We start from the raw sequence: 144,179 nt of genomic DNA on the forward strand, positions 1-144,179 counted from the left end.
CACATTAAAGGCATTCATTTGTTCAACATGGCATCAAGAGCCCTAGACTAACATCCTCGTACATATTCATGGAATCTCCAGAAAAGACTCCCACCCCCTCCATCATCACCTCCTCCACAAAGTTCATCAACATCAAACTCACCATTGACAATTTTTTACTTTGGAAAGCACAAATAGTACCTTTCTTGAAAGGCCACCAACTATATGGATATGTTGATGGCTCCATTCCTACTCCCACAACTTTTATTGATGGCAATCCGAATCTTGCCCACACAAAATGGGTATTACAGGATCAATTGCCCATCTCCACGATTAATTATTCTCTTTCTGATTCAGTTCTTGCTCAAGTTCTAGATTGTACCACCTCTCATGAAGTATGGAACACCATTCAAAACCTCTTCTCAGCCAAATCCAGTGCCCATGTCATCCAGACCCAATATCAACTCGCCACCCTTAGGAAGGGGTTTGAATCCATCTCTGATTACTATAATAAAGCCAAAACTCTTTCCTCATCCTTGAGTGTTGCAGGTCATACTCTTACAGATCAAGAGTTCTCTATTTATTTACTTGCAGGTCTAGGGATAGAGTATGAGTCTCTTGTGACTTCTCTAACCACTCGTCCCGACCCTCTCTCACTCCACCAAATCTACAGTTTTATCCTTAATCACGAATCGCGTTTGGCTCATCAAACTCAAGCATTGCTTTCGACTTCCCCCTTTTCTGCTAACACAACTACTTCCAAATTCTTTCCAGGTAACAATGCCTCCAATAGAGTTCGGCACTCACAGTTTCGAGGTGGTCGTCAAGATCGTGCCAATGGGCGTAATAACTTCTTGAGTGGTTGTAGTACCAGTTCTTCTTCCAACTATTTTCAAAATCGATCTGAGACACGTCCCCTCAGTCAAGTGTGTCATAAGGCAGGTCACAAAGCACTTACATGTTATCATAGGTTCAACCAAGCCAAGACTCATGCCTTGCCTCATCCCCCTTCACCCACTTTGTCCAATGTGGCATTTAATTTACTTTTTGTTAATGTATAGGGCCCAGCTCTAATTTTATCTAGTAATTCAAGTCATTTTTATTTTTCCATCCTTGATGACTATTCCAAATATATATGGTTTTTTCCCATGCAATCTAAGTCTAATGTATCTACTATCATGATTTCAAAATTTGGCTATGTTTGTAATGTTTTTTCCAAAAATATTATTTTGGTACAATCAGATTGGGGAGGGGAATTTTGACCTCTTAGGCTCATTTTTCAATCTCATGGCATAACTCATAGGGTCACATGCCCATATTCTCATCAACAAAACGGGAGCATTGAAAGATGTCACCTCCATATTGTAGAAACTGGTCTTTCTTTACTCTCTCATTCATCTATGCCCCAACAGTATTGGGTTGAAGCATTCCGAACGACCACTTTCCTTATTAATCGAATGCACACCCCATTATTCAACTATAAATCTCCCTATGAATGTTTAATGGGCCATCCTCCTGATTATCTTTTTCTTCGGGTGTTTGGATCCTCATGTTGGCCTAACTTAAGGCCATATAATCATCATAAACTAGATCAGAAGTCCAAAATGTGTGTTTTCATGGGCTATAGCCCAAACCACAAGGGCTATCTCTGTTTTCATCTCCCTTCGGTCATACATATATTTCCAGGGATGTTTTTAATGAATCTGTGTTTCTTTTTGCACAATAGCCAAACTAAGTCACTTCGGATCAAAGGCCCACGGTCCACTCCTTTCTCCCCCACATTGAATCTGTATACCCACACTTAGACCCTTTCATACCTTCACCTCAGTTCACAGGCCCATCTTCTCCTCGTGACTTATTAGGAGCCCACATTTCCCCTCCGTCTTCAAGCACTCATTCTCCAACTCAGAACCCTAGTTCTCATTCTTCTTCCGCCGACTCATCTTCCTCCCCAAACTCTGATTTCACTTCCTCTCCCATCACACAACAGCCTCCTCCTCTAATTCCACAATCTACACAATTTCCTCCTTCCCACCCCATGATCACCCGTTCCCGTGCTCATATCTACTGCTCCAAACAATGCACAGACGATACGATCCTTTGGCCTCCACCACGGCCTTCCATGTCCTTGATTGCCACTACATCATCATCACTACCATCTGCTTCTATCACTCCTGAAGAACCATCCTCCTTCTCTGAAACTTTGAAATACCCAGAATGGCGATCTGCTATGCAGATCGAATTTCAGGCCTTGCTTCAAAACCAAACTTGGGATCTAGTTCCTCCTACTTCTGATTTAAATGTGTTGGGTTCCAAATGGGTCTTAAAGATCATGAGCAAGCTTATGGGACTCTGTAACGCCATAAAGCACAGCTTGTGGCCAAGGGTTACCATCAGCAGCCCAGGATAGATTTCTCTGAAACCTTGAGCCCTATGGTTAAACCTGTAACAATCTGTCTTTTTCTTTCTCTTGTAGTCACATCTAACTGGCCTCTTCATCAACTCAATGTGCAGAACGCGTTCTTACAGGGGGACCTTGAGGAAGTTGTTTTCATACGCCAACCCCTGGGTTCGTACATCCTGATCATCCAAGTCATGTTTGTAAATTAAAAAAATCCATCTATGGATTGAAACAGGCCCATCGGGCCTGATTTGCAAAACTTACTGAGAAATTACATGACCTAGGTTTTCATGCATCTCGTTCTGATAGTTCTCTGTTTATACTGCATACTCAGTATGATTGCATTTACATATTAATATATGTTGATGACATAATTGTCACTGGTTCTAGCTCTGTTCTTATCTCTGATTTTATACTCCATTAAGCGTTCATTTTCCTGTTAAAGACCTAGGTTTGTTACATTATTTTCTAGGGGTCTAAGTTAGTCGGGTGTCTTCTAGTCTATTCCTTTCTCAGTCGAAATATATTGCTAACCTTCTATTTCACACTCATATGCATAATTGTAAACGTGTTTCAACCTCTATGTCCACCTCAGTGAAACTCTCAGCCCTTGATGGACTGACCTTTAAGGACCCTCAATTATATCAAAGTGTCATAGGTAGCCTTCAATATTTAGTTTTCACTCGACCCGACATATCTTTTGTTGTTAATAAGGTTTGTCAGTATATGCATTGTCCTAGAAATTCTCATTGGCAAGCTATTAAGTGCATTATGCGATACCTTCAAAATACTCAACATTTGGGTTTATTTTTCTTCCCTGCTTCCTCCTTCAAAATTTATGTCTTCTCTGATGCTGACTGTGCTGGATGCCTGATGATCGCAAGTCCACTGGGGGCTTTTGTTTGTATTTTGGATCTCATCTTATTTCTTGGGATCTAAGAAACAAGCTACCATTGCTCGCTTATCTACCGAAGCTAAGTACAAGTCAGTGGCCAATACGGCCTGTGAGGTTCTTTAGCTTCAATCCCTATTAAAAGAGAGTTCTGCTTCTAAGCGGTTGGGCTGATATTAGAAGGAAAGCAACCCTCCTTTCATATGTTGCTACATCAGAAACTACACAATAATTTCAATAGTCTCACTCCACGAAGAAAAGCTTGCTTCCCCTCCTCTTTGCTCTGCTTCCATAACATTGATTTCTGCCGCCATTGGTCCATTGCCTACCATCCCACTCCCCGCCAACAATCCAACGCCAACCAACTGGCATAGGCACCCACTTCGACGTAGTCATCACCGTCTTACCATCGTCCTCAAGTCACTGTAGAAATTGTTTGATTTTTTTCTATCAAACCGGCATATTCTTTGATTTTTTTTCTACGCAAATCTGCATGTGATTTATTTTTTCCAACCCAAATAAAATGCAAGGCATTATCTAGAACAAACAAGGATGGGCTACGTGATTTTATTATTCCCAGCCAAATAAAATGCCAAATCTGACAACGTGCATTACAAAAGATGCAATGAATTATCTGGAACCTAGACAATCAAGAACAACCCTAGCATTTCCTGTGATAATTGGGGTGGGCGACGTTGATGGGAGTGGTGGAAGAGAGGAGAGGGGGTGACATCGATGCATCTGGGGGCATTGATAGATCTGATCTAGCTGCAGAATGATGAGAGAGAGCAAAGTCATCAAGCAGATGAGGGATTTGATTTCCATCATGGGTTTTTTTACTGTGTGCCGCACATCCATCATTAATCCATAGATGGGCTACGTGGCAGAAAATTATTGAAGGTTGTTTTCAACCTAATAACAGCATGGCCGTTGAAAATATATTCTCATTAAAAGAACTTGGCATTTTTCTTACTGACTCCCCTACATTGCGGTGTGATAACTTAGGAGCAACATATTTGTTTCTCAATCCTATACTTCATGCTCGTACCAAACATGTGGAGCTAGACTATCATTTTGTTCATGATTGTGTTACGGCCAAGACTCTTCAAGTTTCATTTATATCTAGCAAAGATCAACTCGCTGATGTCCTGACCAAACCACTGTCCACTGCTCGGTTCCTTCAGTTACTATCAAGCCTCACACTTGTTTATGTGCCACTTGAATCGCGGGAGGGTATTAAGGCACCACACTCTGTTGCAACAGCACATAGTACTACCGCTCCCACTCACTCGGTTGCAGTAGCACACAGTAACCAAATCAACACTGAAGGATAATTTTGACATATGCACCATAACAAATTGTACTATCTAGAAGGACAGTTGTCATTGTATAAGTGGTGAAAGAATCAAAGGTTGTTATATGTAATAGCTATAAATAGTAAAGCAGCAATAAAAATCAATAGGATGAAAAAATGAGTGTATTGAAAGGATAGTTGATTCTGGAAAATTAGAATGTGTTCAAACATTTCTCAAACACCTTGAAGGCATTCATTTGTTCAACAATCACCAACCTTAATTCTTTGATCAAGCGGTCAGAATAGTTGGGATATGATAGTAACTTATCTATGGCATCAGGCATCGCATCCGAACTGAGGAACTACTCACTTTTACTTACCCAGTATTCATCCGAATTTTTTGAAACGATATACTGATCCCTTTCTTGTAGCTTAAACTTGAAAACCCCAGTTCCTGGGTTATTCCTTCCTAACCATGAAGCCAACTCTAGGTCTTCCACCATTTTCATACTTGGAATAAACGTATCAGTTGGATATTTTAAGCTCTCCCATAGATAAACCACGCTACTATTAACAAAATGATCGGTTAAGACCAGGTTTCAGAATCCATGAGTTTCACATCCTAATTTTTTGAGGGGGTTCTATGGATAATAGTAGACTTGTAAACATTCCTAGTGCCAGTGGTGTCCGATACCCTGAGGTTTCCATCTTCGTCAGTTCCAAAAACCCTAGTGGAACCCTTTGGTATCGAGTCATCATGGTTGGCAACCCACACAACAGTTTGATTTGGCCAGCTGTGATACCATATCTCGACGAACCTCATGATGCTAGAGCTTCCCATAGGGGTAAAGAATCCCAGTTCAAACTTCCCTCCAGCGGAGATAAGAGTTGTTCCATTGTCTGTAATCTTCTCGCCGAGCTTCAAAATGTCTCTAGCCTCGGAATATGCAACAGGGTAACACAAGAAGTACACATACAAAAAGAAGATGTAAGACAACAATCATTTAACGTTTTAATGAAGAAAGTAGCTGGGAGTTGAAACAGGAATTCTCGTTGTGATTTTGAACATAATGAAGTTGCTTCTCATCTAGTCGAGAGCTTTCTCATCTGCTTCCTCTCACATGAGGTGCTTAGTTAAGTAATAGAGAAAAAATATGAAAAGGAATGAAAAAGATCATTTTAATAGAATAGAGAAAGGATGAGAAGTGGGATGTAAGAGATTTTTTGAAAGATAAAATAAAATTTAGGAAAAAAAATTAAAAAAATAGTTTTTTTAGTAGAGAAATTTATAAAAAAGCGAAAGGGAATGCTCTTAAAAGCTTCTGTCTAACCACGTTCTTTCTTTCCAACCAAGCAGCAAGCAATAATTGGACAATTTTTGGATGTCCGGTACTATATAATATATGATTTACGTTAGTTTTATTTTATAATAAAAATAAATTTACAATTTAATTTACCATATTAAATCATATCAATTTGTTGATTTATTTTTATTAAATTTATTTATGAATAAAGTATTTCTTTTTTTTTTAAGTTTTTTAAACTAAAATTTTAAAATTTTATCTATCATTCCTATTAATCTTGTACAAGAAACAACCCTATACTTATTTTAATAACAAAATACAAAAGTTGTATATCTATCTATCCATCTTCTATATATATATATATATATATATTCAATATTAATGCAAGAAACAAACTTCATGCATGGTCTCTCGATAGATCGAGGATGGAAAAAAGTTTCAAATTTATTAAATTCCAATCGTGTCTTATTTTCCAAATGTTGGTTGTAGCAATTTGGTTTGGTTTCTGTACGTTTTCTTTCTCTTAAAATTCATTTGAAGTTAATTAGAATTATTGTCGTGTACTGTACATGAGGAGGAGGAGGAGCTTGACGACTAGTTCTAACTTCTCTAATAGTAGTCTTTTTTTGTATACATAAGATTACAATATACAGACTAGTTTCAATCTTATTGGTTGTGGACCATGGTTCCTTAGCAGTAGTCATTTTCTATCTGATTACCACTACGTACACATGATGATAGCCCGTTATTCATATTCGCCACAAAGACCCTTGTAAAATCACAGAGAATCAATTAAGTTCTTTGACAAGTCTAATTTGGTCCAACTTCATTCGTAGAAAGTCCGAGAAGAAGGTGTTTTGACTTTTCATAATGCAATAGGATAGTGATAGGATTAATGTAACGCCCCGACCCCGAGGGTCCAGAGAGTTAACTTATAAAACATGATAATCAGCTCTAACAAGGCTAGAGTACTTCCAAATTCAAGAATATATCTATTTTTCAAACCTCAAATCGAACGTAAATACTTCAATTAAATAAATCAAATAAACTCATTTATCCAATATTCAATCCAATAACCTAAATAAAATCAACTCTTCTTCATGTCTCAAATAACAACTAGAAATAATAAAACATTAACATAGTTTCCATAAACCGTCTAAATCCATTGAAGCAAACTTAAGAAAGATAATTAACCTCCAACACCAACACTAATATTATGAGATACCCAACAACAAATCAATGCTAATCTTCTCCATAGATTCTAATACTGATCTTCAGCTGAGCCATCGATGTCATCTGAAATATTATGAAGATTCACGGGGTGAGTTATCGACAACTCAGCAAGCAGAGAGCATATACTAGCATGTAAACATGAGCATTTATAACATTCGATAAGCCGAACAAAACATTTACTTTCTGAATGCGGAAACAAAACTTGTACAAAAACATTAGAGCGAAATTTTTCAGAAAAATATACTTATTCCAAAAAGAGAATCCGTTGGCATTTCTAAACTGAAACATTATAATCTTATCATCGTTTAATATCACATCGGGACAATACCATGTTTAACCCCCGTGGTAGGGTTATAAACCACCATTATACCCGTGGCTGGGCCATTTTCCATGTTTCACCCCCGTGGTAGGGTTATAAACCACCATTATACCCGTGGCTGGGCCGTATACCATGTTTCATCCCCGTGGTAGGGTTATAAACCACCATTATACCCGTGGCTGGGCCTTAACAGAAACAGAACGGATCTCATCGAAAATCCGATTACAATCATATACAGAATCAGAACTTCATACCAATGTTTTCAGATGACACATCACATCAAAACAAAACACTGAAAAGCTTCAGATCATTTCACATGTTCGGGATAAACATAAACAAAACATTCTCATTTGTTCATAACAAAACTTTTAGAATTCCTTATTCGCTCTTTTACATAGTTCAGAAATAAAGTGCACAAAACTAGCTCATGTCTACACCAGTCATGACAGAAAAATACTTTCTCTTATGTAGAATTTATGCATATGCAGAATAAACATCTGAGGTTGTTTTCAGATCATCTCTTTTCAAAAAAGTAAACACATTTATTCTCAAAGTCAACCTCATTTTATTTGTTTTATGCAAAACTAGTATATGAACCCCGCTTACCTGGACAACTTAGCTTTTCAGAAATTTCCTCAAAAATGTCGAGTCGACTATAAATCGTCACCTATAAAAATAATCACACAATTTCCGTAAGTTTTCAATCAATCACGGATTTCCATATTTAAGCCTAAGCTTCTAAAATAATCTATCTTAATTTCTCAAAACTTAAAACCCTCATAATCCCAAAATATATCACCACTTCCTAAAAAAATCACCAATATCCACCATGACCAACGTCAAATTCAAAACACCAATATTTAAATCCGAAACAGCGAACAAATTTCATAGCATAAACCAATCACACAAACAACTCTATCATCCAATCCAACCGACCCCTTTACTCCTCGGACTCAGTCCGGCACAAACAGCAAATTCACAGTAAATATAAATTAGCGCAAAAATACATTTAAATCTCAAAAGTTATTCGAGAAAAATACTTACAATGCTATAATATAATTTTTGAAAGATCACGGAGGTGCTAGAAGCGGCAACGCAGCAACAAAACATTGCCAAATGCACTGTGGCCGTGGGTCTCAAAAATCCACTTTTGAACGGGTGCAAACGAAGACCCGAGATTGATAGGGTAGGGCTTAGGGATGTCGGTGAAGCTAATGGTGGTGGTGGTTGGCCGTGGGTGGCGGCGCAAAAGGCGGTAGAAGGCCAAAATACCCAAATCGAAAATGTTGATGAATGTGCTTCACCGGTGACGGATCGGATGTGGGGTTGGGTCCAATGGGTTGGCAAGAGGTCGAGGATGATGTGGTGAGAAGATGGTGGCCGGAGGTGGCGCGACGGCGGCGCAGCGGCGCAAGGAGTGCCACGGCTTGGTGTGGTGCGTGGGGGCTAACAGCGGCGCAAGGAGGGCTGAAATTGAAGGGGTGAGGTCGCCGGCCGGTGGGGAGCACGATGGGGTGGGCGGTGTCGCGCACGGCGGCGCGACGGCGGCGGGCTGGGTGAGGGACGGTTGCACGGCGAGAAAGAGAGAGAGAGAGAGAGAGAGAGAGAGAGAGAGAGAGAGAGAGAGAGAGAGAGACGTCTGCGCGGGAAAGGAACCCAGGGGAGAAAGAAAAAAAAAAGAAAAAAAAGAAGAAAAGAAAAAGAAAAGGAAAAGAAAAAAAAAATAGAGGAAAAAGAAATGAAGTCCAAAATTCACAACTTGGGTCACAAAAAATGATTTAACGGAAACGGTTTTAAAACAGCAAGTGAAATAAAATAATTCAAACGCAGTAATTAAAATAAAAATAAATAATTAAACCCAACAACAAGTTAATTTAATTCGAGAAGAAATTTAAACACATAACAATAATTAATTTAAAGAAAACACTTCAAAAATAAATTTCACAAAATTAAAATCATAAAAATAAACCCACTAAAAATCCAACAATTTTAAAACAAGAGAATAAATTTTTAAATTAATAACAAATAATCATTCAATTAAAAAAAAATATACTAAAAAAATACGGGGTGTTACAATTAATATCCTTTTACTACTTATTTCTTACTTACAATATTTTTTTTTTTATCATTTTCTTTTAAATATATTTTTAACATCCTTAATCATTAAAAAAAATTTTAAAAATATATATTATTTTACTAATAGTCACTTCCTTAACCATTAAGTAATATAAAAAATTAAATAAAATTAAATAAAAAAAAATAGTAAATAAGTAGTAGGAGAATAGTAACCTTATTATTTTTCAATGCAATATCCCTGAATAGAACCGCAAAGATCATGAGTACCAAATTACTCTGCATTAATTTCGCAATCTTCAATCTTTCATTCAAATTTAAGAGGATCATGCAGTAACCCTATCCATTTTTCTTAATATCTATATTTGTAAAAATTTTACAGCTCATCTCATCTCATCTCATCTCATTATTATAACTTTTTCAAATTTTTACATAAAATAAAATAAATAATTCAATTTTTTCAAATCTCAAAATAAAAATAATATTAAAAGAATATATTCTAACAATATTTTATTCAACTTTCATCTCATCTTATCTTAAAAAACAAATTAGGCATGAATGGTATATATTTAATGAACAGATTTCGACATCATCAATATTATCAATCTGTTAGCATATCATATCAGCAAACAAATTACAAACTTGCAAATATAAAAGGAAGTTTAATTTAGAGCATGCTGGTAGGTCAACGTCATCACATGTGGCCTGCCTTTGACAACCAACCTTCATTTCATCTTTTATGATATTGGTCCACACAACAATGGCTTTACTTAAGTGTCCCAAACTAAAGAGACAAATGGGTGAGATAGACATACCAACCCCTAAAAATGTGACCAATCAAATCAACGACAATATATATATATATATAGTAATATTATATACAGTCGTAGAATGTACAAACATCGTGCAGTCGTTTTGAAAAAGAGTGAGATTTACTATTAAAAAATTAATTTCTTTTTATGTGGCTTCCAGATTTATTCACTTTTTTTTAAAATGACTGCACGCCATTTGCACACTCACAATTGCAAGTATCATTTCTCATATATATATATATATATATATATATATATATATATATATAATTCTGCTAAGGGTAATCCACACTTGCAAACGGCGCACAATCGGCGCTTAGAATAATAACTTTTAATAGCCATGTCAATTTAAAAAAAAAAAAAGGACGAAGATGAAGAAATGCGGGAAAAATGAAGGAAGATACCCAAACCCAAACTAATGGCCGGAGAAAAAATAAAAGACTGACCGGGCAAAAAGAGGAGCAAGGGAGAATTAGCCAACGGAGAGCCGCACTCAAACTGAAACCAAAATACAGAGAAATTTTTTTGAAGAAAACTGTTCAAATCTGGGCAGGCAACGTTGATAAATTTACAGAGGAAGAGATAGTGCGAATCTATACATTTTTCAAATCTTCTGCTAAGTAAGAACTAGAAACAGATTTTAGCTATTTTTCTTCCTCAAAATCTCACATTTTTGTTATTTGATGATATGTTGATTCTCTTTCAAAGGAGCCGAAAATCACTTCAAGCTCAAGATCGGTTTCGTGTCTTAGATCTGTTGCTTGGTCAGGTCAGATATAAAGCTAAATCTTTGAGCAAATCGTGATCTAAAGCAAAACCAGTTTCTTGAAACCAGAATTTGCAGATCCGAAGCGCACCAGTTGAAGAGAGGAGGCAGTGCTCGACCATAAACGAAAAGGGGCAGTGTCTAAGATGGAGCTAAGGTAAGCAAGTCTTGACTCAAATAACCTATCGAATAGGAACTATTGCCGTAGCTTGCCGTGTAGATACAAGTAATAAACAGCATCGTTTCCTTTTTCCACGACAGCGGCATTTGCGTCCCGCTTGTATCCCACGTTTGCATCCAGCGTTTTTCATATATATTTACAGCTACTTTTGCATGGCAAAAACAAAACTTCCCTCAACTTCTTGTCCGGATTTGGGAGTGGACTTTTACACCTTTTATTGCTCATTTAATGCTGTTTAAAATATTTCTACGTATAATAATAGAAATAATAATATACACACAATATATTATATAACACATTACAAAACAATGTTATAAAATAAGGATAGTTTTGTAAAATTAAGTTACTTGTATAAGATGTTTTTAAATATCCCTCGTGTAAAACATAGTTGTGTAAAGTTAGTGTTCAAAGTTGAGGTACCTTTCCCAACATTTGCAAATAACACCCATAATAGATATAAATGAATGACTACTTAATGGCCACGAGTCACCTACATTAATCTGATAATTAAGGAAACTACAGTACTACAAAAACAAAAATTAAAATGCTTGGAGTTTCAAAAGAAGGGGTAATAGATCAAAATTACAGTCAACATTAATTGTTACAGGGGAAAAACAATACGCTGGGAGAGACGAAAATAAGCCCCTCCTTTTCTCCATGAGTACCACGACATGAAGTGCTAGAAACTTGGAAAGAGAAATTAAACAAAGAGTCTTGAGTATCAACGTCCTTCTTCTAGGGTAACCGTTAACTCATTAAATATCTCTGGTTTACTAGAAGAAGAAGCTGTGCCAGAAAGGGATCTCCTTACAACAAAGGCTGGTTGTTTAGGAGTTGGAAGAGTTGCATTTTCACTACCAAGCATGAAAACTGCATTTGACATGGATGGACGGTCAGCTGGGTCTTCTTGCACGCATAAGAGTCCAACAACAACACACCTCAAAAACTCATTTGGGTTGCATGTTTCACGTAATGCTTGGTCCATTAAATCTAATGCCCTGTTTTCTTTCCACGACTTCCATGCCTGGGAAAGTTTCAAAGCTTTGAAATGGTTACGAAGCAGAGTGATGGAAAAATATAACAGTCTATAACCAATTTATATAGCTCACTTACATATCCAAGAAGACTTAAAGTTTGTTCTGACTGGTAAAATCCTGTGTTTCTTTTCCCGCTGATGATCTCTAGTACAACCACACCAAAGCTAAAGACATCAGACTTGACTGAGAAATATCCGTCCAACGCATATTCTGGAGACATGTAGCCGCTGCACGACAGCAAATGTTGATCAAATGGTCAGTGAATTGGGGAACATATATGGGAGCAACCAAAAAATGTGATACAAAGTCTAAACATTCTGGAATTGATCATCTCTATTATTTGTACATGTACATACTAAGTTCCAACTACTCTGGTTGTGCTTCCCTCAGTTTGTTTGCCTCCAAATATTCTTGCCAAGCCGAAGTCAGAAATCTTGGGGTTCATCTCCTCATCTAGGAGAACGTTGCTTGTTTTCAAATCTCTATGAATAATCCTCAACCTAGAATCTTGGTGAAGATAAAGCAGTCCTCGAGCAATTCCCAGAATGATGTTGAAGCGTATCTCCCAGCTCAATAACACACATAGCGTTCGATCTTGCACAAGATTTTTCATTCCAAAACAAATTCAATCACCATCTTAATTAAGATGCTTTCTGTGGGCAATATTTCATATATTTATGTAGTGAGTCAGTCTAAAAAATCTGAGGTTCAGAGGCTAACCAAATAAAAAGGAGTCTAAGCTTTTGTTGGGCATGTATTCATAGAGTAACATCTTTTCGTCTCCAACAATGCAATATCCAAGAAGTCTAACTAGATTTCTATGTTGAAGTTTTGCAATCAACACAACCTCATTTTTAAATTCTTCTAAGCCTTGCCCCGAACCACGTGACAGCCTCTTTATAGCAATCAGTTGTCCACCTGTAAACTTACCCTGAGCACATTCCATATGGCATATACATCATCCTTTGTAAACCACAATATTGTTCAAAAATTAATTGTTGAGGAGATAGTTATTACCTTGTAAACAGGCCCAAAACCACCTTGTCCAAGCTTGTTTGCCTCTGAGAAGTTATCTGTAGCTGCTAGTATACTACCCAAATCAAAAAATGGTACATCAATCCCTTTCTTATCCTCTTCTTTGAACTCAGCTGAAGATATCAAATCTTGGACACGTCTCTCAGTGTCATACAAGTTTAATGTCTGATTTCCCTGATTACTTCTGCTATCTGATTTCAAAACAGAATTTAAAACCAGCCAATTGTCAATCTAATGAAAAGGAGGGAGGCGGGGGGGAGTCAAACAGAAATTCTGTGCCTGCCAGTTACCAACTTACCATTTCTATTGGCCACTCGCCTTCTTTTCAGATAGTACACAAAACACAAGATCATGATGATGAGAATTACAATTGCAATAGTCCCCAGGACAATTGGATAACGCCTGTTGTGACCAGCTACTGCAATACAGCAAGACCATATGGAAGGTGGTTAGTCATCTAAAATCTAATACAATATAATATAACTCACATATATGTAAGGAAAAGAAGAACTTTTGGAAGGCACGATACATGCTGGCTGATTGAACACTAGAGGAATGCCATGGAGCAGGGCGTGGGGCTGGATTATCATAAGAAAATAATTCCAGTAGGATAGAGTCCTTCTTGGATATAACATCACAATGCTCTGATTCTTTCTTGGCTAACATTGCAATCTTAAACTGCCAGTAGTACTGGCATGAGAGGTAGAACCCTAACCTTTAACACAATGTAAGTTTAGGGCATCCCATCGGAAGTTTGGATTGCAATGGCACCTCTCCTCTCCATCTGTTGTTGCCATGCAAGTTGAATTTGTCCAAGCCATGCAGTCTGAGGATGATATGCAAGTCGGCTCCGGCGGTGGGTTCCAACGAATCTCTACTTCATCAGAAGAAAGCCACCGGGTCACGTTAAATAGCAATGAAGAAATGAGCCGCAGATTTCCTTCTGAATTTCCCGCAACAGTACGATTTCCTGCATATTTGACTTGGATGACAAAAGTTCGTGTACTTGGATCGATGCTTTCAATTCGATAGCCAGGGGTACTGTATGCCGGCATGAAGCTAACTTGGCCGGTGGAATCGTTGCAGTAGAAACTAAAATACATGGGTTCGCCACAATTTGGTCTGGTGCTCAGTGGGTAGGGGATTATGTTTGTTCCACAAGGCTCGCAATCCCTTGCGGTTGATTCTGCAAAGCGTGGAATAAAAACTAAAGTAACAGTACTGAGAAATGAACTTCTATACCATTATAAAATCAAAGCTCGATCTGGCTGTTTTTACAACATGATGTCAACTACTTTTGTATATACCCCCGACAGCCCACGAGTAACAAGTCATTAGGCAAAGAAGTGGTTAATTTTTCATGTTTTCTAGCATATCTAGCTAGAATTATGGATTTTTTTTAGTGTAACCTTTAACAACACAGGTTTTTTCATTTGTTGGTTTCCATTTTGTTAAGCAATTTAGCAACTGATGAGTCAATTCTAGAGAATTGCAATATTCAATATGGGAGGGAGTACCTATATCAGATTTTTTTGCCACGCGAACAGAAAGGTTACGACCTTCCGCGTACTCCTCTTGAAGACCTGTTAGATCGTCAATCCAAATCAAGCAGTTGTTTCTCGTACCATTTTGACCTCTTCGCATGCTGTTTCCAAGTTCCTGATACGAATAGGCCTGGCACTCATCACAGTTGTCAAGGCACGCCTTACTGCATTCTGTTTCATTTTCTACAGCGAAAGGTCTGCTTTCGTCGCTCACCTTTATCATCTTTAAGCCCAAGAACGCGGTTCTCTCCTTCTCGCCACAATATAGATCCGAAATTCTGGAGCACCCGCCAGAAAACACTCCCGAATCCCATCTCTCGGGATTATGAGGCTTGAACCCTGGCAAGCATTTGCATCGACGTATTTTGTTGTTAATGTTGCAGACGGCGCCAGATTTCCCGCAAGCATTATGAATGCTACACTCATCTCTTGGCTCCGACCATATCGAAAACCACTTATGTTGATCACCAATAAACCACAAGAACTGTAACTTTCCAGTGTAATCCATCACCAACCTTCTTAAACCATTATTACGAGCCAAAGCGGGCAATCCCATGTACAAGTCCCTACTACTAGAAGTTTTGCTGCTCTTGCTGACATTCCGCATGCTGAAATTTGATAGTAAGTCTGCAATGACATGATCAAGCTTTTCTTCCGAGTGCGATCTCCAACTTTTGATCCAGTGACGGACTTGTGGTTTTTTGATAATCATGTAGTCGACTTGATCTTCTTCTTCTTGATCTGGAGTTCGTTTGAACGTGTAAATTCCCATTCCAGGGTCACCAACGCCAGCCCATGAAGTCAATGTAAGGCTTTCATCCATCTTCATACCTGGAAGAAATGTATCGGTTGGATGTTTAAAGCTTTCCCACAGAACTTTTAACTGATCGTCGCTAAAGACCAGGTTTCCAGAATCCATGAGCTTCACAGACCGATTTCTAGACGGGGGTATTTCAAGTTGATCTGTAGACCAATATACATTCTTTGTAGCTGTATCCAATACCTTGAGGTTGCCATCTTCTGCAATTCTAATGACTCCAATGACACCGGTAGGTATTGGAGACTCTCGGTTGGCAACCCATACAACAGCTTTTGGATCCAATCGATACCATATTCCGACGAACCTGTTGGGGCTAGAGCTTCCATTAGGGGTAAAGAACCCAAACTCAAAGTCTCCTCCAACCAACACAAGAGTTGATCCATTATCCTTGTCGGTAATCAATTCGTCTTCCTTCAAAATATGTCTAGCACTGCAATATAATTGAGATAAACACAACAAATGTATGCAAAAGATGAAGAAGATCGAATATGACAAGAAACTTTTAGAAAATGTACTGAAGATTTTGCTTCCTCTGCTTATCATTGTGAAGAAATTAAGCAGGAAACTAGAACTACTGAAACTCTTCCGCAGTATTGTTACTTGTACTCACTCTGCTTGCCAATGGTTCTAGTCATCCATGTAGTCTTTTTTGAAAGGTCTTTTCATATTTAATTTTTATTTGTAATTAAATGACTCGTGGCAATTAGTTATTGGTGTTTATGTTAAATTTTTGACATATTGTCATGGAAAACTAATTGAAAAATTTATAATAATGAAATGAAATGAAATGAAATACTTTCTATATCTAAACGAGAACTTTGATCGAAGTTGAAAACATAGGTAGTAAAAAAATTCGTAATTGTTAATATCTAACAATAAAAGTTATTACGAAACCATAATATTTAGTACTATTAATGTATTGTTCAGCTTTATGTTTTACAGAGGCATGTAAGGTAAATGGGTCACCAGGTCAAAGTCGTCTGCTATATATGTCAATTACATCCTTTAAGCCGTAGTAATGAAGGCAAAGTGACATGTTCATTTCATCGTTATTTCCCCTGGTCCTCCTTGTCTTTCACTTGCAAAGAGACAGAAAATCTGGCTTTGCCTTTGAATATGAAGTTTTCCTATCAAAAAAAAAAAAAAAAAAAAGCAAAGAAGAATGAAATATGAACGACTTCAATGACTAGTTTCGCTCCACAGACTCAAACAGATATTTTAAAATGCTTTCAGAGCAGTGGTATTGGTTTAATTATTTATCTCTAAAATTTAATGCAAAGTATATATTTTTTATAAATCTAAAATCTTTTTAGCTATAAACTCATATTATATTAACTATTGGACTAGTCAAAATAATATTATAATATTATTTTTTTAATAATAATCTTTTTAATTTATTTTTTTCATATTTTATAATTACACTAACTATACGTTAATTAATAATTTAATTTGATACTTAAATTATTATTTTCCAACTTAAATATATTGTGGCTCAAAATTGAGAAATAATAATTTAAATAAATAAAATAATAGTTATAGAGTATGAACAGTTAGAGTGCGTTTGGATGTTGAAGTAAGTTGAGTTGAGTTGATAAAATATTATTAGAATATTATTTATTATTATTATTATTGTTTTAGGATTTGAAAAAGTTGAATTGTTTATTATATTTTGTGTTGGAATTTAAAAAAGTTGTAATAATGAGTTGAGATGAGTTGAGAGGAGTTATAGATCCAAACAAAGTAGTCTTCAAATTTAGAGATAAACTTAAATGTACTATAACTCAAAGTTAAAGATTTTAGTGTATAATGAATCCAATACAATAATTTTAACACAAATTTAATAAATTTTAAAAATGACACTCATTTGATAAGTCCAATATCAATGCTCTTAACATCCAAATGGAGCCTAACCATCTTATCTTCACCACTAATTGAAGAATTAAATGGATACGCTTGGAATGGACAATGCTTTGTAGCAATATGTTTGGATGTTGAGATATTCATTTCATCTTATTTTATCTCAACATCTAAATATTATTTAGATACAAATATTTTTTAATTTTTAATTTTTAACTTTTTTATATAATTATTATCTAATCATTACAATTTTTCTAAACTTTCAAACAAAATATAAAAAATAATCTAACTTTTTAAATACTAAAACAAAAGTTATACTATAATAATATCTTAACTTTATAATATTTTTATTCAATTTTTTTTTCTCATTTTCTAAAATTCTATCAAATATTTTAAATCAAATTATTTCACTATTATTTATAATTATTCTATTATTATTTACAAATTTTTTATCTCATCTCATGCATTTCATTTGAACGTTAAGTCTCTCTGGCAAACATAAATTCAGTGTGAGGTTGTAAAGTCCACTGCATTGACAGATGGTTTATGAGTCATTTGGATTGAGAAATACTCTCAATAAATCTCATTTCATCATTATAATTTTTTTAAATTTTTATATAAAATATAATAAATAATTTAAATTTTTAAATCTTAAAATAATAATAATTTTTTAATAATATTTTATTTAATTTTTAATTTTCATTTAAAATATTCTCATCTTATCTTTGTCATGTTATTACGGAAGCGTCGGGTCTGGCCGCATGGTTTGACTACACAAATTTGACTATAAAAATGTGCCCAAGTTGACCACGTCAGCTGCATGCAGTTTATGAAGATATATATACATTACAAATTGGCAGTAAATTAATGGCACATTTCTATCCACAGACGAGATTTTCAAAGTTGGGCACGATTTTCTGCACTAAATGCCCGATCACATATGAACAAAGTGACAATAATGAAAAGAGGCTAAAAGAAGGCCAAAATACACAAAAATAGTAACAATAATGGAATCACGTGAAAGCAATCGTTACACTTGATTGGGTACACAAAGTTCATTCTGTTTCATTTTTCTTCTAAGAAGGAAAATGTGAAAAATTATTCCTCTGCCTTTTATATTTGTGAAATGGTCCCTGCACTCTCCTCTTTTTCTTTTCCTTTATTTTGTCCACAAATATTTGTACAAATGCCCTGACCTTATAGGTCGTTCTTTTTTTGGTTTTAATTCTGACCCAAACCAATTCATAAACGGAAGTTGTTTATCAGACTCTACTCTTTTTGCAATAAGGCAAGGTTGGAATAAATTGGATAGAGTCAAATTGGAATATAATGGAGTCAGCACACGTGTGGACGACCCGGTGGGAACTCACATTTCACTCGTTTAAAGTAGGGGTGTACATAAACCGGCCAGACCGGCTACAGCTAACATAGACCGACCGCCAGATTCAGGAACAGACTGAAACCGACAGTGAACTGGTTGGTCGACAATAGCAATTTAACAAAACCGACGTCGACCGATTCGATCCATGGTTCAAGCCTGATCTAAACCGAAGAAGCAAGTGACATTAATAAGTATATTGTGGTTTACTGGTTTATGCCGAAATGAGCAATGCTTACTGTCCTAAATATTGTGGTTTGTGACATAGTGTTGTGTGTGATAATTTGTGTTTGTGTGTGTGATAGACTTGTGGTTTTGCATAAATATTCGGGACTGTCTTTGAATTTATTTTCTTATTTTCTTAGCAGTCTTTGAAGTTGTGGGCTGTGATTGAAAATTTATGCAAAAACACCACATAAAGGAAAGATAAGTGAACTAAACTTAGATTAGAGTCTTAGACTTGTGATGTTTGCTATATTGCAAACTAGCTACTGTGTAATATTAATCATTGTTTTGTTTTATAATGTATGTGACAACGTGTAACATCTATATTTTGTTTTATAAATTAGATGGATTCTTTGTCGTCTCCAATTGATGTTGATACATCAAGTCCAACCATTAACTTGAGAGATGATTTGAGGGAGACCCAGTCATCAAAACCCCCTAGTGTCCCTACTAGTACCACTTGTCCATTACCTAAGAAATGAAAAGGGAATGATCCATCAATTGTTTGGGACCATTTTACGAAGGTAGAGGGTTGTCCTATAGATGATCCAAATGCTAAATGTAATTATTATGGCAAGACGTATGCTTGCCACTCAAAGAGGAATAGGACTTCAACAGTGCAAAACTATTTACCTTCATGTCCTAAAAATTCTCATAAATGTGAGTCTTTAGATAGGTACCAAAAAATATTAACAGGTGAGGCAACACCTAAGGATGGAGTTGAAGACAGTGATGGTATGTTAAGGAGTCTTGTAACCCACAAATATAGTAAAGAGGTTGTGAGGTTGGCGATTGCAGAGATGGTAATTATCGATGAGTTGTCATTTAGAGTTGTTGAAGGACATGGATTTAGAAAAGTGTGTTAGTGTCTTGAACCTCAGTTTAAAGTATCAGTCGTGTCACAATTACAAAAGATTGTATGAAATTGTATGAATGTAAAAATGGAAAACTTAAAAAAGTGTTAAAAAATGGTGGCATGAGGATTTCGTTGACGATCGATACATGGACATCAATACAGAATTTGAATTATATGTGTCTAACTACATACTTCATTAATGAAAATTGAAAATTGCAGAAAAAAAATCATTAACTTTTGTTTAATCCCTAATCATCGAGGGAAAACTATTGGGAGATATGTTGAGACATGCTTGCTTGATTGGGGTATTAATAAAATATTTACTGTGACTGTTGATACTGCAAGTTCAAATAATACTGCAATTTCATATTTGAAACAGTTTTTGAAAGGGTAAATATATGTACATGAGATGTTGTACTCATATATTGAATCTTATTGTGAATGAGGGTTTGAAGGAGTGCAATGACACCATCACAATGGTTAGAAACACAGTTAGATATATGCGTTCATCTCCCGCAAGATTAGACAAGTTTAAGAAGTGTATAGAAAAAGAAAAAATTGATTATACGAAAATGTTGTGTCTTGATGTACAGACACGTTGGAACTCAACTTATATGATGTTGGAGACGGCTGAGAAGTTTGAAAAGGTTTTTAGGCGAATGGAGAGTAAGAAGTATAATTATGTCTCTTACTTTGATGATGGCTCTAGGTCTAGGCAGATGGGGCCTCCTACAGTTAGGGAATGGGAGACAGTGCGGATTTTTGTTAAGTTTTTAGAAATGTTTTATGATGCCACTAACAGATTTTATAGGTTTTTATACGTGACAGCCAACACCAATTTTCTGAAGATTTGTGATCTCCAAAATGAGTTGATGGAACTGAGTGAGAGTCCAAATAGTTGATTGAGGAGTATGGCCATAAATATGAAAACAAAATATAATAAGTATAGGGAGTCATTACACAGGCTGAACTTGTTTATGTTAATTGCAACTGTGCTTAATCCACAAAGCAAGTTAGGACTTCTTACTTTCCACTTGAGGAAAGTTCATGATGAGTTTCGTGCTGAGGAGTTGGTGTCGAGTGTAAAAAATGTATTGAGAGATTTATATGTGGAATATAATGCAGAATTCGACCACGAGTACCCAAGAACGTGAACAACCCCCTCCGATATCTAGAACCATGAATGTTGGTGATGACAAGTATGAGACCAAATGGTTCTACGAGTAGTATAAAGCATCTTCCGCCATGGGATCTAATATTGTCAAAACAGAAGTGGATTGATATTTATCAGATGGTTGTGAGACACTCTCCACATCATTTGACTTGTTAATTTGGTGAAAATTAATGAGGCTAACTATCTTGTACTCGTGAGGATTGCACGAGACTTATTAGTCATGTTTGTTTTCACGGTTGCGTCCGAGTCAGCATTTAGTACGGGAGGTCGTGTGTTTGATCATTTTCGGAGTTCAACTCCGAGAACCGTTAAGGCACTTATTTTTACTCAAAATTGGTTAAGGCATCCGGCAACAACCATTGATATCCGGGAGGCTATGGATAATGTGGAGAGATTCGTAGTAGAATCAGGTAATATTTTTTTTTTTCATTGTAATTTAATTTTAGTATTTTTTATAATCCAAACTCACTAACATTTGATATTTTATTCTTATTATTGATATTTTTTAATGTTTGTATATAGAGTTGGGCACATCTTCAAACATGACAACTATTGAAGATTGAAGGTGGAAGGCTTGAAGTTGAAGTAGCAAATATGAAGATCATTCCCAATTTTCCAATTTGTTGTCATTTAATTATGTTATATTTATTAGTTGCATTTTGCTATGCTTAAAGAATTTGTTTTTTCTTTTTCTTTTTCTTTTTCTTTTTTTTTTGTAATATGTATTATGTAATACTAAACATCTAGTAAAGTTATTTTTATTTTTTCTAATTATGTAATACGTAGTAAGTAATAATAAATATAGTTAGTTACTTAGTAATAGTAGAAAATTATAACTTATAAAAAAAATAGTAGAAAATTATAAATGACATTACTATTAAAATGAAATCAACTCAAAAAGAACTTGGATAATGAATTGAAGAAAAAAAAGCTTAAAATAAATGTTGAATTAGTTCAATTGGGCAAGAACAAAGGCCCAAAAAAGGACCCAAGAAAGGAGCCCAAACCGATCAAACCGACCGGACCAATTCCGGCCGGTTTCACCCCTTGTTATCGGCCAGTTTCAATCAATTTTTAAGTCTAAATTTAGGTTATCAGTCGGTTTTGATTTTCCCACAAAACCAAATCAGCCTAGTAATTTTTCAGCCCTAGTTTAAAGTGCACTGCACATCCACACTGTGAGGGGAACTTTTTAACTTTGAAATATAAACACGAGTACATGGTAAGTTTAGAGAAAATAATTGTACAAGTTTTAAATAAATAAATTTTATGTAAATCTTTGTAAAAAAATAGCTCCCATATTTAAAAAGTGTAAAAAATATTATTCTTTATTAATAGAACTCATTTTTTTACAAAGAACTTATATAAAATTTGTACCTAATATTACTTAAGTTTAAATAAGTACTTATACATGCCCAACCTAAAAGACAGTTGAGCTAATACCACTTTATATAACGACAAGAATTTTCTTTTTTTCAGGCCTTTACACTACACAATATTTACATTATATAATTTAATTTAAAATCTTAAAATTTATCTTTTAAACTATACCATATTGATGGTGTATAATGTAAAAGTATTAGAAGAAGCCTATTAATTTCGTAATAATGCCGCAAGATAAATAATGTTTGTAATCGTAAAGTATACAAGCGCTGCACAATTTTTTTTTTTTAAAAAAAAGTAAATATAAAATCCAATAACCTATATAAAAAAAAATTAATTTTTTAATAATAAATTTTAATATTTTTCAAACAAAATTATAAGACAGTTATACACATTACATCACCGTTAGTCGCAACAATGCTCATGACACGTCTCTTTAGATAAGATAAAAAAAGGAATCTGAATTGCAATGAAAGGACCGGTGGGGGGTAACACCACTTATTTTTTAAATTTTTTTGTATTGATGAAATTGTGGTGTAAAAGTTTTTTGTGGTTTCTATAAATAACTTTTATCTTTTTGGATTCATGGATGAAATTTCTCTCGAGAAAGATGTAATTTACTTCTCAAATTTGTCATTTCTAACTATTGTTAGAAGAGTAATATTATATATAATCGTAATATACACAATTATTTAAAAAAAAAATAGAGTCTATTATTATATAATTAGTTTTTTTTTATGTGAGTCTCGTATTTACTCATTTTTTTTTAAATAATTATGCAGCGCTTGCACACTCTACGCATGTAAATATCATTTCTCTTGTTGGAAGTAGTGGCAAAGGCACAATTATGATTGGTTTGTGTAAACTTAATAAAAAATATATAATTAGTCAATTAACATGAGATTATTGAATTTAGAAATTCACTAAGCATCTCATTTTTTACTTCAACAATAAAATAGTTTCAGTCCAATTAATTATTTAGAGTTAAGATAATAACAAGTCAAGTTCATTAATAATAATAATAATAATAATAATAATAAAAGTAGAAGATGGTAATGACAAACTCGACAATCACATATAATACAAACCAAAACAACTGAATGGTAAATAACAATGCCAAGAGCTATGTAGGGAACTCATTTTTGTTTTAAAATTTGAGTGGGTGCATCGAATGTTAGTTGGAAGCCATGCGTCACCTACTCCAACGACCCACCTTTTCACATTGCAATGATAGCCTTCAATCGGTTCAATACTACTTTACTACTTAAACTATATTTGAAATTTTTTATTTTTTTATTTTTTTTAATTATTTTTTAACATCTTTAATCATTAAGAAAAAATTAAAAAATATATATAATTTTATTAATAGTCACTTATTTGACCATTAAGTAAAATAAAAAATTAATAAAAAAATAAAATAAAAAAAATAATAAATAGGTAATAAAAAGATAGTAATCTTATTATTTTTCTTTCACGTTATGGGTTCTAAATTATATACCCATTTAACCATTGGGCTACCATACATGGTGTTGGTGGGCCTTAAAGAACCTTCTAGGTTCGAATGCCACAACAAAAGCAGTAGACAACAAAAGAGCAAGTTCAGCCCACCAAATTAGATGCAGCCCACCTATCTTTAGCCAAGACATGGCAGAAAACTGGACCTCAAATCCTTAATTTCCTTTTTCTTTTTTCTTTTCTTTCGAAATCTAATGCAAAAGCTCAGCTAATACAATAAACCCTCCTTGCTTCTTTAACATTTCTCACAACAGGTTTAAACTCTAAATGTTGCAAAACCCCATGCAGCTTCTTAGAGAATGATCTATTTCCTCAGCAATATTGAAAAAAATTAAATAAATGAAAGGGAAAAAAAGAAGATCGAGTATCTATTTAGAATAAATATTATGTGGTATTTTTATCATTTGACTAACTAATCTGTATTTTTAACACTAGATATTGGAAAAGAAATCAGAGAGAAGAGCGATGAAGATAGACTTACGTTAAAGAGAACGAAGACGATGGCAACTAGTCGTGTAACCGGTCCGGTCCGGTCCGGTTTTGGACAAAATCTAGGACCAACCCGGTATGTACCGGTTTTGTATTTTTCAAAACCGATTACGCGCCGTTACCCTTCTAAACTGGTACTTTCGGTTTTATCAGTTTCCAGTCCGGTCCGATTTTCTGGTTTTTTTAAAATGTAAGTTTCACAATTTATCATTAAAAATTTTTATAAAAAAAAAAAACTGATTTAAAAAAATATGTTTTATACTTTTATTAATATATTAGACTATATAATAGTATTAATATTAGACTATTGGTATAGTTATAAGTTATATATTAGTATTAGTTATAAACTATATATTTAATATTAGTGTTAGTTATAAACTTTTAGTAATTTAGTATTAATATTTTATGTAATAATTTATAATTTATAATAAGAAATTATTTCATATATGAATATATATATAACTATATATATTATATATAAAAATTTCACATAAAATTTATAATTACACATAATATATAAAACTTATATATACAATAGTACAAATATTATTTTTTATATATTTTTTTTATTAACCGGTCCGGTCCGGTCTGAAAAATCTTAAAATCTGAACCGGACCGGAACTGGCCAATTTTCACATTCTAAGAACCGGTTCTGGACCGATTTTTCGGTTTGAATTTACACCCCTAATGGCAACTACAAGAGAAGGTGACTGCTGGAGAGAAGGGGACACTTGCGGGCTAGGGAAGAGCGATGCCTCAGCAAGAACGGGGCTAGAAGATTATGACTTGCGGGTTGAAAAAGAAAAGAGAGATTATGGCTTACGGATTGAAGAAGAGAAGGGAGCTTTGGGAGAAAAAGAGGGAAAACAGAGTTTCGGGAGAAAGAAAATCAAGATAGATGAAATGAGGGTTTTAGGATGAAGAAGAATAAAATCGAGGGAAAGAAAGAGCGGGAGGTAGAGAAATGATAAAAAAATACTTTCGTCTGTGTACAGTCCCTCGCCAAGTATGGAGAGCTGCTAACATTTACTATAGCAGAAATGTTAAACTTATGAAGTTTAGTTAGGCCAATGCTAAAGTTTTTTCACACATTTCCTTCTAATTTGAACTTGCATTGGCTAATGGTTAGGTCATTGCCAATGCTCTAAGACCGTAATGGAAGAATTTTCTATGTAAAATAATAATAATAGTGCTACTGCTCATTATCTTCACACACTACATATCATATTTATTTTTATTTTTTAAAATTATTTTTGATTTTATTATTCTCATATTGATTGAATTTTTTTACTTATTATCTATACTCCATATATTTAATAAGAAAAAAAAATTAAAAATTAAAAAATTTTGTATAGTATATAATATGAAGATGATAAATAAAATTTTCTACTAATAAAAAGAACACAAAAACAATAAAAAGGACTTTCGTCAATCGAGAAGGGGTCCTGTAAGTCGCTGCACAAGGAGCGCGTGGTCGGGAGGAATGCTGACCATAGACGAGAAGAGAGGAGTCTGAGAACTGAGAAGAGATATATTCAGAGCGCCAGAGTGGTGCCCAAGAGGCAGGTCAGACATCCCAAATCAGGTATAGGCTATAGCACACGTGGCCCAAGCCTCTGAAGCGAATCGGAATCTCCAGCACGCTATCTCTATGCCACCTGGATATGGCGCGTCACCGTCAAACCAAAAATATCCCAAGGGGTGGAGCGGTACCATAAAATATATAGACCACAGAGGTTGTTGTTCCCTGTCGAACCAACACCTGGCGCTACCAGACACCACAGCCTTAAGAACGGTGAAATCCTTCTGTTTTCACAGGTAAGGTACCAACCACAGCTCTGGAGCCCTTCCTTTTTCACTACAAAATTACACCCGTACCCTTAACTCAATCACTACTACTTTTATTCAATATTTTTACCTTATTTTTTAATAATTAGTTCAATAATTCAATTGCGTTTCTGTCCTTCGAAGAATCATAGAAAATATTATTTGTAATCAATAATAATTATTGCCGCTCTCTCGCTTTACATAATTATATTCTATAATGAACTAATTTTATGATGGTTTCGAATATATAAATCACATTAAACGTAGATAACAAATCCAACTGGTTGGGTTTGGATATAAAAATAGTTTTAATTTATCTCATCTAATTATTATAATTTTTTTAAATTTTTATATAAAATATAAAATTAGTTTAATTTTTTTAAATATTAAAATAATAATATTAAAAAATAATATTTTAATAATATTTTATTTAATTTTTAATTTTCATTTCAACTCACTGTCTAAACCTCACGTCTTAGAGTTCTGACAAACTCTTTTTGTGCACTGCTTGGTTTACATTGGTGAATAAATAAGAAGTCGCCTAGATGTTTTATGTCAATCACTTTATTAAAAATTATTTTAAATATCTCAAATTAGACACCACGCAAATAAAATAATACATGTAAATTATAAATAAATATATAAACAAAAATAAAACTAAAAATCTATGGCCATAGAATTTAAAAGATAAAAAAAATTAAAAATTAAAAACCAAAAATTTAATATTTATGTAAATAATATAAAAATAAGAATTTAAATACCAAAAAAAATTGAACCGGTGGAGGGGGAACCCGTACCCTATGCTCGGCGCATGAAAATATAATGTCACATTTAATGATTGATTTATCTGAATGTCATAATTTAATTTATAAATTTAAATTTTAAAATTTATCTTTTAAATTAAATTACATCTTATAGATAATGTGGTGTAAAATTTTTTAAATAAAATTATTGAGACCGATAAAAACAAAGTCTTAAATAAATTTATTTATAACTGAAAAAAGCAAATGGAAAAAAATACTGGCCATTCGTCTACGCATTGTGAATGGGGGGGGTGGGATTGGGAAATCTGGAAGAGGCAACCCATAAAGGTAAAAGCCAAAGCCTGTAGAAGGTAGTTTCGTTATTTGAGGTAAAAAGTTGGGGTTGTTTACTATAAAGACTACACCTTCCCCTTTCCTACATTCCCTTCGCTGCTTCCCACACATCCATTGATTACTCGCACTTGCAGGAGGAGATAGAGAGGGAGAAAGAAGACGGAGAAAGTAGAGAGAGAAAATTCCCGAGAAAGAATTTAAAGACCGAATCAAACTTTTTCGGAAAAGTGAAGAGATGAAAAACTGCGAGCTCTGCAAGGCCCCTGCTAGGACTTACTGCGAGTCGGACGAGGCGAGTCTCTGCTGGGACTGCGACGCCAAGGTCCACGGAGCCAACTTCCTCGTGGCTCGCCACTCCAGGACCCTCCTCTGCCACGCGTGCCAGACCCAAACCCCGTGGAGAGCGTCCGGTGCAAAGCTCGGGCACACGGTCTCCGTGTGCGTGGGCTGCGTCGCAGGAAACCGAAACAAAGATGATGAGCGGGAGAGCCAAGGAGGTAATGATGATGATCTCGAAGAAAACGACCGTGATCAGGACGTGGATGACATAGATGATGCTGAGGAGGATGATGACGACGAAGACGGTGATGCTGATAATTATGCTGAGAAGGAGGGAGATAATCAGGTTGTGCCGTGGTCTATGCCGCCTGCGGCGAGCTCTTCGAGTAGCGAAGAAGTGTCGGTGACAACGTTTGCGTTGAAGCGAATGCGTGAGAACGATTTAGATCTTGGAAACGCTCAGGTTTGTGTACCCGCCTTCTCGCTCAAATCTCTCCGTTTTCAGTTTCTGCTTCCATTTTTTTTTATTCACAACATTTCAATGCTTTAGGCGATTGTGTTTTTTATTAGTTTTGCATTTTTTCCCCCGAATCGAGATTCAAACAAGCATTCAGGAGTTATTGTTTCTTGAACAATAGCAGGACGATCTCAGCCGTTCTTCAACTGAACGGGAGAACGGCGCGGCGTTGACGGCTCAGGCTGATGACGGCGAGGCGACTTCTGTTGACTCAGTGAGGCCCCGGAAGAACCGGAGGACAGAATCGGACCGAGCGGTTGAGGTCGATGGCGGTGAGGCATCTTCTTCGACGATTATCGGGTCGCTCAGGAGAATCCGACGGCGAGATTAGTGAAGAATAGGGAGCTGTCGACGTGGATTCCTCGAATACTGTTAGCTGTCCGATTGAAATTAACCCTCTTCCTAACAATAGTGGGTTGTTTGACCAACGAATGCATTAGTTAATATGTAATACTAATTAATTTAGACGGTTTATATACTTATATTGAGATGATATTAAGGAGGAATGGGGGACGGAGACTGTGGTTGTGTTGCAACGTCGTTTCGTTAACAATACAATATACATATTCCTCTTTCGTCGTGTGGTTCGGTGGGTGCAAACTTGGGAAAAGAGTTTTTTTTTTTTTTTTATGTCTAGAGAATAATTACCGGAGAAAAAAAATACTTTAAACTTTAAAGAAACAAAAATATATTACTTCACTCAAAATACAGAGGGCTCAAAAATTAGATTTTTTTTTTCATTATTTACTACCACACCTCACATTTATAAATAAGATATCTACATTTTAGAAGATATCTATATTTTATAAAAAAAAATTATAAGTATAGATTGTGAGAGTGAATAGTAATTGATGTATAGTATTTTTTTATTTGATTTTTTTAACAATAAATAATTATTTAAAGAATACTATATATTAATTACTATTTACTGTCACGCCTAATACATTTGTTTGGTCAAGAAACTGAAAGGCAAAATAAAGAATGGAACCTTGATTGTAAGTAAAAGACTGCAAGATCACTAGTAATACACAATTTTGGCACAATCACATAATAAAATATTCAAGATTTTTTTGAGATATTATTTTAATATGAATTCGTAAAATGGTTGGCCAAGACTTTTGACTTCTTGAAAGGCTTGGCCTAATGATAATATGGTCATTATGCTTTAGCTGGGAAGAGAGAGCACGAGGACGACACATCACATATTATTCCCTCAAATGAGTCACAAAAAAAAAAATAATAATAATAATAATAAATAAATAAATAAATAAAAATAGAAAAGGGAAAATCCGTATGGGTATACCGTGTATACAAGCATATACAGAGAATATAAAATATTATCGTCTCACAGTCGTTGTATCGTGATATATTTATTATTAAATAATTTTTTATTAGATGATTTTTATAATTTAATAATAATAAAATAAAATAATATATAATATATTATTCTAATATAATATATATAATATTATTCTAAAAATTTTGAAGGAGGCGATCGGAATAAGTAGCTAGCCAGAGTCCAGAGTAGAGTACAGGTAGTAGAAATTGGGAAAATGTCAGGAGGTTGGCGTGGAAGAGGCCGTTGAGGCACGCGAATTTGGTTGTGTGGTGGTCATGAGGTGGGGACCCCAACAATTGTATGTATGGCTCTCCAAACACACTTTTCAAATTGAGCCACAGACTGTGTATGTGTGCGCGTGTCATAGCCAATAGCCTCACGAACCTTTAACTTGAGCCAGCCTCCAGCCCCCCCACCCATCCCTTCCACGTATGACCTTTTACCCAAAACAAGCAGCGGCTGCTATGGTGGTTTTCCTGTCCTATCCTCTGTACAATCCTGATAACGTGTGGTTTTAATCTAGCTTTTATAGTTTAGTTTTTGTGTAATGCTACTGAGATGATGAACTCATGAACCCATGAAATTTGACCGATAAGTTGCAAATATAATTTTTTTTCTTTTTCTTTTAATTATTTTCTTATATATATTTATATATTTTAAAAATTAAAAAATATCAATTCATTAAAAGTTACTTCTTTATTTTTTAAGTAAAAAAAAAAAAAAATTTAATCAATTACTTTTATCGATTGAAATAACATTTTCCTTTATTTTTACACTTCGATGGTGCTTGTGGGTCATCTTGTAGCTTGCGCTGGCTTCAACATGACCTCCCTTCTAATCATGCCCATGCCATGCCCATGCCCCTCTTTTGATGATTATCCCTTTGTACTTTTGTTTTGTGTTTTTTTTTTTTTTTTTTCTTTCCTTCCTTGTTGGTCAACATATATTTGATATTTTGGTTACTTACCAAAGATATTTTTATATTTTTTTATTATTAATCTTGGTGCCATGTCGTTCACAGATGAAGGCTAAGGCTTAGTTTGGATAGTGAGAATATTTAAAAAGTGTTAAAAATATTTATAAATAGTAATAAAAATATAATGAAAAAATAATAATAAAATATTAAAAAATAAGTAAAAAATAAAAAATAATAAAAAAATAGATAAAAAATAATAATAAAATAAAATATTCTCACTTACCAAACACACCTTAAAACAATTGAAATGAACACTAGATTCCTCACAGAGCTTCTTAAAAAAATATATAGCTGTCGTCGATTGTACGTTTTGTGGCCGGCCAATCCATCACATCGAGCCCAAAATGCATGGTATATAGAATTCCAAAGAAATAACATTGAGCCCTCACAACCACAGAACTGATTATATGGCTGAGGATGCTGGTCAACCAATAATATTCTAATAAATTACGATATTAAATTGCAGGATATTTGTTATTTAATCTACTTATTATTTATTTTTTATTATTTTTTCGTCATTTCATTTCATAATATAATATTATATAATTAAATATTATTTATTATATTTTATTTATAAATGATAAAAAAATTAATGAATAACATTACTTTTCCAAAAATGAAAAAAGAATGGATAGGAATGGAGAAGGGATGAATTAGGACCAAAGTTCTTGTGGTGCAGAATTGTTAAAGAGTGTTTTGAGGAAATAAAGATTAGGCTTGGTTTAGGTAGTAAGAATATCTTACAAGTATTAAGAATGTTTGTAAATAGTAGTATAAAATAATAATAAATTATTAAAAAAATAAAAAATAGTAAATAGTAAAAAAATAGATAAAAAATATTAATAATATAAAGAATAATAATGAGAGTACATTCCCACTTGCCAAACACATCTTTAACTTGTCGTTTAGTGGTAAAGGGGGGTGGTTGTGTTGTATGATTCGTACTGAATTCAAGCCTTGAAACCAAAACAAAGCCCCGTGTAACAATCACGTATGATCGTGACGAGGACCTTCGAACTGAACTCCCCCCGCATCAAACTTCTCAGTATTCTGCTGACCACGATCGATCCCATTATATATGTCTGACAGCGACAAAAGAATTTTATGCATTTCTACACGTCAACACATGTTATAATATCCTCCACCAGAAATGTTCTTGCAAAATAAACTTTATAAATTCCACATAATTTAACATCTATTTTATTATTAAAAAAAAACATATAATATATGACGTCTGTATCACGGTAAATTAATTTTATAATATGAAATTAGGGGTGAATAATGATATTAAATTTTTTTTTTCTCATTTTACTGCTGAATTCAGGACGTACAATGGACGTGAGTCGCTTTATTTATGCAACCCCAATTACTGGATAGTTCTTGCGGTAGTGGGATGAGGGCTACGTCTCAGTTACTTACTCATAACCTCTGAATGGAGCTAAATAAACAAATTTTAAAACCAGCCATCCAATCATGCATGTCTCTTGATACAATAATATCATTGTTTAGAAATGGAAAGTTATTTTATAAAAATAAATTTAATGTATTATAAAATTCGACAGTTTATAAATTTATTTTTATAAATAACTTTTTATAGGTGCAACACTTTTTATTTTCTATAAAGTTTGGTTGTAATATCAATCATGTTGGAACTTTGTTTTGTTATTCTTGTATAGTATCTAACACGTAATACATAATACCATTCAAGTTATTTATACATAATTTCCGGGTTGTGTATGGTTAACGATGGGCCGTATAATCAAACCATTTTTTATAATTATAATAAATCTATCAACGAATGATATGTTTACAGATTAGTGTTAATTTGTAATAGCAGAATACATTCATAGACTATTATCCTTAAAAAATTGAGGCAACTGCCGGATGGATGGATAATTTATTGGAGAGAGTTAAAAGGTGAGAAAACCAATGGCTTCTTATAATTGGGCAATTGAATGTAGGGATAGTTTTCGGCCTTGTGGCTGGAAAAAACGATGCCAATGATGATGTGTAGCTGAGAAATTACGTATCATTAATGTTATTATATACTAGTAAAGATTCTACGTGCATGACACGTATGATTGTTGAAGATAACCTTATCGAATAATGTGTCGGTTGGATTGGTCTTATTCGGTCATCCTAGCAAGAGTTATTTTCTTGCCATGCTCAATTTTTGAGCAGTGCGTTCGTTGAACTTAATTTTTTTTTTTTGGTGGTTTCAAGTAAAGATTATTTTTTAGCTATATTCAGAATGAATTTTCAAACAGTATTCAGAATTTTTCCATCAAATACAATTTCCTCTGTGTGTGTAATTTCCTCTGTGTGTGTGTGGAGCTTGAAGAGACAAAAAGCAGAAAATGATAAAGAAGCAGTACCATTCGGCCGGTTGCTTGTGGATGGATGTCTACAGTGCTTAAACATTTATGACTTTGGTCTCGTCGAGCATGCACATGCTCATTCCGTGTATAAAAACTCTTGTGACCCTTAAAATGGACCGACTTTAAATATCTCTCTCTCTCTATATATATATATATATAAGTTGTTTATACCAATTAGTCCACCCCTCTTCTTTAGATTTATATATATATATATATATATATATATATATATATATGGGATAATAATCCAAGCGATTCCCCTCCTCCTGAGTCCACTTGCAAACGATGCTTCAACCATGTTCACTATTTTCTATTGGATTTGAAACCAACAAAACTGTGTGTTTTGACTATTTTGATGCTTTCTACATGTACCACTGCTTTCCAAAATCAGACGGCGCCGATTATACAAATTTGGACATTTCACATGAAGTTCTATTGGTAGCTCCGACAATCTGTGGGCTGGGAGGCCATGCCAACTGTTTTGGTAGCAGTCAGGACTCTTGTGAAAGAAGCACCATTCCATAGATGTTCTCTTGCCTAAAATCTTCTACATCTCCATCACTATTTTCAAATTAATTTCGGGTCGTACACTTTAATTTTTCACTTTTAGCAACTAGACTCAAAGAGTGAAATTCATAATTAAAAAATTAAAATTTTAATGTTGATTCCATATTTATTTATTTTTTTAAAAGGAGCACACAGTACTTACGCTCTCTGATTGCAAATATCATTTCTCATGTTACAAACCACACTTCTATTCCTACTGCATCCGACTATATATAATAAGACACTTTCATCACCCTTAGATTGTTTTTATACTTTAAAAGATAATTTTGAAATCACAGCAAGAAAAATGTATGACGATAGTATAGTTTGTAGAAGTTTCCGTGCTACAATAGTCTCAAAGATTTTGATTTTATCAAGAAATTCAAGAAATGATAAGGCAATAGAAAGTTTGTTCCTTCTCGCGTGACATATAACCCAATTACATAACATATCAATATAAATAGTACATGTACATTTGCACACTGAATTCAGATTTTAGTGTGGGACAAATCAATTTTCAACACTGTCAATTGGCCATCGAGCTATTATGCATACCTAGAAATCTGAAAGGTGAAAAAAAAAAAAAAAAAAAAATCTCTGGAAAGAGATGAACAGTTTTTGTAGATGCTTGTTTCTTTATGAATTCTTTAAATGTTTTTTTTTTTTTTGACGAATAAAATGTTCACTTTTTTACCATGCCAAAGCAATTTAGGGCTATCTTCTCCTGAGAATGTATCTTGATCATCCAGTGGAATATCTAAATTGCATGGATCCAATAGAAGTTAAGTAGAAAATTACTGTTGGCTGTATTTTCTTCAAATCCTGAAATGTAACTGATACAAATGATCTCAATGCACTATGCTCATGATTATTGATTGGCATCTCAATAGATAGCATTAAATACATTAAAACCCAACCAAGAGAAGCTATACTTTGTCCAGTACTCTCCTAATCCTATAACTTATTTATTCTTCGTTTTTTCACCTGTTAAAGAAGTGAACAACCAACCTCTTAAGTGCAGGTACAATCCATATAAAATCTACCGTGATTTTTAGTTTTTTTCCGTAAAAGATACAAATTTTATTAATGAAACACCAAAATACAGGCAAGGAAGAGAGGCAAGCTCAAAGGCATGTCAGTACTAAGATGAAATTACCCAGAAGAAAATCTGATGTGGCAGAGTTTGCTGCAGTTCAGGAAAGATTGATGGGTTCGCCACACAGTTGCTCCAACTCACTTTCAAAAATTTTCAGCAAATCTACTTTTGTCCGCCTATAAACCCATGTTTGAGCATTCTGATCCCAGTCAAACCTAGATGGACCACTGTATGAAAACATAATCTTTCAGACAAGAAGAGGAGTACAAGAGAAAAACAGAGGAAGTTTGATTAAATTTTTACCACCATGATTACCTTAATAATAACACAGATAGCCTACTCTAACATTGGAGATGTATATAATCATAACCATGTTTCAGTGATAAAGCACCCTAAACAATACTGCGTAGGTTCAGACCCACATTCACAGGTTATTGGTATAATTTTATACATTACATACATGTTCCAGAAATCATACAGCACGCCCCTTTTGGGCACAACGAAGCCACTGGAATCCCCAGAAGGCTTCTAAAGGGAAAGGAAGAAAAGCTGACAGCAATATTACATGGAACCACAAGGACATTTGTAACATGTGACATTTTAATTCTGAAACTAGAGTTCGTAAACATTGTGGTGAAAATTCATTTATACTGTAAATATATACTTCTTTTATGGTTAAAAGTAAAGTTTTATTGAAACACAATGAAGGGCGTTGCCCAAGTACTGTAATAATATTATACTGTAAATATTATAAAACACTAATTTAGTCATGTTTCTTATTAAAAAATCTTAGTTGTCTAAATGAGCAGGTGCTATACCTCTCTTAATATTTTACATATTTAAAACCCATTTGTGTTGTCCATTTGATCACATCTAGAGATTTGGAAATGTCTGGATCTGGGGGGTTGTGACATAGTTCGTGTGCTTGTCTGTAAACAGACCATGCCCAAATAATTGGGAATATTACATCTATGTTGGGAGCTATAACTCTTTAGGCATCAAAGATGTCTCTAGATTATGACCCTCTTGTCGCTCTTCCATGCATACACATAATTCTTGAAGAGTTTTCTGTGGGTAGTGAAGAGGAAGAAAGGTTCCCATCCAATAGGATTCCACTGTTAAATAAAAGTTTTCTTGCATAAACAATTGTGGAACCTCCCACACTCACCAGCTGGATAAGATAGATGCAAAATACAAACCAATCTAGTTACTTCAGGAGGGATTATGAAACTTTCCTCCATTAAAAATTATCCTAATTCCAAAAACCTCCACCCCATTAGTAGTATGCCCATTGACATCAGTTGATTTTTCTTTGGAAAGTGATTGTAGTAGTCGTTGAAATGGGGAATACAATGAAGACAACGAGTCCTTTTGATGAAACACCTCGAGTAAATGATTACCTACATTTTTTATGAGGAGGGACTTTGGATATTATGCAAACACAACATGTCTTTTGTCCAGTTAAAACCCAGACTCATGCAACGCGCTCACATTACACGGATCAAGTAAATCATCGGCTTTTCACCAATGAGACATGAGTCATGACCTCTAGAAATTGTTTGTACCATACTGTTCAAACTTTATCATTGAGGGAAGCATATCCCCAAAACCAAGGCCCTTACCACTTGAGCCAACACCTCGGGGTTTGGCCACATGCAAACCATAATGGTATAAATGATGCAACCCTTATAAATTTCCAGGTCTACCAGAAGGGAAAGAAAGCCCACTGAAATTTTCACCAAGCCCTAGGTCCCGGCATAAGTTTTGACTAATAAAGATGGCCTCACTGGAACATATAATAAATTTGAAACAGTGCTTGGAATGTTTAGCCAGTTGGGAAAAATCTCCTAGCACTAGAATAACAACAGTCCAGGAGGAGAGGACAACAATTGTGCACTACTTAAGCTGTAAAAGAATACCACATTCTCTACTGTGTCGTCTCAAAAATTAATTTCAATTGGGGGATGCCCTCAGCGACGAGTCACACATACAGTGGTGAAAGTAATAGTTTAGAAAAATCAATTCATTTATGAGTTGCTGGTAAATTATATTTCAAGATGAAAAAAGGCTTTGGATGGACTCCAAAACAAGTGATATACAAATTATGTGTAGCATTAGATTTAGAGTACAGTGAAAGAACGTTATGCCAGTTTTATACAAAAGACTTGAGCGGAATATTATCACAAAATTAATTAAATTTTGTTTTGGCAGCATTATGTAATTTGAGTAAGTTTCAATGTACATCTGTTGTTGCTATAGCTGAATCCTTGGACATGTTGACATCTTGTTATTCAATATACAAGATTCAAGAGCATAGGCATACTGGGTTCGAATTGTACTGATACAGATTTATTGACAAACTGACCATGCCTCGACATTCCAAAACACAGCCAACACAATATAGATAATATAGATCATACCTCACTGGGGATGACAGCCAAATTTGTCTATTTGGTGTCTGTTTATTCAACACATAGGTCCCCAAATCCCCAAGTTTTAAGGTTAAAACCTCATTCTGAAACAAAAGCACCCAAAACAAGTTAGAAAAACTATGATGCCTTTCAAAAGAATAACCTCTCTCTAAAAACCAATAAGTCGTTCTCACCCCATAATCCACATCAAAACCATCAATTTCAACATTATCTCCATATTCCTGTGCACAAGAGACAATCAAAATCACAGTGCTCATGAGCACCTATTGTCATGACAGAATAAACTATCATGAGGAAATAAAATAAAATTTTCATGTACTCTGCCATATTTAATGAGAACAGCTCACATCAAACAATTCATAGATATTACATACCATTACAATAAAACCTAGATACCAACTAACACACACCGGACGTTGATGGCCAAAAGTAGATCCATTCAAACTGCACTGCTTGATATTTCTTAGTTACTCTTTCTAAACGGGGTACATGGAAAATCGTGTAAAACATTTGGAGGAGGCAAAGGGAGCAAGATTTCCACCAATGAACAAGCATAGATAAGCTAAACAGCCCAATGGCGACGAATACCTCAAGTTTCTCTAAAAGATTATGTATTGTGGAATTGGCCAGCCGGTGAAACTCATCCTCCTGCAGCACAGAACTGTTTTCACATTAATCATTAGCAGACTCATTGTAGTAGCCCATTTCCTTTAAACAAACTATTTTGGAAAAAATAACAACTAATCCCTTACTCAGATTTCATTAATAAAAGCAAATTGAAGTTGCAAGCTTAAAATTTTTCATTATCTGTTAGTGTATGTTAGACTGGAGCTTCCAACACGTATGTCAAAAAGTTGAATTGGTGACCAAACATTTCTTAAAACAAAAAAGTAGCACGGAATATTTAAAATCTTAATTCTTTTTTCAGTAAATTTAGGTTTTCCGGGAACCAAACGAGCACAGAGATTACCGTACCGATAATCAATGGCGGCGGGGCCTTGAGAGCCATCGGCGAGATTCAGTGGACGAGAACAGAAGTTTCTAGCAGCAGGAGACCATCGATTGGTCCCGGTTCTCGAAGCTTCTAGAGGCAGCAAACGCAATCTACGAATCGAATAAGAAGAAGAAAGAGGAAGAGGAAGGGGTTTTAGAAGCCTAGGGAGCTTTCTGAGGAAAAGCAATTTGGAAGCCATAGCAGCATCAACCACCATGGAAACAGCCCATTTCACCACCGAGAAATTAAAATTTAGACATTGCGAATATTTTATTATTATTTACTAAACATTTGAAAAAATCTCATTAACCTGGATGTCTATACGGATTAATTTGAGGTCGGTTCATTTTTAGGCCCAATAAGTATATAGCATGGCCCAAGTGGTCATTATGTTACGGATGGGTTTCAATTTGTGCTATGCTCTGGTTGGGCTTCTCAATGGCCCAATATTGTATTTCTTTGTCATAATGATTGTGGTGACCTTTGAGATTATTCATTACCTCCAAATCTTAATGTTACGAACAATGGAAATGAAGGCTTATTTCCTTAAAAATAAAAATAAAAAAGAAGAAGAAGAAGGAGGAGGCTTGTTTGACTAATGTTCTAACGAAGGTGGAAACATATGACACCACTCTTGAACCTAAAACTAAAATATGACACTAAAAAATAGATTTGATATAAATAGATTTGAGTAAAAATGAATAACATGATTAGTAAATTGGCCAATTGTAAGTTAACTCATGAATCCCGCAATTAATCCTTATAATCGAAAGAGATTTTATTTTTAAATTCTATAAATGATTAGTCTTAGGAGATGCTTGGAAAATGAGATGAGATGAGATGAAAAATCTATAAATAATAGTGAAATAGTTTGTAAATAGTATTAAAATAGTTTAAGTTATGATATTTTATGGGATTTTAAAAAAGTAGAGAGAAAAAAATTAAATAAAAATATTATAAAGTTAAAATATTATTAAAATATAAATTTTTAATATTTTATTTATTTTAGGATTTAAAAAAATTTATTTATTTTTTGTATTTTATTTAAAAATATGAAAAAATTATAATGATTAATTTGAAAATATTTATATTTAGGGATGCCCGCAACCCTGCCCCATTAGGAGAATACCTAGCGAAGTGAAAATAAAATACACGTATGGTATTATGACAAGACTAGATAGCATAGATATAATTGCGAGAGAAGTTAATCGTTCAAATGATATTGATACAACATTTTGATCACAACCAAAATAATGAAAAGAAAGTATTGCACAAAATTGCAAAAACAGATCAGGAGAATTATCATTTTTTTAGTTGATTATTGAATATAGATTATAACTTATCATCACGTTTTTCTTAGTTGTCTATTTTATTTTATTTATCTTAATAGCCAAATCTAAATGAGGGGAAAACTATAGCTTATATTTCAAACTAAGGAGTTAAGTGCGATGCATTTAGTAGTTTGATATAATATTACAATTACGGCTTTCTTTTGGTCAATCACTAATCCTTTTTGTGCAAAGAAAGACCAAGGCCAATATTTGGCTGATTTGTCGTTTAACAGGCATGCCGTTTTGTCTATAGAAGTCAAAAAAATTAGTGTGAAGTCGGATTGTAGATGAAAAGTACAGAGAAAACAATTGTAGATGAAATAAAATTATAAATATTGTTGTTAAAACCAAAAATTACACAACAGGCCGAAATGAGAGAAAGAGTCATTCCTGACCCATTGAAGTGGTCTAGATCTTGACAAGGCGGTCTGCATCCCATGATGGTGGTCTAGAATAATGGTACGGTGTCCGTATATACATCCATAACAGTGAATGAAAAATAAATACAAGAAATGTATATAGAGATGGTGACACATAAATTTACGTAGTTTAGCATAGGGCCTACGTCCACAGATTGTTTGGAGAGCAAACCCACTATACCCATTATAATATGAGTATTTTATAGTCTTTCATAGTCTCTCATTTATCTCTATGCAATGGAGGTCGGATACCTCTTTTTTGGAGAAGATCCCATCTCTAGAGCCCTTGTCGCCAGGTTGAAGATGATGCTCTATGTTCTCCTAATCCTTGCCCTTCCCTCAGATCTCAGATCCCTTTTATTGTGGCTCTTGTTAGTGGTAGGTGAGGAGACCAGCTTTATGTCACTCATTCCTTGCGTGTCTGACTTGCTTTCATCTCCTTTCTCATTTTTCTCTCATTCCTGCTGTCTTCCTCTTTTCTATCTAACACCTGCTTTTCATTGTCCCTTCCTTATCTCTTATTTACTCCCTAATGACGGCATTTTGGGCTGAGCCTAGGTTGCCATATGAACTAGGGGGATTTTACCTTCTAACTAATACCCGCGATTCTTAAGATTGGCTTGCTCAACAAGAAGGTCTTGAGAATCTTCAAGTAATGTTTCGACAAAGATAGCCTACCAAAACTTTGTAGAACAAATTTTGGGAATTGGTCCCTAGTTTTTTGTTTGTTTGTGTTAAGCGATGAAGCTTTCCGAGCGTGAAGTTGTAATATTGGCTTGGAGAGTTAGGCAGGAGGTGTACTCGACCGCGCTAGCTGCAAGTGCAGAGTTCGATTTTTTCATTTGAGCAAGGGCTGAGCAGTTAAGGGACTATCACCTCCCATTCTGTGGTGAGTCCAATGACTCGACTTTGCTAAACTTGTGGGCGAGGGTTAAAACAGTCAAGGGACTGTCATCACCGTTGTTCGCTGCGAGTTAAGAGACTCAGCTTAGAGTTTGTTTGAATAGACTTGGCTTTGAGTGTGAGGGTCGGATAGTCAAGGGATTGTCACCGCCAGTTGTTTGTGGCAAGTCAAGAGACTATCACTACCCATAGTTCGTGACGCGTTAAGGAACTCATATTTGTATGCGAGGGTCGAGCAATCAAGAAATTGTCACTGCCCATAATTCAAGACAAGACAAGAAACCTGACTTTGTATGCTAGGGTTGAAGTAGTCAAGGGACTATCATTGTTGTTGTTCTCGTCGAGTCCAGTGACTCGGCTTTTGTATGTGCGAGGGGCAGTGTAGTCAAGAGATGTAACTGCCCATTGTTTCTGGCGAGTCCAGTGGCTCGGCTTTTGTTTGTGCATTTGTTCATGGTGAGTCCATTGACTCCGTTTTTGTTTGTGTGTTGTTCGCGGAGAGTCCAGTGACTTGGCTTTTGTTGAAGGAGATGCTTGACCGCGCTAAAAAGTTGAATCGGTTAGTGTAAATAATCCAAATCACAAATTTGAGATTTGAAAACTTGAATCATTTTACTAGAATGTGGCAAAGGTTTAAGGTGCGCGGATGAGGCCTGGTGGTAGCCATGCTTTGGCGATGATAAAGATATCGGGTGCCCACGATATTGAGCAATCTATTCTAATGAAGACATATGAAGATGTCCGAGTGGTGCTAGAGTGTGGTTGTGTAGCCGTTGTCCCATGCCACCCGGACGATTCCTAGCGAAAGTAGGCTCCTTGGGCATGTAGCCACTTGGGACTCTTGAGAAACCTCGAGGAGTTTTGTGAAGAGAAACTCCAAAAACTAAATTTGTTAGTAAAAATGAAATTTAAATAGCAAATTTGGGAGAGACAATACCAAAACAATTTAGTCGTTGTTTTCAATTTTCCCTAACTAAGATTGTATGTTTCTTCGAAATTGGAAAAAAAAGAAATAGTAGTGAATACTTGAGCGATTCTAGTGCTGGGAAATAGAATATGGGAATGAATTAAAAGCAATTTCAAGTTCCTCATCTTGTGTAAGACATTTAGGTGGGTAACCTTCTTCAATAAGCCGAGCCTACTCAAGATCAAACCTAATAATACAAAAGGTCACAACCCATTGCTACAGGGATTCATGATTGAGTTTCGAACTAAGTTTTGTCTTCATTGTAAATGAAAGAGATCAACTCATTTCCAAAAGTTTCAACCCCGACTTTCAATTGCGACTATCTTCAGCCATAATTTTCATTCAAAATTAAAAAGATTCTCATGGGTCGAAAACACCAATGCCAAACCTTCCCAATAAAAATTTTGTGGTTTTCTCCTCGTCAAGACTTGCAATCACAAAATCGAAGCATGAACTTAATAACCTAAATACAGCTCTTGAATGGACCAATCTCGGGTTCCAATCAAGCGAAGACACCGGTGGCCACCTTGGTGATCGAGTATGGCCGAGTAATTGCCTGTGGCTGAGCTGTTGTGTAGTGTCGAGTAAAGGTTGTTGCCCGCTATTGGATGTGGAGGGATGTAATGGCTGAGCAACTAGTGTGGCGAGGATGGTGATGGCTGAGCACACCACTGAGCCCGAGAAAGTTGTGTTTGAGGAAGGCGGCCCCTTGGGCGGGGACCACCTTGGGGGTTGTGGAAGATGCCGACAATCAACGTGGTGGTCGTTGGTACCTTTCCCGTGCTCGTGGCTAGCTGCCACGAGTCTCCTGGATGCCCGATGAAGTACACCCGTTGCCAACACTGTGCATGGCCTCTGTGGTGAGAGACTTGCATGATAGGCACAGAAAGTGCCAATGGTGCATGTCGTGGCCGCCGACACCTTCCTTAAGCTTGCGTCTGCGAGCCACATGGGTGCACGATGACGTGCACCTGATGCTCACAGTTTGCATTGCCTCTGTGGGTAGAGACTGGCATGACAGGGACAAAAAGTGCCAGTGGTCCACATGGTGGCTGCTGACACCTTTGTTAGGTCTATAGCTGATTGGCGAGGAACTCGTTGGGTGCACAGTAAGGTGCACCCTCTTGCACTGTGCATGGCATGCATGGTCGTTGTAACGCCCCGTATTTCAGTGTATTTTTACTGAAGGATTATTTTTGATTGTTCAAAAATTTATCCTCTTATTTTAAAATTGGTTGGATTTTTAGTAAGTTTATTTCTATGATTTTATTTGGTGAAAATTAATTTTATGTGCTTTCTAAATATTTATTTATTGTTATGCATTTAAATTGCTTTTAATATTTAAATTAATTACTGTGGGATTTAATTATTTCAATTTGACTTTACCATTACGTTTAAATTATTTTATTTAACTTGTGGTTTTAAAATCGTCTCCGTTGGATCTTTTTTGTGACCCAAGTTATGAGGATTGGACCTCATTTCTTTTCCCTCCTTTTTTCTTTCCTTCCTTTTTCTTTTCTTCTTTTCTTTTTTTTCCTTATTTCCTCTCCTCTCCCGCGCGACCTCTCTCTCTCCTCTCCTCCGCCCGTTTCCTTCGTCTCCTCCCAGCGCCGCCGTCGCGCCGCCGTGCGCGACACCGCCCAGCCCATTAGCTTCCCCAGCCGCCGGCGACCTCACCCCACCAATCTCACCTCCATCCGTGCCGCCGTTAACCACCAGTAGCTCTTCGAAGCCGCGGCACTCCTTCCGCCGTAGCGCCGCCGTCGCACCACCATTGGCCACCATCTTCCTACCACTTCATCCCCGACCTCTTGGCAACCCATTGGACCCAACCCCACCTCCGATCCGTCACCGGTGAAGCTCCACCAACTACATTTTCGATTTGGGCATTTTGGTCTTCTACCGCCCATTCCGCCGCCACCCACGGCAAACCACCGCCACCATTGGCTTCACCGACCTCCCTAGGCCCTACCCTATCAATCTTGGGTCTTCGTTTGTCCTCGTTGAAAAGTTGGTAATTGTGACCCACGGCCACAGTGTATTTTACACTGTGGTGTTGCTCAGAAATCACCACTTGCAACTTCGAGATCCTCCGGAAATTATTATATTGCACTGTAAGTATTTTCCTTAAAGAACTTTCGTGATTTAAATATATTTTTGCACTAACGCATATTATCTGTGAATTGGGTTGTTTTGCCGGACTGAGTCCGAGGAGTTTCGGGGGTCGGATGGATTGTGGACGGAGTTGTGTTTGTTTGCATTGTGGTTGTTGGTTGTTGGTTATGACTTGTTCACGTACATCGCATATTGCATGCATGATCATGTTTGTAAAGAAAACTGGGTTTTCGTGTATTGCATACATGTTCATGTATTTATTGGATTTGGATTTTCATGTGAGTAAAAGGAAAAGAGACTGTAGGGATGGTGGTAAGCAGGGATGGTGGTTGTGTCCCGCCTGTGATTCCCGCCTACAGTGCTCTGTTAAGTATTTATTGTGTGTAAAGGAACTGTAGGGATGGTGGTAAGCAGGGATGGTGGTAGAGTCCCGCCTGTGATTCCCGCCTACGGTGCACGCGTTAGGGATGGTGGTAAGCAGGGATGGTGGTTGTGTCCCGCCTGTGATTCCCGCCTACGGTGCACGCGGTAGGGATGGTGGTAAGCAGGGACGGTGGTAGAGTCCCGCCTGCGATTCCCGCCTACAGTGTCCGATAACTGGATTGTTTGTGTGAATCATTTTATGGGAAAATGTGTTACGGATATTTTGGGCCAAAATGGGATTTTGGCGTGTGTTGGAAATAATCATTTTTCTGGGAAAAAATGGTATTTTATGGTTAACTATATTTTGCTATATTGTTGGTTGCATTAATGTATTTTTATCCCGAGAGTTGTTTGGTTTATACTTACCTGTGGTACCATTTTATGGTATCGCAGATTTTGATGCAGATGATGATGACGAGCCTTAGCTTGGCTCCGTTGGAGGAGTGATCTGGGATTGCTCCTGTTTAGTGAGTTATGTGTTTTTATCAATTTATGTATTTACCTTTTGTATTATATTTGGGATGACTGTATATTTATTTTTTTAAAGATAAATTGTGTTAAATATTTGTATTTAAATTCTGGTACTTATTTGACTATCCGCTGCGTTATTTTATTTGTACACTGTTGCATGTACACACACTGGCACTTCGTTGGGATGTGTGACCGTGTTGTCACCATCCTGGCGTCTCGATCCCTGTGTATTTATATAAGGGGGATTGGGGGCGCCACAGGTGGTATCAGAGCAGTTCGGCTCTGGGTAAAACCACATGTCCCATAGATGTAGTACCAGAAAATTTTAAAATTTGATTTGAAATTGTTTTGTTGGGAGTACATTATTTTAATTTAATTTATTTATTTTTAATTGTACGTTAATTGTTTGTTATTTATCTTATTTTTGTTATTTTAGTTTATTTAGTTATTTTATTATATGGCAGGCAATTTTTTCTTGTTTTAATTATTTTCTTGTGTACTATTTCATTTGTTTTATTCCTTTTATCTTATGATATTTTATTTTGTTGGTTTTATTTTATTTTATTTTATGTGATATGGTTGTATTTTAATTTATTTTACTATAATTATATTTTTTTTAGTTTGTTTTAAGCTGATAGTGGGGTTAAGGGTTACGCTATGGCAGGAAAATGGTACGACCAAGAAGGCAAGCTAATGAGCCCGAGGATGAATTACCGAGGGGTGATGGAAATTATGCCATGGCGAGGGCGTTGAATAGGATGACGGAGTTTCTTCAGCAGAATTTTCGTCCACAGCAAGGAGAGCAGTTCAGGGCGATGCAGGCCGGGTGCACCTATGAGCGCTTCTTAGCGCATAGGACCCCTGCTTTTTCTGGTGAAGAGGATCCATTACGGGCTAGAAGGTGGATTCAAGATCTGGAAAGAACGTTTGAAGTCTGTGGATGCACTGAGGCCCAGAGGGTATTATATGGGAGTTATATGCTGCAAGGTGAAGCGGCGAATTGGTGGGAGACCAAGCGGTCACTTTTAGAGATGGAGTTGGGATCCTTGGCTGCTGTGTCTTGGCAGCGTTTCCTGTTTCGGTGAGACGGCAATTGCCTCGGGATTTCAATAATTTGGTTCAAGGAGACATGACTGTCGAGCAGTATGCAAGGAAATTTATGGAGCTTGGGCGGTTTGCTCCTCACCTCATTGCTACGGAAGAGATGCGGGCTGAACGTTTCCAAGAAGGGTTGCGCCCTCAAATCCGCAGGCAGGTCGCATGCTTGGAAATCCAGAACTTTCAGAGGTTGGTCAATGTGGCCTCAATTGCTGAGCGAGAGCGAGGTGCTGTGGTAGATTCCCCTCCGGGTAAGAAGCGACTGAACGTTGATGGTGAAGGGAGCAGCTCCGGGTCGCCACAGAAGTTTGTGCAAAGGATCGGGGCCAGAGCGCAGGCAGCTTCCGGTATACGTATTGGGGGCCGAGCTCCAGTTTGTGGTAGATGTAATAGAGCCCACGAGGGCGAGTGTCGTCAGGGTTGGAACCAGTGCTTTGAGTGTGGTCAGACAGGACACTTTGCTCGTGAGTGCCCTAATTGGACCCAAGGAAATCAGGGGTCATCGCGGTGGTAGGACTAATCAGAGGCAACTAGTTCAGGCTCGGGTGTATGCAGTGACTCCTGGTAGTGCTGGCGACGAGATTCCAGGGACTCAGGACGCTGGAGTTACGGCAGGTATGGGTCTAATCTTACCTTTCGTAATGGATGCCATGTGTGGTTTATTCTTGGGTTTTGGGAAGTTATGCAAGTTGTATCCATGCCCGTTGGGTGTTGGAGGTTGTGTGATTTTCTTAAGAGTGTTCTGGTCGTATTTGGTATCCTGCTTTAGAGTGATGATTGGCCCTACAAATTTCGAGGACGAAATTTTATTTTAAGGGGGGAGGATGTAACGCCCCGTATTTCAGTGTATTTTTACTGAAGGATTATTTTTGATTATTCAAAAATTTATCCTCTTATTTTAAAATTGGTTGGATTTTTAGTAAGTTTATTTCTATGATTTTATTTGGTGAAAATTAATTTTATGTGCTTTCTAAATATTTATTTATTGTTATGCATTTAAATTGCTTTTAATATTTAAATTAATTACTGTGGGATTTAATTATTTCAATTTGACTTTACCATTACGTTTAAATTATTTTATTTAACTTGTGGTTTTAAAATCGTCTCCGTTGGATCTTTTTTGTGACCCAAGTTATGAGGATTGGACCTCATTTCTTTTCCCTCCTTTTTTCTTTCCTTCCTTTTTCTTTTCTTCTTTTCTTTTTTTTTTCCTTATTTCCTCTCCTCTCCCGCGCGACCTCTCTCTCTCCTCTCCTCCGCCCGTTTCCTTCGTCTCCTCCCAGCGCCGCCGTCGTGCCGCCGTGCGCGACACCACCCAGCCCATTAGCTTCCCCAGCCGCCGGCGACCTCACCCCACCAATCTCACCTCCATCCGTGCCGCCGTTAACCACCAGTAGCTCTTCGAAGCCGCGGCACTCCTTCCGCCGTAGCGCCGCCGTCGCACCACCATTGGCCACCATCTTCCTACCACTTCATCCCCGACCTCTTGGCAACCCATTGGACCCAACCCCACCTCCGATCCGTCACCGGTGAAGCTCCACCAACTACATTTCCGATTTGGGCATTTTGGTCTTCTACCGCCCATTCCGCCGCCACCCACGGCAAACCACCGCCACCATTGGCTTCACCGACCTCCCTAGGCCCTACCCTATCAATCTTGGGTCTTCGTTTGTCCTCGTTGAAAAGTTGGTAATTGTGACCCACGGCCACAGTGTATTTTACACTGTGGTGTTGCTCAGAAATCACCACTTGCAACTTCGAGATCCTCCGGAAATTATTATATTGCACTGTAAGTATTTTCCTTAAAGAACTTTCGTGATTTAAATATATTTTTGCACTAACGCATATTATCTGTGAATTGGGTTGTTTTGCCGGACTGAGTCCGAGGAGTTTCGGGGGTCGGATGGATTGTGGACGGAGTTGTGTTTGTTTGCATTGTGGTTGTTGGTTGTTGGTTATGACTTGTTCACGTACATCGCATATTGCATGCATGATCATGTTTGTAAAGAAAACTGGGTTTTCGTGTATTGCATACATGTTCATGTATTTATTGGATTTGGATTTTCATGTGAGTAAAAGGAAAAGAGACTGTAGGGATGGTGGTAAGCAGGGATGGTGGTTGTGTCCCGCCTGTGATTCCCGCCTACAGTGCTCTGTTAAGTATTTATTGTGTGTAAAGGAACTGTAGGGATGGTGGTAAGCAGGGATGGTGGTAGAGTCCCGCCTGTGATTCCCGCCTACGGTGCACGCGTTAGGGATGGTGGTAAGCAGGGATGGTGGTTGTGTCCCGCCTGTGATTCCCGCCTACGGTGCACGCGGTAGGGATGGTGGTAAGCAGGGACGGTGGTAGAGTCCCGCCTGCGATTCCCGCCTACAGTGTCCGATAACTGGATTGTTTGTGTGAATCATTTTATGGGAAAATGTGTTACGGATATTTTGGGCCAAAATGGGATTTTGGCGTGTGTTGGAAATAATCATTTTTCTGGGAAAAAATGGTATTTTATGGTTAACTATATTTTGCTATATTGTTGGTTGCATTAATGTATTTTTATCCCGAGAGTTGTTTGGTTTATACTTACCTGTGGTACCATTTTATGGTATCGCAGATTTTGATGCAGATGATGATGACGAGCCTTAGCTTGGCTCCGTTGGAGGAGTGATCTGGGATTGCTCCTGTTTAGTGAGTTATGTGTTTTTATCAATTTATGTATTTACCTTTTGTATTATATTTGGGATGACTGTATATTTATTTTTTTAAAGATAAATTGTGTTAAATATTTGTATTTAAATTCTGGTACTTATTTGACTATCCGCTGCGTTATTTTATTTGTACACTGTTGCATGTACACACACTGGCACTTCGTTGGGATGTGTGACCGTGTTGTCACCATCCTGGCGTCTCGATCCCTGTGTATTTATATAAGGGGGATTGGAGGCGCCACAGTCGTATCCCCTATGGTGCACTGCAGTTAAGTGCACAGTGCACACCCGATTTGTACCCACGTGCATACTCCAAGTGCATAGTACACGTCGGGTACTGAATTCTCGCCTCTTCGTTTTTTGAGCAGTAGTATTAATAAAAACGAAATGAGAGATGGAGAGTCGAGAATACTTATTTGAGAGGAAATTTTCTACTCATTTGGAGATGATTTTGCAAGTCAGAAAATCATCATTCTCCCACTTTTAGTGTAGAAAACAAATCAATCCCATAGACGGCACCAACTATTAAACTAAAAATTGTACAACAGGCCAGAACGGAAGAAAGACTTATTCTCGGTCCACTGAGGTTGTCCAGGTCTCGATATGGAGGTCTGCAGCCCAGGATGGTGGTCCAGAGCGGTGGTAAGGTGTCCGTATGTACATCCATAGCAATTAATGGAAAATAAATACAGAAAATGTAAATAGAGATGGAGACACACAGATTTACATGGTTTAGCACAGGGCCTACATTCACGGGTCGTTTGGAGGATAAATTCACTATAATATGAGTATTTTACAGTCTCTCATGCATGAACTGTTTAGACACTTGGGGGGTGCTACCGCCCCCAAAAGTTTTAAGAAATAATATTATGTACTATAGAATTATAATTTTATACTAAAATATCCTTAAAATAATTGTGATTTGTCCCCCGTCGCCCCCACCAATACTCAAAACCCCGAAAGTAGCATGCTAATTTCTAAAAGTCTAAATCTCTTAATTTCTGTTCACACCCACTAACACAACATCCCCGCTTGCTGCCTATGAAAGAAAATGACATAATAAAATTTAAGTTTCTTTTTCCTTTGATCGACTAAATAATAAAACAACTCTCTCTTATCTGCCCCTCCACTTTTTTTTCTTCTTTCTCTTTTTCTTTTCTTCATGGCATGGAGATTGTTTTGGAGTTGAAAAATTGTAGAATCGTTGGCTCAACCATGGTGGAGTTCAAGTGAAAGGTTCAGATGGATGACTTTAATAATTTAGTTTGTCTTTAGATATTTATCTTATATGGTTAATATTAAATGTTGATGACGGCTGGTTCTGTCGATTATTGTTCACCCCTACATATGACACATTTTGCCAATCGCCACTCCATACACCAAATCCTAGTTCCACCCCTACTCTCATAGTCTCTAATTTTTCTTTGTACAATGGAGGTTGGAGATATCTTTTCTAGAGAATATCTTATCTCTGGAGCCCTCAGATATCAGATTTCTTTTATTGTGGCTCTTGTTAGTGGTTGGTGAGGAGATCAACTTTATGTCACTTCTCCCTTACGTGTCTGACTTATTTTTCTCTCATTTCTCAGTTTTCTCTCTTTCCTGTTGCCTTTCTCTTTTCTATCTGATAGTTGATTTTTCTTATCCTCTCTTTATCTCTTATTCACTCCCTGATGATAGCCCTTAAAAATTATCTGTTAGGATCACAAGATATGATAATCTCTTCCCATAATCAAAATATGTGTCCAATAAAATTGAGAGTTCATATGTCCAATAGCTTGTGATGGATTTTCCGTGGAGCTTTAGGGTTCTTGCAAAAGAAAGGAAAAATCTCCTACTATGGAGAGAACTACTTTCTACCTATTTTCTTTTATTTTTCTTCTTACCCTAAGAGAGAGGAGAGAAAGAGCAAGAAGAAAATATAATTCAATGAGCTAGTTCTATTTGAAGTGGGGTGAGAGTAGGGGCCTCCATATGTGTCTATTAAAATGACTCATCCCATTATGGGCCCAATAACTAAATGTTAATGTTAGTCCATTATTTATAAATAAATACAACAATCTCCCACTAGGATAACATTACATTTAATCACAACATAAATACAAACAAGCATCCCAAAACCAAAAGCCTTTTAAAAAATGTCCCTTCAAGTACAAGCTAGTGAACAATACACCGACAGGGCATACGACACATGACCAATAATTGCAATCATGTAGCTTAAGCCGATGAGATGCAAGTGCAGTATGGAAATAATCAAAAGAGTGACAAACACCCATTTCCATAAGAAGCCCTATAGACATATCTGAATGTCTTTAAAGCAATAAGCATTCTCCAAAATATAGTTGTAGCACCTAATCTAGTGACTATACCGAGATGATATATGATACAAAACTTATATTCACAACCACCTGACTCAGGCATAGACTAAAACAGATTGTCTCTTATAGGTAATACTCCTTATCCATAATACGCGTGACTCAGGCACGAGATTAGCCGAAATGTCTCAATACATAAAGTACGCATTGTCCAGAAAGCATGTGGCTCAGGCACGAGACTAATCAAAATGTCTCAATACACAAATTTTGCATTGTCCAATATACGCGTGACCTATGCATGAGACTAATCAATATGTCTTAATACATAAAGTAACCCCTGTCCAAAATCTGCTTGACTCAGGCATGAGACCAATCAAAATGTCTCAATCCACAAATTTTACCTTGTCCAATATGCGCGTGACCCAGGCACGAGACTAATTAATATGTCAATACATAAAGTACGCCATGTCTAAAATGCGCGACTCAAGCATTCATTGACATTGTTATATTTAAAACATAATATAAGTATAAACAATAGTCAAACAATCAATGATCACAGAGGACTTTGAAAAGAGAGTCAAAGAGTGCTTGAAATTGTCGGGAGGGAAGCGGATGGGGGCCGGCGATGCGCCCCGTAGGATGCCGAGCGGCAACCGATTCTCAAGCTGGGCTCTTCCCGGTTCGCTCGCCGTTACTAGGGGAATCCTTGTAAGTTTCTTTTCCTCCGCACGAGCCCAAAAAAGGTTGTCGGGACATGGTCGGCCGGCGGCGGCCGCCGCCACAACCACCGCCGGCGGCGGTGGAGACGATACCCCCCGCCGGTTTGACAACCCCGCTAACATGCCCCAGGGCTTGCCTTGACAGCCCCACGGCATGCCTTGACAGCCCCTTGACATGCCTCATGGCTTGCCATGACAGCCCCACGGCTTGCCTTGACAGCCTTGTGGCATGCCCCATGGCATGCCTTGACAGCCCCGCTGACACGTGGCACACGCCCTTTCCATGGGCGCCTGGGGCATGCCCATGTGAGGGGGGTGGCATGGACAGCCCTCCTGGCTGACCATGTTGGGGCTTGCATGCCCCCCTAAAGAGCATTTAGAGCCAAATCCCAACTGGTAGGCATGCCTTGACAGCCCCGCTGACATGCCCCATGGCTTGCCATGACAACCCCACAACTTGCCTTGACAGCCCCGTGGCATGCCCCATTGCATGCCTTGACAGCCCCTTGACATGCAGGCATGCTTAGATAAATACAACTAACTAACTAAATACAACAGGAGAATTTAATAATCCCAAATGAGTCACATGCTCCAAAAATATTTTTGGAGCAAAACCTTTAGTTAGTGGGTTAGCTAACTTATGCTCTGTGGAAATATGCTTAACACAAATATAAGACTCAGCTATTTTCTTTCTAACAAACAAATACTTAATATCAATATACTTGGAGCGAGAAGAGCTCCTGGTGTTTTGAGAGAAAGTAACTGTCGCAAAATTATCACAAAATATCTTCAGCGGCCTAAAAATGGTGTTCCCAACACCTAGCCCCAAAATAATGTTCCGCAACCATATAGCCTGACATGTATTCTCATAACAAGCTACATACTCTGCCTCCATTGTAGAGGAAGTTGTAAGTGTCTGTTTGACACTTTTCTAAGAAATAGCTTCTCTTGCCATCATAAAAACATAACTAAACGTGGATCTCCTGTCATCTGAACAACCCACAAAATCGGCATCAGAATATCCAACTACATCAAGAATGTCAGATCGCTGATATGTAATCACTAGATCTTTAGTGCCTTACAAATACCTAAATACTTTCTTTGCACCTTTCCAGTGAGCCAAACCAGGATCACTCAAGTATCTCCCAAGTACACTAACAACATAAGCAATATTAGGTCGTGTACATACTTAAACATACATCAAACTACCTACAATCGACAAATAGGGAACCGTTTCCATGAGAACAAGAATGCATATTAAAACTACTTAGAACTCGATCAATGTAAGTTTTCTGAGACAATCCAAGAATGCCTCTAAGGCAGGTTTGGGGGGGGTGAGATGAGGATTTTGTGTTTTGTTTGAAAGTTTAAAATATTATGTTTTAATATTATTATTGTTTTGAAATTTGAAAAAGTTGAATTGTGATTTGAAAAAGTTGAATTGTTTATTATATTTTGTATGAGGATTTGAAAAATGTGTAATGATGAGATGAGATGTTAAATCTCTCACTAAAAATCTGGATACCCAAAACATAAGAGGCCTCACCAAAATCTTTCATATCAAAATGAGATAACAACATGTGTTTTGCATCAAACAGAAGCTCAATGTCATTTACGGTGAGTAATATATCATTAACATAAAGAACAAGAAAGATATACTTACTCCCACTGACCATCAAATATATGCATTGATCAATAAGATTCTCCTTAAAACCGTAAGAGATAATAATCTCATCAACCTTAGGTACCATATCTTGATGCCTGCTTGTCAATAAATGGACTTGTTATGCTTATACACACCATATGTTCCTTTCCTTCCACTTGGAAATCATCTGGTTGCATCATGTACACATCCTCAAATAGATGTCCATTATGGAAAGCTGTATTGACATCCATTTAATACAACTCGAGATCAAAATGAGCCACTAAAGTCATAATAATCCGAAAAGAATCCTGGGTAGAAACAGGTGCAATAGTGTCCTTATAGTCAATATGTTTTCTTTGGTTAAAGCCCATATCAACAAGCCTAGTTTTATACCTTTCTACTTGACTTTCAGAATTATTTTTGGTCTTAAAAATCTATTTGCAATCAATTGGCCTATAGCCACATGACAGTTCAACTAAATCTCATACACCGTTTTGACACATCGATACCATCTCATCATACATAACATCCATCCAACATGAAGATTGAGGACTATCAATGTCTTCCTTAAAAGAGGTTGGATCAAGAGACATACCAATATTAAACTCATGCTCTTGCAAATGAACAATATAACCAATAATGGTCTTAGGATCAAGTTTCTTTTGCTGAGGATTATAAGGTCTTATTTCCACTTTATGGTCCCAAACTCGGAAATAATGCAAATTAGGCCTCTTACCTGACCATAACTCATAAAGAGTTTTAGGAACCGATTTACTTGGTACTTGATTCAAAATATATGCAGCAGTTTTAAAAGTCTCACCCCACACAAATTCATGCAAAGTGGGATGACTAAGCATACACCGTACCATATCCATAAGAGTACGATTTCTTATTTCTACAATACCATTATGTTCAGGAGTTCTAGGCATTGTGTATTGAGCATCGATACCGCATGCCTCGAGAAATCTAGCAAAAGATCCAGGATTTCTACCAGTTTCATCATATCTTCCATAAAACTCACATCCTCTATTTGATCTTACCGCTTTGATTTTCTTATTTTTCAGGAGTTCCACAACAGCCTTAAAAGCTTCCAATGAGTCTGATTTTTCTCGAATGAACTCAATATAACCATAGCGAGAATAATCATTAATAAAGATAATGAAGTATCTGTAATTTTCCAAAATGGCAGGTGAAATGGAACCACAAACATCAGTATGAATTAAATCTAGAATATCTAGACTTCTGCTAATCTTTTGCTTTCTGGTCTTCATTGGAAGCTTTCATTTGATACAATTAACACAAGTTTTAAAATCAGAAAAATTTAAATAAACTAAAATGCCATCTTTAATCAACCTCTCCATTATTTCTCTAGAAATATGACCTAACCTTTTGTGCCATAACATGGAAGAGTTTTCATTGGATCTAGTACGTTTAGAACCAACTACAACATTCATAATAGAGACATTAGAAGAAGTAAGATCTAAAGCAAGAAATAAGTCAATTTTATACAAACCATCATATAAAGTAGCAGTAACAACCATAACTGAGTCATAAAAGATTGTAGCCCTTTCATTTCCAAAATGAAAGACATATCCACATTTGTTCAAAATAGAAATAGAGATAAGATTTATTCTGATGGAAGGTAGAAAAGCAGTATCAGACAAGTTCAAAACATGCTTAGAAGCCAAAATAAGTCTAACTGTACCAATATGTTCAACTTTAACATTCACCCCATTGCATATATCTACTACTAACTCTGTATCAATTGGTCTTCTGTGGTTCCTTAATTCCTGCAAAGAATTTGTAGTATAAATGGTTGCATCAGTATCTAGCCACCAAGTATCAAAAGGCACATCGACTAGATTAAACTCAAAACACACTAGTAATGAACATGTACCTTTCTTGTCTAACCAAGCCTTAAATTTCCTACAATCAACCTTCTTGTGCCCAAACAAATGATAGAAGTTGCACCTTCTCATAAAACCTTCATTCTTAGGCTCATTTGGAACACTCACACTAGCTTGCTGAGGAGGCCTCCCAGATTTCTTCATCTTGTGGGAGTTGCCACTATTACCTTTGAAAAACTTCTTATTCTTCTCTTTATCAACAGTTACCATGAAAGCAGTATGAGACTTGTCCCTTTTTATCATCTCCTTTTCTTAAGTTACAATCCCAGTCATTTCACTCAAGCTCCATTCATTTTTCTGAGCATTATAAGAGGTCTTGAGTGCATCAAACTGAGGTGGCAAAGATTCAAGCACTTGCCATACAAGAAAGCTATCTGCTAACTCAACTTTCATTCATTTAAGCTTGTTAAAGAAATGAGTAAGCTTCATGATGTGCTCTTAGCCTCTACTAACCCCATCATAGGTTGTGGTAGTAAGAAGTTTTATCAGAATTCCCTTTTCTGTCATATCAAACTTAGTAAATTTCTTCCCAACAACGACATCAAAATATTCTTTAGCACTATTTGTATCAACTATGCTCTTCCTGATAGACTTATCAATAGTATACTTCATAATCATGAGACAAGTCCTATTAGAATGCACCCATCACTCATAACGAATCTTTTCATCCGCAGAACTTTCACTAGTGGGCTTAATAGGCGCATCGACCCTTAAGGCCAAATCCAAATTCATGATAGCCAATTAATAGTGAGAGGCTCATACCAATCCTCATAATTGGTTCCCATTAGACTCTTGATGTCAGATAGAGAGAGAGAGACAGAGTTGCATTACCATAAACTGAGGAGAATATAACAAAATTTATTATGCATGTGGAACAAGAAACATGCACCCATAAATGTTTCCATTAGACAATCTTATATCCATGCTAGAGTCTTATTCAAAATAGACTCTTACGCACTATACTAGAGCTCAAGATACATAAAAGGCTCTTATACATGATAAAGCAAAATAATTAAATACAAGGACTTAAAATGACCCGCTATCAAGATGATAGAACTAGGCCACCAAATGCCAAGCAGTTAACTAGTATCTTAGAATGGATCCTACCAAATAATGGTTTGCCGACGGGGCAAATTCACTATCCGTATGGATCATAGTATAATGTCATTAAGTGGAAGCATGATCAATATGACAACTCCGATAATTTATCATGAGTAGTCCCATGAGAGGTGGGTACATAGTCACTTCAAACTATCGGTATTACAACAAAATGACATAACCCACATGACCAAAATATCTATTTATCTCAAAATGGATTATTTATTCATTTTCTCCATTAACAAATATGGAGCAATATCACAAAATTCATAAGAGCGGTGCTACTCTGCCGCCCGAGTAGCACTGCTCGGTGTTACCGCTAGTTGCAAAAGTAACTTTTTTTTTTCATTTTTCTATTCACATTTTTTAATGTATTTAAATATTTTTAAAAAATAAAAAAATACATCAATACATTTAAAATTACTTCCTTCATCATTCGGTAAAAAAAAAAAATTCATCGAGCGGTCAAACCGAACGGTACGTTTGGGGCGACAGAGTAGACTTTTTAAATTCATAAACATATAAAAGGAGGAATTTTGCAATACAATATTGTATCAAAACAACCAATCATTAATCAAGACCATAAAATAAACTCTGGTCAATACTCAAAGTTTAAACAATTACCCAATGAAAAAACGCCTCATGTGAAATGGAATAAGCACAAAATCGCCTCATGTGAAATAGAATAAAGACAAAATCACCTCATGTGAAATGGAATAAGAACAAAATCGCCTCATATAAAATAGAAAACAATGATTTATTCAAAATGTCCTGAAGAAATCTCCACCTAAATGTCGACAAAGACCCAAATAGAAAAACATAATTTTTTCGAAAACGGAGATAAGCATGGACTAAAATTCACGCCTTTCTCCGCGAAATAGCAAATCACAAATCGCAACAATGAAAAAATAAAAAAGAACACAACCATGAAAAATAAGAAGGTAGCTCTAATATCAATTGTTAGAATCACAAGATGTGATAATCTTTTCCTATAATCAAAGTATGTGTTCAATAAAATTGAGATTTCATACCTTCATTAGCTTGTGATGGATTTTCAATAGAGTTTTAGGATTCGTGCAAAAGAGAGGAAAAATTTCTTGCTATGGAGAGAAATACTTTCTACTATTTTTATTTTGTTTTTCTTCTTGCCCTAAGAGAGGAGAGGAAGAGCAAGAAGACAATATAACTCATAAACGTGCTAATTCTATTTTTAAGTGGGGTGAGAGTAGAGACCTCTATATGTGTCTATTAAAATGAACCATCCCATTATATGCCTAATGACTAAATGTTATTTACAAATAAATACAACATTGTCATAAAAAAGAGCAGTGCTAAAGAGATAACATGTCCCTTTTAGACTTATTTTAGGTGTTGGGTCTGTTCGCTTATAAGTAAAATTAGGTACTCAAAGATCTAACCTTTTAATTCGACTTCCCTACCTACTAATTTTGCTATATACTTTTTTGTTATATAAGTTTTTTGCTATATACTCTAAGCTCATAAATAAAATTACCATATCGCAGGCTGGAGGGATGTTTAATGTCAGATCTACCCAATTAATATTATACCCTGTAAGCATGGATAAGCATTCAATGTTTTTTCTTGCAACATTCAACTTCGCTCTCATATTTTATTTGTCTACATTAGATTTATAATTTATTTTATGATATGATAGACATAAATCCTTTTTGGATATTACATGTTTTATTGCTTGATTATAAAATAAAAAATAAAAAACAAACTTATCGTTCGAATGATTTTCTTAACGTGACATAACCATCTAATAGCATGTGATTTATTTTAAAATAAAGAAAAATGCAAAAATTATATTCAAATCAAAAGATCATCTAAAAATACAAAAACTAAAATTTAAAACTTTTAAATTTCTTCTATCCATTTTGTATTTGCATTTTTAATTTTTAAACCACAAATTTCAAATGATGAAGTAGGTATTTAAATAAGCTTATTCATTTAAATATGATGAAAGAATTTTCAACACACGTCCCTGCACTTTTATTACTTTAACATTTGATCAAGATTCAAAACTATATTTACTTCTCGCGTGCGCTGTGGCAGGTGGCATACTTCACGTACCGTCGTACGCAACGACAAGATCCGCCCTTCTCTCGTCCACACAAATCCTTTCGTTTGCGGACGCTAGAAAGATCTTTTTATTTCTATATATATGTATATTATATACATATAAGAAATCAAATTCCTTTTTAACCACCGATCAGCCAAGGAGAATCCAGTTCCTTGTCTCGTCCTTTAAACCAATGGAAAATCAGGGCCGTTGATTAGCTTATAAATCAGTGAGGTAGCCTTTTTTTTATTTTCTGTAGCTTGAGGAGGAGAATAAGGCGGCGTTTTGCTCTTTGAGAACGAGGCCTGTTGTTTTACAATCTGGCTAGAGAGAGGTCAGATCTCTATCTCGACCTTACATTTCTCTTTGTTTCTGTTCTGGGGTTTGTTTTCTGAAAACAAAAACATGTTTCTTTTGGTAATCTAAACTGTTTGTTTTCTTGGGGCATACATGGTTGTAAATCAACGTTTACGTTCTTTCTTATACTGGGTATAATCAAGGCTCCCATTTTTTTATCCTGCGTTATTCATGTTCAGTTATTCGTTCATATATACCAACGGAGAGGGGGAGAGAGAGAGAGAGAGAGAGACTGATTAATGTACATATGGAACAAAAGAGGCTTGGCGAGTAGGTGAATGGAACGTATTAGATTAAAATTTATGCGTTTTATCTGGTAAAATCCTGTATTTTGAACACTTGAACGGAATTAGTTCTCTATTCATGTTTTTAGCTTGTTGAAGGGTTTTACAGGTTGATCTCCAATCTAATATTTAAGGCATTTCATATATTCTTTTTCAATTCGAGATTTCCAAGGATCGAATTGTTTGGATTTTTTTTTTTTTTTAAATTGTCTTTTCTCTTGTGTCTGCTATAGAATACGTAGTTTTATCGCTGAAACAATGGATTAATAAAAATTGTTTTGGAGATCGTCGGATCTTAAGGAAACTTAAAATTTGAACAGGTTGGGTTTTAGTGGCTTTTTAAATTTCTTCGTTTATTTTCTTTCAATCCAATCTATTGGAAAACATATTTTACCCACTGCAATTTATGTGTATGCTGTGCTGTACATTACCCAATGTGACGAAAAGAAAAGAATTTGATAGATGTAGCTAGAATTTTTTTTTTTTTTTTTTAGTAAAATTTATTAGTAAGCCCAAAAGGCGCAACCCAAGTACACTATGGATGCAACTATAAGAATTTAGCAAAAATAAAAACAGAAAAGACAAAGTTGTAACTAGAACAAATTTCAAGATAGCAGTGATTAAAATCTATTGCCTTTTTTTATTCATTGAGTTTTCCTTTGATATTTGAAGTTACTGCCCAATTATCATATTTCTTCATGGTTCTGCTATTAGCATCTTGTCTACATATGCACATGCACTCTCCCTTTGTTGGAGCTCTACATATGCAGCTAAGTCACTCATCATCCTTTTTCTTTCCTATATATCAGGCCGGTTTCTCTTATGCTTGTTTTGCTTCTCCTAGTTGGCAAAGATTTTCGTTCACTCTGGCCGCTGCAACAAAGTCAAACTCTTCTCGCACCTTGAAGAGGGTGTGGGGTAGTTCCACTGGAGTGATTTTGGTTTGTGTTTTGGCAAAATCAAGATCATCACACATTTGGAGACTTTGCCGTGTTTCAGAGGGTTTGTCGCTTGATTATGGCTAAGGCCATCATTGGCTAAAGTCATCAGATGTTTGGTGGTAGTTTATCACTCTTGTTGGAAAAAAAAATAGTTTTGGTTTGTCAGCACTGGGTATTCATGTAAGATAAAGCAGGCCGTGTGTGGATGTAGCTCCATTAGGTTCAACCTTTTAACTGCAATGGTTAGGTTTTTATGTTTCAGTGCTCAAGTTCATTCCCCCAAACCAAAGGTAAGTGGAGGATTCACTTAAGGCTGTTGATTCTACATTTGAGTATAATTAGACTTATCTGTCACGGCTTATTCTGACTCTGACTCTCTTTCTCAAGCAGAAAACCGTTCAACATTCTGCTGATAAAATGTATAAGACATCGCAAGTCTTTTCTCAAAGTCAAGCCCCAATGGATTCACCCAACCACACCAACTTTAACCCATCGTTTTTGAAGGTGGAAGCAGATACTGAGATTGACACGCATGTTACGAGTGTGTCTTCTGTTGAGAGTGGTTGGAATTCAGTGGACATGGGGAGCAAATTAATTATTGAGAGCGAGTTTGGATTTAAGTGGAGAGGGCACCTTAAGAAAAGTCAATCACTAGGAAGTGGTTTGTTCCAGGAGGGCGGGGTGTCTGCAGGAAACGATACTGAGGATGAGATCTATCAGGGGCTTTCTTGTGAGGGCTTCCATGACTACAAAGCGATGGCGGAACCAGGTCCCAGCAAGTATCAAGGAGTGGGCCTGCCAGATGAGTATACAAAAATTCCTACCTTGGATTCATTCCGATTAAATCCTGGCTTTATCAATAATGAACCAATTTTCTCTATCGAAGACCCGCTGCATTCAGAGAAGGAAGGCCATGAAAATTCTGACACACAATTATATGGTGAATGTCCTGGTGACTCTGGTGATCTTACACCTCGTAGTCCACCTCTGATTGTAAAATCATATTCTTTGCCCAACATTGGTGCCTCTGCACCCATTTCTGGAATATGTTCTCCTTACAGACGTGCAGGACTGCAGTCAAGATCTTTTGAAGATCTAAATATTTTAAACATGCGGCGAGGAGAGATATCAGCTCATGAGTCTGAAAGGCAGGACATGCAAGAACAAGTAAAAGATGATGGCTTTCATGAAGCTAAAAAAAATACTCTTGGAAATTCAGATGATGATGGATATGATTCTCATAATTATTCTGGTTTAGCCAAAGACTGGATAATGCCTGCCACGGATGAGGTAAGGCCAGTGGAAACTCTTATAGGAGAATCCTCAGTTTACCAGCAGGATGATTTGCCTGGCAAGGATTTTAAGATCAAGCGCATTGAGGAGTGGGTTAACGATCTTCGATTTTGCGGTCCGGTGGAAGAAGCAAATGACTCATCCCAATCTGATGACCTGGGAAAGAGAGACTCCAATATCCTAAACAGTTTGACTGCTGCAAAGGTGGATGGTAAGGTCAATCCTGGCATGGAAGCTGCAAAAAGATATATTTCTTCTTTGAGTGCCATAGCCACAACAGCTCAGCTGGCAAACCATGGATTAGTCACGATTCCATTTCTTAGTGCATTTACAAGCCTGAGACTGCTCAATCTGTCCGGAAATGCGATAGGTTTGCTTCTCTGACATCTGCTTAATCTGCTTATATACTTATTTCCCTTGTGAGAGAATTGTGCTTTATGATTTGTGATCTCCTTACTTTTTTCCAGCTAGGATAACTGCGGGTGCTCTTCCTCGAGGACTTCATATGTTGAATCTGTCAAGAAACAATATATCTACCATTGATGGTTTGCGAGAACTTACACGACTTCGCATCCTGAACCTGAGCTACAACCGAATATTCAGAATTGGACATGGTATACCATATTCTGGATTCTATTTTAAAAGATGTTGGCTTCTAATTTTGGTTTATTTTCCATGATAACTATTCCTCGCTAATCAAAGTTCATGGACATTCAATCATTCTAAGTAACTTTTCTGTTTTTTCTTTTCAAAGGCCTTGCTTCTTGCTCTGCTCTCAAGGAGTTGTACTTGGCTGGAAATAAAATCAGCGAGGTAGAGGGTCTTCACCGACTGTTAAAACTCAATGTGCTGGATCTGCGTATCAACAAAATCTCAACGGCCAAATGTCTTGGCCAACTTGCAGCTAACTACAATTCCTTGCAAGCGATCAGCTTGGAAGGAAACCCATGCCAAAAAAATGTTGGAGATGAACAACTGAAGAAGTATGTGCAAGGTCTACTTCCATATTTGACTTACTTCAATCGGTTGCCTCTCAAAGCCAGCACCTTCAAGGATGTTGCTGATCGGTCAGTTCGGTCAGGCATCAGTTCCCATCAGTTGGATCGTGGCATTAGATCAGATCACAAGGCTACTAGAAAGATTAGCCATGGTTTAGCTGCTCACCGGCCATCATCTTCGTCAATTCATGGCCGTAAAAGTCAAGCAGTGGCCTCACCAAAACGGTCCAATGCCAGGCATGGACTTCTGCCTCCAACAGGAACCAAGGCAACAACTCATGATCGGCACAACTTTGATTTCAGCAGCAAACTTCAGAAATCCGGGCCAGAAATTTCTATTCGTAGGAGTCAAAGTGAGGGTATTCTCAGGGCTCTTTGAGATCATTATAGATTTTGCAGTATGCTTCGCATGGTGCTTGATGGTGGGTTTTTATGTCTTGGTTGCTTTTTACTCGTTATGTTTGGAAGTTCACCGCTTGAAGAACAGACTGTTACTTAAGTTCATTGTTTCAGTAGATTTTCGATAAGTTCAGTTTATCTGAGGTGGTTTGTCTGTTATTACGAACTGTGGCCTAGCTTCTATGGTCATTGTAATATCTAAAAGTTTTCACCAATAAAAATGAAAGCCATGCTTTTGTGTTGCCATGAATTATGCATATCGATCAAAAGCTTGTGTGGGCCATATGAAACACTGGTGATAAACTGATCATGTTAAGCCATCGTCCTGCATTTGATAGCAGTAAAGCCAAGGAAGGGTGTTGTGGAATACCAGCGCTGTTACAGTAGCAAAATGCATCAAGTTATGCTAGTCCTAGTAGGGATGTGAATTGTTTCTGGTTGTTTTTGCTGCTTTGGACAAAAAGCATGAATTAGGTTTGCACATCTTTCTCTCGTGATGGGTTTGTGTTTAATAGCAAGCGGTCCTCAACTCAGGCATGTTTTGAATCTTCATTCTCTCATGGACCCCGGAAATCAGTCCTTTATACTTGGAGCGTAACTCGAAACATATTAGGGGTCCAAGTGTCCAACATATTCCAAGTCTTTTCTGCATACTTGGGCTTAACCCATCCTATTTTGTGAATTCAACTGGAAGGGGATTTTCCCTCTAGTAGGCCGAGTAACAAGTTCATGAGGGCCTTTGCGAAGCACTCGACTTGTAAGCAAAATCAACCCACGAAGCAACCTTCACTCGGGAAAGACAAACGATAGGGACAGATGAGACTCGCTACCCTGACACATTCCAATAATGCCTAGCCCTCAAACTTGTACAGGCAGGTGGAATGACTCTCGATCTCCTGATAGAAGGTATGGAAGGACTAGACAATGATCATTTGCAAGCTAAAGTTTGGTCAGGGAGTTATGCCGCATTAATGGCGTCGCTCTCCAAACTCCACGCTTCGTTAATGGCGCCACCCCATGAGCCTTGCCGCATTAAAGGATTTTGACCAAACAATAGTCGAAGTGACGTGAGCCCCCTAAGGCAAGGCACGAGAGGTCCCCACCCAAAACCCTTATATAAAAGCTGACCCCTAGGTACTAAGAACTCTCTCTAAGCTCACGCACTTGCACAAATTATTAAGAAGATATACTGACTTAAGCATCGGAGTCATTGGACACTCTTCGGCCTCCACCCGAGTCCCCTATTTCCTCTATTTTCTTGAAGTGTGTAGGTATCAAGGCCCAGACTCGAGTTGCTGGAACCCGACCCAAAGGAATACGAAACACGACGTTAACAATAGCGTTGTCTGTGGGATCTCTATAGACTTCACGTGTCCTTCGTATGCCTGTGACAACCCATTCTTAAACAATTCAGGGACAAGAAGAAGCGACATCAGTGAACATGGAAGCAAGGCACGCGGTGATGGAACAACTGATGGGAAAGCTGACTACCGAAGTAGAGACCCTCTGAAAGGAGAATGAGACACTCAGAGTAGCCACTAGGACTAGAAAATGACACAGAACCAAGCAACAGCGAGCATGTGGAATCCAAAAATGTAGGAGGAGGTGATGCAGAGGAAGAAAGGAGGAACATGCTGAGCGAGTTGCATAACCTCAAAGGGAAGTACACAGAGATGGCGAAAGAGATGGGTATGTCATCATGAGTAGACCAGCTGCTCACCAACACTGGCCTACCCTATAGCACTGAGGTAATGGTCGTGTTGCTGCCACCCAAGCCGAGTTCTTTTTATGGACATGTACGACGGGACTAGGGATCCCATTGAACACCTGGAGACCTTCAGAGCCCACATGACTTTACATGGTTTCCTAGGGAAAGTAGCCTACATGGCCTTCCTGCTGACTTTGAGGGGACCAGCCAGAGTGTGGTTCGGGTCTCTAATGCCCAGATCCATAGTTTCGGGGGGCTGGCCCGCCTGTTCCTCACACATTTATGATAAGTTAAAGAAGGAGTTGCCTTGTGGCGTATCTTCTCACCATTAAGCAGGGGGAGGATGAGGGCCTAAAGGAATACCTGTCTAGGTTTAACAAGGAGTACATGACAACAGATGACCAAGATGAGAAAATAACTTTGGCAGCACTGTTAGGGGGAGTATGGCCTCGGTCCCAGTTCATGGTAGAATTAGTCAGGAGAACTCCCGCCATGCTGCGAGAATTTATGGATCAGGCCGACAACTTTATCAATGTCGAAGACACACTTCGAGCCTTGATGGAGCCTAGGAAGAAAGAACTGGAGCTGGCCAATAGAAAGGGAAAAGCGTTGGGCAAGGGCAAGGTCCGCGAGAAGACGGAGAAGAAACTACATGACAATATGAGGGAAGAAGCCTCCACGAGAGGCCTGAGGTTTCGATTCTACCGGGCATCACTCGCTATCCAGAAAGAAGACCTGCCCGCGACTCGAGAAGTAGGCTACATGAGCAATAATCGCCGTTATTGCACCTACCACCAGTCCACCACCCATAACATGGAGGATTGCATTTTCTTGAAGGAGGAGAGAGAAGAGATGGAGCAATCGAGGAGATCGGAGTAGAGAAAAAGGTCACGAGAGAGAAGTGTATAAAGACCCAACATGCCAAGGAGGGAAGGAAGCCCGAGATGAAGAACGGCCAAAGTAGGCCACCTTAAGGTCACTCCCAAACTCCGCCCCAATAAGGCCCCCCATTGGGCGAAATTAGAACCATTGTGGGAGGGTTTGCCGGTGAGGGTGCTACCTTATCCTGCAGGAAGGCACACACTAGGCGGGCATGGTACCAAGAGGTGTACTCGGCTGAATACCGTCACACTAAGCATAGAAGGGTGAACCCTTGCCTGTCATCTCCTTTGGAGCGGAAGACGAGGAGGCGGTCCTCACGATGACGCTCTAGTAGTAATTATGCTAATTGCCAACTTCACTAGCAGAAGGATCCTCGTCGACAATGGCAGCTCTGTCGATATCCTTTTTTGGGAAGCCTTCACCTTGATGGGGATTTATCCCGCCCGTCTTCGGCTAGCATGCATGTCGTTGAAAGGGTTCTCGGGGAATATGGTCCAACCGGTAGGCACAATCACTCTATGTGTCTTAGTAGGGAAGGCCCCTTATACTGCCTTAGCCATGGTTGACTTCATAGTGGTAAAAGCTCCCTCGTTATACAACACCATACTTGGCAGGCCTACCCTTAGTTGCCTAAGGGCAGTGACCTCAACTTATCACTTAAAGATGAAGTTCCTAACCTCCCATAAAGTGGGTGAAATCCGAGGTGAGCAAGTTTTGATACGAGAGTGTTACGTACAAGAATTGAAGTCAAGCGATGGCAGGATGCAACACCACCTGAGCATGGACCTGGAAGCCAAAGGGGTCAGACATCAACGCCAAAACTTTAGTGCTAAGAAGAATGCCGCCATCGATGCAGAGGTTGACCAGTTACTCGCGACAGGCCTCATACGGGAGGCACATTACCTGGACTAGCTGTTCAACTTTGTGTTTGTGAAGAAGCAAAACAAAAAACAGAAAATATGTGTTGACTTCACTGACTTGAATAAGGCATGTCCAAAGGATAGCTTCCCGCTACCCTGCATCGATCTGATCATTGACTCCACTGCAGGTCATCGCATGCTGAGCTTTATAGATGCCTACTTTGGGTACAACCAAATCTACATGAATCCCGACGACGAGGAGAATACTTTGTTCGTAACTGATAAGGGGTTGTACTGCTACTCGGCCATGTCGTTTGGATTAAAAATGCAGGGGCCACCTATCAGCGACTGGTCAACCGCATGTTTAAAGATCAGATGGGGAGAAATATGGAGGTCTACGTGGATGATTTGCTAGTCAAGAGTCGAGCTCTTGAACAACACTTTGCCAACCTCTGTGAAGCCTTTTCAGTATTACGACATTGCCATATGAAACTTAACCTAGTGAAGTGTGCCATTAGAGTGGGCTCAGGGAAGTTCCTAAGTTTCATGGTTTTGAAATGGGGAATACAAGCTAGTCCGGAGAAAGTGGAGGCTATACTCCACATGGCCCCACCTCGAAATATCAACGAAGTGTAGAAACTTGCTGGCTTGGTAGCGGCTCTTAATAGATTCGTATTGAGGTCCATTGACAAATACCTACCATTTTTAAGGTGTTGCGAAAGGCATGAATATGGGATGACGAGTGCGACCGAGCATTCAAGGCTGTCAAAAAATACCTCACCAGACCTTAATTTTATACTTGGCAGTCTCCCTGTATGCGGCTTCCTCAGCCTTGGTAGGAGACGAATGAGGGGGTCCAAAAGCCAATGTATTACACCAGCTGGGCTTATCGAGGAGCAGAGGCCAGATATCCACGCATGGACCAGCTTGCCTTCGCCTTAGTGGTAATTAACCGACGCCTTCGCCCATATTTCCAAGCTCAACCGATGAGGGTTTTGACCGAAACTCCCTTGAAGAAAATCTTACAAAGACCAGATGCCTTGGGGGGCCTGACGAACTGGGCAATGGAGCTGAGCGAGTTAGACATCGAATATGTACCCTGAAATGCTATTAAAGGATAGATGTTGGTAGATTTTGTGGCAAAATTCACCAGCTTCCCAGAAGAAGTCGAACATGCACATCTAATGAAATCCTGACAGGTCTACGTTGACGACTCGTCCTGTCGGGCTGGAGGGAGAATGTGGGTGCATATTGTTACAGATACGAGGGAAGAGCATGATTACGCTATCAAGTTGGTATTTAAACCACCAACAATGAGGTAGAGTACGAGGCATTGTTGTCTGGTTTGATGATAGCCAGAAATTTGGGCGCCAAAGAAATAGAGATGCATGCCAATTCTCTAGTAGTGGTTACCCAGGTAAGAGGAGAGTTTGCTATGAAGAGCGAAAAATTGAAGAAGTAATTAGCGCTGATAGAAGGCACCCACTTCAAATACTTTCATATCCAACAAGTGCCGAGGTCCGAGAACCAAAAGGCGGACAAGTTGGCATGAGCAGTGTCATGGCAAGAAGATTCTCCTCTGCCAAAGCAAATGGTGGTCAAGACTTTTGAAGTCGTAGAGATAAAATTGGGAGCCCTGGAGTGGGCGTTGGACATAATCAAGTAAATAGATGCCAATGAGCTACCTGATAATAGTTGGGAAGCTAGAAAGATCAGGAATAGAGCAACATGTTACACCTTACTTGAAGGAGTCCTGTACAAGAGATGTTAGTCTATGCCTCTCCTAAGGTGTCTCATTCGAAGAAGCCTAATACGTGTTGGTAGAGATACACGAGGGAATTTGTGGTGACCACTCCAGGGGAAAGGCGTTGGTAGGCAAAGTAAAGAGGGTGGGCTACTACTGGCCTCATGCTCTCCAAGATGTAGAAGAATTCGTTCGGAAGTGTAGAAAATGTCAAGAATACTCTAAGATACCCCATTGCTCGCCTGAGGAGTTGACATCAATCGCCTCGCCTTGGTCGTTCGCCCAATGGGGAGTTGACCTGATAGGCCCCCTCCCTTTGGGCAATGGGGAATAAATTTTGTAATGGTGGCGATGGACCACTTCACTAAGTGGGTAGAGGCTGAAGCTTTGACAACAATCACGGTAAGCAACATCAACTGATTCTTGTGGAATATGGTAGTTTGTAGATTTGATATTCCCTGCATCATTATATTAGACAACGAAAGGTAGTTCGACTCTGACCACAATCGGGACTGGTTCTGGGACCAGAGAATCAAATTTCAATATTCGTCTCCAGGACATCCACACTCCAACAGGAAAGTTGAAGCAACCAAAAGACGCTAATGGGGATTTCCAAGAAGAAACTTGGTGACAGGAAAGGCACCCGAGCAGAAGAACTCCCTAGTGTATTGTGGGCATATCGAATCACAGTGAGAACCTCGACGGGAGAAACCCCCTTCACTCTCACCTACATACATGAGGCAATGCCACCCGTCGAGGTTGGGATCCCTACATATAGGTTGCAACACTTCGAGCAAAACTCCAACGACGAGCGACTAAAAGTGCAGCTTGACTTGCTGGAAGAATTTAGGCTTGAAGCAGAAATAAGGACGACAGCCAATAAGAGAGAGCCAAACGACGTTTTAACAAACGGATACGACCAAGAACATTTATGATAGGCGACATGGTGCTAAAGTAAACAGGGATGACCACCCAAGACAAAGGAAAACTAGGTCCCCAGTGGGAGTGCCCCTACATGGTAACCACCAACAACCCCCCGGACTCCTACTGGCTTCGAGACTCTCAAGGGAATGAATTGCCACACTCCTAGAATGCCAAGTATCTGCAGAAGTTTTATTATTGAAAAATGTAAAACGTGTAAGTTATATTACTATGGCTAACAATGTAAACTCTATTAATGAAAGTATGGTTTTCCAAGAATTAATTGTGTCTCACCCTAAAACACTCTCCAGCTATGCCTCGACTCCCTTTTTCAAGAGCATAATCTCCCTCACCGACAACTTACCTTCGCTATGACATCAATAGGCGGGAGAGGGTCCGGTTTTAAACTGTTTGACTTACCTCCCCATGTGGAACTAAAGGGAGGGTACGACTTGGAACAACTTCTCCCCTTCGCGAAGGAGGACAACTCATCCCGACACCCATCACAGCGAAGAGCGAACCAACTCCTTAGATGTCTGAAAATTTACCTCTTTGAGGAACCAAAGAGGTGAGTTTGCCTAAGGCATCTCGACCCCTCCTCGGAAGAGTGCAGGTCTAGTATTTCAATTGCTCGACTTCAACTCTCGGGTGTGTCTCCCCCTACGAAGAGATGACAACTAAAAAAGTGTCTCAAACCCCCGTCATGCCCCATCAAAATGGTCCAGGTTTGCAAACTCCACAATCACAATTACAATTAAGTGTTATTTATTATCCATTATGCATAGCCTCCCCTCGCCAGTTATACTCCCAGTATACGAAAAGGGAAAGACAAAAGGAAGAGTAAGGAACATGAAAAGGCAAAGAAATACACTCGAATCCATTAATATTGTTACAAAGTACAGGTACAAATGGAGAAAAATAGAAATACAAAGTACAAGAAGAAATGACACAAGGCAATCAGGGTTCAACTATGGGGCTTGTTTGAGAGGGTGCTTGAGATCAAGTCATTTCCTATTGAGGCACCTCGCTTCAGCGCGGCTGGGTCCGGGGGTAGCTCCTTCACTTTCAGAGACCTCAACTCGCTTTGAGGGTTAACGAGCACATGGTCCCTCATTCTCTCCAAGCATTCCAGATAGCCGTAAGACCAAGCGTCATCGCAAACCAAATAGACATGTGACAACTCGGCGTGCAGCTAAGGGACGGTGGCCTCAACATGGCCTAGGCAGGACCCAGGTCCTTGATAGTTGCTTCATGAGCAGCTATCGTTCGATGAGCCTCAACCAACCTGATCTCCAATGCATCAACTCGGCCTTTCTCACTAGATTCCCCAGCACGGGCCAAGGCATTCTCAGCCTCCAACTCCTTCACCCTTTAGGACTTGGCCTTGAGAGAATTCGAATTGTTCTGCGAGGACTTGTCAAGCTCCTCGTATCTCCCTTCTAGCCATTTATACAACCGAGCATTAGAGTCGTGTTGTTTAGTCAGCCTTGAGTTCTTGGCCTGGAGCCTATCCAGCTTCTCTGATTGGCGATCGAGGGATTCCGGAATATTGTTCCTCACTTCCATACTAAGCATCGCTTCAAGGTGATGGGAATCGGCCTCCTCCCGTGACTGGGCCAGGTCGGACTTGAGTTGGACCTTTCGATGACGAAATTAGAGTATCCTCTTTTGCCTTTGCCGGGGATTGAGTTGCACCTTAATGAGGGCTTCCTCCAACTCCTATTCTCTCTCTCTCTCTCTCTCTCTCTCTCCTCCCCCCTCGGCAAGATGTAAGGTCAATTGTGCCAAGGATTGGAGTGCTAGGTTCTAGCCTTCCAACCCCTCACAGTCAACCACAACGAAAGCCGCCAACAGTTCCACACCCTGCCATAAAAGTCTTAAAGTCATTTATAAAAGAAAAATATGCCAAGAAAACTTAAAGAGGAATGCGACGAGTTAATAATCAACCCCAGAAAAGAACCCTTTGAACTTCCCAGCCATCTCTTGGACAAATTCAAAATAGGCCCCCTTCTACCACCAAGCTCGGGACATAATAATCCCTTCCCTTAGAGTGATTCCCGACCAAAATGCCATCGGCCCCCAATGCGTCAACATCCCTCGTAAACTCCGTCGGGAATGGGCGTCCCTAACCTTCACCTTCATCTTCTACTACATGGTCGGGATCCCCTCCGACCCCTAGGCTCGTCGGAACTGCCAAAGCCTCACCGGTTGCCAACAAACCAATGCCAAGGCCAAGGAGAACTACCTCGGTCTCCCTCGCCGCTCCCATCACCACCTCACCACCAGCTCTTATCGATGCTAAGGCTAAGATGGTGTCAGTGAAGGATAATGAAGCCCCAACCTCAGTGACAACAGTCGAAGTTTTATTGACCTCAACTGGCACCACCATGGCCTTAGCTTCGGATTCATCAACTAGAAGCCTAGCAGCCCCAGACACAACCCTCGCTATTTCCTTCCTAGGCACGATCTCATCACCTCCACTCCCCTTAGAAATGGCTTCAGTCAAGACAACCTCGACTTTAGGGGAATAAGTAATGGGAGACTCTAAGATAGAAATCCGGTTTAAGAATCCTCACCCCCAGTAGGATATTCTTCAGACACTGGCAAAGGAATAATCTTGATATCAATCTCAAGAGAGGGGACCACTATTTAGGACACTCAAGTAGGAGGGTGCAAAAGAACTCCATAAAACCGTAAGGAGAGCAATTCCTCCCCCAGTGAAAGTTCCACAATTCCTCCTACATTGCCCGACGGGGTTGGAGAAAGAATCTCTGAAGGGATTGGGAGAGCCCCCAGACTAAGTAACGTCAGCCATCGGGGGTTAGCCCAAACCTGTTGAAGGGCCTCAGCGCCACCCGCCTCATGTGGAGAAGAAGAAGAAAACGTAATGGTGCCTAGTCAGAACTGCTCTTAGCGGAAATGTCCCTCATTGGTTTCTTCCCTTTTCCTACCATTGAAGGGCTGGGGGAATGCCTACAAACTTGAGGAACAGTCGGTTGCAACAGTATAGTCCGATCGGCAAAATGCGTATTGGCCGGGGGAGCCAGGAATTGCCAGAGGCTACTCTCATCCAATAGGGCCTCAGAGTAAATATCTTTTGTGTGAGCCCTCACCCAGGCTCGGACAGTCTCAATCTAGCTCACTTCCTCAAGAGTTTCCGAGAACTTGAAGCTTTTGTCCATGCCAACGAATGGGATAGTCGCACCGATTTATCTAGCCAACCGGATACTTCCATCCTTTGCAGGACAGGAAAAAGAAATACTGGTTCCACCCCTTCACTCGGTCATACTGCGGCTCCAAACGGGCCAATGCATGAATGGACCTAAAGTTGCATGTGTTACCGTGTTGTTTCAAGAGGTTGTGAGTGAGGAGGAACTTGCAAGTAGTGAGGTCAAGATATTCTGAACCCGCCTCCTCCAACGCTTGTTGTCAGATGATGCAACAAGACACCAAGATCCTCCATATGTTTGGATGAAGTTGTGTAGGTGCCAAATGAAGGTAGTCTAACATGTCGCAAACTGGAAGGCAGAAAGGCATCCGAATGCCGTTAGAGAACATGCTAGGATACAAGGCTACCTTCGAGGCGTAATCTTCATAGTCCACCTCTCCTTCTTGGGGCGCCGGCACCTTAGACTTGACGATCCCTAGAAGCTTAAAGGTTATTTTCAGAGACTCCAATTTGCCAGGAGTCACCACCTATCGCCAGGAGAACCCGTCGAACCGTTGTGACTCGGTACGAACCTCTGGAAGGTCTAAACCCTTGAGAATCTGTGAGGAGTTAAAGGGTTTGACATGCTTGGAGCTTTTGGGAGTAATATGTGAAGAGTTCTTGGGAGCCATAAGAACGTAAAGATGGAGGAAGGAAAGGCAAAGTGCACTCAGTGTTTTTCCAATCCCATGCACAATAGTGTACTTTATAGACCTTGAGATTTTTAGAAATGAAATGTTATGTTAATGTGTTTTGTATCCTGGAAAATTCAATAATTCCTCTCTGTTGACCTGCAAGATCCACCAAGATAAAGGTTCGGGAGGTGAGGGACACCTCCAATTCTTTCTATTTTGTGGCTCGTGTCTTGCTTTGTCATTGTGTGCTGGTCCCTCTGTCCATTTAATGTGGCATGCTTGTTGTTCGGTGGTGTGGACTGTGGTTTGAACATGTGACTAGTCACCATGTCTGATGGGCCTTCTCAGGCCTGGTTCGGCCCTCATTCCTCTGTTGGCCGGCTTGGGCCTTGAGGGGAATGAACCCTACGCAGCCTAAGGTGGGAAATAAACTCCCCTCTCATGTTATATGGTAGGGCCTGAGATCTCATAAATTATCAGATTTCTGGTGTACCAAATGTTATCCATAGCAAGTACAACAAACAATTGAAATTGGTGATTTTCTTTTGAAGAGATGTTCATGTTGCTTGCAGGATTAAGTATCAGATTTATCTAGTTGCCAATGTAATGCCTAGCTTAGGGTTGAAATGTCAAGTAGCTAAGGTGATTGTCTCCACAAAATTCTAGTGAAAGGACATTTCAAAAAGAGATGGGTTATTGTTTCCTCTTCCATAAGACAAATAGGGCACAATTTTTTATCCTCAGTGAAGTGTATGCAAATACTCAATAGAGACCTTGTTGGCAAGATATTGTTTAGAAATTTCCAAAGAAAAAGCTTTAGACGATCTTGCATATTCAAAGACCAGATTTTTTTCCATGTTGATGAATGATAGGGAGTATTGAGGTCATTTTGATTGATGACAATTGTAGAATATGCAAATTTAACAAATAATTTTTCAAATGAATGGCGGATTCGATTGGGGGAATCACTTAGATTGTGGAATTGGAACTGTGAAAGTAGGATTTTTTTAATTTCATGCACTGTATCCTATGAAAAGAGGGCCTGCAGTAGGAGGTTGTTTTGTCTCTTTAGTTTTTCTAAGGTGAGTTCAGAGACCCTCAATTGGGGGCCTTGAGGTATTGACGAAGACAAAGGGGTGGGGGTTGCAGGTGCTAATGAAAGAATCCCATGATCAGACCAAACTTTGTTTTTATCTCATTCTTGATTTGGAAATAGAAACTGGAAGCTATGGGATTTCTTTACTTCAAGAGCCCCTTCTAGAATCTATAGTATGATAGTTTGGCTGAGGCTGAGAGCCAAGATGAATTTTTCAGGTATTTAGCATAAAGAAAGGCTTCCCAGTTGCTATTTTGCTCACTTATAAGATGTCATCCTAACTTACTCAAGAGAGCTCTATTGAAATTAGTTGTTAGCCTAATCCCAAGACCTCCAATGGAATTGGATTTACAGATGGATCCTAAGCCTTTGGAGTGAAACTGTCCAATTTTTTTTTTGGGTTAAAACTCCACTAGAACTTCATGAAAGTTTTGTCTATGGTCCTATTAATGGAGTTTGGAATCCAAAGAGAGGACATGGTATATGAGAGAATGGAACTGGCTACTGCTCTGATGAGTCTACCTACTTGAGTTTGTAGTTTAGATTTCCATCCATCTAGTTTACCATTAATTTTTTTTCAAAATTTCATTGAAATGTTGTTTGGTTGGATCCCCTAAATTTAGTGGAAGGCCTAGATATTTTATTCTAAATAAGGAAAGCTTAAACTTAAGGATTTCTTTTGCAGTCCTGATTGTATTGATTGTAGTATTTTTGCTTAACAGGACAAATGATTTTCCAGTGTGAATTTTTTGACCAAGACAATTGATGAAAGATTGAGCATTTTGTGCAGTGGATGTCCCAAACAATATGAGATTATCAGCAAAGAGTAAATGTGTAATAGAGTGGCCATTGTTTCTAATGCTCATTCCTCTAATGTTTTCAAGATCTCTTTGCAAATTAACCTAGAAAGTACTTCACTTCCTAGAATGAACAGGAAGGAGGATATGGGATCTTCTTGTCTTAACCCCTTGTTGGCTGGATTAATCCATGAGCATTTCCATTGATTACCACCGAGTAGGAGACTAAAGTTACGCTTTTTTTAATCCAGTTTATCCAAGAGTGATGAAAACCAAGATAAGAAAAGATGCCAAGTAAAAAAATCTCATTCTATAAAGTCAAAAGCTTTTTCCATGTCTATTTTAATAGTCATAAGGCTTTGTCTTCCATTTTTTTTAGCTTATGGAACATTTCTTGGGCAAAAATGGTATTTTCTTAGACAATCTTACTAGGGAAAAAAGTAGTTTGGTGGGGGGATATAAATTAATGTATGACCAATTTGAGTCTGTTAGTGAGGATTTTTGTTATGATTTTATAACAAACATTTGATACACTAATTGGTTTGAATTGATGGACTGTGTTGGGGGAGTATGTTTTGGGAATGAGAACAATATGAGTGTGGTTTAATTCTTTCAAAAAATGTCCATTGGTGCAAAAAGTTTTGATGGCAACAATGAGGTCCTCCTTGACAAGGTCCCAATAGTGCTTGCAAAAGAAACCAGTGAACCTATTAGACCTGAGGGATTTGGTGGAAGGAATTTGCTTTATTTTGGAAATGATTTCATAATCAATGGGATCCTAAAGAGTTGTTCATTATCCCCATCAGAGATTTTTTCAATGAAAAGATTTGCTAATTCTTCTGGATCTGGTGGGCAGGTTATTTGATAAATTGTTAGGAAGTGATCAAGAAACATGTTTTGAATATTTGAAGGATTAGTGTCCGATTGATTCGAGGCATTTTTTAAGCAATTAATGTCATTCATTCTCCTTCTCATTGTGGCCGTCATGTGGAATAATTTAGTACTCAGGTCTATGGTTGTCAATCAATGAAACCGAGATTTTTATCTCCACATAATTTCTTCTCTTTTGAGTTGCTCAGTAAGACAAACACTAATGAGTTCCTCTTGATGCATGGAATTGCTAGATGGTGGTTGAGATTGGAGATGATTTAATTGAGTGGTCAAATGTTTTATAAAGGTTTGAATATGACCAAAACAATTCCTATCCTAATGTTTGAAGGCTTGCTTAACAGCCTTGAGCTTTTGAGAGAGAACAAATGTTGGTGATCCATTTATGAGAAGACTCCATGCTTCTTTAATGACATAAACACTAGAGGAATCTCTTGCCCAGAACTCTTCAAATTTAAAAGGCTTAAGGACATTCCCAAGCCCTTGAGTGTCCAACAAAGGGGAGAGTGGTCTAAGGAGTGAATGGGAAGATGGTACAATTTTGCATCAGAGAATAGAAGAGACCATTGTGAATTGGCTACTGCCCTATCTAGTCTTTCATGAATGTTACCTAGATCTTGGCACTTATTAGTCCATGTAAATTTAGGACTTGAATACCCTAGGTCCGCAAACCCATTAAGATCCATGAACAACTTAAGGCCACTGGGGAAGGAAGTTGAAGCAAATGTTTTACCTCCTCATTTTTCATATTGGTTGAGAATAGAATTAAAATCACCTATTCCTAATAGTGGACCAGGAAATGCAAGTGCAATGGAGTTCTGTAGGTTCCAAAATTGTGGTTTTTTGCTGTGGTGAGCTAGACAATAAACTAATGTGAGTAACCATGGCACACATGAGGGATCCGAGTACATCAAAAGAGCTATTACATTACTGGAAATATTAACAGGTTCAACATCCATGCTTGGGCGCCACATAAGCAAGAGACCTCCCAATTTTCCTTGAAAGGGGACATGTACATTCAAAGAAAAGCCTAGACTATTAACAACACTAGGTGTTTTTACATAAGACAAAATGGTCTCCGAAAGGAAGACCATATCAAGTTCGTGATTCCTAATATAAGCCCTTATAGACTTCTTCTTGTAGAAGGGCAGGCCAACCCTCTACAATTCCATGTTAGGATCCTTATAGGTAGGATGGGCCATGTCATGTTGGCCTTACTATCTAAATGAATATAATTCATAGGAAGAATCTTGGGTGAGTTACCATCATGGGGAATTTCTGAGCTCTTGCAATATGGAGAGTAATTGTTGCAACGTGAGTACGTTTTCCTCTCTATCGATCTTTTGCAGGCTTAGGACTGATTTGGTTACACAAAACCAAACTATCTTATCTTATATAATCATTACAACTTTCTCAAACTCCCACACAAAATATAATAAATAATTCTATTTTTTTAAATCTAAAAAATAAAAATAATATTATAACAATATTTTATTCAACTTTTAACAAAACATCACATCTCATCTCATCTGAACTGCGTAACCAAATGAGATCTTAAAGAAATGTTGCCAAGGTTTGCTCTTTTTCATTGCTTGCTCCTTCGGTGATGTTTTGGTCAGTAGAGGCCATCGGGCCCACCCTATCAAATTTCACTTGTTCTGTTGGAGGCCTACTGAAGTTTGAGCTCCTTTTCTTTTGGGGAGATTTCTCTCTCTGGGTGAGTTAGAACTCTCTTCTTAGTAGGCACTGGGTTTTTGGGGTTGGTGGGGTTTGCATTCTCAGGGAGGGATTCTGCAATGGGGGTAATTTTCCATACAGTGGTGCTGCAGTTCTTCAGTTGTGGGTATCACAGTGGTTGGTGGAATTTCAGAGATGGGAACGGTTAAGTTCTCAATTAGGAGTGTTTCGATGGGGTTTAGATTTTCAGATGGGGATTCTGTAGTGGTGAGTATATTTTCAAACGGGGATGTTTGGTTAGAGAACAGATATTCTTGAGGAATGGGTTGGTTGAAAAGGCTCATTTGCATGTTGGGGTTGGGCTCTGTCTGTGGGTTGTGCTCATTGGATACAGTGGGCGTAATGGTTACGGAGGTTTTTCCTGATGGACTCACTAGTAGGGGGAGGGAATGCTTAGGGCTTTGAGTGTGGATTGGGCCTGAGAGATTTTCGAACTGGGCTATGATATGTTTGAAGATTGATTGGCCGGTTAGAACTTGGGTATTTCCCTTGGGGTCATTGATGGGTCCAATAGGAAATGACGGTTCAAGATTTGGGGTAAAAGGGATAATTTTGCAATAAATGTGAGCTCACATGCGAGGGAAAGATGATGAGGGAGCGATGTCGAAACCGAGGAAGGTGGTATTGGGGCAATATCAGCAGCGGGTTTCTTTGGTAGCACTGGAGGAGGAGGATCCGATGACCTCAGGGAGATGGGGTTTCTCTCTATCCCTCTTTTGTTTTTACCCATTGAGTTTCTATATCATAGGACAAGAAGCAAAACTTAAAAAACATGAAAGCAATACAACGGTCATTCACCACGAAACACAGTTGTTCTTTACAGCCAGAAAACAGAGATTTCAATGCCGAGTAGGATGGTGTAAAGGGGAAAATAATCAGTAGGAAAAAACTGAGTCAAAACACACAAGCAAAATACAGTGAACAACTGGTTTTTCTGAAGTCGCAAGTGATTATTAACTAGTATAAAGCCGGTTCGTTCCTATACAAGACAGAAAATGCTGTTGGGATGCTGTAAGACTCCAAATAAGCTCACCATACATATATACCATCAATTCACCAAGAAGTTCATAATGACGAAAGGCAATTGACAAGGACATACTGATAGTGACCAACAACACGACCAAGATCCATTTTTACACGCGTTACGTACATGTACCAAGAAGGAAACTCCATCACATTTTATAAAACTCTTTGCCACACTGCAGCTCTCAATTTTTCCTGTTGTCTTATACACTTTCTACAAGAAAGACAACGCCCTATAGCGTGTCAGTTTTTCACCAGTAAATCATAATTTCAATCGATATTTAAGTAATACAGCAATTCAGGAAATAACCAAGCTTTTCAGATGTAAAGCATGCAAAATTTGGCATCAGATGCATCTACCAAAGACACAAGGACATTCTCAAGTCAAAAAATGGGTTCAATCCTAGAAAGAGCAAGGACTACTATAACAATTCGTTGGATTAAAACCACTGCATACTGAGGTTCTGTAAAATTTATGGTTTAGAAGAATTACATACATGGAAAGCTAGCGAGAAGAAACCACTTCGCTAAGGCCCCTCATAGTAGCTAAGTGAGTGTATCTACCTCTAATAGCAACAATAGCACAATACAGATTAAAGGACAGTGTTTTCCAAGTTTCCTCCAATCCATTTATAAATATAACAGTGTTTTCCAAGTTTCCTCCAATCCATTTATAAATATGATTAGTGTACATAAAATTTTTAACAGTCTAACTTAAAAAACTGACATGTGTCCCTCCATTAAAAAGTCTCGTTCGTGATCAATGGACACATGTCAAGTTTTTAGATGGGTTTCCTCCAACCCAGTTTGGAGGAAAACTTTGTCCCAGGTTAAAAACAAAAACACATCTTCAAAGGGAGAATGAAAAAGAAGCTAATAGATGGTAGTGTACAATTATCAACAGCAGATTCATTATGCATCACCTGAGCTCAGGAGGACTTTGTCATTGCGTTGGACACTCATTAAACATCTGCAGAAAGTAGAAGATATATATCATATTGAGTTACAAAAATAAGCCCAAAACCTTTAAAAACTAGCATTTTAAGTCCCGTGTACTTGGGCTTTTGCCTATTCTTAGGATTAATAAAATTTTGTTTACTGATAAAAACTAGCATTTTAAGGCTTCAATCTCTTACAAAGCAGAAAATTCATATTGTCTCCTTTTTTCTGACCAATTATCTTTTCTTTTTTTTTTTTTTGGGGGGGGGGGGGATTTAAATTGGCCATTGTTAATATGTAATGGAGTTGACAGTGTTGCATAAGTAAAGCCATGGTCTCCCTCGACATGGGTGACCTGGAAACAGAATCTAAAACAACCATAATGACGGTAATAATTGCAAAAGGAGTGTTACTTGAGAGTTTGGTGGTTATATCGCAAAAGGAGTGTTACTTGAGAGGGCGAAGTGTAATTTTCTCCAAAAAACAAAATTCAACCAAGAATAATTAGCAACTCATATTCTTGAGGCAGGATTATCAGAACAGAAGGAATGGACTATGAGAGAGGAAAAAGGTGAACTTTCTTATTTGTTTAATGACCTGGGGGTTGGTAAAAGCATGTAAATTGAAAAGATGTTGGTACAATGTTCCAAAACTAAATTGGATCAGGAAAAATGAAAGCAATGGCAAGAGAAAAACTAACAATGACAAGTTAGTCTTTTTTTTTTTTTTTTTTTTTGGGGGGGGGGGGGGGGGGGGGTGGGGAGATAAAGAGTTAATTTTTTAATATCTATGAAATAAATCTTAGGGATCAAGAGACAGATAGGGGGACGGATTGGCCGATCAACTATTGGTGGACCTTCCCTTGAACCCCAGGGCTTAGTTTTAAAAATGCTTTAAGCTGTTTTTGTTTAAACAAATAATGATTTCTATTTGAGCTAGAAACATGTTATTTTTTGGAAAACTACTGGTTTTCTGCTATTTGGCTGATACCCCAAAAATGATCTTGAAAACATTTTTTGTTTTTGAGCAGTTTTCAATGTAAATCTATTCATCAAAAAAAAGTTTTCTATGTAAATCCTCATGGACTACCCATATGAAGAAAATATTTTAAACCAATTTCAATACAAAAAATGTGAACATCTCCAAACCGAAATCTGGAGCACAAGGTCAAACTGAAATAGTGAAGAGTATCGTTTCCGGTGCTTGAACTCTTCTATTCCATGAGCTAAGCAAGTTCATGGTGAGAAGAAGAGGAAGAACATACTCACGGCAGCAGCCGAAAAGTCATGCTCGTCTGTGTCAAGTTCAATTGCCAATGTAGAATTTTGAATTTTTTCAAGGGAAGCCTTTCTTGAGTTGATACTAGTATTCCTTTTTTTTCAAAATAAGGATAAAAAAGCCTTTAAATTTCTTTTGAGATGGATGGGATGATGCTGGGGGTGGTGGTGAGTTTGGTTTCAAGTAGACAGTGATCGTTTTGGTAGCAATACCAATATTAGTAGCAACAAGAGATGAGGTAAAGGAAAAGGAAGTGAGCACAATTAGCAAGCCTGCATAATATACCACAGAGAGAGAGAGAGAGAGAGAGAGAGAGAGAGAGAGAGGGTATTGTGTAGTTATGTGCAAGCAAAAGGGGGAGTGGAGAGAAAATACATCCCAAAAGCTTTATTTTGAGTTCGCCAATCATTTTCTGTTGTTAAACAATTTCTACCAGCATCATACATTAGAAAATGCAAAAATGTATCTTTTGAGTCAAATACATTTTTTTGATCAGATATCTTGATTCAAATACATATCTAATACATATCTTGATTCAAATACATACCTTGATTCAAAAATATTTGCAGTGTTAAGAGAGAGAAAACCTCTCCATACACTTTCGTTCTCATACATTGTTTTGCATGAACTTGTATTTCGATGGTGTTAGTGATTGTTTGAAAGCCTGAGTATTGTTTGGTTGGGGTTTTCACACTCATCCCTATGGACAATGGGTCCTCTGAAACTTGTGGTGAGTGAAGCTAAGGCTTTCGAGGTAGTAACAGAAGGAAAATATGTGCTTATAATTGAGAGAGGTTGGAAAGGGTGAATGAGATACGTTTGGGGGTAGGTACGGCATGTTGGTTCTCCAAAGCCATGGAGGATTGTCTGAAGATAGGGAGGAAGGAGTTTTATTCCACTTACAAGGAAGGAGTGTAAGTGAAGGAGTTAGGGGATACATTGCACAAAAAAGATCTAACTTTAGAGGCTGCTTTATGGCGCTGGTGGAGTATTTTGGGTTGGGGGGGGAGGGGCGGGCAGTAATAGGAGCACCATCTTCATACCAGAAGATAGGGAAGGGAGGGGATGGAGGAAGATGGTGGAGGCTCTAAGGGAGGTTGGGGGTGTGGGTGCTTTTGCGAATAGGCTACCACGTATGATGATGACAATGCAACAAGAACCACTATCTCGGACATACAGGGAGGCTTTGCAACCGAGGAGTGGAGCTAGTTTTGACATAGTGGCAAGCTCGAGAGGAGTGGTAGGCCTGCAAAGGAGTGCTGCTGCCTCTGTGATTGCACAGGCGAGGGAGGAAGGTGGCAGTATTGATGTCGGTCTATTTGAGGAAAGGGAGTCCCGTGTTTTAATAGAGTTGAAAAGCCAGATAGAGGAAATGCAAGGAAAAATAAATTGGTTGATACGGTGTGCAAAGAAGCAAAAGGGGGTGGGCCTGGGCTCAGGAATGGGCTGTGACCTTAAGGAGGATCTGATTTACAAGGGGCCTCAACCCGTGAAGCTGAACAAGAGCCAACAAGGGCCTTCAGGAGATGCTAAGTTGAAGGGGAAGATGAAGGCAGTTGGGCTGGGCCTGAGCAGAAGCCCACGCAAAATCTGGAAGGAGAAGGGTCTGTGTTTCGGGCTTCAACATGTCTCGAGTTTGAAGGAACAACCCGAAACCTCTGCCCCGGTGAAGGTTCTTGAGCCGGACCTGGAACAGAACTGGGCAACGGTCAGCTGCGATGCTAGTGGTGGTCCGGTGGGGGCATCTCCGACGCTGGAAGTGGCAAAGGGGGATTTTGTGATGCCCAATGCAGTGGCAGAGGGCATCTCCGAAGGCTTGGAGTTGAGTCCAACAAGAGAGAGAGTTGCACAGGGAGGGGCGCCACCCTGTGGCTACCACAGATCATGTCAGTGAGACCTAGGCTGTCGCAGAACTTGCCGCCATCCTCGGACCAGGTTCAGAACAGCACTATGGTGAAAGAAATGGCCTGCGATGGGCGAAAGAAAGAAGAGGGGGGAGTTAGAACTTGCAGTGTTGGAGCATGAGGGTGCGTCGGAAGAGGGGGAGATAGAAGGGGAAGGATCTTTGATCCTGTTTGAGCCATGTAAACACTCAGTAGAGGGGATGGAGTCTCCAGGTGAGGATCCTACACCAATAAGTATGATTCCTCCTACTCTCTCCTCTGATTGGGTTCTGAAAAAGGTGGAGGAACTTCAGAGTTGTATGGGGATTTCGTGTGAGGGCTATGAGGATCAGTTTATGGCACTGATAATAGCCATTGAGGCAGACCAACATGGAGTAGGGTCAAAAAGAGAAAGGGAGTTGAAGAGGTTGATCTGATCCATTAATTATGACGGAAAGGAGAGAAGTGCCAATCATGGAAGAAATAAGGGGAGGGCTAGATTAGTTGTTAAATGATGCACAAAATATTGATTTGGAATATTAGGGGGTTGAACGAGATCAACAAATGCCTCCGTATAAGATCTCTCTTATGATAATGGAAGATAGATATTATTTTTCTACAAGAAACAAAACCGAAGATCATCACTAGAAGAACTATCTGGAGCATATGGAGTTGCAAATATGTCGGATGGACATACTTACCTTCGAAAGGGCCTCGGGTGGAATTTTGGTCATGTGGGACAAGGGGGTGGTGGAAAACATTGAGGAGTTTGTGGGAGAATTTTCGGTGGGATGTCCTTTCAAAAATACAGATGATGGTTTTCTATGGGCCTTTGGAGGGGTTTATGGCCCCAACTTGGATTGTGAGAGGCGGCTACTTCGGGATGAACTTGCTGGCCTATATTGTAACATACGGGTCTAAATTTAGGGTTTAAAACTAGTATTTTACTTATTCATTTGTTGGTATTTTAATTTCTTTATATTTATTTATTTATTTTAGATTTTTTTTTTTGTGATAACAAATAGATCGATTTAGTGATTCCTTTCCTTTTTAAAACTTCGAATATTCTATCCACTTAGTCCCCATGCTAGTTTCGATTTCCAGAGTTTGAGCAACCCCAAGTCAAACCTTTCAAACTCTCTCAGAAACGGTATCCACGTGAGAGTAGGTTCCTAAAGTTTAGGCAATTTCAAAATTCAACCAATCTCTCCACGTCGCTTCCTCCCATCGCCTATAAAAAGACCCTCAAGCCTCTGTGATTCACACAGTGTTATATCAAGAGAAACAACATTCCCGCTTAAACCTTACCTCTGCCCAACCATCGTCGTCCACCCCGGGACATCGGAGCCCTACCCACGGTGCCAGAAAACGCCGGCCAACTCAACCTCGTCGAACCCACCCCCTCAGGTAAGCCCCTGCTGCCGCACGCCACCTCCCTCCCTTTCGGTTGTTTGAGTTTCAAACCCATATCTCTCTAAACTCTCGCTGTTTCTCTCTCTCTCCCTCTCTCGGTGTCGCACCACCATAGGGACCCCCCCAGTCTCGTCGCCGGTCGCTTCTAGCCACCTAGAGCCGCCGACGCACTCTGCTCTCCCTCGTGAGCATTGCGCAGCCCTCTCTCTCCCGTAAGCCTCTGTTTTTACGTCTGCTCCTTTTGTTTTATTTTCTTTTCTTTCTCGTTTCTTTTTCTTTTTCTTTCTTTTCTTTCTTTTCCTTCTTTCTTCTTGTTTTATCCCGTGTGCTTCAGTTCCCAAAAAGCCTTTTTAATTCGGTAATTCCATGCATGCCTTGTGACCGTGAGGATGTAATTCCCTGAGCCTCGATTCTTGGGGCCTTAAGTCAGTCAGATAGTATTTTCTTTAAGTGGTTAATCTCTGGGTTAACAGAAACTGGTTTACAATTTAAAAAAAAAAAAAGGATAGTATATTTTTCAGAAATACATTACCTTTACATGGGCTTTATCTAATTGAACAATTATCAGCATTTAGACACAAGTTTTATAAAAGATTTTTAAAAGATTTCAAAGCATTTGTTGGAGTCTATTAGTAGTTAAATTCCTTATACGTATTTAATTACGTAGAGTATTACGACACGTTTTGCTAGGAAGTTATTAACGTCTAGAATCTCGTTTAGGTAACGCGCTACAAGTTGGAAATCAGGAAGCAGCGCTAAGAGGTAAATAGTATGATCATATTAATAAATGCGTATTGTGAATATTATTATTATGTATAAAAAGAAAAAAATGTGATGTGCTTATGATTGCTAACTACGCTACACTAAGAGGCAAGTCAAGGTTAGTTTACTTTTCAATCTTGATGAAATATGAGATTATACTTGAGTGAATGAATTTATTGTTGATTGATTTAATGTTACTAAATTCACATGAAAGACATGAAATGTTGAAGTAGTAGTTCAAAGTCAAGTATGCCATGTAATAGTCAGATTATGCAAGCCATGTCCATGAAATGCTTAGATTGTATATATGCCATGTTTGTGTAATACTTAAACCATGTATGCCATGTTCAAGTAATACCTGGATCATGTATGCCTTGGATCGTCTTAGAACCTTCATAGCATGTTATGTAATATCACGTTATACTATGCCATGCTAAATCATACAAGAGTATGCCATGCTAAATCATACGAGAATATGCCATGTACAAAGATATGCCATGCTAAATCATACAAGAATATGTCATGTACAAGAATATGCCATGCCATGTCATGTTACGCTATACCATGTACAAGATTATGCCATGTTAGAGATGTTCATGAAGCAAATCCCATGCATTAAGAAAGATAAGAAATGTAACGGTACCACGGACTCAAGCGTGGTTAACCACAAGTTTAGTGAAACACGGACTCAAGCGTGTTTCACTTCATGATATGCAAGTTTAGTGAAACACGGACTCAAGCGTGTTTCACTCCATGTGATGCAAGTTAAGTGAAACACGGACTCAAGCGTGTTTCACTCCATGTTATGCAAGTTAAGTGAAACACGGACTCAAGCATGTTTCACTCCATGTTATGCAAGTTAAGTGAAACACGGACTCAAGCGTGTTTCACTCCATGTTAATACAAGATAACTAGGACGTTATGCATTCACAATGACATGTTTTGATTATATATGCTCCCGCTTATGTTAATAATGAAAATGTGTGCCATGTAAATCTGTGATTATATATGTATGTAAAGTCTTCCAGAAGATCATGTTACGTATTTGATTGAAATCCATGAAGTGGTATGCACGTTCGTAAGGGTATCCTAGAGATGAATTGTATGTTAGGCAAGGACTATATTTTACGATACGACGTACTACTTACTGAGTATTCAACTCATTATTTTTGTGTGTTTCTTGTTTCTTCCATGTCTAATTCTCGCAGATGATGTCTATGATGATGAAGAGCGGAATGGCCAGGAGTAGATCTAGTACCAAGACTTAGGAATGAATAAGTGATTTTATCACCAGAATTAGATTTCTTTTATGTCATGCATAGGATTAGTTATGTTTCGTTATATTTCGTTCAGTTTCCAAAACAATCATGTTCAGTTCAGTTTTAATGTTTTGATGAATTTCAATAAATGAGGTAATTCAGGATATGAACCTCTCTACCGGGCATTATGTTTTAAATGTTGGTAATATCTCTATCCTACGGGAATGGGGTGTTACATATATACTTGGTGGGATGTACCTTGGTGTATTGGGGGAGATTTTAACGTGACAAGGTTCTCTAGTGAAAGATCTGGGGAGGGGCACAACCATGCAATGGTGGAATTTTCAGATCTAATATTTGAATTGAGTGTTATGGACATACCGTTGATGGGAGGTGAATATACTTGGGCTAATAATCAAAGCTGGTCAAGATTGGACAGATTTCTTATATCTCCTTCTTGGGAGCTGCAATTTCCAGATTTACGTCAAAAAAAGACTTCCAAGGATATGCTTGGATCACTTCCTGGTTATGTTGGACTGTGGAGGTATTCAAGGGGGCAGATGGCCTTTTAAGTTTGAGAACATGAGGCAAAAAACACAGGGGTTTGTGGATTTGATTAGACAATAGTGGAATTCATTTCAACTCCAAGGCACTCCTAGCAATGTCTTGGCTGGAAAATTAAAGGCTTTGAAGAATGAATTGAAGACATGGAATGAGCAAGTATTTGGTGATGTAACTATACAAAAGAAGAGTATATTCCAAGAGTTACAAAACTTGGAGGGTGCAGGAGATGACCATAACCAAAAAGGGCAAGTGGTTTCTGAACTAGAAAGGCTGATCCTAATGGAGGAAATTTCGTGGCGACAAAAGTCGAGGGCATTGGCTTAGGGAGGGGGACAAGTGTACAAAGTTTTTTCATCGAGTTGCGAACTCACACAGGAGGTTTAATACTATCGAGTCCATGAACATTGATGGAGACTCATCTACAGACCAAGCGGAGATAAAGGATCATGTGGCTGGACATTTTGAACATTTGTTGTCAGAACCTCATGCTTGGAGGCCTACTTTAGAGGGACTAGCTTTTGAGTCCATTGACCAAAGTAGTATGGATTGGTTGGAGACACCATTTGAAGAGGAAGAGGTTCAACTAGTAATCAGAAAAATGAACAAAGATAAAGCTCCGGGACCAGATGGTTTTACTATGGCATTTTTTCAGACTTGTTGAGAGGTGGTAAGAGAGGATGTCATGCTGATTTTTCAGGAATTTTACAATTTTGGCAAATTTGAGAAGAGCTTGAATGCAACTTTTATTGCACTAGTCCCTAAAAAGGCAGGTGCAATAGAGGTACAAGATTTTAGGCCTATTAGCCTAGTGGGCAGCATGTACAAGATACTTTCCAAAGTCCTTGCTAAAAGGATGAGCACAGTTATGGACAAAATTATCTCTACGTCTCAAAATGCCTTTGTGAGAAGAAGACAAATCTTGAATTCAGTTCTTATAGCGAATGAGTATTTGGACAGCATAATGAAGTTAGGAGAGCCAAGTATCTTATGCAAATTAGATATGGAAAATGCCTATGATCATGTTAATTACGATTTTCTGCTCCATATGTTAAATAGATGTGGATTTGGGGAAAGATGGAGGACGAGGATGAGGAATTGTGTGTCAACGGCCCACTTCTCGGTATTGGTAAATGGTGACCCTATGGGCTTCTTTAATAGTTTGAGGGGACTAAGACATGGGGATCCATTATCACCCCTTTTATTCGTCCTAATAATGGAGGCCCTACATAGAAAGTAGAATGGTGTCGGTTGTGGTAGAGGGAGGATTTTTTTCAGGATTTTCAGCGGAAACTACTAATAATGGTTCCATCATTATTTCCCACCTTTTGTTTGTGGATGACACATTGCTATTTTGTGAGGCAAATGTAGGGCATGTACAATCTTTGAAGGCTATCTTACTTTATTTTGAAACGGTATCTGGGTTGAAGATTAATTTTGCTAAGACGGTGATGGTTGTGGTGGGTGAGGTAAGTAACATTAGGGGGTTGGCAAACATATTGGGATGTGTGGTTTCTTTGTTACCATTGAAGTATCTTAGTTTTCTGTTGAGAGCTTCTTTTAAAGCTAAGACAATTTGGGAGGAGGTGTTGGAGAAAATAGAGCGTAGGTTGGCTGGGTGGAAAATGTTGTATTTAACTAAAGGGGGGCGGATCACTCTTATTAAGAGCACTCTATCCAACCTTCCCACATATTACTTGTCTCTATTTCCTCTCCCCGCCAGCATTGCAAATAGAATAGAGAAACTTCAACGTGACTTCCTATAGTGTGAACTAGGAGATGAGTTTAAATTTCACCTAGTGGGGTGGGATAAGGTGTGTACTCCCTTCAGAGACGGAGGATTGGGGGTTCCTAACATGAGAACCTTTAATAAGGCTCTATTGGGAAAATGGTTGTGGCGCTATAAGAATGAGATGGGAGCTTTGTGGAAATGGGTGATCGACATGAAGTATGGAAGTGCCCTTGGGGGGGGGGTTCTAGAGAGGGGAGGGGGGGGCATATGGTGTGGGGCTAGGGAAGTACATTCAGAAAGGTTGGTGCTCTTTTGTTAATCATACTCAGCTGTGTTTGGGGAATGGCAATAGGATCAGCTTTTGGTATGATGTGTGGGTGGGAGACAGGGAGTTGAAGGAGGCTTATCCCACTATATTCAGAATTGCACGGGACAAAGAAGCTATGGTGGCTGACTTGTGGGTTATAACTCATGGCACACAAGAACGGAACATTAGCCTTACTCAAGATGCACATGATTGGGAAGTGGCAGAGCTGGTGGAGTTTCTTAACATGCTGTATAACGCTGCTATTGCTATCACAAATGAAGATAAGATGGAATGGAGACCTTCTAGGAAAGGGATTTTTTCTATACGCTCCTTCTATGAATCAACTACCATGCAACATCGCAGAATTTTCCTTGGAAGAATATTTAGAGTAAAGCACCTACAAAGGTTGCTTTCTTTGTCTGGATAGTAGTCTTAGGGAAGATTTTGACTCTTGATAATCTTAGAAGACGTGGTTTTAAATTCACAGAATGGTGTTGTATGTGTAGAAATAGTGGTGAATCGATGGACCATCTACTCTTACATTGTGAGTTTGCACGAGAAATCTGGAATTACTTCTTCAGCAGAATGAGAATTGCATGGGCAATGCCAGGAAGAGTGGTGGAACTGCTAGCAAGTTAGAGAGGGATTACCGGGACATCACAGATAGCAGCTGTGTGGAAGATGGCTCCTTTATGTATTCTTTGGTGCATTTGGTGTGAAAGAAATGATAGATCATGAACGATCCTTGGAAGAGTTTATGAGTTTTTTTTGGAAGACTTTATTTATGTGGGCCATCGCTCTAGATTTGAATGGTCTCAGCTTCCACGACTTCCTTGTAACCGTTTCTAGTTCCTAAATAGGTGTATTCACATATATACTTCCACTGTACCTACGGCTATGCCTACTTTCTGATCGATAAAATATCTTATTACTTATAAATAAAAAAACATATCTATTCTCAAAATTCTGATCATCCTTTTCTCGACGCGATCTTCCTTGTAACCGTTTCTAGTTCCTAAATAGATGTATTCACATGTATACTTCCAGTGTACCTAGGCTATGCCTACTTTTTGATCGATAAAATATCTTATTACTTATAAAAAATAAAAAAAAAACATATCTATTCTCAAAATTCTGATCATCCTTTTCTCGACGCGATTATTCATTCAAATTCACTTCAAGCCTAAAACCCAGTCCAAAGACAATCATGTTTAGTGCCTACTAAAAGCTCCAGTCAGAATGGGCATCAAATAATTTGCAGTGCATCTGATGTCAAGATCATGAGAATCTAGGATCCCAATTGAGTTCATGCCTCTTATTCAGTCAGATCTTCACTATTGCTATCTAAGTCAACAGCCAACTACAAACCTTTTCCCACCTAGTCCATCAATAGGCAATACTTGCAGTACTCATAGGAAAGAACAGCAGCAGCATCAATGGATTCAGTTCCTTATCCATATCATCTTTTCTCACTGCTCATTCACCCCAACATGCTTAACTCAACTACACAAATCTAAGTGGTATTGTACATGACTTCCCACCACAAATAAAACATATATAGCTTTTCCAAGAACACCACTCAATCTCCATTCATCTGTCAGAATCAAATCCATCCCACCACAAATAAAACACAGCTTTTCCAAGAACACTCCCTATGATGAAGACGTGATAAAACCAATTTGGTACCTCAATTTACTTATCAAAACCCACTACATGTACAATAGCAAACAAAAAAAGTAATCGACCATTTGAACAATTCTATCGGAGAAAGAAAAAGATATAAGCCACGTCCAAACGTAGGTAAATGACAACCATGAGTTTTAAATACTTCCCACATTCACATCAACATACATCCTTGTACTTTGGCACGCCTATACCAATTCAAATCAAACAGAGTCTCAAGCCTAATCTTAAATCGTCATATTTATTAATCACCAATTATCTTCAAATCTTATAGGAGGTAAATTACTGCTCATCCTAAAAACCCTTAAAATCGTCAGAAAACAGTAAATTTAATATATTTCAACACATATCACCAACATTAAAATCATAAGGCACTCACCCAAACTAAATCAAATTTTGATATACTTGGTCTACACAGAAATCTTACGCAAAGAGATGCATAATCCATACCTTTCTGATCGTCCGAGGCATCGTGGTACTCGTGCTCCTCCTCCGGCACAGGGTGCAGCTCCACCTCGTCCCCAATCTTCGCCTCGTCAGCAACACCGTCCCTTTCATCCGGATAGCGCACCACCACAACGGGGCACACGCAGTGGTGGACGCAGTAATCGCTGACGCTGCCTAGCCTCCCTGGCTTGCTGGTTCTCTTCGATGCTCCGGCGCCGAAGCCTCGGCTCCCCATGACGACGGCGCTGAGCCAAGCCTCTCGACCTCCAGGCAAAGCCGCTCCTTCATGTCGTGGTCTTTGACAATGTGGATTCGGAAGGGGAACTGAGCCTGGACCAAGGGCTGGGCCAAGGAGGTGGCCTTGGTGGTGGTGAAATTATCGAAATCGTCCTCAAGTTTGCGCTGGGAGGCCTCAGTGGGGGGAGAGGCAGACTCGGTGTCGTTGACATTGCTGCCGTGGGGAGTTATCGGGATAGGGTTGGAGCCCCAGTCGGCGCCGTAGAGGACGCAGGTGGGTCGCACGTGGAGGAGGATCACGTGGTCTCCGGGGCGGAGGTAGTTCTCGACGGCCCATCTGACAGCATAGGCGCTCTCGTCGCTCAGGTCGACCGCGATCGCGATCTTGCGGTGGGGGCCCGTGATGGATGCCATGACGTAGTGGTGGGTTGGGGGGAAATGACGGTTAAGTCCTCGGAGGGGTAGGGAAGCTGAGGGAAGAGCAGAGGGAGTGAGTGGGGAATTGGAATAGAGGAACTAGGAAGGAGGAGGAGCTTCTATTCTGTCGAGTTGACCGTTACTGCTAGGCGTTATAAGCTTTGGCACAGTGCCCAAGGTACAAGGAGGTATGCCATAGAGAGGTATGGATGTCGTTTATGGATATCTCTGTCTGCCCAATGCAATAAATTGTTATCTTTTATTATTTATTTATTTATTTTTTGACCAAATAAATTCTCTTAATTTATTCATAAGGCAAGTTGTTATTGTTCATAAGTCGGTCCAAAGGGGATTAAGATATCATTAAAGTTAACTTATCACACGTCCCGTAATAAAATTTGTCTGACCAACAACACGTCATAACAGTAATGATACAGAAATTTTGGTGGGATCATCAGCTGCAACAGAATAAAAAAATTCATTAGATCAAGTGGTCAACACTTAGCAGAACAAAAGGAATAGGTGGATTAGATTTTAGGGACTTGGAATGTTTTAACAAGGCCCTTCTTGTCATTGTTGTCAAGCAAGGCTTAAAACTACAGCAAATGCCTAATTCACTTGTGGCAACAGTAATGAAGCTGAAGTATCACACGCAAGGAGACTTTTTGAACTCTAGACTGGGATCTAAACTTTCATATGCATGGAAATCGATTCAGGGGTAAAAGGTTTACTGAAGGAAGGAATGATATGGAGAATCGGTAATGGCTATACAGTCTCCATACGGAAGGACAAGTGGCATCCTAAACCTGTGACTTATCCAACCCAGTCCATAGCCACTACTTCCCCTATCAGCAAAGGTGAATAATTCGATTGATATTGAAACTTGGAGATGGAATGTAGAGACTGTAAGGGCAAATTTTACATATGTGATTGCTGAAGCTATATTGCAAGTTCTTTTAAGTATGCTAAACAATGAGGAAAGCATATTTGGCAATATACAAACTCTGGTATTTATTCTGTTAAAAGTGGGTATCATCTACAAAAAATGATAATTGAAAGAAGTTATGGAGAATCCTCAAGTAGTTGGACTGAAGAGACCTTCTGGAATGGAATTTATCTATTCCCATGGTGATTAAGGTGTTTATCTGCTGCAATGTTCTGATCTGCTGCAATGTTCATTTCCATAATAATATGGAAGACATGTCATGATGGATTGCAAACTAGAAGAAATTTAGTCTTAAAAAAAGTGATTGCCTCTGATCTATGTCCTATTTGTGGACAGGATTTTGAAGATGTGGTACATGCTTGTGGAATTGTGTAGTTGCAGGTGATGTGTGGAATGTTAAATCTCAAATCATTCAGAAAATGTAAAGTTGGGAGAGGGATTTTATAACTTTGTTGTAACATATCAATAGCAAAGTTGGCGAACAACAATTTGCTGAGATAGCTGTTATTATGAGAAAAATTTGATGAAGGCAAAACTTTGTTATTTATGAAAAATGTTTTCTTCATCCTACTGCATTAGTTACCAAGCAAAGATGCAGTTACAAAAGTTTCAGAATGCCATAGCCGAGAAGATGTAGCCTAGCAGTATTACTATAGATGAACAACAATGTTGGCTGCCACCAATATCTCCATGGATAAAGGCAAACTGGGATGTAGCTGTGGAAAAGGAGCACAAAATGATAGGGATTCGGGTGGTGATCAGAAATTCAGAAGTGAAAGTCTTGGCAACAATGAGAGCACCTGTTGAGTTTTTAAAGATCCTATTGCAGCAGAAGCAAGGGTAGCTCTAAATTCTTGTTTGATTTGTAGGGAATTGGAACTGCATAATGTTATTTGGGAGGAGATGCAAAAATGATAGTTGAAGCTCTGAATAAAATGGAGGAAAATTTCACTACGTATGGACATCTTGTGGAGGACATTAAGTTATTCACAAAAGGTCAAGCGGCTTGGAAAATACAATATGTCAAAAGGGATTTCAATCAAGTGGCACATTTATTGGCAAAAGATACTTTAATGAGTAATTATGTAAGAGTTGATATAGAAGAGGTACACAACTGTGTTAGGATGGTTGTATTATCTGAAATGAATAGTCATTAATGAATGAAAGTATGTTTATTAAAAAAAAAAAAAAAAATTGTATGACCGCTTCTACTGGTTATCTTTTTCCTTTAAATTCGGTTTAAAATTTGAGGATATTTTTGTAGCAAATAATGAGTTCAAGATCATCATTAAAGATAGTTTTTATATTAATTAATGCGGTGAGCTTTGCGTTAGGTAATAATGGCAAATGCTATCGGGGTAAAAACAATCGATATTATCTTATGTTATTTTAGATTTATCATGTACTATATCTTTTATCTTTTTGTTAGGAGCTCACTTTTATTCTTCAAAACCGATTATGACAAGAAATATAATAATAATAATAATAATAATAATAATAATTAGCTAACATATGCTAATCCTAATTTATACTCAAGCTACTCATCTTGTAGCATTAATCCTATATTTTCGCAGCACGACTGATTTCCTTTCATGGGATCGGTGTTGGCTAGAGAGAGAAATAGATTAATTGAGAGCTTGAGAGAAAACAAACGTAAGAGAGAAGGAGAGAGAAAACACGAGGGATGCTATGGGAGGAATGAGGCAGTCGGCTATTGTTATGGTGAATGTGGGACACGCACAGTGATGTATTTGATATCTTGGGTCTAGCTGTTGCCCTTATGTAGGTTGATGGTTTTGCCAAGTAACACATAGAAAGAAAGATATTTATAGAAAGATTTGGGAGAGAATGTCGACGAATTCCAGTTTGGACTTAGTCGCGATCATTCAAGAAGAGAGTTTGAATTTTAAAATATGATCTAATAGTTCATTTAATATAGGATTGACAGTGACTGATATTGCATAGGGGACTTCAATGAGTAATATTTTAAAATGAAATAAATTTCTAATGACCGATCTTTAAATTCTAAAAAGAGTTTAACTCATTCAATAAATAATAAATGAGATTTAACTTAGTTATTGAGCCTAATTAAAACTCCTAATCAACCTTACTAATTTATCACTTGTGGGCTTATCCAATATGACCCATTAAATATAATTTAGACTCAATAAAAATTATTAATATTTCGACCTTAGAATTATTGGGCTGGGTAGTTACAAACTCCCATTCTTATAAAAATTTCATCCTTGAAATTTGCTAGACCTCAAATAACTTACATACTTATCTGCCACATGTTTTTCATGTCTCTCTTTTAACTCATCGATCCTTTAATCGAACCTAATATCCAAAAATTTCGATCATCTCATATTTTGGTTCGATGTTTTATTATTCCTTTAGGCATACATGTTAGCACGCTACATCTCAATCACGGTATACTCCAACTTCAATTCAAGCCTAATCAAGTATCAACCTTAACAACAGGATCGATTTAAAACCCGAATAATAATTTTACCCAACCATTATCTTAACTCCACAAAATAGTAATTAAAATCTTGTATAAAATAATACACAAAACTCTCCAAAGTTCGGGTTTTACATCTTTCAACTCGTACTTGGCGATAGAATTGTGTTACATATAGAACATAAGAGTATCACCAATCATTATGAAATAACATACACCATACATAAATTTATGTCATAACTTCAAAACCCATAAATTCATTCATAATTTTCTCAAAATAAACTCTACAAAATATAAGACTATTTCCTTATGAACAAGATGTATCATCAATCTTAAAACCAAAGGTTTCTAACCTCATATTTAGAAATTTCCTTACCATATTTGCTAAAACCCTTTCACATAGTGGATGCATTTTGACATGCATGTTTCTAAATTCATTCACAATTTTTATTAAAACAATAAAATAGTAACAATTAAAAGTACTTACGGTAAATTAGGATATGCCTTAGGAAGACTTTGGCCTAGATTTTGTTTTTCCAACAAAAAGCTTCTTGAAAGAAATTATTTTCTTTGTAAACTCTTTTCCTCTCTTTAATTTTGAAAAGTCTACAAAATCATTCGATATGGACTCTAATACCAATTGTAACACCCTGGTCTCCATAGTTACAAATAAAGTCATTTTAAAAAATTTCAGAGAATGAGTGTGCTACTACTGAACTTGACTTTAAAATATTTTCTTATAATTGTGCCAGATACAAATATTCTATAAAATTGATCTTTATAAAAAACACTGAGATCATAAGAGGGAGTGCGCTGAAGCATTTATTAAAAATTTCTCAAAGTAATAACTTAAAATCCTGTACATGATTTAGGCCATTGCCACGCCTTCCTAGACTAAGTTTTGTTCGACAGCTTTACCTTCATAAATATTCTGACCTAGGTGGTTTAAAAATATAAAACAAACTAAACTGAGTCAAAGACTCAGTAAAAAACTTATCATAATGTAAAAATACTTAATATAGGGTTTTTCATAAAATATTTCATGTTGAAAACTTAAAATCATAATTGTTCATACGTATGCTATGACATACATGACTTGTCTGAATTAATTGACTTTTCTGTCTGGTCAACACACTTAACTCTATGTGCAAGATTTTGCACCGGTTCGACATCCTGTGTTCATAAGGTGAACCCTTTATCTGTTATGATAAAATACTATGGTGGACTACGCTTAAGTCCGTGGCTTGTACATCCATTTTGATTGCATTGGTACATGCATCTGAATGACCATCTGATTAATTGTTCTAAACTTTCTTATACTTGATTTTATAAAAACTTACGTGTCTTGTGCATGTGAGATGCATGAGATATATAATACATATATAACTATAGTATGGGGAATGCAATATGATCATAAATTATGATGAATGGCTTGCTTACAGATATTATAACATGTGTGGTACATCAACATTGGCTTTCCAAGAACTTACTTGAATTAATAATGATATAACTAACTAACATATGTTAATCGTAATTTATGATCAAGTTACTTATCTTGTAGTATTAATCCAATATTTCTGGGGCACGATTGATTTCCTTTCATGGGCTCGGTGTTGGCTAGAGAGAGAAATAGATTAACTTAGAATTTGCGAGAAAACAAATATGAGAGAGAAGGAGAGAGAAAACGTAAGGGGTGCTTTGGGAGGAATAAGGCAGTCGGCTATTGGCGTGGTGAACATGAGACACTTACAGTGTTGGATTAGGTATCTTGGGTCTGGTCGTTGCACTTACGAAAGTTTATGGTCTTTTCAAATAACGCATTGAATGGAAAATATTTATAGAGAGATTTGGGAGAGAGTGCCAACGAGTTGGAGTTGGACTTGGTCGCGGTCATTCAAGAAAAGAGTTTGAATTTAAAAATATGATCTAGTAGTTCATTCAATGTAGGATTGGCAGTGACTGAGACTACGTAGGGGACTTCAATCAGTGATGATTTTAAATTGAAATAAATTTATAATAGATAATCTTTAAATTCTAAAAAGAGTGTAACTCGTTCAATAAATAATAAATAGGATTTAACCAAGTTATTGACCATAATTAAAACTCATAATCAACCTTAATAATTTATTATGAGCTTATTCAATATGGTCCATTAAATATAATTTAGGCCAAATAAAAAATTAAAATTATCAATATTCCGATCTTAAAATTATTGGGTCGGGTTCTTACAATAATCAATAAGAAAAATTGCACATCTCACCTAATAATAATTAGCCAACCCACGTTTAAAAATTTACATATTAGACTATCAAAATTAACATATACACCTTTAAAAGATTGCAATCTTTGACATCCATTTGGATTGGTTGTAAAGTTTGAACAATAAAATATGGATAAAAGGATGATGAATACCATTATCATTACAGAATGAACAGTATTCATCATCTTTCTTTAACATCATCCTCTCACAAGTTTCTTGACGTGATATTAAACGGTGAGTAGTCAATGTCGTTTAAATCAATTGGTATAAGGTCTGGTTTCGAATTAGATTTAAACCCTCACTCCTGTATTTAAAAATAAAAAAAATAAAAATAAAGACTATAACGACTGGAAGATAACGTGTTCTATCAATTAATGAATTCACATGCTACAACCTCTTAACCAAAAAAAAAGTAAAGCATCAGTCGGGACTTTATGGGTTGGGAAAGTGATGCTTTGGACTCAAAGAGGCCATCTTATAACTATCATTCATTAGCTGGAAATACCTTTAAATGATGCTACGTCCAATTTTAAAGGCACTTTTCAATAGCAGCTCAAATAGCTTTCCAGTGAGTAGTGAGCAGGAAAAAACCACCCTGATTTTGGACGCTTTTGGTGGTTTACGAGTGTACGTGTCCTATCCTTAAGTATTTGTTTTTCATAATAATCAACATTGTATCTACCCACCCTAGTCTTGGAATTTATTGCCAATTTATTGTAACCTCTCAATGGCAATGGATTGAGATTTTTTCTTTTAAATTGGCAGACTGTTCGAAAATAAGATTTTGATTAATTTATCTAGAAAAATTTTATACATCATACTAGAGTTGCAATCCGATACCATCCAATCGGGTTTGGATCCGGTCTGACCTTCCGCCCGACTCGTACTGTACGGGTCAGATCGGGTTTTCAGATTGTGTGTGTGTGTTTTATTATTTTATTTTTTATTTTAACGTTGGTGAAATGTCTTCATCTGATTTTTCTCTGCAACCTACTTTTTTATTTTGAGAATGAAGAATGAAGGATGCCGATAATAACCCAAGAAATCCCAGCGATGTATCCAAGGAATCAAAGAACAACAAAAGAGAAGATGAAGGGAGTGAAGGGTTGTGCTTCATTTCTCAAACCCCATCGTTAATCAAGGATTGTGGTTATCTCTGTTTTTGCTTAAATTTTTAGGATATGATCGATTTGCAGTTTGACAAGCCATGGAATGCCACAGTCGAGTGTTACCCAGATTGATCCCTCCACCCCTTTTGAAAATCCTCTCAAAGGATTCAGTAGTAGATGATAGGAAAATCTTACTGTTTATGCAAGTGATTTTGGTCGCATTCTGTCAGACCCAAGTAGAAAACTTAAATCTTACTGAGAGAGAGAGAGAGAGAGAACGCACCTTTGCGATGACCTCTATGACCAGCGACGATGAATGGCGAAAGATAATGGCGACAGTGACTAGGGTTTCCGCAGTGGAGAGAAGAGTGTTTTCGTCTTCAGTTCAGTGTGTTTTCGTCTTCAGCATCTTCAGTTTAGTGTGTTTTCGTCTTCAGTTTAGAATCGATTTCGACGGATTCGACGGGTTGTTTTATCTAAAACTCGATATCATACATTTGACCCGATGAACCCGTCTTTCATGGGTTGGGGAAGTCGGTTCCTACGGACGAATTGGGCTTACGGCCCATTATGCACAGCCCTACACCATACTACCATCTCACTTTCATCCCACTAAGTATGATGTGGTACATTTATCACCATTAAATGATTATTTATTGCATATTTTTTTTTTATCATCTAATGGTAATGAATGTGCCACATACTATTTAATATGATTAAAATATGATGAAAATGATGTATAACATTACTCATCTATCTAACATGGTTTATATTCAATGATTTGAAAGCTAATGAATGCTAAACTTCGGCAATGTTTGGTTAATGAGTTGAGACAAAAATCTCTCAACTCATCTCGTACAGTGAAGGCATTCCACTATCCAAACATACAAAACACAATTTATAAAAACTCATTTGATTGAACTCAACCATCTCAAGTACTGTGCATAAAGTAAACCGATTACACTAACAAAAGCAACATAGCTTGAAAAGTAGGGTTGTATAGAAACCGATGAAACCAGTTGTCGCCGATGCAAACCAGCCGCCAGAGTTCAAAACTGGCCTAAACCGATTGGCCGGCAGTAGGAAATTGATGAAACTAATGTCGGCTGATTCAGTCCCGGTTTGAACTAGGTTTAAACTGCTGAACTAGCTGATATAATATATATATATATATATATATATATATATCTTAGGTAAAACGACGTTGTTTTACACTTACTATTTAGAAAAAAAAAAAACATGAAAATGGAACGACGCCATAACCAAACGGCGTCGTTTGGATTTAGTGTTCAATACCCCATCCTCCTCCTCCTCCTCCTTCTCCCGATTCACATTTTTCTTAGACTCTCTCTCTCCTCTCTCATGTAGTGCCGTTTGCGACTCTACTCAACTGCACATCTCTCTCTCTCGTCGCACCTCCCATCTAGGGGTGTCAATATGTGACATAACTCGTTAATATAATACGAACACGATACAATACAAAATTAGCGGGTTTGGGTTTGATGTTAATGGGTTCGGATCAAAACGAGTTGACCCGTTAAGACAGGATTCATTAACGGGTCAACCCGCTTAACCCGCTTAACCCGTTAGTGACCCATTTATACCTGTTAAATTTTTACTCAAAATTACAATTATATTATTTTAACCTAAAAACAAAAATACCTTAACCCTATTACGTATGTCCTAACTCTCTCTCAGTTTTCAGTTGAGTTCGTTATCACGAGTCACGTTCGACTGCCACCCACACTTCTTTTGGATTTTATTTTAGTGTTTTTATTGTTTGGATTGTAATTTTGAACTTATGTAGTTAGTTTTATATTTTGGGAGATATTGTGATTTTAAATTTTATGTTAAATTATGTTAATCAGGTTAAATAGATTATTTGGGTCAATTCAACCCTTTTACATAAAAGGATTTAAACAGGATGAAACGGATCGTGTTGTGTCGATATATTTTTAATTAATTCATAACGGGTCAAAACGAGTCCTGTTGTGTCAACCTATTATTTTAATGGATAGCGTTAGGGTTTGAAAATCTGACCTAGTAAGCTTAACGGGTCGTGTTCGGGTTGACTCATACCGTATAATATACACGACTTGATACAATACAAATACGACTTGTTAACATGATTTGCTACCCCTACTCTCATCTCTCTCTTATCGTGACGTGCAACCATTCTCTCTCATCACGATGTGAGCTCTCTTGGTGCTATCTCTCATCGCATCGCTGATGGGACACTTAAGAACCGACTGGCATCATATCGGCTTTCTCGCCCTTAATGTTTCAACCGGTTTTAATTATGTATGAAACTTGTCGATTGCTCATCTGTGACCGAAATTGAATCGACATTGTTGGTTTTCACCCTGCTGAAAAGCAAGCCTTATCCTTCATATGGCAGAACCCATTTTCCCATAATTTTTCTCTTCTGAAAGTCCATATCCACGCCGAACATGGATCTTAAGGCGAGGCCAATCCGTTGAAGGCCAAGCTCCACGTGCAAACAACCGAACTCTGTTCCACCTCTCTCCATCCCCTTGAAGGCCAACCCCAACCGCGATGCCTGAAACCAAGTGAGAATTGAAGCACACCTTCATTTCCTTCTCGTTGGAAACGACTTGAAGATGCGACAATGGCCGAGAGTGTCCTTTGAATTCTTCCAATTTTGTTATTAATTATGTGATTTTAATATTTTTTGGGTATGTAATTTATTAATTGCTATTAACTAATATAAATATATTTATAAATAATACTCAATCATTATAAATACTTTGTAATAATTAGTGAGACCCATAATTATCAAATCCTTCAAAAAGTTAAAACCATCTCAAATTACTTTTAAATTCAAACACACACTTTTAAAAATCATCACAACTCAACAATCTTAACTCATTATTCAAACGATTCCATAGAGATAGTATACCACTAAAACTAATGCTCTTTCCACTTGAGCCTACACTTGCATGCATGCATATATATACATATATATATATATATATAACCTTAAAGGTAATGGATTGTTATCGCAATCTTCTCCTATCACAACCGAGAGTTACGGATATTTTCTTCTATAGAAATCAACATAAAATATTGTAAAGAAGAAAATATCTGTAACTCTCGATTATGATAGGAGAAGATTGTGATAACAATCCATTACCTTTAAGGTTATATATATATATATATATAATATATATGATTTCTAAATCAACATAAAAGATTGTAAAGAAGAAAGAAATCCTGCCAGGCTGTCAGAGTGTTAAACGTGAGAAGACTTGGATGAATTTTAAGTCTGAGAAGTCTTGAACCATTTGATGATTGCGTTATTTTGATGATGTATATCGTAAGGTGCTATAAAAATTGGAAAACTTTAAAATCAGAATGTGATGTAAAAGAGGCTATCCAATTAGAAGCTGCCACATAGGTTTTGGCAAATGCCAAATGAAGCTAAGCGAAAAATATAACTTTTATGTTTTCGATGCAATAATGAGACATTTTATTTAATACAAATGTTTGAAACTCATTTAAAATTATATATTTAAACATTTTTAGATGAGATAATTAGTAATCAACTTTTTGTATTTTTTTTTAAAAGTAGTCTAGTCATTTTTCTAATTTCCCATTAAAAAAAACTAAAAAAAATAACTTTTAAAATATTTTATTTCCATATATCTTTTAATTGTTCCAAATTATAATTTCTTTTTTACAATGTCAACGTAGAGAGCTAAACCCATAACATTTTTTATTTGCTTTTTAATTCGGCCTTTTTTCTGTTTTAGAAGAGAAGGACAAAATATTTTGGGCATTAGAATACTCTCTTTAGAATAGTCAAAGTTAAATTTTAGCTAATATGACATGAATTTATCTTTATCTATTTCATTCACATCAAATATTTATATTAGATTATCTATTTATTTATTATATAATAAAAATAATATTATTTTTTTTAATTTTATAATATTTTACCATTCTACCGATTATATGTTAATTAGTAATCATATTCAAATTAAATTATTAGTTAAAAAATCATATTTTTCAATAATCATTTAATACTAATAACCACAAATGTCTAATTAAATCCATCTAAAATTAGAGGAAAAGATACTGAAATAGTTTTACGAGAAAATATTAAGAGAAGAGAGAGTGTTCTAAAAAAATAATAAACTAAAGATTTGCTCCACCTATCATTACAAGCAAATTTGACTTTAATTTTAGATCTACTGTAACTAAAACTTGGTTCAGATCACTTTACCTAATTTAATATAACCAATTTTTTATCTGTAATAACTATTTGAAGGATTTTATTTTCCTTTTAACTCTTCCAACGAGATTGTCATGCTGCCTAGCAGGTGAAATACAAATTGAGCCTTAAGATGAAATTTAAGCGAGTCATTCGTAATTATAATATAATAAAATATAAATTATTAGACTGAATATTTTTAAATTTTTCAATAAAATGAGATTTTATTTAAAATATTTAAATACAATTTTTGTGAATTTATATTTACAATAAAAATTTAAAATGAGGTCTCAAAGTAGATTTTTTTACCTCAATTTAACAAGATCTTAACAAAATTATTTAAAATATAAATAACTCATTGTATTAGTTATAAAAAAAATCATTGTATTAAATATTAAATTTAGTATTATGAAATCTTGCACACATTGAAAACTATAAGAATTATTTAAAATAAATAATTTTTTTTCAAAAACAAAAATAAAAAAAGTAAACAAATTTTTTAGTTTTGAAAATCTTATATAGCATCGGCCTAGGCAATGGCTAAATGACATTACCATTGAGCCGGCCTGCTGCCGAGCTTGGCTATCCCCGTTGAGCTGCCCGCAGCGTCACATCAGCTTTGTCATTGTTACTAAACTACAAAATTTTTACTTTTTTTCTTTTAAAAAATAATGGTTGTTGTCAGCTAGGGGTGGGCTCCGACTCTGACGGAGTCGGAGTTGTCATTTCCGACCTCCGACTTCAAGTCGGAGTCGGATTTTCCCTCCGACTTCGACTCCGAAGGTAGTCGGAGTCCGATTCCGATCGGAGGTCGGAGCTCCGAACTCCGATCGGAACTCCGACCGGAGGTCGGAGCCCCGAACTCCGATCGGAGGTCGGAGCTCCGACCTCGAACATAATTTCCGAACTCCTCACAAAATTTTGTTTTTTTTTTTTATTATTATTTAACTTTTATTGTTCAATTTCGTTTCAGATAGTGAGCAACATATATATTTTTTTTAAAAGTGAAACGATCTACAAATATTTGGTTTATTCAAGAGTTTTCAATAATTTAAATATTCGTTCTGATTTTGTTACTGAATTTTGATTATATCTTTAATTTGTTTTATGTTCGCCTGAAATTTAGCATTAAAAGTGCTCATGACTCATGAGTTGAAAATTACATAAATTTAAAATTTTATAAAAAAGAATGATGGTACGAATTTCTATAATTCGATTAATTTCAGTTGGATAATAAATTCTAAACGTTTGAGAGAGGATGAATAAGTACTAATAGAAATTATAGAATAAAGAGTACTTATCTCACGTCTTTGCTCGGGATATGACTACATAAATATAACTATATAAATAGTTTAAAAAGTAAATAACATGTATGATGTAGCCATAAGTTATAACAGTCTCATTATTAACGTAATAACAATATGACTATAATTTGAAATATAACTACAATTCGATTAAACACGGATTTCAGTCAAATAATTTTTGTTCCATTGGTCATGCCTGAAATGAAGATAGAAAGTAGCAATCAATAGATGAAAAAAAATTGAATACGGTAAAAGAATAATTTGATTCTTACCAAGAAAGGAGGTTCTCCCAACTCCATCCCAACTCTCAAGTAGAGTCCGTTCCAGACTCTCAATCATCGATAATTATGTTAGGGTTCACAATTAGATCTATAAAATCATAAAAATTAGAAGTTAGAAACATTAAAAATAATTAAATCATCATTTAAAAGCATATAAACTTATCCGATTCAAGCCTATAGCTCTCGGCATCAACGCCAACGGTATCTAGTCCAATAGGCGTTTCACTTATCCAATTCTGTGTGCAAACGAGGGCCTCCACGGTTGACGGTGACAATGAACTCCGATAAGCATCCAACACGCGACCTCTAGTGCTAAATGCCGACTCTGAGGCAACTGTAGTGACAGGAATGGCTAGCACATCTCGGGCCACACGGGAAAGGACTGGATACTTGGTGGAATTAACTTTCCACCAAGTTAATAACTGAAATACATCACTAGGTGCCTCGACAGCTTCCATAAAATATCGTTCAACCTCAGATATACAATGCATAATATTCTTTGTTGACATGAGTTGATGATACTGCTGTATAATACGATTGCCTCTAACCCCTACAGATGGGTCAGTATCACTTGAGGAAACTGTCAATCCTGTCGGCCTCGAATGTGAGGAGCTACCAACTGCGGATGAAGGCTGAGCACTAGTACTGTAGTGATGATATAAGTCATCAACATCACTTTTTAGCAATTTAATAAACTCTGCAGCCTTCACTGCCCCGAGGATGGAATTTACCCAAAATTCTAGAACGGCCAACTTAACTCGGGGGTCAAGGATCACAGCCACAAATAGCAATCTATTTATCTTCTCAATATTCCCCCAATATTTATCATATTTGATCTTCATCCTCGTAGCCATAGCAGATAACAATCCAGCAGAGTCAGTACAACTATTTTCCAACTGGAAGTGAAGCTCCGAGAGCTCGTTGAAAAATGAGTTCGCAGTCGTATATTTGGATCCAGATAGCCGCATGGTTATCTCATAAAAAGTTCTTAAAAATTCAACAAAATAACTCACACTGGTCCAATCATGTGCGTCCGGCGCACCGAGCCCCTGTCCTGCTGGCTCCAACAAAGCATACCTCAGGCCCCCATCCTCGACCTCCATCCGCTCGAATGCTTTTTGGTACTTCTGTGCCACATCCAACATCATGTATGTAGAATTCCATTGAGTCGGAACGTCCAAGCACAGCATACTAGAACATTCAATCTTCAGATCTTCTGCTATTGCCTTAAACTTGGCAAGCCTTTGAGGGGAACCCCTCACATATCGTACAATGTTGCGGACTCGGGTTATGGAATCATGAACCTCTTTTAATCCCTCAACAACTATGAGGTTAATGATATGAGCACAACATCGAACGTGAATAAACTCGTGGGCCCGAATGACATCATCTCTCACCGTCGTGTTCCGCTTAAACCAATCAATTGCTGTTTCATTCGCACTGGCATTGTCAACTGTAATACACAGCACTTTTCGAATTCTCCAGTCCTTTAAACAATCATCCATCTTCGCCCCAATGGATGCACCTTTATGATCCATAATTTCTTTAAAACCAATAATTTTTTTATGCAAAATCCACTCACTGTCAATGTAGTGTGCTGTGATACACATGTAGCAGACGTTCTGTATGGAAGTCCATGTGTCAGTCGTAAAAGACACTCTCTGGCCAGTGGTAATAAACATCTTCCTCATCTCCTCCTTATCCTTCACATGCCTCTTCATACAATCTCGCATCACTGTATACCGTGATGGAATGGGAAATCGTGGCTCAACAAAATTTAGAAACTTTCGAAAGCCTCTTTTCTCGACTGTGGTAAATGGCATCTCATCAGTAATTATCATCTCTGCAAGTATGTCCCTCAACATCTTCTCACTGTATTGAGGGATGACCAATTTCTTAGTCTGTGTACCATCAGTGGCTGTAGAAGTTTGGTAACTGAGGTTGGTCTGATCAGTGGCTTGCAATCCCTTCGCTATCTTATATCGTTGACAACCATTTAGATGTGCTATTAACACACTGGTACCTTGCTTCTTCGAATGGCATCCACAAAGTGATCCACAGTAATGGCATCTTGCTACTGGGTTCGCAATTTCACCAGGAATTTTGGTGAAATGCTCCCATGTCCACGACCTCTTTTTAGAAGGTCGTGGTGGTTGATCTTGCTCAATGGGCATCTCCTCCTCTTCGTTGAACATATCCTCATCCTCTATATCAACTGGGAGTGGGAGTCGACTACTCGCACAAGATGTAGCTGCTCTAGATGTAGCTGCTCTAGATGTAGCTGCCCTAGATGTGGCTCTAGGGGTGGAAGTACCCACCGGTGTAGGAGTTGTAGCATTGGCATCCGCCACATTCCTTTGTGGACGATCATCTCCACTATGTCTAGGATCCATATCACAATCAATGAAGCTGAAAAAATTAAATTAGAAGCAAAAAATTAGTTTAAAAATAAACTAGGCTATTGTATTATACAATAGGACATGTATTATTGTATCATAATATATTATTGTATCGATGTATTATTACATCGAGGTTCAGTTGACTTGCGCTCGACTCAGCGGAACCCATCCAGAGAGGTTCGCTCGACGTGCGCTCGACGTGCGCTCGAGCGGAACCCATCCAGAGAGGTTCGCTCGACGTGCGCTCGACGTGACACTCGAGCAGAACCTATCCAGAGAGGTTCGCTCGAAATGCGCTCGACATGGCGCTCGAGCAGAATCCATCCAGAGAGGTTCGCTCGACGTGCGCTCGACATGGCGCTCGAGCAGAATCCATCCAGAGAGGTTCGCTCGAAATGCGCTCGACATGGCGCTCGAGCAGAATCCATCCAGAGAGTTCTCTCGACGTGCGCTCGTCATGGACCTCGAGCATAATCCATCCAGAGAGGTTCGCTCGAAATGCGCTCGACGTGGCGCTCGAGCAGAACCCATCCAGAGAGGTTCGCTCGACTTGCGCTCGACGTGGCGCTCGAGCAGAACCCATCCAGAGAGGTTCGCTCGACTTGCGCTCGACGTGGCGCTCGAGCCAATGTTCAATACAACGTGCGCTCGACTTGCGCTCGACACCTCGCTCGAGCGCAAGTCTGCAATACAATGTAAAATTCAGGGTTTTGAGCGCCGTGTTGGGACTATATTGAATATTCAATACAACCAATTCACAAGAATCACAACTACTGGCTCCAATTCATAAGAGACGTGCTTGAATTAAATTTAGGGCTCATAAATTTAGGGCTCACCGTAGGTGGAAGCTGAATAGAGGAGCAACGAGGAACGGCGGCACGGAGGAGCAACGACGAAAGGCGGCACGCTGGCACTAGGACGGAAGACGCGAGAGAGAAGGGATGGTTCAGTCACTGGGACGGGAGACGCGAGAGAGAAGGGAGAAGGAAGAAGAAGAAGAGCTGGAGAAGGAAGAAGAAGGAAGAAGAAGGGGGGGAACGGGAACGTATGAGGCTCATGAGGCTTCCTTGGGAAGACATATGAAACGACGCCGTTCCATATTAAGTGGAACGGTGTCGTTCAATAATTTTTTTTTAAACCCAGTTGTAAAACGACGTCGTTTTACAGCTGGGTTTAAAAAAAAATTCGGAGTCGGAGTCGGAGCTACATGGAGCTCCGACTCCGACTCCCCTTCCGAATCACTAGTCGGAGTAGTTCCGAATTCCGACTCCGAATTCCGACAACTCCGACTCCGTCGGAGTCGGCGTCGGAGCGGAGGTCGGACGGAGTCGAAATTCTCGAAATTTTGCACACCCCTATTGTCAGCAACCGGACTCTGTGACTGGCCGCACGATTTAAGTGAACTCTAGCGGACGGCTAGTAGATTCCGAACAACTCTGATGACCTCTCGGGTGGTGGCCAGTATAGTGACTAAAAAACTCTTGAAAACCGTAAGCTATTTATTATAGAATTCGTTGAATCATGATGGGGGTGACGTGTAATTAGAGTGTAAAAGCCATTTTTACATATAGCTCTAAATAAATCAGATTCGGCAGTCCGCTTGGATAAATTGAATTGAACTTAACTTATAATTATAAACAGAGATACTTGTTAATAAAAGTAAATATCCGTTTGATTAATAAATAACATACACCAAATCAAACTTGACTCGACTCGATTATGACTCATTAATGCCCACTCGTTTATGTTAGACTTGACTCGATTAAAATTCATTCATAAATCGATGTATATGTATACATATATGTGTATATATATATATATATTAGTTAATAATATAAGCATAACAACTTTTATAATTAAATATATAATATGTAACCTAATTACTTATATCTAGTCACATATGCCTATTTATTAAATATACTCCATAATTATATTTTATTTACTTAAATACTTAAGTCATTAGATTATAGTAACTATTTCATAATTTGTACCATAGTTAATCGGTAGGATATAATAATTTTACATATAAGTATGTAGGAACCATATATAAAATATTGATATATACTATTATATTATGTGTATCCTATTAGTAATTATGTAACATATAATATATGGTCATTAAGGATAAATATCAACTAGTTACATATAATTACTTATAAATCTTTGGAATCTTCTAATTTGTTTATTTGTTGTAAAAAGTTCATTAAATTTAGACTTTCTTTTTACAATTTCTATAATTTTTTAAATATTAAGTTTTATTAAAAATAAATAAATAAATAACTCGAGCCGAGTTCGGCTCAAACTCGAATTGGGAGCTTAGCTCACTAAATCGAGGCCAAACAAAAATAAGATAAAAATCTCGAATTTGGGTTCAAATTTTTTGAATCAAGTTGAACTCGACAGTCTAAGACTGGCATGACTCGACTCGGCTGAATTATAATCCTACATTTATACAACATCAAATATGCACTCATAAAGATTTAGAGAGAAAACTTGATAGTATGTAATGGATTGCCTCGAGAGTCAAAAGTTCGATTATTTTAGAGATCGAAGATTGTTGATGATGAAGTCATTGTAAACATTAAATGAAAATATTATCATAATGGTTATGCATGTTTCTAGATGAAATGCCATTGTCAATTTTCTGGTATGCTAACAAATCAAACTATTTTCATATAATGTTTCATAATATGGTGTCATTTATGAACAATGATATGCCTCTCATGATTTTTGCACTTGTTCCATATTAAGATTTGGATCTCCTTGAATTGCGGTCTTCTTGATCATTGGACTCTAGGGTCTAGAGTGAGAGAAATACAGACATATAATAGATTTCTTGGTACTTATATTTGCAATGAATTTTTAGATAACATCAAATGCTCAATAAATGCTATGACTGCCCAATTTATGTATTTATCTCTTTTTCATTTTGGACCCCTAAAATCCGCTTGAGATATATAGAAAACGTAATATCTCAGATTCTCAAGTGAGGCGTGCCATGTGTGTTAATCATCTAAAATTCTAAAACAATCTAAAAAAAGAAGAAGCAAAACTCCTTGAAAAAGCCACAAAATGCAATAAAATGAATTTAATAACTATATGAAACCAAAACATATAATAAGAATATAAAAACCAAACTACTAGAAAAAACAAAGAAAAGCAAAACACAAATCACCTCTCCTCATGTGAGGTTGGGTGGAGGAGAAGAGTGGGAAGAGTCTCGGGTGGCATTTTGAAGTGCATCATTTTGAAGACTCTTCTGGTATGATAATCTCAGATATGAAAAGTAGTCTTAACAGATTTGAAAGTTGGACAGTGAATCGCACCAACAGGTCTATTAATCAGGTAGCTCATTGTTTAGCTAAGAAGACTCTTGACATTGATAATGTAATTGTTGAGCTTGAGGATGTCCCAAACTGAATTGCTACTCTGATTTGAATTATTTTTATGAATAAAGATAATTATCTTAAACATTTTAAAAAAATTCACAACACCATTAAAAAAATACTTTCTTAATCACTAAGTGAAAAAAATACTGTCAGGACCCATGTTGGGACCTATTATCGGGATCTCTATCATTTTCCTTTGCTAATATGACACATTTTTCAAGATAATCTATCGAATAGTTAACTAAATGACCATTTTTAAAAACCTAGTGACAATCTTAATGTCATTTGCTGTAGGCAGCCAGTTAGGTTTATACTGTTTTACACATCCTTTAGTGATGGGCCCTTCTGTTACAATTGAACTTCTACTGTAAATGATGACTGCTTTGAGGAAGTCAGTCTCTAGTGATGATCAAGAACTAGAGAGAGAAAGAGTAATGAGAAAGAGAGAAGGAGAGAAGAAGAAGAGAAATTGCAGTTGAATACCAAAGTAACCCCAACTCATGGCTGCCTTTATATTGAATCTGTGAGATGACCATGCACAAGAAGGATTAAACGACTGTGTTTAATCTCTTGAAACCAACGACTACTTCATTTACAATCCATTAAAGGAAAAATGACACCGTATACTAACTAACATAACTACCAGTACAATAAATGCAACGACATCGTATTCATCAATTCATTAAAAGTAAACGACACCATATTCATCCTTATCAACTAACAAAACTGTCGATCCTTTTTATTCTTCTACACTTCATCACAGCACCCTTCCACTGCACTTCATCACTTTCCAACCATCCCTGCACTTCATCACTTTCAAGTACATAACATACCCTCCCCTTTAGAGAACCTTGCCCACAAGGTGAGAGAATTTGTCACGTAATTTCCAATATGCCTCCCAAGTAGCTTCCTCGATAGCAACCTTTTCAATTGTACAAAAACCTCCACCAATGGCCTGTTATTGACTTTCCTGGTCCTCTGTAAATTGCACTCAGGTTTTGGGGCGAATTCACCATGAAAACTAATTGGTGGTAATGTAGACAAATGAGATATCAGTTGGCCTAACTTCCTTGTCAATCAAACCATTATCTGGGTTTGTCAGCTGTAAAGCATCTCAGAAAATGCTCAAGGCATTTATTCACTGCCTCAGTTTCACCATCACTTTGGGGATGATAGGCAGATGAATAGGAGATGGTAACTTCTTGTAATTTGAATAACTCCCTCCAAAAGAAACTAATAAAAGTAGCTCCTCTATTAGAAATAATATTCTGAGGCATACCATGCAATTTGAAGACATGGTCAAAAAACAATAAGGCCACTTTCTCTGTTGTAAAAGGGTGTTTTAAGGGCATAAAATGGGAGCACTTTGACAGCCTATCCACAACAACCATCACCACTGAATAACTCTTAGAAATTGGCACGCCTTCCACAATGTCCATAGACAATTTAGTCCAAATATTCTGAGGTACTGTCAAGGGCTATAACAATCCAGCAGGGTGGATGTTTTCTACTTTGTTTCTTTGACAAGTTTCACGCTCTCGAATGAAGCTCTTCACATTCTTTTTTAAACCAGGTCAATAAAAATCATATCTTGCCCTTTGTAAGGATTTATGAAATCCTGAATGACCAGTAGAGGGATTGAAATGAATAAAATGCAACAACTTCAACTTCAATTATTGGCAATTAGGCACATAAATCTTGCCTTTTCTGAATAACACCCCATGTTTCATAGTAAAAGAGGAATGCGAAGTAGAACCATTTGTCATCAATGCTAACTATTGCTGAGTTACTGAATCTGTGGCATAAACTTGCTTAAGCTCTTCTAACCAGACTAGTGTAGGGTATGAAATGACATACACTATAGCTTCATCTTCTTGGCAATCTTTACGAGACAAGCCTTCAACTACCTTGTTCTCTATCCCTTTCTTATATTCAATGGAAAACTCATAGCCCAACAGCTTTGAGATCCATTTTTGTTGAGCTACTATACATACTTTTTGCTCCAACAAGTATTTCAAACTCAAATGATTACTTCTTATTGTAAAAACTGATCCTAACAAGTAAGACCTCGTTTTTTTAATGACCAAAACCAATGCTAGTAGCTCCTTCTCATATGTAGAGAATGTAACATTCTTCCCTTTTAAAGCTTGGCTTAAAAAGGTTATGAGTTTCTGATTCTGCATCAACACAGCACCCACTCCAACTCCACATGCATCACTCTCAATCACAAACTTTGAGTGAAGTCTGGCAATGCTAACACAGGAGGAGTCATAATAGCTTTCTTCAACTCATTAAAGGCCATGGTAGCTTCCTCGTTCCACAAAAAAAATCATTTTTCAACAAGGAAGTCAGTGGGGCTACAATCTGGCCATAATGTTTAACAAATTTTTTGTAATAACCAATTAAACCTTGAAAACCCCTCAAAGCTTTAAGAGTTTTGGATCTTGCCAATTAACCATTACTTCCAATTTCGTTGGGTCAGCTCTCACACCCTCCCTGTAAATCAAATGATCCAAGTACTCAATCTCTTGACATGCAAAATGACACTTAGACTTTTTAGCATATAATTGATTTTGCTTCAAAACTCCCAAAACAGTAGCTAAACGTGTCAAATGAGATTCTAGGTCCTTGTTATACAGTTGAATATCATCAAAGAACACAATCACAAATTTTCTCAAGAATGGTTTAAATACATATTTCATGAGAGCTTGAAAAGTTGAGGGAGCATTAGTGAGTCCAAATGACATAATAAGAAACTCGTAATGTCTCTCATGTGTTCTAAATGCAGTTTTGTGTATGCCTTGAGGTCTCATCCTTATTTGATAATAACTTGACCTTAGATCAAGCTTTGAAAAAATAGTTGAGCCAAATAACTCATCCAAGAGTTCATCAACTACTGGAATGTTGTACTTATCTTTAATGGTGGCATCATTGAGCATAACATTATGTAATCCATGCACATCCTCCAAGAACCATCTGCCTTTCTAACCAGCAGCATAGGTGATGAGAATGGAGATTGACTTGGTCTAATAACCCCAGTCTTAAGCAGTTCAGCCACTATGTTAATTTTGCCTTTTGAAAATATGAGTATCTATATGGCCTTAAAGATATAGGAATAGACTCATCTTTTAAAATAATATGCTGGTCTTGAGACTTATGGGGAGGAAGACACTTAGGCTCCTAAAAAATCCCTTCGTATTTCTACAACAACTCATCAATCTGAGGAGACATGACATATTGTTTCTGTGCAGGCTCCACAGCCATTAATTGGAGCCAAAAGCCCTTTGATCCCACTTTAGAAATGGTGGCCAACTCTTTGTTATCAACCAACTTAGCAGTTGGTGATGTTAACCTCGTAAGAACCACAGTTCTGGTGCCATAAGAAAATTGCACATGTAACTCAGCAAAATTCCAAAGTATAGGCCCTAGTGATAGCAGTCATTGCACTCTCATAACCACATTACACCCTCCCAAATTAAAGGTGAAGAAATTAGAAATAAAATTTGTATCTTGCATCTGTACTGCTACAACAGTAATTCTACTCAAACTTTGAACAATATCTCCATTGGCCACTCGAACCTGAATGGATTGATCTTTATTGACTGCCAAAGCACACTTCTCAGCCACTGTAGTATCCACAAAATTATGGGTACTAATAGTGTCTATTAAAATGACCACTCTATTTTTATTAATCTGACCCACAATCTTCATTGTCTTAGGATTTGGAGAACATCCATTAGCTTGCAAAGAAATCGAAGCAATATCACCAAATTGCATTGCTTCTTCATTATCCTCTACCCTATCTTGATTTTTGGCCATTTCATCATCAAGAATGCCCATTCCCTCTAACAAATAAATCTATGGCTTAGTGCATTTGTGACCGTGATGCCACTTATTTTCACAAAAATAGCAAAAGTCTTTTCTTCTTCTTTATTGCATTTGTGCTTCAGAGACTTTCTGATAAGGCATTTTAGTATTAGACAACACCTTAGATGTTCCTAGTACTGACCCTCCTGCAGATTGACCACCAAGATCACTAGAAGTGCCTCTCCAAGATCTTCTAGTCGACCACACATATTGTTCTTGTATCTTGGCCAACCCAAAGCCATCATTCAAGGTAGTGGGATTAAGCATCCTCACTGGTAGTCTCACTTCACCCTTCAAGCCAGAAACCCCTTTAATTTTATTTGAAAGCAACTCAAATTCTATCTTATAAGCAGTGACAAAATTAACATGCTTCTAATGTGCCAATGCCTCCCTTGGATCATCATAAGCTGATGATCCAAATCTCACATGAACAACATGTGTGAATTCTTCCCAAGAATGGAAAGTGCTTGCTTCACTAGCATCTTGAAACCAAATAAGGGCTTCCTTATCCATGTGAAATGAAGCCAAAAAAATTCTTTGGCCACGAGAAGTCTAATGATACAAAAAATATTGGTTCGCCCTATATATCTATGTTGCAGGGTTCTTACCAAACAATCTTGGAAAGTCAAGCTTAACCCTTTTAGCAAAGGATTTGTCACCCATGTCTCGAGTGTGTACTTCACACATTCCTTCATTATTATCACCATCTCTGCCTCCACGTTGACTGTCCTAATTGTTTCTTGCATTCTATCCATTACCCTCATATTTGTTGCAAGAAATTCTTGATATCTGTTGTAAAAGCTCCGAGAACCTCTCATCTTGATTCTCCCTTTCAAGTCTTGCGGCTTCCTGCTATTGAAATAAAATGGAAATCGTGTCCTCTTTCTATTTTTGTTGCCTTTCTTGTTGTTGTCTGACTTGGTTAATTGCATCCACAATCTATGCGTAAGATCTTGTACCTTTTGCCATTACTACTGGTTGCTGATACTAACTGTGATGGACCCTTCTGCTATAATTGAACTTGTACTGTAAATGATGACTACTTTGAGGGAGTCAGCCTCCAGAATGATGATCAAGAACTAGAGAGAGAAAGAGTAATGAGAGAGAGAAGAACAAGAAGAAGAGAAATTGCACTTGAAGACCAGAGTTGGCCTCAACCCCAACTCCTGGCTGCCTTTATACTGAATCTGCAAGATGACCATGCACAGGAAGGATTAATGACTGTGTTTAATCTCCTGAAACTAACGACTACTTCATTTACAATCCATTAAAGGAAAAACAACACCGTATACTAACTAACATAACTACCAGTACAATAAAAGCAACGACATCGTATTCATCAATTCATTAAAAGTAAACGACACCGTATTCATCCTTATCAACTAACAAAACTGTCGATCCTTCTTTATTCTTCTGCACTTGATCACAACACCCTTCCACTGCATTTCATCACAGCACGACCATCCCTGCACTTCATCACTTCCAGGCACATAACACCTTCGTATACACCACTAAAGTGATTTAGGTTAAATTGGTTTCTTGAGAGCTAGGCTACGCAATCAGAACTTTAAATACTAACATGATGTTTAGGATTTATTATAAATAGAACCCACGTTTCTTATCAATTATGTGGTTTAGAGTTCATATATACTTGATACCTAATTGTTCTTGGGTGTTTCTAAAGAGAATGAATTTTATCAAGTGATTTATTTAATTTAGATGTCTACATGCATAAAACTTGGACCACTGAAAACCATTAAACTACTTCAATTTTTGAAGATTGAGAAGACATTAAATTCTATGAGAAGTAGTAGGATGGTATAAAGAGTTCAAATTGTTGGGAGAAATCAATTACCAATTTGGAATAACTAAATCAATCACTAAACAACGGAAATAATTTTCTCTCATTTTGTGTGAACCTGTTAGGAAGCAATTAAATAGAGCACATAAACTAAAATCACACACATAGAGACAAGCAATTTTTACTTTCTTGGCAACCAAACAGTATGATTAGGAGAGATCTCACCAAAACGTGCTACTGTTCACAACCATCGACACCGGAAATACTGCTCCAAACCTGATCTCCACTGTTCAGATTGTAGAGCCTAGTTGTGAACATGCCTACAAAATTTCATGTCAGTCGAACCACAAACGACTCCGATCAAAGTGTATGACTGAAGTTGGACGAGCTCCTCTATTTTGGCTACTGTCTTTTTCTCTCCCATTATCACTCACATGTTTTTCTCTCCTCTCTCATCTTCTAATAACAACAGCACTTAGGTTTAAAACCTAATTAATCTAGGTCTAATTGCTCTCTCCATGTGGGCTTAATAGTCCCACATGGGCCATCCTCCATATAGGAAGAAAGGAAAATGCTACTCTTCCCGCTGGGGGCTCCCACTGAGATTTTTTATTTTTATTTTTTTTTACTTAGTGATTATGAAGTATTTTTTAATAATATTTTGATTTTTTTTAAAAAAATTTTAAAAGTGTTAAAAAAATGTATGTAAAAAAAAGTAAAAAAACGAAAGTAAAAAGTAAAATACACTAACGAGATCTTTCAATGGGAGCTCTTAGCGGTGGTTGTAGAGCCACGCTAGTTGGAAAACCCAAGCCAACACGAATGGCATGGTGAAGATCATTCGAGCTTGATTTATCAAACCAATCATGGCCTACTATATCATAAATTTTTTGAACGTAATGATATTTAACAATCATTCCAATATAGCAATTAAAAATAAATATCATCATTATTTGTTTTAAAATGAGATATTTTAATATTCCTTAGATTACACTTAATAATCAGATCATTAAAATAAACTGGACAGTCTTATCTAAAAGTAACGTACGTAGAAATAGAATCCTTTCACATCAAGTTTTACACAGTCAAAATTAACATTGTTTTTTCAAGTGTATAAAAGTTACAATATACACCCATCCATCATGATCTGACCGGTAAAATTACGCCACATCATGTACTTTTACATCTTTTTTTATCAATCTTACAACGAAATTCATTAATAAGTCCATGATAATTAGATGTCAGAGTGTGTCAATTTAATATTTTATGGTGGCATCTTACAAAATGTATGTTAATCAGAAGATGAAAGGTAAATTTTCCTGTTATCAATTAATGTTTGGGCTTAGTCTATCCTCCCCCGTAAATCATTTAGCGATGCATGTGCATATCAAAGCAACGTGGAATGAACTTTCAAGGCCACATGATACTAGATTGAACTGTCCGAATCAAGCAGACTTTAGGTAAGTCAGGTTTCCAAGTCAATGAAAAACAACAAAGAAAATGGTATCAGAATTTTCTCCGGAATGCACTCGTGGAGTGGGACTTTGACTAGTGTCAAACAAACTTTGCCTTTACTGTTCCGACGAGTTTGATCTTTCCAGCCATCCGAGTTGACAATGATGGCTATCTGGAAGCAGTATCCGGTAGAAGTTGGAAGTGGCTAAAAAGATATTGTATGGCTTCCGTATTTTTCTTTTTGATTTTTTCTTGGCAAGGAAAGAGACCAATGGAAGCAACTCCTTAATTTGCACACAAAAATCCTTTTATGTTTCTTGACCGCACGTACATATAGTCTCATGTGCATGTTGTAAATAAATTAAGATTCTCTGCAATTTTTAATCTTGCTATTATTCACAAATCACCTCATCTCATCTCACTATCCAAACGGACAAATGACATGTTGTCATCGAGATCCAATTTTGCATAAAATGGCTTAAAAGGTCTTGGGAGTCCTATTTATTATCATCAAGTTGTTTGTAATTCTATTCTTTAGTTTCTGTTTGAATTCAGAGATAAGATGAGTCATCTTCCAATCCAAACCGTCTTATTTCTAGAGGTACTAAGTTGTGGACAGAAAATAAAGCAAAGCTGGTGGGCTATTTTGATGGGTAGATGAGATCGCAAGTCATGTGGTCAAGAAAGAACCTTCCAACATACGATTAATGAAAATATCCTCTCTGTAGCTTTGATTTTCTTTTCTTCAAGTCTCAAGTTTGGTTTGAACATTTGATACCCAAAATCCCAATTTACGGCACAAGTTTGATTGCCCGCCCGCCCCGATTACTTTTCCTTTTTAATGAGTGTTGCCCATGTTTTCTAGCACGGTGTACACATATTGCTCTGTCCTTCTCATTTAGGAAACACGAACCGTAATTTACTCGTAAATGAAATTAGAAAAACTTGCGTCGACTCGAATTGGGCCTACCAATAGGGCCATTTTGAAGGAGAAAACGACCTTTTTTTTTTTTAAACTTGTGGGGTGGACAAAGTGATACCACCCGCTAACAAATGTTCACATCTGAATCCTTGTTAGAGGCCATTTTTATATATAGAAAAATTGGGCAGTAGGAAGGACTATCTCATATAATTAATCTATATACTAAGTCCATAAATTGATACATTTTTCAAAGTTTCCTTCATGTGAGATTTGAAAGCGTTTTCTCCTTGACTTTTCTTTAGCACAATGCTGGGCACGAGGATGACTCGACTCGGCTGCTCTTGTTCTTGTGGGGTCCTAATCTATTCTAAATTATCTAAATGTCCTTATTATACGTTACTCAGCGTTATGATATCTTGGTTATAAACTTTGGTTGCCGTTATGGAGGAGAGATATGTAATGGATGGGTTCATGTCTTACACACAACCATGAAAACAAAGTATACGGGCCTAAGGTCATAATGGTCAGTTCAAAATGGTCGGTTGACTTTACAACTAACAAAGGGGAACGGCTGCAATTTAACTTCCTGTGTCAAGCCCTGGTGTCAATTTGAGCAAAGCAAACTAATCCAACTTCTTCTTCTTCTTCTTGTTCTCTCTCGGTAAAAGTTCTTGGTTCCTTAAATTATCTAGCTTCTTTGGAAAAGTTCTTTGCAACCATGGATGCGAAGAGAAATCCAGGGCTCATGTTTTCTCTACTGTTCCTCTCCTTATCTGTCAACAACCATCTCTCACTTGGAGCTAACACCATATCTGCAAACCAATCACTCTCTGGGGACCAAACCATTGTCTCTGTTGGTGGGTCCTTCGTGCTGGGTTTCTTCACACCAGGTAACTCTTCGGGCTCGAAATACTATATAGGCATTTGGTATAGCAAAGTTAAAGTCTCTACCCAAACCATTGTTTGGGTGGCAAACAGAGACAAACCGGTCTCTGATAAAAGTTCTTCTGTATTAAGAATCTCAGATGGTAATTTGGTTCTCTTCAATGAATCCAAAATCCCAGTCTGGTCCACAAATTTGAGCTCCACCACTTCAAGTGCTGTAGCAGCTGTTCTTCGAGATGAAGGAAATCTTGTTCTTAGAGATGGGTCTTCTAATTTATCAGAACCTTTATGGCAAAGTTTTGATCACCCAACTCATACATGGCTTCCTGGTGGTAAGATTGGATTGAACAAAATTACAAATGAAAACCAACGTCTCATATCATGGAAGAATTCAGAGGATCCTGCACCAGGACTCTTCTCTCTTGAGCTCGACGCAAACATCAGTTCGTATATTATTCGCTGGAATAGATCCATCCAGTACTGGAGTAGTGGATCTTGGGATGGGAAAATTTTTAGCTTAGTTCCTGAAATGAGGACCAATTATATCTACAACTTCAGTTATATTAACGACACAAATCAGAGTTATTTCACCTATTCTGTTTACGATCCTTCCATCCTATCTCGATTCGTAATGGATGTTTCTGGGCAGATAAAGCAATCCACATGGTTAAATAATACCAATGAGTGGTTTTTGTTTTGGGGACAACCGAAAACGCAATGCGAGGTTTATGCTTTTTGCGGGGCCTTCGGCAGCTGCGATCAGATATCCCAGCCTTTTTGCAAGTGTTTGAAAGGGTTTGATTACAAATCGCCCAAGGACTGGAATTTGTCGGATTATTCTGGTGGTTGCGTGAGGAAAATCCCCTTACAGTGTGAGAATACCAGTCCTGCTAATGGGCAGAAGGACAAGTTCTTGACAATGCCCAACATGAATTTGCCTGTACAAGCACAATTTTTTTGGGTTGGAACTGCTGCAGAATGTGAATCATCCTGTTTGAATAACTGCTCTTGCACTGCTTATTCTTATGACGCCAATAATTGTTCAATCTGGATTGGGGAGCTCTTCAATCTGAACCAACTCACAGAAGATCAGATTGGTGCAAGAACTCTATATCTCAGACTGGCAGCTTCAGAGTTTTCAAGCCACAAAAATAATAAGGGAGTTGTTGGTGCTGTTGTGGGTTCAGTTGCCGGGGTAGCACTTTTACTCGGCCTTATCGTGTTTGTAATCCTTAGGCGAAGGAAGAGAACTGTTGGAACAGCAAAATCAGTAGAGGGTTCGTTGATGGCATTTGAGTACAGGGACTTGCAAAACGCGACCAAAAATTTCTCGGACAAGTTAGGGGGAGGAGGTTTTGGTTCTGTTTTCAAAGGGACGTTACCTGATTCAACAGCCATAGCAGTCAAGAAACTTGAAAGCATCAGCCAAGGAGAGAAGCAATTCCGCACAGAAGTCAGCACAATTGGGACAATCCAACATGTAAATCTGGTTCGGCTTCGTGGATTCTGCTCGGACGGTTCTAGAAAGTTGTTGGTGTATGATTACATGCCGAATGGCTCTTTAGAATCTCAACTTTTCCACGAAAAGAATCCCAATCAGGTTTTGGACTGGAAAACAAGATACCAGATTGCTCTGGGAACAGCGAGAGGGTTAGTTTATCTGCACGAGAAATGCAGAGAGTGCATCATACACTGTGACATAAAACCCGAAAATATTCTTCTAGATGCGGAGTTTTGTCCAAAAGTTGCAGACTTTGGCCTGGCAAAGCTTGTGGGGCGGGAGTTCAGCCGAGTCCTGACAACCATGAGAGGCACGAGAGGTTATCTTGCTCCGGAGTGGATTTCAGGGGTGGCCATTACGGCCAAGGCTGATGTTTACAGCTACGGAATGATGCTTTTCGAATTTGTCTCAGGAAGGAGAAACTCTGAGCCATCTGCAGATGGCAAAACTAGATTCTTCCCAACTAGGGCTGCAAGCATTATGAAAGAAGGGGGCGATGTCCTTAGCCTTTTAGACCCCAGGTTGGAGGAAAAGGCTGATGTAGAAGAGCTCACAAGAGTTTGCAGAATTGCTTGTTGGTGCATCCAAGATGATGAAGCTAATAGGCCACCAATGAGTCAGGTAGTTCAAATTCTGGAAGGAGTTTTAGAAGTGAATCCGGCCCCAATTCCAAGATCTCTTCAAGTGTTTGATGACAACCGGGAGAACATAATTTTCTTCACCGAGTCATCCTCGAACCAAAGTTCACAGGCACGAAGCAACACCTCAGCTGCTTCCTCCCAGTCGAAGAGTGACGGCCAGCAACAAGCTCGGAGACCCGAAGAGCAGTTGAGTGAGAACGTTTTGAGAGAGTGATGTGTTTGGGTTAAGAATGTAAGTTCTGATTTTATTTTTGTACTAGGACGTTTGTATATTCATTGGAACCATTCCTCCGCTTTAGAAAATAAAAAATAAAAAAATGAACGGTTCCAGGTTTGCTTTAAAATCTCAAAGAAGGTGATTGCCTATGACTTCTGCGGTAGTTATTGGCGATTTTCATTTTATTATGTTTATTTAGAGATGTAAATAAGTCGAGTTTGAGGCCTCGTTTGGTTATGCAGTTTAGATGAGATGAAATAAAATATTTTATTAAAAGTTAAATAAAATATTATTATAATATAATTTTTAAAATTATTTTTAGTTTGTGATTTGAAAAGTTTGAGTTATTTATTATATTTTGTGAGAGTTTGAGAAAGTTATAATAATTATATGAGATGACATGAGATGAGATAATTTAATTTTGTGTAACCAAACTAACCCTCAAGAGTAGATTGTCAAACTCTGTTCATTTAATTTTTATTCGAATGTGAGTCGAGTTGAGCCGATTACCTAATTATTTTATGTTTACAAAGTTCATTTATTTCTTGAACAAGTTTAAGCTTATTTAACAACAGCAGGAAACTCTATGAGAATAAAACCGACTATAAATGCTAACTTGCCACTCAAATTGTAGTTATTTAAGCCTTTTTTGAGATTTGGATAGTGAGTTGAGAAGAGATGAGATGAGATGAAAGTTGAAAATCGAATAAAATATTCTTAGAATATTATTTTTATTTTAGGATTTGAAAAAATTAAATTGATTATTATATTTTGTGTGAGGGTTCGAATAAATTGTAATGAATAGATGAAATGAGTTGAGAGACTTTTTTGTTTTCAATTATTTTTTGATGCGGCAAAAGAAAAATTAATTTTCAGCTCTGTTCTTATATCTGCAACATCCATAGAATCCTCGACTAAAAATTTCTGTCTCCACCCACAATTACTAGAACAGTTTTTTGACGATTTACTATGTTCTCTTGTTTTCATTTAAAAAAAAAAAACCTAGCTTGTGTTTTGTGATATCTGCACATGCTGTTGGGCTTGAACCAGTGAAGCAATTACTCCCCAATTCTTGAAACAGAAAAGAGAGCCCCATATAATACAAATCATCCTCAGTGGTAAATCTGTCTGTAATTGATCATTTATAATAAGTCAGTCAAGTTCATCCTGGTCATATTTTAAGGGGATGCATCACCTTTATCAAAGATGAAACGGCATTTTTAAAGAGAAATGGTCACTATATCACCTTCACAAAAATCAAACTTAAAATGAAATCGCAGAGTTTACAGAAAGAAAAGGAAGATACATTGGATACAGTACAAGAACAATTACAACATAGATCTTACCAAGGATTTTTGTTTTTGATAGGTACATAGACCTACCAAGGATTTGTCAATAGTATCGTTTATTTACATCAAAATTCAGAAACGGATAACCCTACTAAACCGAACTATAATGTGAAAATCAACAGCTGCATGATGTCATCTGGCTATACAAAATTGAATCGAACAAGGCTTCAGCTTTTCAACTACTTAAAAGTTTTACATTGCCAACAAAAACAAACATACAATTGGTTAGGCCGCCCACAGAGTAGTATCTCATCTTTTTCCTATCCACTTTACAAATATATCCCCAGTGTAAGTAAACCCAATTCTGAAACAGTAATGCTAAGAAAAATGTCCTCATTGGAAGATATGGCATAAGAAAAAACCAACTTAACTTTTCCGGGAAAGAAAGAACTCATAATCTGGCTGCCGATTGAACGACATTACATTATTTTTGTAAACACACCCTCTGGAAAAAAGTAGTGCATTTTCCTCTAGTTTTTTGAGTCTTTCTTTAAGGATTTCAGAACCATTGAAAGGTCTTGATTCTTTCAAAGAAGTTTCAACTGGTATTTTTCGATTGAACCAGCATTCACCCTGAAAATAAAAGCTTGTCAGGCATATAAGACACCATTTACAAGCATAGCATTTTGCTGAAAGAAACAAAATAAGCGCCTCTACTAGTTGTGAAGACAAGCTCTAAAAAATTTACGTTCTTCACGGGAGTGCAATATTTTTGTCAGATATGATCAACTGAGTGAAGCTACCAACTTGTATATACAAACATTAAATGCTGACAACAAAAGAACCTAGATGAAAGAGGAAAATATGACAGACTTTAGAGCAGATACAGCATAAAAATGGGTCTCAGCACAATAAGCAAATACATACATATGCCAATTATGATGGCATACCAATTAATGAAGTTGGTTAGATTCGGATCCCAAGTTTTAAATAGTCATAGTTAAAACAACTTCTTTCCGTTGTCACATGAACCCAACCATCAATAATCTTGATGCAGGACCAAAGCCCCAGCACCAAATTAGTTTATGACGGCAGGCCATAGTAGGGTTTTGGGAAAGCCAGTAGGGCCATTATAGGCCAATAACAGGTGCAATACATACTTAGATAATTCAATTTTGTTCTCAATACTTTTCCGTGTCCAGAACAAAGCTGCTGGTCCACTGAGCAGCATGACACATTCACTTCATTCTTTGGCAATGCAGTTCCTAGGCAATGAAGGTTTGAAGAAAGAGTGTTTCTGATTGAGATTTAAGAATTATTTATCAAGAAATCATCACTGGAAAGTGAAACAGTCACTTTCTTTTGCTGGAAATTTTGGGCATGACAAGACCATTGCCATGGTGTAAGATTGTTTCTATGGACCTTCACTATTATGCTATGTGGCCTAGGTTATTAGGTAATGAATGTTCCACTTGTCTGCTTGAAAAAGGGAGGAAGCATACTGAGGAGTGTATAGTCCATTGCTTATTGATCATGGGAGGTGATATGGGAGTTGCGTGCAAATGGAATTGCTGTAAATTTTGGGCATGATAAGACCATTGCCATGGTGTAAGATTGTTTCTATAGACCTTCACCAATATGCTATGTAGCAAAAGTTATTAGACAATGAATTTTCTACTTGTCTGCTTACAAAAGGGAGGAAGCCTAATGACTATAATCCATTACTTACTGCTCATGGACCATGATATCCTGCGTAATTCCATTCCTATATAAGTTGATAACATTATAAATAGGGAAGAAACATAAACAAAATAAGGCAATGGAAAGAAAGATAAAAAACAGCCACAAAATTAGAAAAAAAAAAGAAGCAAAGCAATATTAATGCCAAAACTAACAGAAGGGCTAGCAGTCAGATTCATTCTTATAGTTCTGGTTATTTCATCAATGGCATTATTAACAAAAACCTTTGCTTCCTAGATTTAAAAGAGTGAAATATTCCACCTGCATTCTGCATGACTAACGTGCAAATCCCACCCTGGAAAAGTCGATCTTTTCACTCTCAAAGCACGAGAAAGTAATTTAAAGCTAGAACCTATGTATATAAAATTTCCTTTTTCAGTTGATTCATCTAAAAAATAATTTCACAGAGATCACAAACATCCATGTTTAAACCTATCCTACAAGTCACGCAACTGTGTGGCTTCATGCAAAAATGAAACAGACCACTAATTTTGATGTGAACAGAATGGATTAAATGTAATTAGCCTGGAAAAGCTTCCACATAGCCTTTAAAGTTCTCATGAGCTTTTTACTATGTCACATTATTGTACCCACGTCTCTTTGCATGGAACCAAGCCCATTGGCCATGTTCACTTATCGAGTACCCTTTTTTCAATTATCATGTACCCTATCATGCCCATAAACATAAAATGAGCTGAAGAAAAGTCAAATGCTTTCTCCTGTGACTCATGGTCAAGAATAAAAAAAACCTAGTAGAAGTTTGAGCATCAATCTTGTCAACTAGTTCTTTCTCTATAAATTCTAGTCAATAAACACTGTAAGAATCATCTTCACCAACACCTACTAACATAAAATCTTTCAAAGAATAAAAGCTGAATCCCACCAAAAAGGTTTTGGAGAAATTACCATATCTACCAGTTGATATACTTTAATTATTCACACCAAATTCCCATCCCTTTCTATCATTTAAGTCATAAACCAAGAAAGTTAACCCAGTGGAACATTCTGGCATGTAAAATAAATGATAATTCTTTACCTGTGCATTGTAGCTTTGCAATCCTAACACTGGGGAGACAATGCAGAATACGTCTTTATTCAGAGAATCACTCCAAAGGAGTTTGTGGACCAGATGCCCTAGTGAATGGAAAGTCAAAAATGATGCACGGAAGTTCCCTTCTGGAATTCGATATATTGGATACCAGGCCACTGAAAACCTAAAAATCATTAAGTTTTGAAATAAGCAAAGATACTCTCCGAAGGAAAAAAAAAAAAACTGTATTTAAGATTATAGAATTACTTTGCTTCTCACCAAGATGCAGGATGTAGTTCGTGCAGCTTCATAAGTTCTAGCTTTGCTGGGTCACCATATATTTGATTATTAGAAGATCCAGTGTCAATGAGCTCTACAATTCTGCAATAATTATGAAATTTTCACTTAATGCAGAATTAACCCATGACAGCATCACGAATCTTTCAGAATATATTCTTGCATAATTTCTGAAGTCAATAACTAGATTGCAGAAAAAGCCTCCTATAAGAGAACACACACATTGACTACTAATTTACACCCACCAAAGGATTAAACAAGTAAAATCATTTTCTTGCTGAGTGGCAGCTGCAAGAGCAATACAATATTTTAGGGGTGGGCAGCGGGGCCCCGCCCCCGCTGCCCCGCCCGGCTTCCGCCCCGCCTCCGCATGGGCGGGCGGGCTAACCCGCTCCGCCCATGCGGGGGCGGGGTCCCCCGCCCCGCATAGAGAGGGTATAGCGGGGGCGGGGGGCGGGATGACCCAGCGGGGCCCCGCCCCGCCCCCGCCCCCGCCCCCACCCCACATTAAAAAAAAAAATTTATTTATATATATTAAATAAATATATTGTATATAGATATACACAATTTATAAAAGACTTAAAATTATATTCAAGTCATTGGATTGTTTTGGCCTCCTAGGCCAATCTTTATATAGGAGGCCAAGGCAATACAATAGTCATCCTTAAGCAATGTGGGACTTACTACTAAGTCCCACATTGCTTAAGGATGACTATTGTATTGCCTTGGCCTCCTATATAAAGATTGGCCTAGGAGGCCAAATCAATCCAAAATCTAACTCTAATGAGTTTAAATTTTTTTATATTTATAAATTTTAATTTATTATTTAAAATATATTATAATTTTGGTCTAAAAAAATATTTTTAGACCAAAAAAATTTTTTTTTTAACATATTGGCGGGGGGCCGGGCGGATGGGGGTTTTTCCCCCGCCCCCCGGCACCGGGGCGGGGGACCCCGCCCCCGCCTCCCGGGGGCGGGGGGTGGGGGGGAAATCCCCAACCCCGCATGGTGCGGGGCGGGGTGCGGGGAAGGGCACCCCCCGCCCCGCACCATGCGGGTAGCAGGCCTACAATATTATATTTGATGTAGAAAAAGATAAAAGAGGAAAAAATACTGGCAATCACATACTTATCATAAAGAGGCTTTCGATTTTGTGGCTGCTCAGATTCGAAAAATTCGAATACGAGCTCGGTATCCAAGAAGGTAGGCAAACAATCTAAACTCAAACTATCACTTTCATTGCATTGGGAAAACTTCAATGAACTGACAGGTTCCTCAACCGAGTCACAATTAGCCACTGGTTCTATACCATCTTCCACATTCCACTGAACCTCAAAATCTTCTGGATATTGTCTGACAAACGATGTTGCAGGAAAAGATGAGTGAGATTCAACTTCTCCTTTGCCCTGCATTTCAAGGTTGGCATGCTCTCTATTTTTAACAGAATGCTTGGGGGGATGAGGGAAGCCAAACAACTGGACGGCTGAAAGGAAAGGAACAAAATGAGCATGGAAGGACATAGAATCAATATCCAACCCCTTTAGATTCCAAGAATCTTCTGCCTTGACTTCCAACCCATAATTCCCCGGCTTCTCATACCAGTTCCAAACAGTACGTAGTGATACATTAGGTATCTGGTGCTTGCAGAGGAAACAATGGGACAGCTGATTATCTGTGCAAATAGCACATTTTTCATATACAAATGAAGAAGTGATTACTGGAGCAGCAGAATGGACCAGCCTTTCAAATTCTGCAAGTGGATAGCCCATAACAAGGTGAATGACCTCCGATTCAAGTTGCATTTGGTAAGCTGCCTTAAAACCTTCTGCAGATATATGTGAGCCTATTAAGAACTTGGGATTGAAGTTGGGTTTTTTATCATTTTTTTGGTGATCTTTAGCACTTACAGTTACAGCTTCCTGACCATCTACTTTGGCACTGGAATTTTCTGCAATGCAGGATTCACCAGCAGAACTAGTTTGCTTCAGAAGCTTGGACATCTTTGTACCAACGGGAATCCACTTCTTTACACTTGGGCTATGTTTAGGTCCATTATGAAATTTCAAGTTTGGGCACATTTTTCTGTCTACAGGTGCACGAAAAGACCTACTTGACACACCTTCCATCCTTGGAGCCTTCATGCAATTGTGTGGCTGGAACCCATTTAGCTCACATTGACCTGGCATTATCAAATCTGTTGAGGGAGGTGCATTTTGCCTTATGAGAGGGGAAAATGCAGGAGATGAATTTAAACAGTAGGAACCATAACCTGCAGTGTACTGACTATTGTAACTGGCTCTTTGTGAAGAATTCCCATTTTTGTACTGATACAATTCATAACAAACCTGTGATGATTCTTTTTGAAAGAGAACTGAGTTATCATGAAGCCTAAAGAAGTTGCCACCATAGCTTCCCAGTCCTTCCTTTCTACTGTAGTTGTTCTCATGATTGAATGAATTGTATGATTTTGATTTCCCACAGTCAATTTCCATGGTACTTGGTTGACTTAACTGTGAGACATGTTTATAAAATACCCTGTTCAACTTCTGCTGAGAAGCCCATTGTGGAGATTCAACCAATGGCGGCATATTCATATGCATTAATGACTCTTTGTTGACCATCATTTTAATTCCATGTGCAGATTTCTTGTAGCCTGGAGGTGAAATTAAGGGACTGGGTAACAGTCCTCTACTTGAAAATGAATTACGCTTGACCCAAAGATTCTTCTCTAGCAGACAAACATCCCTCTCTACATAACAAAAATTTGATCTTCTTTTCCAGTTGGGTTGTGCACCCTTTGCATTGTTCTGATTCTTCTGCCGGACTAAGCAGCTATTTCCCCTCCCAACCTGGATAGGGAAATGACTGTTAGTTTTGGGTACAACATCGCACTGAGATGTCAAATTGTTGGATTTAAAATCATTACATGGAGTGATACCATGAACATTCCAGGCACTGTGACACAGTTCACAGATATTGGTATCTCCATGGTTGTCACCAATACAATTTTTGGCCTTACACGACATGGAATTCATTATCTCATAAGTATTGCATCGAGATAAATGTCTGGGAGACTGGTTCTCAAGATGCTCTGAAAAACAGTTGTTGCTTAGTTCTTCAGGCTCTTGCCTGCTGATTTTTGAGCCCTCACAGCGGTTGCTGGATTCACAATCATTATGATTCTGCATAGCATCTGGTAAGTAATTGTCGGTAAGATTAGAATTTCTGATATTGGAACATTGAGGGAGTTTCTTGCCATTGTGAGCATTCTGATTTTCACAAAATTCAGATGTACATGGTGGCAATTGAAGACTAACACCAGCAGATGGAGGATCATTCTTCAAGTCTTCGTCATACTTAGATGAGGGATTGTTCATCCCCTCCTGGATAACTGAAAAGAACCAACTTCAGTGTCTAAATCGCATTTTCTTAATCCTGTGCCATCAAGTGTTATATCAGTGGAACTTTTAGTTGACTTGCCTTTCTTTCTCTTCTTCTTCTTCTTCTTCTTAGAAATTGTAGCAACTATATCCACCACACTATTCATGGTGGCAGGGTTCTCATTTAAAGAACAAGAGGGGCTGCCATGACCAGGAAAATGCATGGCTCCATCAGATCTATACTTTTTTGTACACTTGACATTCAGTAAATCTATATGTCCCAGCTGCTCCAAAATCTCTGACATCTTTATTTCACCCAGAACAGAACCTTGTAGAGAGCATGAAGAGCCAGAACCACTGCCTCCCCTAAACTTTTTTCCGCTCGATATGTTGAATTAATGCCCCTGAAAGAGCTATCTCCAGGACATTTATCTAGGCAAGAATTTTCAAGAAGCGTTGGTGACTAACTTCAGTATAGGTAACCTGAAGAAACAATTGTACTGGAAAGATAAATGGAGAATAGCATTTGGTTCATACCAAAAGGAACATCAAGTCCAGCAAGAAAGACCAAATTGGTTCAAGGTTAAAGAAAACGAAAGGACAAAAAAAAAAAAAACCAGCAGAGACTTGTGTTGTCCCAGATATCCGCAGACAATTTATATATGTCAAAGTTTAATGTCTAAACCAGAAAGCGTGTAAGGAAGTAAACAGAAACTCCCAGTTTGTAAAATGAGCTGCACAATGTTTCTACAATATAATCTTTCGATGGTTAACAAATCATTCCTTTTATCAAATTTTCCTTTCTTTAATCATGCAACATGCTATCCACTGATCCACATTAAAAAACGGGAAGTAAAACTTCAACAAGAAGCATCCCATAGAGCGATCACGCATAACACATGCACTCTCGCATGTATACTAGCCCATATCTCTCTCTGATTAAACCAAGACAATTTTTCACAACAAAAGAAATTTTGCTGGCCTAATTTGACTCAAACCATAGAGTACCACACTACAATAACACACACCCACACACAAGCCTTTAACTCCCCTTTTACATATTCGTTTTACATTCGACAATTACGCAAAAAAAAATGTGAATGCCATGAATCTAAAATCAAAGAAATTAACGGTGCCAGAAAAAAGATCATTGCAGAAACTGAATTTAACTGAAAGAAACCCTACCACCCACATAGCATTGATTTTCAATGACACGAGTCTGAAGAAAAGAAAAGAAAAGAAAGTGTGGAGCCAAGAAACAAGAATAGTGGAAATCAAGTTACTATCAACCACATAGGGTACTAATAGATGAAAGAAAAAATCAGCGAAAGTGAATGGAAAGAAAAGATTGTGTAGAAAATACCTGAGGCAGAGAGAAAGAGAGAGATAGAGTGAGAGTGGAGAGCGCGCGCGCTGAAGAGGATATGAAAAGCGAGAAATAGTATCGTATTTGTAGATCCCAAGCCTTCCATTTCACTCTAAACAAAATAAATAAATAAGTAAATTTATAATCTAAATTAAATTATGTGAGATAGATATTTTTAAATAAAATTATTCTATTTAGTATACTTAGACTTTATTTATATTTCTTAAAATAATTAATCAAAATTTATTTTTATTTTAATCAAACACTTTTCATTTAATAATCATATCCCCAATAATAATAAAAAAAATCCTATCCAAAAACGTACTTGGACTTTCCTAAATTTTATTAAATAAATAGAAATGATATTTATAATTATAGAGTGGACAATTGCAGCGTATTTAACAAAAAAAAAATAATAATAGACTCTTTTTTTTAAAATGAATACACGACACTTATTCAATCAAGATTATGGCCCGGTTTGTATTCGCAACCTATCTCAATCATCTTACTACTATTCATCAACTTTAATTCATCTCATTACTATTCACAACCCATCTCAACTTATATTCGAATCCAAACGACACCATCTAACATTCCTGGTACCGTTACCTCTAAAGGCTCTACCGGGGGACTAAACGACAGCAACAAATTACACTGACTATCTACTGCATGAGTTATTTGAATTGAACCCAATCTAACTTACTCTAACTGATTGCATTATCTGTTTCAAGCGGCATATCCTCCGAACTTCCTATTGCGTGTAGGTGACCATTAAACCTAGAGCGTCCTTGAAGGAGACAAAGAATGAAGAAAAAATAAATAAATAAAGGTGAAAAATAAAATAGAAAAATTAAAAGGAAAAAATATGCACCGATGAATGTGTCGGTCTGCATTTGGTTTAATAATGTAGTACAAATGTATTTTACACTATCACAATCTGATAAAGAGACATTTTCTAGAATTAATGTCTCATGGTTTTGTATATCCGTGTGTATATACGTGCTTATAAACTTGTGCAGACATGCCTTGTGATGGATAATTAAACAAAAAATAATATTAAAATATTTTGATGATATTTTTTCGTCTCTTTATGTGATGAAACGTCGGTTGATTGTCATATAAAAAAAAATGATAAAAAGATGGTGATTAAAGATTTATAGATTATATTTATCTAATTAAATGAGCTATACACTTGAGTCTAATTACACCAAAGAAAAACAAATTGAGATGGGTATGGATTCATGAGGCCTATTCTGTGGTTTTTTCAGGTAGACTCCCTCTGTGGGAGTAGCACCGTCCATTTCTAGATCAAAACATTCAAACTGAAGGAAAAAAAATAGGTACCGGGTTGTAAATCTGGATTTTGGGTTTAAAATCCGGTACCCGAACCTGGTGTACCCGAGTCTTGCAACCCAGATTTTAGTTGGGTTTTGTTCTGGGCCGGAACTAGAATCTGGTTTCCTGGGTTCCAGACCGAAAAAACCCCACCTGAATGAACAGTCCTACAAAATATAGTTACTTGGAGAGCCCCAAAGGTTTCTGCAAGCAGTGGATAAGGGAATAAGCTTCTTTTCATTCTCATTGTTGCTATGACTTTTCCTTCCCAATCTCTAACTATAACTCCAATACCAATCTGATTGCTAGCTTTGTCAATTGCAGCATCCTAGTTTAATTTGATAGCATTTTAAGGAAGAGGCATCCATTTCTGAGATTTCGAAGTAGTAGTATCTAATGAGTCTTTCCTCTCTGTTTGTACTGCCTTCAGGTCCTGCAAATATTGTTTTGAGAGCACCACCACACTTTGAGGATGTGATAATACTGAATTAAAAACAAATGCATTTCTTCTCAACCAGATTCTTCTAGCTACCACAACAAACTCCTCTAATTGTTCCAGATCAAAAGATTCACATAAATTTTCCATCAGTTCAATAAAGCTCAATTTTCTAAAACTACTCTTCTGTATATGCTTTGAGCATGGACTCTAGACATCATGTGTAGCAATACAACTCTACAATGCATACTCCACATTCTTCTTCCTCCATACAAAAAGGGCATTTTGGGTGTGGGTGTGCTACAACTTTGTTCTTGCAAAAATTGGAGTTTGTAGGAAGAGCATATCTAGACATGCTCTCCACAAAAAGATTTTGTTAGTATTTGGAATGTTAAGTTTCCAAAAAGTGGGCCATACTTTTTTCTTTCTATTACTGCTGGATGCTTGCCCTTTAAATCTTTCATGGATCTCATTTTTTAGATGGTATGCACTTTGAACTAAGAACTGACCATTGGTGGTGGCTTTCAAAATTAGTTTGTCAGGCCTATTGCAGCAACTCAGAGGGATTTTACAGATTAGCTTCTGCTTCAGAGAAGATTTCAGCAATCAAATGATGTCTCCATTGATTACTATTTGAGTCAATTAAAGCATTCACTCTAGCATCTGCCTCAATCTTCACATAACTCTGAACTCTAAATGAAGTTGGGTGAAGTGGCCATTTATTTGACCATATTTGAACCTGTTCTCCATTTCCAATTCTCTAGATGGTGCCTTCATCGAACAGATGTCGAGCAGCAAGTATACTTCTCAAGATTTATGATGGTTTGCTGCCAATTTTATCCTAAAAGAAAGAAACCTAAGCAAAGTATTTAGACTTGAGCACTTGTGATGCCAAAGAACTAGAACTTTGAATGAGCTCCAATCTTTCTTTGCAAGCATGGAAAGGTTAAAAATTTCCAAATCCCTAAAGCCAAGCCCACTTGTAGACTTTGCATTCTCCATTATGCTCCAAGAAACCTAATGGATCTTCCTTTCTTTATCCTTCCTTCAGCCATCTTTGCTTTGCCCTTTACCATCTCTGATAGTAAAGAGTGTGTATTCTTGTGGGCATTTGGTGGATTCTTGCTCCTTGATGTGAGTTTTTGTTTGATATTTCCATTTTGGAGTTGATGTTAGAGTTTGTTTGCAGAAACCTGTGCTTAAGTGGTCGCCAACCCCTAGGTCCATCTTAGGTAGTTGCCAATTCCGTCAACTCGATCCAGAAGGTAACCTGCGTGAGGTGGTTATGGAGCTTGGAAGCTCATTCCTAGGTAACCCGCTAGCGGAGATTGTGGCATGAGTGTCACCACTCGGTGTTTGCTGGAGAAGTCACAAGGCAGGAGATGACTCGATCACGTTAAGGCGAGGAGAGATGAGACACTTGGGAGAGGGGTTCCCTTCATTGTTCACTTGTGCAAGCGCAGAGCATTAGTTTAAATAGCCAAGTGGGAGATGAACTTGACCGAGTTGGGTGGTGGGAGAGATTTAGACACTTAGGAGAGGAGTTCCCTCTTATAATCGCCGGGGTGCGAGCACGGAACATCGGCTTAAATAAACAGGCAGAAGATGGACTCGAACTCGTAGGTTGGTGAGGAGAGACTGTGACACTTGGGAGAGGTGTTCCCTTCTATAATTGCCAAGGGGGAGATGAACTCGATTGCGCTAGGTGGCGAGGAGAGAATGGGACACTTGGGAGAGGTGTTCCCTCCTATAATTGCCAAGGTGCGAATGCTGAGCATCGACTTAGATAGCTAGGTGGGAGATGAACTCAACCGCACTAGGTGGCAAAGAGAGATTGAGACACTTAGGAGAGGTGTTCCCTCCTATAATCGCCGAGGTGTGAACACGGAGCATCGGCTTAGATAGCCAAGCAAGTGATGGACTCAAACGCGTGGGGTGGTGAGGAGAGATTGGGAAACTTGGGAGATGTGTTCCCTTCTATAATCGCCGGGGTATGAGCACATAGATCGACTTAGATAGCTAGGCAGTAGATGAACTCGACCGCCCTAGGTGGTGACGAGAGATTGAGACACTTGGAAGATTTGTTCCCTCCTATAATTGTCAGGGTGTGAGCGTGAAGCATCGACTTAGATAGCCAAGTAGGAGATGGACCTGAACTCGTGAGGGTGGCAAGGAGAGACTGGGACACTTGGGAAATGTGTTCCCTCCTATAATTGCCAAGGTGCGAGTGCTGATCATCAGCTTAGATAGCCAAGCAGAAGATGGACTTGATGGTGCTGGGTAGCGAGGAGAGATTGGGAGACTTGGGAGAGGTGTTCCCTCCTATAATTGCTGTGGAGCGAATGTGAAGAATCGACTTAGATAGCCAAGTAGAACATGAACTTGAATGCGCGAGTGGCAAGGAGAGACTGTGACACTTGTGAGAGGTGTTTCCTCCTATAATTTCGAGTTACGAGTGCGGAGCATTGGTTAGATAGCCAGGCGAGAAATGGACTCAACCGATTTGGGTGGCAAGGAGAGACATGAACATTTGGGAGAGGTTTTCTTTTGTATAATCAATAGGGTTCGAGTAGGGGTGGCAATATGTGACATGACCCATTAACCCAACACGAACGCAACACGAAATTAGTGGGTTTGAGTTTGATGTTAACGAGTTAGGGTGAAAACGGGTTAACCTATTAAGACATGATTCATTAACGGGTCACTAACGGGTCAACCCGCTTGACTCGTTAAAGGTTTTACTCAAAATTATAATTATATCATTTTAACCTAAAAATAAAATTACCCTAACCCTATTTTGTATTTCTTAACTCTTTCCCAAACCCTCACTCTCTCTCAATTCTTAGTTGAGTAGTTCTTACGAGTCATGACTGCCTCCCACACTTCCTTTGTATTGTAATTTTGGTATTTTTATTGTTTGGATTGTAATTTTGGATTTATGTAGTTAGTTTTATATGTTTGGGAGATATTGTGATTTTAACTTTTATGTGAAATTATGTTAATCCGATAAAATAGATTATTTGGTTCAATTCAACCCATTTACATAAACAGATTGAAATAGGTCAAAACGAGTCGTGTCGATATATTTTTAATTAATTCATAACTGGTCAAATCGGGTCGTGTCGTGTCAACCCGTTATTTTAATAGGTCGTGTTAGAGTTTAGAAATCTAACCTGTTAAGCTTAACATGTCGTATTTGGGTTGACTCATATCATATAATATATACGACACGACACAATACGAACACGAACACGACCCGTTAACACTATTTGTCACCTCTCGCATGGAGTATCGATTTAGATAGCCATGCGGGAGATGGACTCGATCGCGTTGGGTGGGGAGGAAATGCTGGGACACTTGGGAGAGGTGCTCGCTCCTATAATTGACTTAGTTGCTTTGGCGGGAGATGACTCGACCACGTTGAGGCGAGGAGGGATGAGACACTAAGGAGAGGTGTTCACTCCATTGTTAATCGGTGCGAGTGCAGAGCATTGATTTAGCTAGTTTGGCAGGAGATGAATTAACCATGTTGAGGCGAGGAGGGATGAGGCACTTAGGAGAGGTGTTCCTTCCGTTGTTCATTGGTGAGAGTGAGGAGCATCGACTTAGCTGCTTTGGTAGGAGATGTGCTCGAACGTGCCATTGCTGCGAGAGATAGAGCTCGACAGCACAGCTGTGATGGGAGGCAAAGCTCGACGGAATTATTGCAACGAGAGATGAAGCTTGACTGTGGTGAGACACAAAGCTCGACCGCGCTGAGAGGTTTTTTCTAAAAACCAAACAGGTTAGTGTAGATAATCCAAAAGTTTGAGACTTGAAAACCTGAGCCATTTCGCTAAAGTGTGGTGAAGGCTTCAAGTGCTCAGGAGAGGCCAGCAGACATCCATGCTTTGGCAATGATGAAGAACCAAAGTGCCCGCAATACTGATTAGTCTATTCTAATGAAGACAAATTAAGATGTCCAAGCAGTGCTAGAGAGGGGTTGTGTAGCCCTTGTCTCGAGCCACATGAGCGATTTCCAGCGAGGTATGCTCTTGGGGGTGTGTAGCCACTGGGACTCTCATGGAACCTTGAGGAGTTTTGTGAAGAGAAACTCCAAAAAACTAATTTTGTAAGTAAAAAAGGAAACCCAAATAGCAAGTTGTGAGAGAGACAAACTAGGTTGAGTTTGCTGCTATTTTCAATATTTGATTGATTGAGATTGTCTATTGTTGATTTTTTTTTTTTGGTATATCCTCTATGCTTTATTTGCATCAATTGAGACTCCTAGTCAATTACGACTAGGCATTAAAGTGGTTCATTCCTATCTCCATGTTCAGGGCCCATGCACAAACACGCGACTTTGGGCTTGGCAGGCTGTGCAATGCTTCTTCAGTTTTTGTTCTGACAAGTGTGGCAGTAAGCTTCTAGTGAGGAACGATCTTGGAGGGGAAACATAGCAGAGAGGAACGTGGTAAGTGGCACACATTGCATGGTGTGGTCGAGGCATGCAACACTCTTTGCTAGGCCCATGGTTGGTTAGCGAGGTGGGCTTGACCACGTTCATGTCCCATGCACACAGTTTGTGTGGTGGGCATTGCCTTCGTAGTTGGGGACTACTTCGACGGTGACAGAAGTCGCCGGTGGTCCACGTGGTGGTCGCCGACTCCTCTACCAGGCCCACAACTAGTGGGTAAGGATCCTCTTGAGTGCACAAAACCGTGCACCCATTGTGCACTGTGCATGCCATGTATAACAGGCTATGTCTTGGATGCACAGTGCGCTTACATGCATAGTGTTCCTATGGGCTATGTCTTGGATGCATTGTGCACTTATGTGACTGTGTTCGTACCCATATCCTAGTGTGCCATTGTGCATGCCATGCGCATCGTGGGTGCTTGTGCTACGTGCACTGTGCAATTAAGTCCACAGTGCACTTGGGGTGAGGGACTTTTCTTCTAGGGCATTATATGCTGGGTGCATGTGTTTTATGCACAATGTTCTTAACCGTATGGGCAAGAAATTCTCTCGCCCAATTCTTCTCTTTTTTTTTGTTTTGTTACCCAAAGTAATAAGATAAAAATAAATGATGAATGAAAAGGTGAGGGGAATCTGCTCACTTGGAGATGACTTCAGAAGCCAGGAAATCCACTTTCTCCCACTTCCAGTGTAAAGAATAAAGTTGATCCCCATAGACAACGCCAATTGTTAAGGACTTAAATCGCCCCACAGGCTAGAATAGGAGAAAGAGTCATCTCCGGCTTATGGTGGTGGCTCGGGCCTTGATTGGTGTCATCTGTGTCCCACGATGGTGGTCTGGAGCAGAGGTACGGTGTCCGTATATACATCCATAGTAATAAATATAAAATAAATGTAGGAATTGTAAATAGAGAGGGAGACACACATATTTATGTGGTTCAGCATAGGACCAACGTCCATTGGTCGTTTGGGACAAATCTACTATAATGAGAGTATTTTACAGTCACTCATGGTCTCTCGTATCTCATAGTACAAATAAGGTCTGAACCCCTTTTATCCAGAGAAGTTAAAGATGGAGTTTTTTGTCTGGAGGTTGAAGAAGCCCTGACCTCTCTCTCTCATCGTTGGTTGCCCAGAAGTCCCCTCATTCCTTTGATGAAATCTCCTTATATTGAGCCCCCGTCAGTAGTTGGTGAAGAGTTTACCTTTATGTCACTTTGTTGTCCACTTTTGCATGCCTGACCCCATTCTCTCTCTTTTTCCCTCTTTTCCGTCACTTCTCTCCCACACCTTGCTTTCATTTCTTCAGCTTTTGTCCTTTCATCTCATTTTTCCCACTTGCTTCCTGATGAAGGCCATCCAATGGATTGGGTCATGGTTGTCATATTGAGCCGTAGTTATTTTTGTTACCTTCAAACCTAGTACTTTTCATACAATTACTTTTGAAAAAATTACAAAACTAGAAGAACGATTTTAATAATTAGTTTATACCGAATATACTGGGATTGCGGGTCTTGTTTTGGAGACAACCTTAGTGTAATGCTCTCAAGTGGTCACCTTATAAGGCTTGTTCACCATGGGCTTGGCTCAATTCGCAGCAATTTAAACCATATTTTTCAGTAGCATTGATTGAAAGAGGGAGAAGATCAAACTTCCAACCTGATCACAGGGGCAGAGGGATTGATTATACGAATAATTCATTTCTTGCTTTCCGGGGGTGTGGAGGTTGTGGAACACCCAACTAAAGTTGCCTATAATAAATGAACCAATAAGTGCTGCATCCAAAAAGTTTGAAGTTCAATAAGTTGGATTTTGCATCATGATCTTCCTTTCTTCCTCTCGCAATAAAAAGCAAAGCAGCTGCCAGTCCGATTCTTATCTTTCACATCTTCCTTTTTTCTATAACTTACAAGATTGAATAATATAACTGATTAAGTCCACTTTTTTATTTTCATGTATTTCCTATGACTTTAGCATTATTAGTTTAATAAAGTAACATTATCATGTCAATTGTTTGTAAAATGAAAAGAAGAAAAACTATCATTGTAGAGAAATGCTAGAGAGCCCGATTTGGGCTCCCGTTTTTTTTTTTGGTTTTTCCATTTCTCCTCACTGGGTGAAATACACGAAAAAATATTACCTATTCATGTGAATAATATAACTGTTTAAGTCCACTTTTACTTTTCATGCATTTCCTGTGACTTTAGCATTATTAGTTTTAATAAAGTAACATTATCATGTTAACATGAACAGGAAATACACATTATCATTTTAGCATTATCATGTTACAAACTGATAGATTTTCTTCTTTTCATTTTTCAAACAGTTAACATGATAATGTTATTTTATTAAACTAATAATGCTAAAGTCATAGGAAATACATGAAAAGAAAAAAGTGGCACAGTTATATAATTCACATGAACAGGTAATAATTTTTTTTTTTTTTTTGTGTATTTCACCCAATGGGGAGAAATGACAAAAAAAAAAAAAAAAAAAAAAAAAAAAAAGGCTAGTTGGCCTTCCCACATCTGAAGGGAGAGAAAAACGGGAGCCCAAATTGGGCTCCTAGCATTTCTCAATTGGAATTGATTTTGTTTGGGTTTTATTTTGTCTGATACGAATGATCTATATTTTGTTGAGAAAAGCATGGGCAAGGCAGTCGGAGTTTGTCAGGATTTGTGTGTGTGACCTAAATAGGGGCGAAGATGTAAATTTTCCTATTAAACAAAGGGATAAAAACGTAAATTTGTGAATAAAACAAAACAAATGACAAGGACAAAACGGGAAAAGTAGAAATGAAGAGGGATAAAATTGAAAAACAAAATTTGGAGAAAATAGGGATAAAATAAACAATTTACTGTTCATCCATATAGGCTCTTTTATTCATAGAATACACACACACATTTATATATATATATATATATATATATATATATATATATTTATATTTGAAAAAGCTAAATTACTTATTATATTTTGTTTAAAAATTTGAAAAAACTATAATAATGAAATAAGATAAAATGAAATGAAATACTTTCTAAATCCAGCCTAAACATATAGGATCTTAATACGCAAGCAGAAGCAGAATAAGAATAATATTATGTGTATAGAATTTTTGTGTGTATATATCATCAGTACTCCTAATCCACAATGTAGTAGTTAGGGGTGATCTCGGTTTGGTCCAGTCTTAGGGGGTTTTGTAGACCGGACTGGACCTATTCGGTCCAGAGATTTTCCACCCTGAACCCGACCGAGTAATGTTTAGGACCTAACCGGTCCGGTCCAGTCCAGGGTGGTCCATTCGGTCTGGACCATGCCCAAAATGGGTCATTCAGCCCATCTAAATCTGGTTTTTTGGGACCCAATTTCAATTATTTTTGGCCCACTTCAAATATTGTACTTTTTTAGCTAAAAATACTAAAAAAAAACTTGATCTTGAAAAATACAATGATAAACGAAAACTAATCTATATAAAAACTAGAAAAAAATATAAAAGTTATTACAAATTACGAATTACAAATTACAATAAAAAACTTAACAACTTAATATATAACGAGAACATGGCATGAAGACCATATTTTCCAACAATATGAAGGTCATATTTTCCAGCAATATGAAGATGCTCCTGCACATAAAGAGAGATTTAGCACGCCATAAGATCCATTATGCAGCTCGTGAATGCAAGTAGGAGCGCCTAAAAATTAGATTATGTTGCTACAAAGTGTTTCAAAATGCATCTCATGGATTTTAAATTTTAACAGTCGCTTCTAACTAAGTTTTTCCAATCCTATTAGGGGTGCAAAGTACTAGCATCTAAGTACGAAACATGTAAAGATTGAGTTGCAAATCTTGACTTCTCATGTACATTATAGAAGCCCAAAACATCACTCACATGAGCATTTGAGTGAGTGCACAAAACCATCAAGCAAGTTTAAGTACCGTGTCGAAAAGCAAGTATTTTGGCCAACTTTTTGTTCAGATTGGGCAAGCCATCACTCACCATATTCGCTCCCCCACCCACCAAATAATTGCTACAAACAGCGTTTATCCAAAGCATAACGATTAACATACGAAGCAGCACAAAAAGAGAGAGTATAGAGGAATCAGTCATAATGAAACTCCATGTTTATCCATTCATTTGTTTTTTTAAAAACCCAAGTCTTTTCATAATTATACTATCACACCATATTAAAATAAAATGAAAAAGAAGTAAACATCAGGATTTGTTATGGTATATAAACTCATTGTACTAGCTACTTCTATTGTAAAGATTCAAAGAATTTATAATGAAGTTATATCAAACTATATGTGGTTTTATTAGAATCAAAGGGAAAGTGTAAACATTAATTCATAATTGATTATAAAAATATTGAATTATTTATTCTTTACTTCATGACTATCCATGATCATGTCCCACAATATTGCAGCCATAAGATATTTCTCTTTTGTGGTCCATTCCAACCCACATGACCATAATATTTTCTAACAAAATGAAATTAGCTCGATGATAAAATCCAAGACCAAAAATGATAACTAACAGTCTTCTCACCTCTTTAGTCTTTAATCAACACTGGGTGTAGGGTCAGTAGGTATTCCATTTGACGCCTCCACAGAATCAGTAAAGTTCGGGTCCCCAACAAGTTCTATATATAAAAATTTAAAACAAAACAAATTAAAATGTTAAATAAAGTTACATAATATAAAAGATAAAACAAAATAAACCACAAAAGATATTAAAGGTAATTTTATTACATACCCATATCCAGCTGCTTCTCAAATTCCTCCACTCCATCCATTAAAGTCATAAGGCTTATTGGAGTAGAAGAAGAGCAAAGCCAGTTTTGTGCACATATGAGACCCTCAACGCTTATTGGATTTAAACTACTTTGGAAATGGTCAAGTACACGACCCACAGTGCTAAATGTAGATTCAGAGGCCATAATAGATACCGGTATTGCAAGTACATCGCATGCAACCTTTGAAAGTACGCGATATCTAACTGAATTCACCTTCCACCAAATTAGAAAATTTGTACATCATTACTTAGTTCGGTCTTATACATTACTTAGTCCGGTCCAGGGTGGAAAATCCCAGGACCGAATAGGTCTGGTCCGGTCCGATTCGATCCACAAAACCGTCTAAGACCGGACCGGACCGAACCGAGATCACCCCTAGGGAAAAGTAAAACTAAAGTGAAAATGAATCGGGGGGAGGGGGAAGACGATAGCGTGGATAGGTTATTCCCTAAAACGGCATCGAAACGATGCTGTTTCATGCAACCCAGTTATTTTTTTCACTTGCAGTGACTAAAACGGCGCCATTTGGGTCCAATTTTATACCAAACGGCGCCGTTTCTAGGAAGGCAGGCTAGTAGCTCACATGTCACAGTCACATGTGTGTTTTGTAACTTTGTTGTGATTCTTCTATCTTTTTGGCACATAAATTAATTAAAAAAATTATTTAAATTAGTAAAATTAAAATTAAATAAACTATTTAATGTGGATTATTTAATTAACTAATTAAAAAAATAATTAATGATAATTATATTTATGATTTTAAATGTTAATTGCTAATTTGTTACTAACTTAGAGTATGTCAATGACTCAAATTCAATGTATTATAAATTTATAATTTATGATTCCATGAATCTATGATAATTTTCAATTTTTCAATATATTAAACTTTTAAGTTTTTACATTTTGTATATGTAAATTTGTAATATGATTAATAAATCATTGTATTAGGTATATCATTATATGATTAATAAATCATTGTATTAGCCTATAAGCCTATTAGGTATATATAGTTATAACTTATAACTTATAGTGATATTAATACTATACTATTATACATATATTATGCTATAATACTATAACTTTTATAATATGCTATTAATACTATAACTCTTTTATGAGTATAGTTATTATAACTTATAATAGTTATATAGTTAGTATAATATAAAACTTATATTATACTAAATAACTATAGACTATACCAATACTAATAGTAACAGTAATACTATATACTATACTAATAGTGATATTAATATTATATATAGTTATAGACTTATAGTAACATATTAAGTTAACTATACTATTAGTCTATTATACAAATATTATGCTATAATTCTTATAATATATTAATATATACTAAGCGTGGAATATATATTATACAATAATACATTGATGCTAAATTATTACTAATACTATATACTGTATTATGCTATAACTCTCATAATATATTAATATATACTAATACTCTATATTATACTATTATAGTGTTACTGTTACTACTACATATAGACTTATAGTGTGTGTGCGTGTATATATATATATATATATATTATAATGATATAGTGATACTAATACTATATATAATAATACATTAATACTATAGAATTATAGTGATTAGTTATTATGAATCATGATTAGTATATCTATATAATAATATTAGTATTAGACTATTAGTAATATAGTATAGCTATATATTAGTAATATACTAATATTAGTTATAGTGATTTAGTATAAGTTATAACTATATTAGTATAACTATAACTATAGTCTGTATTAGACTATTAGTATTTTTTCTTTTATACCATATTAGAGTCTAGAGTCTAGAGTATTAATATAATACTTGTATTAGTATAAATATTAGTATTAGCATAAAATTATAAATATTAGTATTAGTTAATAATTACTTAATGATGAATTAGTGATAGGATTATGTTAATTGGTTAAATGAAAATTATATAATTAATATATATAAATTATAATATATATATTTTTTAATTTTCATTCGGTCCGGTCCGGTCTGAAAAACCCCTGAACCATGGACCGGGCTGAATGAATTCGATCCTATAAAATTCGGACCCAGACTGACCGAGACCATTCCTAGTTCGGTCCAGTCCAGACCAAATTGGCTGGTCCGATCGGTTTTTTCGGTCCGGACCACCCGATTCTCACCCTTAGTAGTAGTCCTAGTCATTGTCCTTTTCGAGATTAATGCACATATACAGAGAGATACAAATGAAGAATCAATGAGCCTACTTTAACTAAAGAATGAACGCTCTGTTTTGAGCTTTGAAAGTCAAAAACGACGAGGACGTGACACAAATTAAAGCAGCAGCATGCCAATGTTGAATTTTCGTAACATCGATCGGTAGCTGGGACATCCCCACATAACTCACCTGCCGCTTACGACACTGGGCACACTGTACACTTAGACTCGTTTGTTTTTAAAATTCTTTTTTTATTCCTTTTATCTCATTTAATTATTATAATATTTTTTAAAATTTTTTATATAAAATAAAATAAATAATTGAACTTTTTCAAATAAATAAAACAAAATCATATTAAAAAATATATATTAATAATATTTTATTCAATTTTAACTTTTATCTCAACTTTCATTTGCAAAAATAAACAAGGCAATGAGAGAATATGGTTCAATTGGTACCCAAGGCACAAGTTTCCACAAATTAATTTAAGTGTACAACTTACTTCAGTGTACAATTTAAAAGTGTATACAAAACCAAACTATCTCATCTCATCTTATCTCATATAATCATTATAATTTTTTCAAACTTCCACACAAAATATAATAAGCAATTTAACTTTTCAAATTCCAAAATAAAAATAATATTAAAAAGTTATATTATAACAATATTTTATTCAACTTTCAATAAAATATTTCATCTCATCTCATCTGAACTGTGTTGTAAGAGGATTTTTCCTCGGCCCATGAAATTTCCTAGGCCCAGCCATTGGGGGGACTCATTAGAAGACAAAATTTTAGAGAAGAATGAGGGATAAGAAGGGACTAGAGACATGAGGTTGTCAGGAGGCATGAGAAAACAATGTCAGGAGAGGAAAATGAGGGATTTAACATAAAACAAGTAAAAGTAAGGTGTTAGGAGAGAATTTAACCAAGTAGGGGGAACTTACGAATTTGTGACACTTTTTTCTTTGGGACTACTTCGACTTCTTCGAACTTCAAAACTTATTCTTCAGCCATAGAGCTCCAAAGAGAAATTCTTCTCCAGCAAATAGCTCTATAGTTTCCATTGTATAATGAGAAATGAGAGGCTATGAGAGACTGTAAACAACCTTATTATATTAGAATCTCCCATCACCAAACCCTTGTGGATGTAGGCCTAGTGCCGAACCATGTAAATCTGTGTGTTCATCTCTCTTTATTTTCTATATTTAAATACTGTTTATCATCATGGACGTACAAACTGACCCC

At 37.6% G+C, this 144,179-nt stretch overlaps 7 protein-coding genes and 1 pseudogene across 11 annotated transcripts; 3 read left to right on the forward strand and 5 right to left on the reverse strand.

Moving 5' to 3' along the window:
* Window positions 1–11,841: 11,841 nt before the first annotated feature.
* LOC121249954 (G-type lectin S-receptor-like serine/threonine-protein kinase At4g03230) lies at window positions 11,842–16,248 on the reverse strand. The gene is made up of 8 exons (XM_041148836.1): window positions 14,844–16,248; window positions 14,042–14,512; window positions 13,625–13,744; window positions 13,309–13,517; window positions 13,012–13,222; window positions 12,648–12,885; window positions 12,368–12,518; window positions 11,842–12,278 (listed from the first exon to the last, which is right to left on the reverse strand). The coding sequence occupies exons 1-8, from the start codon at window positions 16,231–16,233 to the stop codon at window positions 11,976–11,978; spliced, it is 3,093 nt and encodes a 1,030-aa protein (XP_041004770.1). The 5' UTR covers window positions 16,234–16,248; the 3' UTR covers window positions 11,842–11,975.
* Window positions 16,249–27,515: 11,267 nt separating this feature from the next.
* On the forward strand, window positions 27,516–28,823 carry LOC121250698 (zinc finger protein CONSTANS-LIKE 9-like). Of its 2 annotated transcripts, none has more exons than XM_041149883.1 (2): window positions 27,516–28,233; window positions 28,409–28,823. In XM_041149883.1, the coding sequence occupies exons 1-2, from the start codon at window positions 27,727–27,729 to the stop codon at window positions 28,616–28,618; spliced, it is 717 nt and encodes a 238-aa protein (XP_041005817.1). In that variant the 5' UTR covers window positions 27,516–27,726; the 3' UTR covers window positions 28,619–28,823. The 2 variants fall into 2 exon arrangements, with proteins under 2 accessions (XP_041005817.1, XP_041005818.1); XM_041149884.1 differs by having other exon boundaries at window positions 28,412–28,823.
* Window positions 28,824–34,308: 5,485 nt separating this feature from the next.
* On the reverse strand, window positions 34,309–38,304 carry LOC121250732 (frataxin, mitochondrial-like). Of its 2 annotated transcripts, none has more exons than XM_041149929.1 (5): window positions 38,030–38,304; window positions 37,643–37,715; window positions 37,228–37,275; window positions 37,043–37,137; window positions 34,309–34,849 (listed from the first exon to the last, which is right to left on the reverse strand). In XM_041149929.1, exons 1-5 carry the CDS (start codon window positions 38,263–38,265, stop codon window positions 34,720–34,722), a joined length of 582 nt encoding a protein of 193 aa, XP_041005863.1. In that variant the 5' UTR covers window positions 38,266–38,304; the 3' UTR covers window positions 34,309–34,719. The 2 variants fall into 2 exon arrangements, with proteins under 2 accessions (XP_041005863.1, XP_041005862.1); XM_041149928.1 differs by having other exon boundaries at window positions 37,228–37,317.
* Window positions 38,305–53,636: 15,332 nt separating this feature from the next.
* On the reverse strand, window positions 53,637–55,271 carry LOC121249343. The gene is made up of 2 exons (XM_041148053.1): window positions 54,541–55,271; window positions 53,637–54,321 (listed from the first exon to the last, which is right to left on the reverse strand). The coding sequence occupies exons 1-2, from the start codon at window positions 55,269–55,271 to the stop codon at window positions 53,637–53,639; spliced, it is 1,416 nt and encodes a 471-aa protein (XP_041003987.1).
* Window positions 55,272–58,419: 3,148 nt separating this feature from the next.
* LOC121249062 lies at window positions 58,420–62,760 on the forward strand. Of its 2 annotated transcripts, none has more exons than XM_041147716.1 (5): window positions 58,420–58,576; window positions 59,693–60,114; window positions 60,215–61,487; window positions 61,585–61,731; window positions 61,872–62,760. In XM_041147716.1, exons 2-5 carry the CDS (start codon window positions 60,064–60,066, stop codon window positions 62,492–62,494), a joined length of 2,094 nt encoding a protein of 697 aa, XP_041003650.1. In that variant the 5' UTR covers window positions 58,420–58,576; window positions 59,693–60,063; the 3' UTR covers window positions 62,495–62,760. The 2 variants fall into 2 exon arrangements, with proteins under 2 accessions (XP_041003650.1, XP_041003651.1); XM_041147717.1 differs by lacking the exon at window positions 58,420–58,576 and adding an exon at window positions 58,595–58,915.
* Window positions 62,761–78,004: 15,244 nt separating this feature from the next.
* Window positions 78,005–91,174, reverse strand: LOC121250154 (annotated as a pseudogene).
* A 26,754-nt stretch (window positions 91,175–117,928) lies between these two features.
* Window positions 117,929–120,918, forward strand: LOC121250579 (G-type lectin S-receptor-like serine/threonine-protein kinase At2g19130). The gene has a single exon (XM_041149723.1). It carries the CDS (start codon window positions 118,078–118,080, stop codon window positions 120,598–120,600), a length of 2,523 nt encoding a protein of 840 aa, XP_041005657.1. The 5' UTR covers window positions 117,929–118,077; the 3' UTR covers window positions 120,601–120,918.
* Window positions 120,919–121,987: 1,069 nt separating this feature from the next.
* LOC121248037 lies at window positions 121,988–129,780 on the reverse strand. Of its 2 annotated transcripts, XM_041146390.1 has the most exons (5): window positions 129,704–129,780; window positions 126,089–128,823; window positions 124,942–125,043; window positions 124,669–124,846; window positions 121,988–122,525 (listed from the first exon to the last, which is right to left on the reverse strand). In XM_041146390.1, the coding sequence occupies exons 2-5, from the start codon at window positions 128,335–128,337 to the stop codon at window positions 122,319–122,321; spliced, it is 2,736 nt and encodes a 911-aa protein (XP_041002324.1). In that variant the 5' UTR covers window positions 128,338–128,823; window positions 129,704–129,780; the 3' UTR covers window positions 121,988–122,318. The 2 variants fall into 2 exon arrangements, with proteins under 2 accessions (XP_041002324.1, XP_041002325.1); XM_041146391.1 differs by lacking the exons at window positions 121,988–122,525; window positions 129,704–129,780 and having other exon boundaries at window positions 124,727–124,846; window positions 124,930–125,043; window positions 126,089–129,435.
* Window positions 129,781–144,179: the final 14,399 nt, after the last annotated feature.

The sequence above is a fragment of the Juglans microcarpa x Juglans regia genome, chromosome 2D (genome assembly GCF_004785595.1).
Source record: "Juglans microcarpa x Juglans regia isolate MS1-56 chromosome 2D, Jm3101_v1.0, whole genome shotgun sequence".
Classification (NCBI taxonomy): domain Eukaryota; kingdom Viridiplantae; phylum Streptophyta; class Magnoliopsida; order Fagales; family Juglandaceae; genus Juglans; species Juglans microcarpa x Juglans regia.

What these genes read in the sequence shown, in the direction of transcription:
- LOC121250698 (XM_041149883.1), top strand. Translation starts at nt 27,727, where the DNA reads ATGAAAAACTGCGAGCTCTGCAAGGCCCCTGCTAGGACTTACTGCGAG. An exon ending in TAGATCTTGGAAACGCTCAG is followed by an intron (nt 28,234 to 28,408) that starts GTTTGTGTACCC and finishes CTTGAACAATAG; the next exon opens with CAGGACGATCTCAGCCGTTC.
- LOC121248037 (XM_041146390.1), bottom strand. Translation starts at nt 128,337, where the DNA reads ATGAACAATCCCTCATCTAAGTATGACGAAGACTTGAAGAATGATCCT. An exon ending in CGAAAGCCTCTTTATGATAA is followed by an intron (nt 125,044 to 126,088) that starts GTATGTGATTGC and finishes TAATTATTGCAG; the next exon opens with AATTGTAGAGCTCATTGACA. An exon ending in TGCAAAGCTACAATGCACAG is followed by an intron (nt 122,526 to 124,668) that starts GTAAAGAATTAT and finishes TTTTATTTTCAG; the next exon opens with GGTGAATGCTGGTTCAATCG.
- LOC121249343 (XM_041148053.1), bottom strand. Translation starts at nt 55,271, where the DNA reads ATGGTAACTGTTGATAAAGAGAAGAATAAGAAGTTTTTCAAAGGTAAT. An exon ending in TCCATGTTATGGCACAAAAG is followed by an intron (nt 54,322 to 54,540) that starts GTTAGGTCATAT and finishes GGAAAATTACAG; the next exon opens with ATACTTCATTATCTTTATTA.
- LOC121249062 (XM_041147716.1), top strand. Translation starts at nt 60,064, where the DNA reads ATGGTTAGGTTTTTATGTTTCAGTGCTCAAGTTCATTCCCCCAAACCA. An exon ending in TCTGTCCGGAAATGCGATAG is followed by an intron (nt 61,488 to 61,584) that starts GTTTGCTTCTCT and finishes ACTTTTTTCCAG; the next exon opens with CTAGGATAACTGCGGGTGCT. An exon ending in AATATTCAGAATTGGACATG is followed by an intron (nt 61,732 to 61,871) that starts GTATACCATATT and finishes TTCTTTTCAAAG; the next exon opens with GCCTTGCTTCTTGCTCTGCT.
- LOC121250579 (XM_041149723.1), top strand. Translation starts at nt 118,078, where the DNA reads ATGGATGCGAAGAGAAATCCAGGGCTCATGTTTTCTCTACTGTTCCTC.
- LOC121250732 (XM_041149928.1), bottom strand. Translation starts at nt 38,265, where the DNA reads ATGGTGGTTGATGCTGCTATGGCTTCCAAATTGCTTTTCCTCAGAAAG. An exon ending in GTTTTGATGTGGATTATGGG is followed by an intron (nt 37,138 to 37,227) that starts GTGAGAACGACT and finishes CTTTTGTTTCAG; the next exon opens with AATGAGGTTTTAACCTTAAA. An exon ending in TGGCTGTCATCCCCAGTGAG is followed by an intron (nt 34,850 to 37,042) that starts GTATGATCTATA and finishes GTTTTCATACAG; the next exon opens with TGGTCCATCTAGGTTTGACT.
- LOC121249954 (XM_041148836.1), bottom strand. Translation starts at nt 16,233, where the DNA reads ATGATAAGCAGAGGAAGCAAAATCTTCAGTACATTTTCTAAAAGTTTC. An exon ending in CTTAGACTCCTTTTTATTTG is followed by an intron (nt 12,886 to 13,011) that starts GTTAGCCTCTGA and finishes ATCTTGTGCAAG; the next exon opens with ATCGAACGCTATGTGTGTTA. An exon ending in CTTTAAGTCTTCTTGGATAT is followed by an intron (nt 12,279 to 12,367) that starts GTAAGTGAGCTA and finishes AAACTTTCCCAG; the next exon opens with GCATGGAAGTCGTGGAAAGA.